The sequence below is a fragment of the Mustela lutreola genome, chromosome 6 (assembly GCF_030435805.1).
Source record: "Mustela lutreola isolate mMusLut2 chromosome 6, mMusLut2.pri, whole genome shotgun sequence".
In the NCBI taxonomy this organism is placed as follows: domain Eukaryota; kingdom Metazoa; phylum Chordata; class Mammalia; order Carnivora; family Mustelidae; genus Mustela; species Mustela lutreola.
This window is the reverse complement of record NC_081295.1, coordinates 49,249,869-49,394,047: the sequence shown is the minus strand read 5'-3', so window position 1 is coordinate 49,394,047 and position 144,179 is coordinate 49,249,869. Positions and strand designations below refer to the sequence as shown.

Sequence of the window (144,179 nt, the reverse complement as noted above, 5' to 3'; positions counted from 1 at the left end):
AGCCTGTGTACGGCACAACGAAAGCACCCATTCCTTTCTAGCACTTTCATCCAAAAAATTTATAGCACTACCACACCAACCTTTACTTCTTATGCCCTCCCTGAAAAAAGCAAAGTTCTTGTCTTGGACAAAAAAAAAAAAAAAAAAAAAAAATTATGGTGAGAACTGAGGCAGCTAGATAAGTATTGGCACTTTAAATTACAGTCACCCTCATTCTGGCAATAAGACCTGCCCCGTGGGGTGACATCCCTGTCCTTGCCAACTCACAGTGAAGTAGAGCTTACCAGACAACACACCCTGCCATGAGCACACAACTCCACATGAGCCTTGGTCTGGGGTCATGCTCAGATATGAACGACAGCACAGATTATACAGCTCTGACATAGTAAGACCAAGAGAGATACACTGAAAATTTGACCTGAGAGGAAATGAGTAACTCAGGGAACAAGAATAATTTTGAAAAATGCTTTAAGAATGTTAGAAAGATTCCAGAATGTGTTGCACCTATAAAACAAAAATACATGCCGCGGGGAAAATAAATAATCAGAGAATATAAATGTTCTTAGAAATTTTAAATGTTCTTAGATTGATGAAACAATAGAAAGAAGGGAATATGCAATTAAGGAATGAAGAAGAAATAAAAGGCAAAAAATATACATTAGTTAAAACATAAGGGTTTCAGAGGATCAATTCAGGTGCTATAAAGTCCAAATAATAGTTTTTCAGAAAGACCAGAAAAAAGATGAAAGGGGAAGAAATTGGAGAAATGGTAGAGAATATTCATTTACTGAAAAGAAACGTATTTGTCAAATTAAAAGAGACTTCTAGGTGTGTAACAGAATACATAAAAAAAAATAAATAACCACACCAAGACAAATTACTGTGGAATATCAGAAACCAAAGTGTAAAGAAATGCTTTCAGACAAGGGAAAACATGTCACTAACAAAGGAACAAAATTCAAACTGGCATTTGATTTTTCCTAAACAACATTAGTCACATGAAGACAATGAGTGTTTTCTTCCCAAATTCCCGAGGAAAAAATACTGATATTCAACTTAGAATTCTGCACTTGGCTGAATTATTAAGCACATGAATAGACAATTTGAGAGATATAAGCACTCAGAAAATATACCACCCACATAACTTGTCTTAGGAAAGGATATGGTCCAGAAAATGAGAGATTGAACCAGGGAAGGGAAGCCATTGACGTAAGAAGCAGCAGTTTTAACCCCTGGGAACCATGAAGGGAATTACTAGAATGACAGCTGTATAAAAGGCCAAGGGAGGACATATTCTGCAAATAAAAAGGTGTGAGATAGCTAGGGACAAAAGAGCTTCTGTAGATTTTGTAGTACCCTTGAGACACTGGAAAACAAAGAGGAAATTCAAGAAAACAGAAAGGCAATCTGAAAGTCTAAGAATAACACAAAGCTATATAGAAAAGGAAGTGTGATCAGGACATAGTACTTGGTTTTAAAGACCACTGGATTTACATACTCTAAATAATGCAAATGGATTTTATTGATTTCTCAACTTTTTAGAATAATCTTGAAGACAAAACATAAGAGACCTAATTATTAGCACCACACTCTAACCAACTGAGCTAACCGGCCAGCTGGTAGGAGACCTAATTACAATAACAGAACAGAATGTAAACAGTATCACCATTGACAATAGAGGCCAAAAAATACAGACACAGAATACAAACTGGGGAGGAACCGAGAGAAAGGAAATGGAGGGGCATTTATACTCACATCTTACAAAATGTGAGATCACAGACACTTTCTACAGCTCACGTAAAGAGAAGTAGAGGCACAAGTATATCATTTGGACTTAAACAAGGTGGGTGTGATATAACGGAGCTCAATCCTCATCTATGTGAGTGGAACTCGGTATATAATCCCCTCTAGTTGGCAAATTTTGGAAAACCATATTTATTATTTAGAAATATAAATATTAGATCACCAGAAGATAGGAGATCTTCAGAAACACAAATAAGGGGTGTCTGGGTGGCTTGGTCTCAGCTCAGGTCATGATCTTAGAGTTGTGAGTGGGATCCAGCCTAGGTTGGACTCTGTGATTTGTGGGAGTCTGCTCAAGATTCTCTCTCCCCCTGAGCCTCTCCCCAGCTCGTGCATGGTTTTTTTTCTCTCTCTCTCAAATAAATCTTTTTTTTTTTTTAAGATTTTATATATCTATTTCTCAGAGAGCGAGAGAGCACAAGCAGGGGGAGCAGCAGGTAGAGGGAGAAGCAGGCTCCCCACTGAGCAGGAAGCCCGATGTGGACTCAATCCCAGGAGCCTAGAATTATGACCTGACCGAAGGCAGAGGCTTATCTGACTGAGCTACCCAGGCGTCCCTCAAATAAATAAGTCTAAAAAACGAAAGAAAGAAAGAAAGAAAGAAAGAAAGAAAGAAAGAAAGAAAGAAAGAAAGAAAGAAAGAAAGAAAGAAAGAAAAGAAAAAAGAAACACAAATAAAAGACACAGAAGAAATCAAACAGAAAGTCAAAAAGTGTTGCTTCTGTAACAGAAATGATGCGGGAGAGGAAGTGAGGGACTATTAATTTAAAATTACAAGATTCTGTATACTTACTGTTATATACATAAAATTTATATCTTAGAAATTTTTAAGTAGTCAGTCCTATCAGATGACTACTTGTGACAAGCAATGAGTGAGAGTTATACAAATTCTCGAAGCAGTTTGTATCACAGCACCTGTAATGACCCTTAAAAAGCACTACAAACTACACAAAGACTTTAGAAGCAACTGCAGAGACTAAAAACTACACTATAAGCGAGTGAGAGTAACCTCTTTTTTTTTTTTTTAAAGGCAGCCTTCTTAAGAGTCAAGTCAGATATAGAAGAAGCATTTGTTGCTAGAACCACATTCCCTCAATCTCTCTCTCATTTCAGTTCCAGAAAGGACAGTTCCTTAAAAACAAGCAGTGTCCCACTTCAAGCTCATTTTGGTTGCTTTTCTTTGTTTCTGCCTCAGGGCGGTTACACTGAGAACAGACATGTTGCAGAAGTCAGGGGGAGGGGACAGTCACACAGAACACTCTCCAGTGTAATCAGTGAGAGACAGAAATGGACAGATAGATGCCTGGGCCTCCCATTCTCCAGATAAAAAAATTCTAAGATTTCTTTATGGTTTGTCAGAGAATTCCCAGCAGAACTGTATTCCAGTCACCTGCCATGCTAACTAACCTATTTGGAGCCTTTATTGGTTTTTCCTCTGTGCCTATCTTACTTTCTTTACACGCTCACTCCAGCTTCTTGGAATCAATTCTCAAATTATCTGTATCTAAGACCTTGTCTTAGGCTTTTCAGTAACCTCCACCCAACTGCAAAAAAAAAAAAAAAAAAAGCAAGAGGTCTAGGAATCAAGACTGCTGAAACACAGAGATGCCCAAGTTAGGCCAGTTATTTGGCACCCCTTCAAATATAGAGAAACATTTCAGTACTTATTTTCCAGCACGCCTGGACGCAGCAAAAGAAAAGGTCATGTCGAAGATAAGAATGACCATTTTAGATGCTAGAGCCGTATGAAATTGTATTGCTGCTGCCTCCTTTGAGTGGTTCGTATCATACTGTACTTAAAATTTAAGTACTTGTGAAATTTCTCAGTACTCATTTGTACTATTTAGGGTTCTGTGCAGGAAACAGAAACTTGTGTTTTCAAGCAGAAAGTGTTTTAATAGAGGAAAGCAGGTGCTCACAAAATGGTGGAAGTCTGGAAGGAGAGAAGTTAAGAAGCCATCACTCTATTTCGTAATCCAAGGACCCACTCCTGTGACTGGGATTCAGGGTCAGGAAACTGCTTCTGCCATTGCTCCCACCAATGATGACATCACAGCGGCTCCACAGTAACAAAGCTGATGATGAATGAATGGACACGGGATCCAGCTGCTGTCAATGTTAAGGTTTGGACTGCCTTGTCCCTCCAAAAATCACAGTCATTAAAAGGCATTTCATTGGCATAATATAAACCAGTTCCAGGACTCTAACTTCAGAGAAGTCTGGAAACGTGGCTTTTAGCACTCCAGCCCTTGCCATACGTGATGAGGGGAAGGGGAGGATGAAGGGGTAGAAATGGATGCCATGTATCACCCGGCAATATTGGGCACAGTCCACCCAGCATCCATAATCTTCTGCCCATGTTTAACTCCCAAACACCAGAGCAAAACCAACATGTTCTCAATCTTGCATAATACAAGTAGCCTGCATATAAACAAAAATGTTCTCACTGTCTCCCAAAAGAGAAGATCTAAAGTCTGTTCATTGTACTCAACAATGTAATATTCATTTCTCTTCTTGGTCCGTTATAATCCCACCTTGATATCCTTTATAATAAAGAAAAAATTATACATTTTACCACCATTAATATGCCTTATTTCAAGGAGAAGTGAAAGAGAGCAGGAAATTTTTGGTTAGGATATACAAATATATACATCAAGCAAGAAAAAAATATGCAACACGATCTCAGATCTTATTCCTGCAAGAACTGGTCATAAAACCATAAACAGTATGGTTAACTTAATTTTTCCACTGCTCCTTCCAGTTGTTTTTTGTCTGGGCCATAACTTAAGTTGTACAGGCTCTTCTCATGGTAAGATAACCTGAACCTTTATTGCTGAAAGTTTGGAGCACTTGATAGCCATGTCCCTTGGGATTGCTAAAGGAATCCATTAAATTTTGCCACGTGAATACTTGGATCCAACAAAGAGAGTTGGTTACAGATATAATCCTCTTTTCTCCCTTTTGCAACAGCAATTAACCCAGCCGGTGCTATGTTCCCTTTTTTGCCTGCTTGCTCAATGCTATAAGAATCCCTAAATTTCAGGTAGCAGTTTCAACTTCAAGTTCACTGAAATAATAACTATATCCCTCAGTACAGATGCTCCTTATATGGAAACTCAGCTATCTAAACCAATACAGCACAAAGTTGCAAAGGTAAAAAAAATTCTCAGTGTTGCATGTAGGTGTAATCATGAAAAGATCCACTTACAAACCTATGCCTTGGTTCCCAAACCCAAATATTCTGGCTAAGGGAGGAATAGTGCCATACATTTGAGACTGGCTCAGAGCATTTACTGCATTGAGTAGGAAAGCACCGAAGCTTCTCGAACTATTGTCTTCATCTATAGCTGTTATAGTCTTCAAGAGAAACTTTAACTGTTTTAAAGGTCACATGCTTCAGGGAACAGAGTATGAGTATATGGGATGTTGCAGATAATGGCTAGAAGCTCACAAACACAGCTCCTCCTAGAAACATATTTAGATTACACTTCTTGGTGTCCCTTGCTCTTAAGTGCTGTAATTGAATGAGTTCTTACCAATGGAGTATGAGTTGTATTTGATGACGGTCACCTCCAAACTAGTTCCAATTACAGGCCACTCCTCCCATAAAATCTTCTGAACAATCTCTGTCTAATCGCATTTCTGTGACTGAATGCAGAAGGCTAGTTGAAGGAAGGAGACTTGGGGTCCCTGAACAATTGCATGGAGTCAGAGCCTTCCACCTCTACTGCCCTGCCCTGATGATTTCTTCTGGCTTGTGGAGTGCATGCGAAATAGAATTTTTAAAATTATCAATGTATTGTATTTATTATCCTTTCATTTGGGTGTGTGTGTTTGAGTAGTTGCCTATCCTGAAGAATAAATGGAAGTATAATTGAAACCCCAGAGGTGCAAGCCCATTTCACCAGTTCTTCTATTATATAATAATTTTCCAGATGAGAAGCAATGTATTGTGGCATACCATTGTGTTGAATAAAACACTCAGTAAGTCTGCAGCTGGATGGTATTTCCTGGAAAATACACTTTAGAATAAGTGTTATTCTAGTCAGAATTAATGGATGCCCTCGCCATAGTGGAGCCACCAAGTAGATGGCTAGTCCAGCCATGGTTTATACCACAAGGACTGTGCTGGTCTCTGCTGTTGGCAGGTTGGACACTCAGTAGTCCTAGATACATCAGCCTTGCTGGGAAGTCCACACTGTTTGAGTCCCAATATAACTTCCCTCCCTATATCTATTAGTTTCCTGTGGCCACTTAACAAGTTCCCACACTACTGTTAGCTTAAACAACAGAAATTTATTTTCTCACAGTTTTAGAGGACAGAAGTCTGAAATCAAGGTGTCAGCAGGGCCACATTTCTTCTAGAGGCTCTAGAGGAGCATCTGTTCCTTATCTCTTCCACTTCTTGACCTGTATCACTCTAAACTCTGCCTCCATCTTCACATTACCCCTCCAACTTGTGTCATCTCTCTATTAGAGGAACAATTACAATGCATTTAGGGCCCACCTAGATAATCTAGGGTTATTGTCTCACCTCAAGTTCCTGACTTAATCACATCTATAAAGACCCCCCCCCTTTTTTTTTTATCTAAACAGGGTAAACTTTTTAGGTTTTAGGAATAGGCCTTGAAATCTTTGGGGCCACCATTCAGCCCATTACATTCCACCTGGCTTATTTTGTTCATGAACCCACTGAGCAAACATGGGGTGGCTCGGAAAATAGGCTAACTGATATCCATAGAGTCAGTCTCTCTGTCCCTCTGTTTGTTGAGAACCTCTTCTGTAGTGGGTGCCTTTGGTAAGCATTTACATGAGAAACAAATAATGTTACATTCAGAGCTTCTCAGAACTTCTTACTACCAATCCTCAATTTTATCTCTTCTAAGCCCTTGAACCTCTGGCCAGACCATTGTCAACTATCCAAAAGCCAATGTATATTTATAACTCTGGTAATTCTTCCTTCTGAAAAAGTGGGCAACAAGATATACTGCTCAAAGTCCTTTCATTGGGAGCATTTTCCTTCCACTTATCTTTCAGAGCCGAAATGCTACCACAGTCCATTTCCAGCTTGTACTTGTATACTATGTGGAATAGTTAGTAAACCGGGATCAATTATTTTCTTTTCCAGTTTCTCAATCAGGGTTACAGCATAAATTAAAATTTATCTTCTGTGGTTTAAATGAGCTTTCAATGAAGAATTGCTTCTGCAGGTATAGGCAAGGTCAAAGGATCAAAGGATGGTGAGGTACCCAAATGCCATCAAGAGTGATGTTATTATCATTTCTAGAACTGTAGAAACAAGAGAAGAAATGTGATCCTGGAGCTCAATGAGAATTAAAACTACAGCAGGAACTATGTTTGTGGAGGGAAATACCTAGAGTCAGAGATAAAACACGGAAGTAGGGAGACAGCATAGAAGAAATGTCCTACCTACTCTATCCATCTACCTATTGGTCTTCTATAGATTTCACCCAACTGGAAACCAGATGGCAAAAAAGACAAGGTGATGCAGTGTCCATATGGGTCACTATCTTAGGACACAAAACAAGGGCAAAATGAATCAGAGGAGGTGTGCACACACAACCAGCCAACATTTCATAGCAACTTTCAAGAGGTCAAACATGTGGGTTGAGAAGTGACAAAGTATCAGGAGTGATGCAATGGTACTTGGGCACTGATCCTGCCACTTACCTGTGCCTTCATAACCTTCCACTTGATGAAAGAGTGCTGTTGTGTATGCCCTAGTTTATTACATGGTGGATCAGATAACACCCAGTCCACGACATGCAGCTCAGCTTACATGATCATATGATATTCTGTGGTCAGAAACACAAATTTCTACCATGGTCCAGAATCAACCTAGGATCTGTTTCTTAAAAGAATCGTTATCTGCAGAATAGGTCACAGCTTTGCTCTACAGTGTAATTCTAAATCAAGACTTTCTTTTCCCTAAAGGATTGCTTTCTGCCAGACACTTCAAGCACCATTTGATCTACTGGATCATAAGGCTCAAATGAAGGACAACTTGCACTGCAGTCCACAGCAGTAATGAAGCCTTCTCATACTGTGGCCCGATGCAGAAGTGGCAGCCCTATGGGGTTACTTGACAAGTGAGTCACAGCAGTACCCTGAAATGTATATATGTTGTTTCAAAAGTCCAATGAGATTTACTAGTCTAAGAAATTCACCTCTTTTTAACAGTGATGGGTATAGCAATCATCTTTCACTGAGGAAGAAAAGTCTCAATCTCCTATAGATCACAAGACTACCAAAAACTTTGATGTCATGGCCCCTGAATTCATATTTTCCCTTCCCACCCTCTGGCATACATGTTCCTTACCAGGGAAGCTATGATACTTGCTACCTCCTACTCACCAGATGCAGTCAGCATGATGGACCAGAGCAGTGTCTTACCCCATGATGAGACAAAAGAGGTTCCTAGATTATTAAAGAATACTGAATTGATACTGTCCTGAAGGAATACTGTCCATGAAGGAATACAGGTGAAAGAAACTTCTGTAATCTCTTAATTGGAAAGGAGAAGAAAGCATTTAACAGATTGGTCACTGAGTATCAGGTGTCAAAATCATGTTGATTTGTTTCAGTTAATGGAATACATCAGGAACAGCTACTGAACTTGGAATTACGTGGTTAACTTAATGATAATCCACTGTTATTCTCCAAGACTCTCCAATTTCTGTTCAAGTCAAGCAGAAGAGTTATTGGGTGTATGATTAATGACCATCTATTTCAGTCCTAGGAACATCCTAATAAATTAGCCCCCATCAGAGCTACTCATATACTAAGCCATTCTAACAACCACTCTGACTCAGCTGCCCATTACTGTAACCATATCCCTTTCGTCTCTGGCATCTAAGTACTGCCAGTTGGCCTCTAGTCTTCTGTAATACTATCATCACTACTGAAGCCAAAGAGCCCATTTTAGAGACCGCACCCTCCCTCCCTCATCATCCTGAAGGTGATCAGAATATGTCACCCTAAAATATGCTGCTTTGACAAAAAGATTATTTTGAGCTGAAGGCAATTGAGAAAAAGCAGACACAAGAAGAGCTCTTTGCCCTCCCTCTATCTGCTTAACAGTAGGCCATAAATTTGTGAAGCTGTCCCCCTCTCCTATATCAAGAAAAAGACAATAAGCCTTACCTCTGGAAACAATGATGGCACTGAGGCGAGTCTGCCCAAACAGAAGCTTATGAAATAACCCTTATCTACCATTAGTTCCCACCACGTTCCCTCGCCACTTTCCCACAATTTATCGGACTCCCTTTCCACAATGGATTGCCTTTTGTTACAATGGTCTATAAGTCCATAAGGCTAACAACTTCTTTGAGTTTTTCACTTTTTTTCCATGAAGCCTCCATACACATAAAATTAAAAATATTAGTATCAACAAAAGTGATAAATTTTTCCTCCTATTGTCTTTTGTCAGTTGAATTCACAAGTCTCAGTCACTAACCTAAGATTGTGGGGGAAGCGTTTTCCTCCTTATAGTCTCCAGCCTACAGGAAATAGCCACTGGAGAATTTTTCAAGCACCTATTACCAACGTACATTTGCCTATGTAATTCTCATAGGGAGGGAGTGGTCAAGTGTGTTGCACAGAATAAACCGTCTCCAACAATCCTTACTCCCTAAGCTTCACATTAGTCCAATGAATCTCTAGCATATATTTCATTTTAATATAGGCCACCAAGGATTTCAAATTTCTGTTAAAAACTGCCAAGCCATTACAGCTACTTCAGCTATATCCTCAAATTAAGAATTTCTGGTAAATGTACCTATATTAATAATTTCAGTCCAATCGAAAGGTATGTTTCTTTCTTCTTTGTTTAGCACTCTTTGAATCTATTCCTATGCATTTCTGCAGATGAAAACTAGCCAAATCCTATCAGTCTAAACCATCTTCTCCCAAGGTAGATTTTGTACTTGTCTCCCTGAGGCATGTTATGTTCTAATTATCTTTACAGATCTGGTGGCACTGAAAGAGTAGAAGGCAGGCATAAGGAAGATCAGTATCCCTTTGGTATACCTTGGTATACTTTGGTTGAAGCCATTACAGGATCTCAAGCAATAAAGAACTGAGGTTATCTGACAAGGGAGGATGGGCTGCTTTTCTTGGCCAGGGGTATTTAATGGGATTTAGAGATTCAGGTTCTCAGATTCATCTCAGTCTCTCTAAGTGTCCCCATTCCAATTCTTCAGGTACCCACTCCCCCAACCCTTCCCAATTAGTGCCTCAACTTTCGCATAGGAAACTATTGAGGCTGTGAACTTAAGTTATAATTCTGCAAGCTCACTTTGGATCATCACCCTTTGGATCTTGTCTTAAGATGTTTCAGAACTGTACCTACAAGATACAACAGGGCCTTGTAGGGCAGCCAAGAATTTAAGACACAAGCTAATTTTTTTTTTTTTTTTTTTTTTTCTGTAAGCGCTGCAGGGCAATCAGAATCAACTGTCTCACTCAAATCTCTATATTCCTCATTTCCATCACAATACTACAATGCAGCAGTCACTTGTTTGGCCAAAGGCCTTGCTTGCAATAATGATTTTTTTTTTTTTAAGATTTTATATATTTACTTCCAGAGAGAGAGAGACAGACTACAAGCAGGGGGAACTGCAGGCAGGGGGAGAAGCAGGCTCCCCACTGAGCAAGGAGCCTGGTGCAGGACCCAATCCCAGGACGCTGGGATTATGACCTGAGCCACCCAGGCATCCCTGCAATAATGATTTCATTCTATAAGGTGAAAATCAGGTATTTGCTATGTGGAAAACAGTATCTCATTTCCCAGTGGTCATTAAGTTATCACTGTCTGTAAACTCAAATAGGTCAATAACCAATTTTATAGTATCTTCAACAATCTCTTTCCTGATCAAATTCTGGCACTGACTACTTAATTAGATAAGGGTCACTGTGTGAAACAGATACCCCTCAGGTATTTCAAGCAGAGAATACTTTAATTCAAAGGATTACATTATTGGTGACGTGGAGGAGTGAGTCAGAAGGCCACCCCTAGTCTTTGACTTCAAATTAGTATGACCACATCTGCCATGATCACTGTCACATTACCACCGCCTGATTTATAAAAGTGGTGTCAAGACAGTGGATCACGTAATTCAGCTGCTGCCAACACCTATGTCTGTAAGGAGCCCATTTATATAATTGCATTACTACAGAAGGATGGCATCCACCTCCTTTATGCCTTCCAAAAATTTCATGAGTGCCTCTTGTTGACATAACCTATATCTGTGAGGGAATCTGAGAAATGTAATTTTTATTTCTTTAGACTCTGTAACACTGGGGGAGGGAAGAAGGGAGACATATTGAGGGGATAGGGATGGATTCATAAAACCAATTAACATCTAGCAAACTAACGTGGTGCTGGCTTTCTGAAGTAGTTAGTATGTAGGGTAGACGCTAGTATGTAAACTCCAAATCTCTACTCTCATTATAAATTAGAAATGTGTTCCCCAAATTCTTCTGTCTTTTCTTTTTGCCTCACAGCCTCCCATAATCTTTTACTTTCTGGAAAAAAGACCAGACGCCACATTTACATGGGCCGACAGTAATAATTCAAGCGTAATGAAAACACTTATATGTTCGCGAATAAATACAGCTTTTAAGAGTAGCTATTTGTTCTTTTGTGATCATGTAACATCTTTATTAAATTTTCACTATGAAGGCTGAACTAAAAACATATTTAAAATCCAACTGAAAAAAAATTTTTTTATTTAAAAATCCAACTGTATTTGTACAGCCAATAAACCCCAACTATATAACATACTTATAAAAATGTAAACATTGTATTTGATTCCCAGAATAACTAAATTAGAACACAAGCCACTTTCAAAGGTGAGGTGTGAGTGTCACTAACATAATGCTACCTCCTGTGTGAGACACATAATCTACCACCCTCTCATTACCAAATAGCTAGGTAATCAGTATTCCTGAAAGACTGGTTCTTAGGATAGCTTCCTCACAGGGAGGAGAAACTCAGTTTAAATATGATGCATCAGGGATGACAAGGAAGGAATTTCAACTGCGCGCTTTCCTCTCTCCCAAAGGCAAATTCAAAGAAAAACTTTAAAACTGAGAAAAAGAGCAACCTAACTAGCTTCTTTCAAATTGCAGAGAAGGTATCTAGGGATTCCTGGAGAGAGACAGAATATATGGACTATGCATGTGGACTGACAAATTCTCTTTACAACTCAGTCTTATATTTAAATTTGGAAATACCCAATAATTTCCACACCCTTTTTAGAAATGGCTATATTATTTAAACCTTCCAAGATAATTTAGTTTTTGAATGGCTTTAATTTGGACATATTCTCTGTGTAGATGTTCAATTACAATGTGACCTTCTGGTAGCTGCATTAGATTATTATAATTAGGTAGATAGATATCAAGTGGTGTGTTTCAGCATGTATTTATTCTCAAAGGAGATACTACTTTAAGGACACAAGCCCTGGGAGAACCTCATCTATGAGAGTGAGAAAAAGAGAAAACATTCTGTTGAATTTCTATTTAAGACAGGATGGATTTCCAAGGAGTGAAAGTATGAAGGAAATCTGTTCACATGTGGACATGTAAACATGCCTTCATCTGGTAAAATGAAGAAGACAAAGAGAAAAGGAGACCTAAGTTCTAGGTCTTTTTTTTCTTAACAGATAGAAAAAAGTTTAGGGACCTCAAGGTGGTTCAGTCCGTTAAGTGAACACTAAGATGTATTTATCTCAGATCATCCCTTCCAAACCTAAAATTCCCATTAATTAATCATTATATAAAGACAGCTATTGACCACCTTCTTCGTAACTCACACACTCTTTTAACAAAATATTCTAGAATCTCAGTCTTTATCTGAGTGGTTCTATATGTCAATTATAATTCTTAACTTATATCCCTGAATCCCCTTCAGATATGTAGAATCATGTTACATCCTCCTATTTTTAAAACTTAAAAAAAATGTATGCCTTCCAATTTACAGCTGTGTCTTCCCTCTGTAGTTTAAGAAGGAAATTAGGAAATTCGGGAGAGAACTAGGAAAACCAACTTCTAATACTTCTATGATTTTGTTGTGTTTTGAAACAATGAAATCTGTTTATAATTCTCGGCCTCTTCATAACTGCTTTTCTGGTTCAGATGGCATCTGCCTAAAATACCTAAGGTTAAGCATGGATTCTAAAATATACTATTAAGGACTTGATTTCCAAGGTGACTTGTCAAAATCGCTTGCATGCTGAGGGGGCAGGTGACCAGATCAGGAAGCAGGTGTTATGTTCCTGTGTGTGTAGCTTAGCACCTAAGCCCTGCAGCCTTATCTACCATCTAGCAGAATACCAAGTTCACCTCACCCAGGTCTGTACCTAGCACTCCACTTGAGCTCCTACACAATCTGTGGCCATCTTTTTCTCGAGAAGGATGGTGTTAAGCATTCAGCTGGCTGAGCTTTAGGCTACAACAAGACATGAGCTGAGAGAGGACAGCTCAGCATGATGTCACATTCTCACAAAGGTCCCAATCATCAGTATGAATGTAATGCCTGGATTGCCATATTATCAGATGGACAGGGCAGCAAAAATCACTTCCACCTCTATGTTCTCATTATTTATAGGATAACTGAGCTGCATATCTGAAACACATCTGTAAATTAAAATATTCCTAATAAACTACAAAACACTAGATTCTATGTTCTAAAATGTAAATATAAAAGTCCATATGAAAATATTTTTGAATACCCAGAAGTATACAGAAAGAGAGAAAAAAAAGAATGACTGAATTAATAATGCTAAAACTGAAACAAGTCATCATTCAGTATCCATCAGCAAAACAAAGTCAAGAAGATACAGTCGTTGATGATTCTACTGGAAAATGCACTGTACATGCCTAAGGTATTTCTAGCCATTGAAAATATTTAGTAAATTCCATTTTCTGTGTAAGAAAACATTTCTTTAGTTAGTGACAAAGTTTTACCAAAAGGAAGGATGCAGTCCTCTTCCACTGATTTTTAGGTATGAGGCATGCAACTCAGAGTGATGCCTGAGAAATTATGAAAGCTACCAGAACACGTTGCATATCACAACTTAGAGTCATCTTAGATAAAGAACCTAAAAAACTGTAGTAAGAGCTGAATGAGCTAATGTAAGAACATAAGACCTCCTCCACCTTATTTTTGAACAAGAAAACCCCATAGCATTAAAAAGTGTTAAAGCTTACATTTGAAATGACAAATGTAAGAGTAGTTTAGAAGAAAATTGTATGTTTTATGTCTGGATCCAAAAGATCTTCCAAAGGCAACTAATTTTTAAAGTAAAAATACGCCACCATAAAAAAAAAAAAAAGGTTTTCTCCAGGAAACTTCTAGTTATACTTCTTTTCTACAGTAGAAATTAGCAGCAGAAAAGATATTTGAATATTAACAACTGAATCAAATAAACATCTAGCAAATGATTTATGTAATAAACTGATTAACAAAAAAAAATCATTTTTCCCACAGCAGTTGTATATTTATTGTGCTGAAATCAGGTAGCAGGGAATGAATAGGTCTGGGGAACCAGTACAGAATGTTCACAAAGATTTACAGATCTCTAGTCATTACACACCGAGCAGCAAAGACAAAGGGGTTGAATCCTTTCAGGTCAAACCATTATAAGTGTTGCAAATATTCTGTATTTCTCATGACTGCATGCCTTCAGGGGAAAAAGTGTGTAATTTTAATGCACAATAAATATTTTATAGTTAAATATCCTAAAATAGTTTGTCTGCACAAACAGTATACATCCTGCACATGCAGTTTTGACATGTTGAGATACTTAGAAATAGTCATGCTTTTTTTTTTTTTTTTTTTTTTTTTTGTCGTCACATGTTCTCTTTCTGGTTGATCCCTGGTCAACATCTCTTAACAATTTAACCTATGCAATAAGACAATGTACAAGTTCTCTTTGCTAGTATATTTCCAGTTGTTCATTTATATTACATGAAACACTTCATTTGTAAATAGTAAACTTCATTTTCTGGTTCTGACTACTCTCACTTTTATTCACTTTGCATCTTAACAATTAACACCTTGTAACAATCACACACTAAATTTAATGATATTTAGCACCAAGGAGTCAAGAATATTGCACCAAAATGGGTTTACACTTCATGTCTAGTTAATAAATAAGATCTTGAACTTTGTCATAAGGAAAATAACACTTCAAAATTAAACACACTGGAAGAGGAGGATAGTTTCACAGAAAAGTTGGGTGTATGCTATTTGTAAAAAAAAAAAAAGCAAAAAAATACTAGTGGATTTGAAAGTTAATATTAAAATTTACATTAAAGGACTCCTTGATTTTTTAATTAAAATTTATTTAATTTTCAATGTTCTTTCCAACAGAAGAGGTAGGTATATTTCCACATATGAAAAATCGGTAACAGCCACAAATCAAAACAAGGAAAGCCTGATAAAAATCAACATACTCTCTTCTAACAGCACATAAATGTAACTCTTTTATGATGTTACTAATAAAGACATGAGTTGTTTCATGTTCCAATCAGACAATCTTAATTTTCATAATATATTTATGATAGTAATAGGAGTATTGAAAGGCTGCCTTTTCATCATAAAAATTGTTTCCTACAGTGATTTGTGCCACAAGTCATGGTGACCTTTGGGTCGCTAAACAGGATTTTACTGTAATTCTTTCTTATTTTCACCAACACCATCATCATCAAGCCTCTAGGAATCTACAGAGATCATCAGATTTTTTAAAATTTAATTACAACCAAAAGGGTATATTCAGTCTAGAGGTGGAGAGATTCGACCATTCCAGTCAGCAAATGAATTCAAATGTGCAAATTTTAAGTATCTACAGTTTCAGCTTTGGATCAGAAAATGTAAGGTAACTGATTGTAATCAGTAGGTAATAGTAATTTAGCCAAAAAATTCATACTGTGTTTCTGTGATCATCAGACTAAAGAATGACTGTATATAAGACCCATGAAAAAAATCTCGTGCATTAGACAAAGGGATGTGAACAGAGGGAGAGCCTCCAAAGTCACATAATGATTGCTTTGGTCTGGACAACATCAAGGCTAATAAAAAAAAATGTTTAAAATAAAACCTCATAAATAAAACATCCGGGCATTGCATTTAACACTTCACTCTATCTAAAGATTCCTAAGACAGAGAGCACATTTGCCTTTTCTCCCCACCCCAAACCCTCATTTGCTTGTTTTCCCTGAAATTTCGTATGAAATGGGAGCTTCCTCACTGTCAACAACAGTTAAGGCCCAGTTCAATTTACTCTCCTTTTGCTTTTCCGTTTTTCAGCTTTTTTCCGTTTTCTATCACTAGTTGTTTCTCTGATTTGCTCACACCATTTGCTGAAATACCATTCACAGCTGTTTTTCCAGTTTTTGCTTTCTTAGGCTCTTTGTATGTCCGAACATAGAAGTTAAGAAAGAGAAATATGAAGCTGATCGCGTAAGCGATGAGGGCCCAGTGCATCCATTTGGGGAAGGGACAATCCGTGTAAAGAGATAGCGCTGTGTGGCCGATGGTCACATGGAACTGAACCTGAAAAACAAAACAACAATGTAGGAATAGTGAGTAACTTTTAACAAATCAGAATCTTCTATCCAACTAAGATAGGCCTGAATCTTGCCACACTGTGCAAAGTTCAACATTGTGAGAACTTCTGGCTTGGAAATATTCTACTCTTCATGAAACTAACATCCTATCTGGAATGGGCAACTGTGTTTTCTCTTTGAAATATAGCATTGCCCATATTAACTAATATATTAAATATGATTAAAATAATTTATTCTATGTAAGCCCGAAATTTAGATCAGACTAAAAAATTTTAAATTCTCCACGGCAAAATCCAGATTTTAAGAACTTCTGCTTTCACAATGGTTCTTAGAACCTAAATCACCAAAAGGATTGTGTATATAGATGTGAAAAAGAATGGCCTCACTCAAGGAGACTCAAGTGAGGACTCCAACAAAGTAGATACAAAGAGTTCAGATGATTTCTGTCATCTCTTCATTTTCTTGTGCCCATTTTCTAATTACTGAGAGAAGTGAATTACACAAACTATATAAACAGCTTACACAAAAACTGGAGGAAGCTTCCTGTAGCATTTTAGTTACAAATGAATCTTTCCCACCCAGCATTCCCCAAAAGTTGTGTTTCCTGTTTGGCCAGCCAGCTGTTTAGCAACTTAAAGCAGAGATGAATAATATTTCCAAATGTGATTCCACTGATAAATTGTGCACATGCTATGATTATAGCAAATTATAATAAATTCCAAGGCCTGAAGAATAGCTACCAGGTTGGTTTGGGATTTCCAGTTTGATGACTGGGCCAGTACCTTGCTTGAATATTTCACCAAGGTACCCAGATGCTACAAGAAGTCCCACTAGGGGTATATGCTGAAAATTATCTGCTCTAAAGGTTAGCATTTAAAAATATCTAACTCTGTTCTCTAAGGACTATGTGTTAGAGAATTAAGAGGAATTCTCTTGTCTCTGTTCCTTTCCTTTGCCCCACCCCTTCCTGGGTTGTCTGGCTTCTCTTCAACTTTTATATCCTGAATGTACGGGATCTGTTAACAGGGACTAAAACAGAATAGAAAACAACATTCAAGCAAAAGCAGGATGAAGAGAGGTAATAATAACATTTTAAGTCTTAAAAAATCGGCTGAGAGAGAACTTATATTATTTTTTTTCATCATATATGAGTCTATGTACTTTATGGTATACTTAGATCTTGACTCATCCATTTCACAGATATTTTTAAACAACATTTCTCTTAGACAAGAGTTGTGTTTAGTCTTTTAAAAACATTAAAAAAAAAATTAATGGCAATGACAACTAGGTCTATGAACAAGAAGCTCAGAGCCAAGAAGCCTCAACTTCCACAGCGGGAACACAGAGAAAGTCAACTTTGTAACAGAAAATTGTCAAGGATAACTTAGCCCTTTAAAATAAGCAAATTCAAATATATGCAGTGTTTCACCAGAAGAAACTTTAGAAGCATTTAACTCACCAGCTGCAACATGGTCAAATATCTTTTCCACCAAAGATACTTCTGAATCCATGGGCCAAATGCAGTTAGCCCATAGTATGAGTACATAATCACGTGGATAAAGGAATTCAGCTGTGCTCCAAAAAATGCTTCAGAAAAACAGAGTTAGAAGATACAGAAACATTTAATAGTCAATAAACCATCTGGACATAAAATAAATGAATCCACATTATTTTCTAACTTTTAATCTTGAGTACAGATTAGGGATAAAAATTGTAAAGTAGAGGGCGCCTGGGTGGCTCAGTGAGTTAAAACCTCTGCCTTCAGCTCAGGTCGTGATCTCAGGGTCCTGCTTCCCTCCTCTCTCTGCCTGCCTCTCTGCCTACTTGTGATTTCTCTCTGTCAAATAAATAAATAAATTCTTTAAAAAAAAAATTGTAAAGTAGGAATAATGGAAAAGACTTCTCCTCAGATCAAGTTAGGTATTTTTACAGTTTAGACTCAGGCTTTTAGCATATAACTAAAAACGAGTGTTCTTCAAATGCAAAGGACTTTCACAGTGGCAAGTTTCCAAATCGAGTACCCCAGTGATTTAAGCATGCCATAACATAGAACTATTGTCTGTATTGTTTTTCATGCTATTATTCTTGGGGAAAAAAATCATAGTACATATAATTGTTTACATAGATATTTAATGGGGCAATGGGCTGGCTCAGTTGGAAGAGCATGGGACTCTTGATGTTGGTGTGGGTCATAAATTCAAGCCCCACATGGGATAAAGAGATTACTTACAAAAATAATAATAAAGTGAGAAGGACCATTTAAAAAAATGGATTTTTAAAGCCTCATTATTGCCTTCAGAGGGCATACCAACTTATCAACATACATATATCAACATAAACATATCAACAACAAAATATTATTTATTTCTTAGATTTCTAAACAGTTTTAAACTTCTAAGAGTAGAAGGTAAACTGTACTACTATAATGACCTGTACCCTGGGTCCACAATAGAGAAATAATCTGTTTTCAGCTTAATGACATAAATCATCTTCAATTCAGGCACTTGAAAAGCTGCAGATTTATCTTGACCAAACTGTGAATTCAGATCCTCTTTCACAAAGCTATTTACAGTTTCCTTTGAGTAAGAACCAAGAGGTTCATTTAAGGCCCATTTTAGAGCAAGAGTGGGCTCTGGGCTTGGACGGGTGATGGAGGCTTCAAACTGAGAAGTTAAAGTTTAGTATCGTTTGTCACCCTTTTTTTTTTTTTTAAGTAGACTCCACACCCAGTTTGGAATGCAATGCAGGACCTCAACTCATGACCCTAAGATCAACACCTGAGCTAAGACCAAGAGTCAGATGCTTAACAGACTGAGTCACCCAGGTGCCCCTAGCTCAGTATCCTTTGACTCAAAACTACTATAACTGCTCCCCATCAAAATATTAATTGCTACATTTAAGCTTAGTTTATGCTTATCTCTGAGGAAAATCTTTTGGTATTTAAGTACCCAAAGATAAAAAGCCAAAACTTTACTTTCTTCAAATTCCTTTTTATTCTTCATATTTCTTTAAAATGAAATTAACCCCAATGTTCATAGCAGCAATAGCCACAGTCGCCAAACTGTGGAAAGAACCAAGATACCCTTCAACGGACGAATGGATAAGGAAGATGTGGTCCATATACACTATGGAGTATTATGCCTCCATCAGAAAGGATAAATACCCAGCTTTTGTATCAACATGGACGGGACTGGAAGAGATTATGCTGAGTGAAATAAGTCAAGCAAAGAGAGTCAGTTATTATATGGTTTCGTTTATTTGTGGAGCATTAGGAATAACATGGAATAACATGGAGATGGAGAGGAGAAGTGAGCTGGGGAAAATTGGAGGGGGAGACGAACCATGAGAGACTGTGGACTCTGAGAAACAATCTGAGGGTTTTGGAGGGAAGGAGGATGGGAGGCTGGGTGAGCCTGGTGGTGGGTATTATGGAGGGCACGTATTGCATGGAGCACTGGGTGTGTTGCATAAACAATGAATTCTGGTACACTAAAAGGAAATTTTAAAAATACATTTCTTTAAAAAAGCTAGAAAAAAAATAAAATTTTAAAAAATTTAGTCAGATTTCTTATAAAATTTTAGGCAGAACGACAGAAAATTCTGTGTTAAATGCACATTCTTGTTGCATCTATGCAATAATCAGACAGAATTAATTGTGACCATACTTATTTAGTGATCCTAATGATCTTTTTTGAGATTATTTTCCTTCAGAAGAAAATTCTACATTGTCTGGTATCTAGAGGACACATTTCCAGATTTGCCACTGGATTACTATATAGCTTTAAATAAATTACTTCTCATCAAACAAATAAACAAACAAAAAAGAAAAAAATGAAATTAACGCAGAAACAATTAATCATGAAAGCAAGTTAAAGACCAAGTCAAATTTCCAGCTTCTCATTACTTTTCCACCCAACATATATACATAATTTAATGTATGCAAATATGTCCCAAAATGCTCACCTTGTCCCCCTGCGACCCACTTAATTCCAATCCACCACAATGTGAACATTGTACAGTGATGGTATACATGAAGGAAAGAGACTTGATTGTTTTTCTTCCTCAGGATAAAAAACACCGTGTCCAAATACTCAACCCCTTTAGATACAAAGTACCACCACAGAGCAGCAGCTATCTGTAAAAAGAAAGGAAAAACATTTTATAAACAGCAGAGTGACACTATCGTATGGTTTTCTATTTACTGTTAAGTTAGTCTAAGCAGTCTTTATTGCACAAAATGTAGAAGGCACAGAATCATTTTTGCCTAAGTAAATGTGAAACCTAGGCATCTATCCATGGGGGGGAAAAACAAAATAACAAATATTTCCTAGGTCATAAATATAATCCTACTTACATGAATAAGTCTTTTCTTTTCCTGGGCTCTAATTAAGACACCAGATGGTACAGAAAGATTATGTTACAATGCTGAGAGATTAAGGATCCAAGGATCCAGTGAGAGGTGACCTCTATAAATGTTTTAAAATATTTTATAAGAACCCTTATAAAAGTAACCTAAACTCAACATTTTTTATGTTAAGTACTTTTATGATGTATGTTCTATGTACAAACAACAAAGAAGACAGTATATAACTGAAATCTATTTATAAATCTTTGTATGTCAAGGGTGACTAGAAAGTAAAATACAACATTACCTGGTTTATTTTTCTGAAAACATAATAAGAACTGAGTTTATACCTGTACATATAGTGCTGTGCTTAACTTACTACACATTACATAGTTTATAGAACATTTGTTTATCCTCAGACTCTTAACAAGTGAATTAGACTCTCTTTATGAGTTTCTATTCTTGACCCAAAACACAAAAATCAAAAATATCATCTTTACACTAAACATGGAACTTTTTAAAGTACTGCATTCTAGTAATCCGACACATACTCACTCTCACACAATCATATAGGACACTACAGCTATGAAAACATTTTTAATTACGTACTTTTAAAGAAAAGCATAGTTTTCCTGACTCAACACAATCCTACACACTTTTACACCATTTTACAGAAGCATGTTTTTCAGACTAGGGATTATAAAATTAAACCCATTTCTATTAATTAATGGTATCTTGAATGTACTTACCCTAACTTCATTAACATTATCAGAATAATCCACACTCTGGCAAATATAGCTGTATCCTGCATTATATGATCCCATGAATAACTGGAAAAAAGGGGAATAATATTTAAAATAAAGTTTTAGTAGATATGGAATTTAAAACACTAAATATAATATGCAACCTTTCAAATTATTTTAATGAGCAATCTTGTCTAAAAAAATTGAAATGCATTAAACATTTAATGTGTTGGAGTGTCTAAAATTTGTTCTGTGTCAATTTATTCCAAAGTTGAAATCTAAATTAAAAATCACATGTAACTCTTGGACTGAGACTTCAACTCTTATCTACTTTATAATATTAAGAGAAATTTTGATTAACCATGACTCAGATCTAACACTTGCATTGATTTCTATTCTTGATCCAGAGTGGTTTGCATCTAACAAACAAGGTCAAAGTATCCAAATAAATTAAAGTTTTTTCTATAGACTAAGTTGTCAATTACAGATTTCTTTAAAGGAGAGCAGTGTTTATCTTCACAGCATCACCAGTCCAGTTCTCTGGGTTCATACAGAATTTTAATGAGGAATCTCTTGGGAAACAAATTCCTTCCACTCTTCCAACTTAAAAAATGTCTATGTCAATCTAATCTTTAGGTTTTCTTTTCAGAATGTCATAGAGAATTTTCTGGAGTCCAGAAAAGAAAAAGATGATTAGCAGCAACAGTGTATAACAGTGAAATCATTTTTGTTAAAATACAATGACATTATGTAGTAGGATTTAACTCAAAATCAGTATTTTACCTCTGCAAATTTTGATCAGTTACCAAAGCTGAAACTGTTGAATAAGAATTATGAAAAAGAGCTACAACTATTTACCAGCTACTTAATAAGTGCCAAACACTATGAAAAAAATCACTTATCTCTGATCTAGAAGGCAGGTATTTATCCCCAGTTTACAGATGGGGAAAATAAGTCTCAGAAAAGTTAAGTAACTTCTACTGTCAGTTAATAATGGTTATTTTGGAATCTAGTGTGTCTGCTTCAACATTCCATTTTAAACAACTGTCCTATACTTTCCATATGCTTCATATTTTTGTTATCAAACATGAAAAATTTCAATAAAGTGAAATTTACTTTCAGAGTAGCCAACAGTTATCTTGGGATACAATATGCAATGATGGCTTTACATATTCTAATTTCTTTTCAATAACCCTGAGGAATAATAAGGTGATTTTAGTAAACCTACCTCTCTGAAGATAAAAAAGTTAAGCAAAACCATTCCAAAATTATAGATAATGAGCACTAAACGCATCTGGAAAGGTTCTCGGTCCTTCATCCATTTTGGACCCAGCCAAACGAACAGGAGATAAAGAGTACTTATACAAAGTGTAGGCAATGGAGACTGCATCAGAGGCCAATTCTCCACACGTTTATCTAGAGAGAACAAAATAACATTAAATTCATTAAACAATAAATTTGTTTGGAATGAACTTGTTAGGAATTAGAATATTTCAACTTAGCTTTTTTCCTAATTTGACCAAATGCAGGTCAGTTTTCCTTTAGTCACAACAAAAATACATGGCATTAAAACTAAAGAAGTGAGACCAAATTCTTGTGAGTAGCTTTTGAAAATAATGTTTTATTACATATAGCACATATTAAGTTTTATAGAGACCTAGAAAACAAAACCCTGAAATAAAACCTGCTAGAAATATAGGACAAGCTGGGCATGAAAAGTTGATCAAAGACTTCACAGACATAAAATAAATATTTTAAGGAGAAACTTGTCTTTCATATTAAACACGTGAAATTTATCAGTACAATTTGGAAGCTGTGACCCCCTCCCAAAAGCAGGAAAAGAATAGTAAACTGAAGAGATAGAGCAATGGAAGCTATTCCCTGGAATATTTTTTGGATACTGAGGACAAGAGTAGAGTTGTATTTGGGGGAAAAAATTAGGGGGGTTACAATTCTATGATTTCTTTACAAGGAAATCACCATATTCAAGACATTTGCCTTTTTCTTTGACAGCATGAGCCTATTTTGCTATGAATATAACCAACTTATGTGCTTTTCTTTAAAGTTATAAGTATTTACATCACATATGTGTACATATTTCATTTAAAACGAATCAACTGTCCCTAGTATTCAAATATGCAACCCTGAATAAATTTTATAATTAGAGTTCTGCCACAAATAACATTTCTAAGAAAAGAGTGGTAATGAAATATACGGCTAACAAAAATTTATTTTCTAATACATTATAAAAAGATACTAAAATTTATATTTCTAAAACCTAAACAGCATTTTATAGGTTGTAAATCTAGTATCTAGTTTATTCTTAGTAATACAAAAACATTTCTATGTTCTATGCTGAGGAAAAGAATGTATTTTTAAAACAGCAACAACAAAAGATCCTGCCTTTCAGTTAGTTCCTAAGACCTAGCTAGCCTAAATGAATTAAATGAAATTGCTCATTACAATGTCTCACCATCTAAACTGTCAGTTTTACTAAAACTATATATGCAAAATAGCTCTGGATTAGATAACCAGGTTTCAAAATATCTTACTTAAAATTAGTCTGTTTCTATATACTACTGATAGAAAATAAAATAAAGGGAAGGAAACAAATGGAACAATGTGGAAGGAAACAAGAAGTGACATAACTATGGTTTCTATGAAATAAGAGTTGTTAGAAAGATGCGCTAGTGACTTGAAAGAAGAACACATATGAAAACAAGAAAAACAAAAACTAATTTTATTTCAGAGTTTACAGGGGAGGCTTACTATCTATATTTATGGAAATTATGGTTCTGTTACTCAAATCAAAACATATTCCAGAATTAAAAATAAATGAAGGGGTGCCTGGGTGGCTCAGTGGTTAAAGCCTCTGCCTTCAGCTCGAGTCATGGTCCCCAGGGCCCTGGGATCAAGCCCCACATCGGGCTCTCTGCTCAGCAGGGAGCCTGCTTTCCTCCTCTCTCTCTGCCTGCCTCTAGGCCTACTTGTGATCTCTGTCTGTCAAATAAATAAATAAAATCTTAAAAAAATAAAATAAAATAAATGAAAACGCAAGACAAGAGAGAATAATCCTCTTATGAGAGGGTATGGCTTAAAAGATGAGTGGCTGACTTCTATTGAAAGCATTGTATCACTATGGTCTTACTACTGATTGTTTGCTTTTCTTCATTATCATATTATCCTGTTATGTACCTCTCTATGACAAAGCATCCCTTAAAACATGGAGTATTTATCTACTTACATATTTATTTTCTATAGGAGAAGTACTTAAGACAAACTCCTAAATCTTAAAGGCCTGCTCTACTTACTTTAGGAACTAGAGAAGGAGTAGCTGTGGCTTCCTATTCCTATCCAGAAACTAGAGGGTAGACACTGTTTTTTCCATGCTCTTTGAATACAAAGAGCAAAGGAATCTGTTATAAGATAATCCCATGTAACAAAGAAAAGAATATAAATTTAACAGTAAGGAGATTCTAATTTCTAATATCAAGGATTAGATCACACTTTTTTTAAAAGGAAAGATTTATTTAGGGGCACCTGGGTGGCTTAGTCATTAAGCCTCTGCCTTTGGCTCGGGTCATGATCCCAGAGTCCTGGGATTGAGCCTGGCATCAGGCTTCCTGCTTAGCAGGAAGCCTGCTTCTTCCTCTCCCACTCCCCCTGCTTGTGTTCCCTCTCTTACTTTGTCTCTCTTTGTCAAATAAAAAAATAAAATCTTTTTTAAAAATCTATTTATTTTAGAGAGAAAGGAGAGAGCACGTGCATGAGTGGGGGAAGAGGCAGAGAGAGAATCCTCAAGCAGAAGCCCCACTGAGCATAGAGCCCAACGAGGGGCTCAATCCCAGGACCTTGTGATCATGACCTGAGCCAAAATTAAGAGTTGACTGCTCAACCCACTGGGCTGCCCACCCAGGCGCCCCAATTCTATCACTCTTAATCACACACAGGATTCCTGCTGACTTCAAAGTAAGTTCTGAACAAAAAGTAGAAAAAAATTGAGAGAAACAGGTCCAAAAATTTTCCCAAAATCAAGAATAAATAAAAATGCTCATTCTTTTTGATGTATAGTGTGGTTAATCCATGCCATTCTCTCCTTCAACGGAGAAGTTTAGAGAGAGAACTAAGAAAGACAGTGAGATGAAGAGACATGAGTAAGAAGCTGAAGATCTGACAATGTGAAACACTAACAGAGGCCAACAGAAGAATAAATAGAGGGAAGTAGATAAGAAATAACAGAGATATTAGAAAAGGCATTCTAGACTCCATCAGTAAACAGATGGCCTGAGTTTTACTATCAGCTCTGCTATTGCACATAGGGCTTGAAGGGCACAATCTGTCTTAGATCCCTTTACCTGTAAAACCTGCTCAAGAGAAGGGGAACAAGTTAGTGTTTCTCCAACTTGCATGAGAAAAAGAATCACAGGGGAGAGGGGTATAGTCAAAATGCAGGTTCTGACTCCGTAGATCTGGGGTGAAGCCCATTTTTAGGAAGATTCTGCATTTTCTAGGAAGCTCCAACTGATGCTATGTCAATATTCCATGGACCACCCTCTAAGTAGCAAGAAACTAGATAATCCTTTAGGATTTTTTTTAACTTCTGAAAATCATTACTTTTAAACATGATAATTAGGAGGAAGAATGGAATTGAAGATGAGGAAAACTGGATCCAAAAAATGGGTAATTTTCACTGGGCAAGGGGCCCATTGTGCTCACAAGTTCCTGCACATTTCTGTTCCACTACAGCACTCATCACACATTATATACTTGAACACGTAACCTCCCTGAAAGCAGGGGCAGGGTCTCTTGGTCATGTACTGCAAGGCTTAGCAGGGTGCCTAAACAACGTATTTGATGAATAAATGATGATTTGGGTAATTTTTTTCATATTAGTCCTTTCTTCTCTATCCCTTCAAATAAAATCCAACAGTACATTTATTGATATTCCAGGTTTCTTCGTGCAGCAACCTTTTCCTACAGCTCTTCCCAGATCCTCCTTTATGCTGGCATACAACTTGAACCTGCTGTCACCAACACCTCAGTCCAGTATTAAGGGGTACAGGCACAGTGTGTTTACTTCATTGCTTTCTCCAGGGAAAAAAGCAAAGCTCCCTTTTTTTTTTTTTTCAGCGTAACAGCATTCATTATTTTTGCACCACCCCCAACAGTCCAAGTCATGCATTCAGTCAGCAACTACTTAACAAAACCTTATCTCCAGCCTATAAAAGGCCTGGTTCACACCATCCCTTTCTCAGATTAGCCCTTCCAGTTCACCAGGGTCAGAAGGATCTTAAAAATTCCACCTCCAGGGGCGACTGGGTGGCTCAGTGGTTTGGGCTGCTGCCTTCGGCTCGGGTCATGATCTCAGGGTCCTGGGATCGAGCCCCGCATCAGGCTCCCTGCTCCGCAGGAAGCCTGCTTCTCTCTCTCTCTCTCTCTCTCTCTCTCTCTCTGCCTACTTATGATCTCTGTCAAATAGATAAATAAAATCTTTAAAAACAACAACAACAAAATTCCACCTCCAGTGAACACTATGGACACTGCAGTGACTGCCAGCTACCTAGACACAGCATCACAGTCCCATCCCATGAGAATATTCACAGAAAATGGTATTTCTCCATGTCTTTGCTGTTATGTGTGTCCTTCTAAATTTGCACAATTTTTTCTTTAGTACTTCTGACAAAATTCAAATATCCATGCTTCTTTTTACTTGTTCCCTTTTCCACTTAAAAGGACTTGAGTGAGTCACTGTAGTGCCATACAATGATATGAAAATTTACCATTAATAACAGATACACCACAAGTCTTGAACCAAAAAAAAAAAGAAAAAGAAAAGAGAAAAAGACTGAGGAATTAGAACAGTAAAGGAATATCATGAGTACTGAAGCTTTATGTATTTTATATAACCTTAAAATAATGAATTATCCAGCCTTTGATGAACTCAAATGATTCAGTAACATATTTTTATATGTTGCCTTTCTGCAAGATGAATTTGCTTAGATTCCCTCTCCCCAGTTTTATTGAGACATAATTGACAAACTTTACTGTGTGAGTGTAAGGCATGCAGCACGATAGTCTGATTTACACATATTGTGAATGATGACCACAATAGGCTCAGCTAACATCTATCTTCTCATATAGTTACAAGAGAAAGAAAAGAAAGAAGAAAAAAAATACAGAAAAAAATGTTTTCCTTGTAATGAGAACTCTTGGGACTTACTCTCAACAACCTTCCTGTGTGCCATCCAGCAGTGCTGTAGTCATCATGTTGTACAGTACATTCCTAGTGCTTCTTTAGTTCATAATGGGACGTTAGTACCTTTTGACCTCCTTCCTCCAACACTATCCTCTCCCTTCCACATCTAGTAAAGACAAATCTGATCTCTTTTTCTATGAGTTTTGTCTGTTTATTTCAAATAACATATTTCAATGGTAAATTTTCTATTCATTTCAGTTAAACTGAATCCAAATATAGATTACGCACATTAGAGTAAAAAGAAGACATATTTACAGGGGCACCTGGGTGGCTCAGTGGGTTAAAGCCTCCACCTTCAGCTCAGGTCATGATCCCAGGGTTCTGGGATGGAGCCCTGCATGGGGCTCGGCAGGGGGCCTGCTTCCTTCCCTCTCTCTCTGCCTGCCTCTCTGGCTACTTGTGATCTCTGTCTGTCAAATAAATAAATAAATCTTAAAAAAAAAAAAAAAAGACATATTTCCAGTACTGTCACTATCCGAACTCTACACAGTTATTTTTTAAAGATTTTTTAATTTATTTATTTTTGAGAGAGCAAGAGAGAGTACACACAAGTGGTGGGGAGGGGCAGAGGGAGAAAGAGATTCCCCGCTGAGCAGGGGGCCTGACGATGTGGGATTAGATCCCAAGACCCTGGGATCATGACCTGAGCCAAAGGCAGATGTTTAATCGACTGAGTCACCCAAGCGCCCTCTATGCATTTATGAATAAGATTCCATTTATTACGGGGAAAAAAGAGAGAGAAAACAATTCAATTGAAACGCTATTCTTCCTACCACCACTGAAGTCAAACTCTGGCATCAAGAAATACCAAGATTCAAATAGGTTTTATATAACATTCTTAGGAATTCTCTATTTGTAAAGCTTTGGGTGGATGGAGAAGGGAACAATATGTGGCACAAATATAAATTGACTCTAGTTGATTTGTCAAATTGTCCTATATTTTATAACTATTAATATGTTTATTAACATGCTTATGCCTTCATGTGTTAGTGATTTTGCCATTATTTTGAGCTTATTAACAATTTTAAGCCATTACATGTAAACCTTTACCTCACCTGGGGCTGCAGAATTTTAGAATTAGATATGATCTCTTTATCTTAACAATGAGATTCAGAGAAGTCAAGAGCCTCATGCATCCCACCAGCTATTCCAGTACCACTCAGTCTTTAATTTTAAGGGAGATAATTTCCATCAGTTTCTTTCTCAATCATTGGTATAAATGATATTTTAAGATAGAACTATGACTACCAATCATGTTTCTTCAAGGGAAAGACAAAAAGAGAGACCTACAAAACTTCCCTTAGGAGAAAGAAGGATAAGAGATACTCACACTTCCTTAGGTGCTGCATCTGACAGAGCTGGTCTAGGATCATGAATGCTTTGGAGGCCATGCCACAAAGAAACTTGGGAAAAAACTAACGATCTCTAGCCTGGAGAAAAGAAAGAGGCCTCATCAATTGCTAAAAGATCTAAAGAGAGCTCAGATTTATTCTCTATTTAGAGTGTAGAATTAGAAACAATGAGAAGTTGTTCTAGGAAGCTGAATTATACCTAAATTCAGAAAAATTTATAAGCAGTGGGCCTTTCTGTATGTAGAAAGAGCTGTCTTCTTTGGCAATGAATTCCTTATCTTAGTTATAAATTAAATTTAAACAAACCTCAAGCTAAGTTTTATAGAAAACAAGTTCAGGAGCAAAAAACTATATTTTAATAATAAGAATTACTAAGACACATTACCTTAAGCCTTCTGGATTCTTAAGGGGTATTCCATTTAGAACATTTTGATTATTTCATAAAGTTCATGCCAAATAGGATTGATTTACTTGTGAACATTAGTTAGGTCACAAATCAAACTATTTTATCCCATATGATAAAGGTCATATAATGCTTACACAACTGTATGTAATGGTCATGTAATGGTTACATGGTTACAACATACAGTGGTGTTTGTCAAAACTCACAAACTTGTTAACTAAAAAAGATTTAGTTTTATTATGTGTAAATTATACCTTTATACAAGTGGGAGGAAAAATGGTATATCTGACGTGGGGCTTCCTTCAAATACCCTCCACCAACAGGTTTTTATTTTTAACCTGATCTGCATCTTAAAATCACACAGCGTGATGGATGGATAGAACAGACTTTCAGGTCAAACTCTCCACCCCTTCTAAGCTAGGTGATTTGGGGCAGGTTGTTTGGTTCTTGACCTCTCAAAACTCATAGGTTTTGACAGACATAAAAGGAGAGAGACACAGAAAATCTACTGCTTTGCAGGATGGTAAGTGTATGTCTTAAGAACAAGGGATCAGGGGCGTCTGGGTGGCTCAGTGAGTTAAAGCCTCTGCCTTCAGCTCAGGTCATGATCTCAGGGTCCTGGGATCAAGCCCTGCATTGGGCTCTCTGCTCAGCAGGGAGTCTGCTTCCCCCTCTCTCTCTGCCTGCCTCTCTGCCTACTTGTGATCTCTGCCTGTTAAATAAATAAGTAAAATCTTAAAAAAAAAAAAATAACAACAACAACAACAAGGGATCAGTCTTAAGAATAATGGAAGGGCAGGTGAGAAGGGACAAGATGTACTTCAAAAACAGACATTTGAATTGTTTCTTGAAGAGAGAGCCATATATATAAATAGCCCCAAAGCAGGAAATAACACACTTATTCTGGAAACTAAGCAGGCCTGAGGTAGAGGATATTTACAAAGGAAGATGACTGGAGCCTTATGGGTAGAGCAGACCTGGGAGAGACTTACAAGCTATGCTGAAGAGGTTAGAATCTGTCTGGTAGCTAACAGAGAGATGCTTAATTGCTTAAAAATAGGGGATCACATTTAGCTTTTGAAAGATAATAGCAGAAGCCATGGGAGATGGACTAAAGGGGAATATGAGATATCACAGGGTGGGGAAACCAGTTGGATCAGTGGTTCTCAAACACCTCTATGTTGCTGGGCCACCCACATAAGAACCGTCTGCTTGTTAAAAGTGAAGATTGTTGGGCCCCACCCCAGATCTACTAAATCAAAATCTCTGTGGATAGGACCCAGGACTGTGATCTCAAAGTTCCTCTGGTGATTCTGGTGGGCAGCCAGGTTGGGCACCACTATAATGCAGAAGTTCTGGAAACCTGAATTTAGAGGGCTGCACTGGTGATGATCAAGACAGGCAGATATGAAAGTAAAATCTAGACGTGGTGACTGATATGGATGTAAGAGTTCCAGGATTACTCCTAGATTCTGGCATGGTTGGTGGTGGAGATAGAGAAGACAGGATCCAGGACAAAGCATAAAGAGGAACAGATCTGGAAGGAGATGATTGGGTGAATTTTTAAACATCCTGTGTCTGAAGTACTTATGGACACCTGCTGGGTGGAAATATCCAGTAGGCTCTACCAGCACTGCAGACACATGGAGGACTCATTGGCAATGAAAATCACATCAGGTATGAGGTCACAAGGGAAAGAGCAAATGGAATGACAGAAAAATGAACAAGGATTGTACCCTGGGGAACACTTAAGGGAAGAGTGGGAGAAATGGCAGTGAAGCAAGCAGAGAAAAAGGAAAAGAGAAAATAACATGGAGAGCAAGAGAGTACGATGTTTTCAAAATGATGGGGTAGGCAATTGATGATTATAAATGGAGACTCACCTGCTCTTTTCTTTTCGGTGAAGAAATAACAGCTACTTCACAAGGTTGATGTGTGATGATTAAATGTAAAAGTTCTAGCACACATGAATGCCGCAGAGTTGTTCCTTCTGCTGTAACCCATCCCCTATCCATACCCCATTTTCACACAGGTGTGACCTTTCACACAGGTCAGGAATAATCTGAGCCCCTTCCATTAAAAGTCAAGTCCTTATGTCTTCTAGGCCTTTTCTTCCTGATCTAGAGAAGTTATCTAGGTTCCAAATATTGACTCTCAAGTCAGTCTACCAACATTAGAATCCTAGCTTTCTTTTACTAGGTAAATACACTGAGTGAATTACATTAACTCTCTTTGGCTTTATGGATGATAACAGGGTTGTTGGAAGGAATAAGATATTGCTAAATGTATGGTGCCTGACACAGAATAAGAGCTCAGTAAATGTTGGCACTGGTATTATCATTGATAATAATCAAACCACTAAATCCTCTTTTCCAAGAGAAGAGTTTAACCAAATTAAAGAGAAAGTACCATCCATAATTATAAGAGTTTAAACTGAGAAAACAGAACATTTTATAACTTATATACTGAGAAGACAGCAAATCCTATAATTTATGCAGGAGAACAATACATAACAAGTCTAAATCTGAATTTTGAATTAGAGAAGCTGTTTTTAAAAAGCTCTTTTTTAAGAAAATGTAAACCAAATTTTAATAATATTTGTACTCCAGTAGTTTTGAAGTAATTCAAGTCTTTTAGAAACACATACTTATATACAAACAACTGTAATTAATTCTTACAACAAATTATCCCTATGTATATTAAAAGAACTTCCTTAAAAATCTCTAATAGATTGGGGTGCCTTGGTGGCTCCATCAGTTGAGGGTCCAACTACTGATTTTGGTTCAGATCATGATCTTGGGGTCCTGGGATGGAGCCCTGCATAGGGCTCTGTGGTCAGCAGGGAGTCTGCTTGAGGTTTCTCTCTCCCTCTTCCTCTGCCCCTCCCCCAACTTATGCTCTCTTTGTCTATCTCAAATAAAAAAAAATCTGTAATAGGGCTCCTTTTTGTTTTGGAAAGGCTGATTTTCTTAAAGCTTTTTAAAATTCAGGGTATCTGCCAGTCAGAATGAACTTTATCCTCTAAGTAGTCTAAGCTAGTTATCATTTCCCAAAAGAAAAATCAGTAAAATTTTTAATTTTTAGGACATCCAAATTCTTAGAATTAACAAGAGTAAGCACAAGAGTAGGAAGTAAATCTAGTCAGTGATGACTTAAGACACACAGAACAAAGGGAGTGTCGTAGAGGGGCAAGGGATAGGACTTAAATTAAGAACAACTGGATTCCATCGCTTCTCGGCCTTTTGGCTAAGATCAAGTGAAGAACAACAGGATTCCAGGTCTATCCATCATGTGCTAGTCCCACAACTTGGACCTGAAACTCTTGGAACCACAAATTCTGCTATGTAAAATGGGGGTAATAATATTATTCCAACCACAGTGTTGCTTTGAGGTTCAAATTGATAGCCCTCCGTAAGAAGCCCCTCCAACATAAACTCTTTTTTGCATTTGAAAGTACTGAATATGTATTTCCTTTGTAACCGTGAAAGCACACTGTGATTACCTCTATCATATCATGCAGCTGCCCTTTTAGTCTGTTTGAGTGTGTCCCACACAGGCTGCACTGGGGTCTTATTGTTATTTCTATAGCCACAAAGGCTTGCAATACTGGATGTACCCAGCAAATGGCTGAGGACTAGCAGACCAAATGAAGGCAACAAAGGATCTAGAAAATAAATATTTTGGCAACTACCACTGTGAGAATACATACTGGATACATTTCTCAACTGTCCTTTTGATTTAGGTAAAATTAGCAAGAGTTATTGATCAATATGGTTCTAAAAGATACACAAAGTTCCTCTGGGGGTAAAAAAACAAAAAACAAAAACTAAATGCTCTATAGAAAGGTATCCCATTTTTCAGTTTTCTTAAATATATTTTTAAATGTATAGCTTAAGAACATTTTTAATTCTTCTTTTTCCATATTTGTACATAGTAGTAGATTATCAAAGAAATTAAGAATTCTCTATTCCATTCCTATTCAAAGTGTGGTAGCCCAGCAAAGTATGTCTACTAGAAATGCAGAATCTCAGGCCTCACTCCAGACCTAAGCCAGAATCTCTGTTTTAGTAAGATTCCCAGGAGATTTACACATTAAAATCTAAGAAGAACCACTCGAGTCTACTCATAAATGTGGGCCTATTTTATATATTTGTTTTATTTATTTGTTCCTAGAGTCTACCTGAATCAGTCACTTATTTTTTTTTAAACAATATCTACATCTATTTAACCTGCCATAAACAAAAGAAAAACACATGCCTAACAATGAACTAGAGATAGTAAGTAGCTTCTTCTAGGTTCTAGTCTAAAATGTGATGCATAATTCTCCACCCCAGTAAGATCCTAGGTATCAGTGAGGGAAAGAAGGCAGAAGTAGAGGAGTAAGGGTCTTCATACAACTGGGTACAATGGACATGTAACGACCTGAGATATACGCTAGAACTAAAGCACAGATCCAGAAGAACCACTGATCCACCTGGTTTCCCCACCCTGTGATGTCTCCTCTTCCCTTTTAGTCGATCTCCCATTGCTTCTGCTATTATCTTTCAAAAGCTAAATGTGATCCCCTATTTTTAAGCAATTAAGCATCTCCCTGTTAGCTACCAGACAGATTCTAACCTCTTCAGCATAGCTTGTAAGACTCTCCCAGGTCTGCTCTACCCATAAGGCTCCAGTCATCTTCCTTTGTGAATATCCTCTACCTTAGCCTGCTTAGTTTCCAGAATAAGTGTGTTATTTCCTGCTTTAAGGATGCTATGAACATGCTATGAACATTAAATAAAGTGTATAAAATGCACACTACAGCTTGTCATAGTCCATAAGGGTCCCATACTAGAAGCTCAATAAATAGCAGTGAGTTTCCCCATGTGCAGAAGATATCTAAATCTACTGTTAAATATATATATATATATAAGGGTTCTATATATACATATTTTGGACCCTTGAACAACATGGGTTTAAACCGCAGGGAGCCACTTAAATACCTGAATTTTTTTCAATAAATACAATACTATAAATGTATTTTATGTTTTTCTTAATAACATTTCTTTTCTCTAGCTCATTTTATCATTAAGAATACAGCATATAATACTATAAGAATGTATGTTAATCAACTGTTATGGTAAAGTTTCTGGTCAACAGTAGGCTATTAGTAGTTAAATTCTGAGGAAGTCAAAGGTTTCACATGGATTTTTTTTTTAATTTTTAATTTTTTTATCCCCAGGGGTACAGGTCTGTGAATTGCCAGGTTTACACACTTCACAGCATTCACCAAAGCACATACCCTCCCCAATGTCCATAACCCCACCCCCCTTCTCCCATCCCCCCTCCCCCCAGCAACCCTCAGTTTGTTTTCACGTGGATTTTTGACGATGCAGGGGATCAGCATCCCTTAACTCCTGCATTATTCAAGAATCAATTGTATATTTTTTCCTCAGACCTATTATTGCCCCAGATTCCCCTGCCTTTTGGAACTGTTTTCCTTTTCCCTATGAATGGGATTTTATGAATATATCATATATACATATGTGTGTTTAATATAAAAAAATGATGCCTCACATCCTGGAAGCCAAGATAAAAATGCAGATAAGTGGTTTCCTTCTCACCCCACTTTCATATTTTGTTTGACTTCTCAGAAAAAGCAGTCATAAAACTTCCTCCCTTTGCTAATCTGGGAGTTCAAAATCCAAACATTCCCCTTAGTGCCACTAATGACCTTACAGATTTAAGAAAACTGAAATGGGAGGTGCCTGGGTGGCTCAGTGGGTTAAGGCCTCTGCCTTCGGCTCAGGTCATGGTCCCAGAGTCCTGGGATCCAGCCCACATCGGGCTCTCTGCTCAGCTGGGAGACTGCTTCCTCCTCTCTCTCTGCCTGCCTCTCTCTGTCTACTTGTCTGTCTGTCAAATAAATAAATAAAATCTTTAAAAAAAAAAAAAACAAAAAAGAAAGAAAGAAAGAAAAGAAAAGAAAACTGAAATGGTGTTTCCTTTTAGCAATAAATAAATAAATAATGAAAAAGACTGAAGCTACCATTGGAGTGTGTGTATATGTATATATATATGGGAACTGTAGCCATAGTCTTCTCTTGCTTACAGTTCTATAGGGTGAATATTCAACAGGTAAAATATTATTTTACCTGAATTTATTCCTTTTCACTAATTACCAATAGTTTCAGGTTCTTACCCTGTGAAATTTAGCAAATATCTCCATAACTCTCTTTGGATATGCTTTCCTTGTCCTAGCCAATCCATAATACAGAAGTCAACTTCATCTCAGGCTAAATACCATTTTTTATACTTTATATATGTATATCCATATATATGATTCAAATAAATAAATAAGTTTCACTTTTTAGTTTAATTGAATACAACAGCCCTTACAGTACCTTTGAGTATTTCAGATGTTTTTCTTTAGTTTACGTCTGGTGGTAATTGTTCAGATTTAGTATTCTAAGTAGTGATACTATATATATAAGATAGCACCACAAGACAAGGTAAAGCAAGAGAAAATATATAGGTCAGAGGATTGACTATTGCTTTCCTGCTTGGCTAGTGTGATGGGGAGACAAGAGCACCGGGCTAAGAGACAAAACAACTTGTTAAGCCCATTTCCACTACAGTGTTCATCCACAAGTGACTTAATCTCTGTGATTCTCAGACTTCTAAAAATATAAAAATAACAATGCCTTCCAGGCCTATCTTCCAGGGTTGTGAAGTTCTTGGTAAAATTGTCCAGCAAAAAAATAACAAATGTTATTTGCTACTTTTTAGCCATTGGGTACTTTTTTTTTAGGCAACAGTTATACATTCTCTTTATAAAGCCATTTTACTGTAAGCTGAAAAAACAATAAAAGATTGTCAACAAAAATAAACTAGCCAGTTTATCAGCAAAATGAGTTTATGTGAGGACAGCAGAGAAATTACAATTTTGGACATGCCAACCATGGTGAAACATCGGCAAGCCCTGAGAACAAAGGAGGAGAGCATCCTTTTAATAGAGGGAAAAACAAGTTGGGAGGGGTTGGTTAGAATGATCCATTGGAAGAAGGTGAGAGTTCAGGATTGTGGCAACCTCTCATGGGCTGGGTTGTTACTGGGCAAGAGGAAAATCTTCCTCTTGCTGAGGAGTTAAAGTAAGCCTCTTTCTGTGGGTTAGAGTATGTAAAGTAGGCCGTGACAAGTGGTACATGCCTGAGAGTTCCCCCTTCAGAACTTCCCAACTCCATTTTTAAAAGTGTTATTTGTTGCTTTATTTTTAGTAATCTCTGCACCCAACATGGAGCTCAAACCCACAATCCCAAGATCAAGAGTTGCATGCTTTTCTGACTGAGCCAGCCAGGTGTCTCCCAATTCCACTCTGAATGGCTTTTCCTTTACTCATTTTCATAGAATCAACGGTTTTACAACTGAACACTGAAGAAAGATCATGTCTAGAGGTACTATATTAATTTTATATGAAGTGTTTTTAAAAATTATGGTAACAAAGACATAATGTAAAATGTACTTAACCATTTTTAAGTGTACAGTTCAATGACATTAAGTTTATCACATTGTTGTACAACCAATTTCCAGAACTTTCTCATCTGGTAAAACTGAAACTCTATACCCACTGAACAACTCCCCATCTCCTCCTTCCTACAAACCCTGGCAATCAATACTCTGCTTTCTGTTTCTGTGAATTACACTACTTTAGAGACCTTATATAAGTGGTATCATCAAGGTTCACCCATATTGTGACATGTGTCAGAATTTCCTTCCATTTTAAGGCTAAATAACATTCCATCATCTGTATATGCTACATTTTGCTTATCCAGTCATTCACCAACGGATATTTTCTACCTCTTGGCTACTGTGAATGCTTCTATGAACACTGGTGTGCAAAACTACATGAAACTCTTTAACAATATCTATCTGTGCTTACGTTTTCACTTGATAAATAAAAATGAAAACAAAGTTTACTCCTTTGAATACTCTAGTTCAAAAATCACATATGCCTTTCTGAGTACATCTAACAGGGAGTAGATGATTCCTTCAGTGGACTAATGCATTTGCCTTTCAAATTCCAAGACTTATAAGTAGAATGCAGTCACAAAATATATTGAGAGCTATTTAAGAATAACAATATTCCATAAAGAAAAACATATGACAAAAACAGGATTTTTAAAATTAACATTTGGTTAAGGAACATACTTATACCAAAATTATTTAATTTCTTTTGTCTCCCCATATGCTACAACCTATATATTTGCAGCAATTTTACAAGAATTTTAAGCCACACTTCCAAATATAAGAAATGCTCAAGTGCCTATAACTGAAAATCTTTTGTAATAACATATGACAAAATTTTGCATTTCTTGTAGAAAAAAACATAAAGTAAGATTAAGGAGACACTATAGGAGACGTTATGAGGACTCAATAAAGTGGCCATAAGAGATGATATAGTTTCAACTACCTCAGGGGACAGGTAGCGATATGAAACCCAAAGGATCAAGAACAACTTGCCCCAAACCACATAACAAGCCATCCTTAGAAGTGGTATGTTACATAATCAATATAATGTATAATTATATATGTTACATAAATAATATATATTAACCTAATTATTTAAAGTTATTGCTATTATTTTTTACAAAATAGATAATGCTTGGTTTTTCAAGAAATATCTCGATAATTAAATAGATACAGTATTATGGCAACAAACAGTGCTATGTCAAAGTAGATACTTAAATATCTGTATCCCTTGTTTTTCTATTCCTTTACCTATTTCTTATAGAGCAGATAAGAAAGTAAAAAGGATTAAGTATGAATCTGTTATTTGTTCTATCTTAGCAAATTAATAACAGGTTTGTTGGAAAAGATTGCAATTATTGCACAGAGTGAGGTTTTAAAATCACTAATCAATACATTTATTTGAAAATGCTTGACCTACGTAAATTTTTTTAAATTTCACATATACCCAGAATTTAAGAGCCAGCTGAGACCTTAGAGATTACCTAATTCAACTCTCTCAATTTATAGATGAAAAAAATTGAGTTTGGAAAAACAAAAGGACCTGTCCAAACTCTCAGAGCTAATTAGTGAGACTAAAGCCTAAGACTAAAGCCTAGGACATCTAAATTCCAGTCCAGTTTTCTTCCCATTCTTTATTTCATGCCGCCCTCCTCACTTCCACACCCATCACAATGTTTCTGCATAGACAAGGAAGACAGAATTACATCTAATTTTATATCTCTTGAAAGTAACTATTTTGTGCTAATAAATGATTTAATAGTTTGATTCCTTCATTAAATATGTCAACATCAGCTGAATTTATTGCTAACTTATGGCAAAGATCTTTAAAAGAAAAAAAAAACCTCCTCACAACTTAGTGTGACACCAAACCTTGTTAGTGTTTAGCAACCAGAATATATCACTATTTGAAATTTTGCTAGATTATGGGTGTTATCTCTTGATACATATTAAATCAACAAATACAAGAGAACTCCCTAGTATTGGGGAAAAAAATACAAAGCTAAAGGGCAAATAATAAAAAAAAAAGTTAAAATAGTTCAAGACGATAGAGTTACAGAAAAAATGGCACAAGGAAGTGCACTTGTAGTTGCTGAAGGGAAAAAGATCCAATGAAGAAATGAACTGCTCTAGGGCACCATGGCCAAGAAAGGATTTGTGAAGGAGGGTTCCTGGAAAGATGGAGAGGAGAAAGGGCAGTGAAGGCAAAGGGAACAGTGTGACAAGAAAAACAAAGATAGACATGTGCATGTTTTACTCAGTGGGGAGGGATCCAAGTTACCTAGAGCTGCAGGTCAATGGGCAAGGATACGCTGGCTGACCCCGTTAAGAAGGAATTTGTAAACTTGGTTTGAAAGGCCATGTGTTTCCTCCCTTGTCTTTTTTAAAATTCAAAACCCTAATGAGTTTTAAAATGTATTTGCATTCATTCTCATTCCAAGGGAAAATAAAACAATAGCATCTTGATTTTTAAAAGGAGAAATGTCCTGATCACAAAAAAGAAAAAAAAAAAAAAAAGAAAGAACCATCTACAGTGAGAAAAGACAGGTTCTGACACACAACACTTCTCTATGTTCTTATATGTCTAATTTGAAATAAAAAATGACTCAGTTAATCCTAAAATAATACTTAGGTTAATAATATTAAATCACTTACTAATGACATTATCGTGTGACTTGAGAAAAAAATCTAACAAGTTCAATTTTAAATTTTTTTTTTTTTAAATTTTTTTTTTTTTTTTTAAAGATTTTATTTATTTATTTGACAGAGAAATCACAAGTAGATGGAGAGGCAGACAGAGAGAGAGAGAGGGAAGCAGGCTCCCTGCGGAGCAGAGAGCCCGATGCGGGACTCGATCCCAGGACCCTGAGATCATGACCTGAGCCGAAGGCAGCGGCTTAACCCACTGAGCCACCCAGGCGCCCACAAGTTCAATTTTAAAAGGATGACCATGTCTTTGTGGCTCAGAAAGGCATGGTCCGATATAATCACATATGTAATTCTTAAAACCCTGTCTTCCTAAGCCAAAAAATCTAACTGTATAAAACTGTGTCCTGGGGCGCCTGGGTGGCTCAGTGGGTTAAGCCGCTGCCTTCGGCTCAGGTCATGATCTCAGGGTCCTGGGATCGAGTCCCGCATCGGGCTCTCTGCTCAGCAGGGAGCCTGCTTCCTCCTCTCTCTGCCTGCCTCTCTGCTTACTTGTAATTTCTCTCTGTCAAATAAATAAATAAAATCTTTAAAAAAAAAAAAAAAAAAAAAAAAAAACTGTGTCCTGGCACCAGTTTTAGATTTTGCATTGTTTTACCCTTCTGTAATTTCATCTGTGATTGGATGTTCTATGATGAGGCTGCTGAGGAACAGACAAGAGTATCAGATATTAAAGTCTAAGAGTCTGCCATCAAAAATAAGAACCAAACAAACAAACAAAAAGTCCTAAAATGGTATGGACCTCCTAGAGGTTTCAGGGAGGTAATGAGAGAGAAGGATAACTCTAGGACCTCATTGAAATCATGGGTAAAGGGAGATCCCAGGTTAGGAGCTGATGTTCCACATATTTCTCTTGAATTAGCTGCCTAGAATTTAGAATTTCTTTTCTCAAAGAAACATTAAAAATCGTAACTAGGTTTCCAGGATAGGCTAAACAAACAAACAAAACATAATTTACACAATAACAGATTAAAGACTATACATTGACTGTGACAAATAATAATACAAATATAAATATACTGTAAGACACATGTTCCTCTGGAACCTAGAACTCCCTGGGACAGACCTTTTACCCCAGCTTATTTGAGCTGAGTTAAATGTCCCTTCCCACAAGCCCCCAGTTTCACCAAGCCAGGGTGACTCACTGACTGTTAAAAACATTCCCAGTTTCCATGAATTTTTTGTCTTTGATGCCCTTCTCCTTAGTCCATCTATCCAAATACTCTCTGAAAATATACACATCAACTCCACATGGTGACAGTTAAAATATTCTAATAGAATCTTACAACTCAAGACTGTGGTGCAGGTAAAAGTGAGGATAAGAATAGTAAAGAAGGACTCTTATGTCTTCTCTATGTGCCAGCAAGGCCTGATTCTGACAGATCATAGATCATGCCTTCAGACCATGATACCAAGCAAGGTGGAACAGCCATGACTTCATAAGTGCATGGGTGGCAGTGACCAAGTGTGCTCATTCTCTCCCCAGAGCCCACAGCTATTCCACACATAGTAAGTGATGAGGAAAGAATAAATTATTACATAAGCCTTGCTTCCAAATTTCATCATCATCCTACAGCAGTCCTCCTCCTTCCTATACTACTCAACCCCTTCTGCCCCTCCAAAGTGAATTTAAGGCCAGCTTAGTTGGCCTTCTATGCTCTAAGTTCAAATCCCAAGTAGACACAAATTTTGCATCAAAATATGAGCTACTATATCTGTGAACAGAGAGTAATGCCAAGCACCACCCCATACACACACACACACATACATACACACACACATATGTGTGTAAATACTTCATTAGGTTAATAATATTAAATCACTCACTAATGACATTATCGTGTGACTTGAGAAAAAAATCTAACAAGTTCAATTTTAAAAGGATGACCATGTCTTTGTGGTCAATACATTGTCAATTAAACAATGGCTATTTAAAAACATGTGGTCAAAAAGAAATATGGCAGCTCAGGAGATATCTGGCCTTATTGTAGGCAGGCTGGCTATTAACTTTGCAGGATGCTTCTTTCCTAATTTCAGTTACACAAAAGGCTACTAATAAGCATTTATTAAAATAAATACAATGGATAATGTAGATAACGGGTATTTATAAATTGGAGAATATTAAGATTCACCAGTTTTAAAAATTTACATATAATTTTGAATATATACATATATATATATACATATATATAGAAAGAGAGCTTACGATCCCAGTCCTAATAATTTTAATGTACTCATAAAGTAAAGGAATAGAAGAATATAATACAATTGAGATCAGAGTTCCTACTCCCATGCCACTAGCAGGTATAAAGTTCTACATCAGTCTATACTTTCCTGTTAATATAAACTGAGATTAACTTACTTGTTCAAAATATCTAAAAATATAATATACGGAAGTAGAAAATTATTTTTCTTGTTCTTCTAAAAGTACAGCTTTTTCAGAGTTTTAGTATCACTGTATAAAGTATTAACAATTACAGTAAAAGTAACATTTTCTGTGTTAATACTCTATGGGTCATATTGTATATTTGCTAGATATGCACCTTTGAAAAGCCCACTTTTTTATACTTTGCTTTGAACATTGTTTTGTGTTTTATTAGCACCATTTGATTATGGTAGCACAAAATGGTATTTTCCCAGAAACTGTTTGCCCTAGGGCATAAATCTCTGGAATATACTCTATATATACTCTACAAAATCTATGTATATATTCTACAAAATACATATATATATATATATAAAATATATATTCTACAAAATGTAAAACTATTCTTATCATGACAGTCCAAAGTAGATATATACTCCTTTACACTTAGGTAGAAACTTCAGTGAAGAGACATAGTTAAGGAACAAATAAAACAAAGGCAGAAGCATGGAACTACAGTCTAGGCATGAAAGCACTCAAGGGCACAGAGCCTAGTTCATATCTTGTTTTCTGAATAATTTGTATCCTTTCGCCACACTAAGATTTCTCAAGACCATCTTTCTCTCCACCCATCTTTATTTTCCCCTCTTTCCAAACATCTGACTCATCAACTTTTTATTCAGCCTCATGTAATAAGGCTTCGAAATTCATTCACTCAGATTTTTGTGAAATTACAGCAAGAGGAGATGCTTGTGGAATCTGAGCATTGTGAATAAGTCAAAGAAAGGGAACATGGAGAGCATGGAATAGGGATGAAAGGAAATGGGAAACCACAGGGTACAGGTCCCTTCTGCCTGAATCTAAAAAATATTCCTCTTTTCACTTTTTCACAGTAGCAAGGCAGAACAAACTATATCCCATTAAGCCTCTAAGTTGGTTAAAGAAATACCATCTGCCTACACTAGGCAGCTCATTACAGAAAGCATGGAAGCAGTCTCAGGTTTCGTAAGTGGATAGCCAGAGTATGGGTGAATACCTCCTTCCCTGTGTCTAACTAGTGAGAGGTCACTTGTGTTCCAGCGGCTACTCTCATTTCTCAGGCTTAGCCTATAGTTATTATTTTATATGCCCTTCCCAGGGTAATAGCAAGTTTTCACATGAAGCAACTACATAAAATTTCCTATTTCATTTGTGATATTTCTTACACCAGCACCATTAGGATGGAATTAACCAACACAGGTGTGTTCTACCTTTGTGCTAAGTTTGTCTTTCTGAGACACAAGAGGTAGAAAAGCTCTGAGATAGGAAGGGAATGATAGACAGGAACTTTTGGGTGTGGCTCTGACTGTATGGAGATTGGAGAACTTTGACAATGTCTGAACTCTGAAGTATGCAAAGTGCAATTATCTGCCAAAGCTGATGTTCAGCTCCGCACAGTTGTGTAATGGGAAACCCTGATGCAATGCCTAAATAACCAAAATCACAGAGATGAAGGGAAGGGTATATCCTACCCAGGTTTTGTAGGTGCAGCATAACTTCAGTGTAACAGCACACAGAAGAAAGATTGAGGAAAGATTCCATTAAAAATTGCCTTTTAACCACTTTCAATTGCCATGTCTAATTAAGTAGCTTATTTCTCAGTGCCAAACTTGAGATTCCTACTAAAGAAGTTAAAGCCACATCAATGTCAAAGAACAAATTTTGTCACATACAGAAATAATTCCAGCACACATTTTCTCCACAATACAAATCTCACGTATTGTAATCATGCTGTAACCACTGCTCCATTTACACTAACAACAAATACAAAACTACAAGAATATATTTTCATTTCTAGGGAAGGGAGGCAGAGTCACAACATGTAACATTAGTCTCTTCGGCTACTGGGAGGTAGTGCAATACTGCAAAAGGACTAGGTAATTTTAAATCATAAGGATCATTTCTAAAATCCTGTTGGGCTAATTTTTTATTTCAAAAGCCTTTAGATGCTTTAAAACTAAAAGCAATTGAAGCAAATTAAGAAAATAAATGGTAAAGTGTAAAAATAACATAATAGCACAACTACTTCCACTAGAAGAATCAACCAACTGAGGATCCCTATCAAACTCCAGCCGCTAAAGGGAAAAGTTTGCTAATATAAGAAAACTATATATATGTAAGCTGCTGGACAACCTCTAGGTGCTGCTATAGAGACCCCCTTCCTAAAGACTTATTTCTTCCCCTCTATTTTAGCCTCCCCCTCCCCCTAACTGCACTGCACTGCGCAAAGCCATTACAATCACTTCAAACATATTAGCTGTTGAAAAAGCCTCAGAAACTGACATTCTTCAAGGTTCAAGAAGCCATGGCTTTTTACTTTTTACTCCAAATTACACTATAGATGGATGAGCTAGACAAAATACCAGCCGGTTAGCAGGTTGTGTCAAAGCAACCAGGAGGCCGAAGAAGCAAAAACACAGCTACCACTAAAGCCCTCCTCCTTCCCCCAACGCCCCCCTCCCCCGCCACCCCGGCCATCTCGCTAAATGGACTATTACTAAATGTTAAAAATCAATCCTGGGCCTAAGTTAAAACTGTCAGAAGAGACTGGGAGATGTGGGAGTAGGGCGGAGTGGTTCCTGCGACGAGCTCTCAGCAGCACAGACTCCATCTGATATGTCAGCTCCAGCATCCGAGAAGCTGAAGAGATGCAAGCTCAGAGGAAAACCGTGCAAACGTCGCGGGGGGAGGGGGAGGCCTTAACGTTCGGATCAGATTAACCAGTGCCCGATCCCGGGCCCCGCGCCCCGGCATCTCCTCTGATCCGCAGCATCCCAACAGCCGCAGGGAGCGGGGGACTGCAGGGCCCGGGACGGGGGTCTCCCCGCAGGGCCGGACGAAGACAGGGAAGGCAGCCGCTTTACCTGCGATGGACCAGGTCCAGCGGTAGAACTCCACGGTGTCGTTTAGCGCCGTGGACACCACGTTGAGGACACTGCCCGGCTCCGAGTCCAGGAGCCCCATCTCGGCGGTAAGCGGGCGCCGGCGGCAGCGGGAGGAGAAAGCGGAGACACCGTGGGAGGGCTGACCTCGGAGGCGACGGCCGGCCGAGTGCGCGGCAGCCGGGGACCCCTCTAACGGCGGCGGCCCGGTTGCGTCTCCTCCTTCTCCTCGGGGCGCCGCGGCGACAGGGATGCGGCGGCCGCGTCGACTAGCCGGGCGGAGTAGAAGGTACCGTCCAGGCTCCTAGGAGAAAGCGGAGGAGGAGGAGATCCCGCCGTGAGCGCCAGGCGCTGCACCAGTCTGTCGCCTCGCGCGGCCGCCGCTCCAATCTCCTCGGCCCGAGTCACGTGGCCGCGCGCGAGGCGGAGGGGCTAGTGCCCCTCCTCCCGCCCGCGCGCTAGGTCTCTTGCGCAGGGATGCGGCTGTCGTGGGACCGCGAGAGTCAGGTCCGCGCAGGCGCGCGCCGTCCCACACCTCGCGTCTCTCACCCTTTCCCCGGTCGCGCCGGAGCAAGGCACTTGGGCCCCTCTTGCTTACCTACGACCGCGTCTCCCCAGCCCTCTCCTTCTCCGCCCGCAAGAGGAGGGTACGCCGCCCCTGCGGAGGGGTATGCCGCCTTCCCACGGGTGACCTCGCATCTGCCCCTGATACATCTTAGGAAACAGGACGGGGAAGAATGGGCGTTTTGTGGGCAAGGATGAGGTAGGCGAGGTGCTTTGGTCCTTACCTGTCATTCACTTCTATCTTCTTTGAGTTCCTTTTTTTTTTTTCACCCCCACCAGCACATGCCTGTCATGACAAGAGAAATGCACAAGTTATCCCTCTAAGTTAGCCAAGTGATATTTGTCTTCCAAGCAGCCGTGGTGTAGAATGATGGACTGTGGGGTCTACTCATTAACCAGTTTACAAATAGTTGGACTGAATGATTGCTTGTGTTTTGTCAACTCTTTTAATATACATGGAATAATCAAAGTTGTTGATATATAGTTGTATTAAATAATGTCGCTACAGTTTCAGAGAGGTAGTAGCACCGAGAGGGGATTTAGGATTACAGAAGTCCTCTTGGACCTGAAGGATCTGAGATGAATGTAAAAGGATCATTGCTTAGGAGACAAAGGACAATCTAGGTGAAAGTGGAAAAAATATTTTTTTATTTAAAAAAATGTTTAGATGGTAAGGTGGGAGTCAACACGATAACCTACCCCTGAAAAGTGAACCTCCTGAAAAAGAGCAAATATACACTACATACAGTTCTTAATTTGATAGTTTTTGACATCAAACAAGACCTAGGAAAATAGTTTGGTAAACTTCTCACCTACTTCTTGCTTAAATACTTGACCTACTCTCTGTTTAACCTTTTGTCCAATTGTTGGTTTAGGATGCTCCATTTAGAGGCCACGGAATCAGGTGTGTGATTGCGTCTGCTCTTTGACACTGTTAAAATAATGTGAATACTGTTTTTTATCACATTTAGTTGTTTTCCAGTTGATTTGGTTGTATATCCTTTGACTTTATTTTATATTGGGAACATCCTAGAGAATAAGAATTATTTTCGGTTCTTTGTTGAGGACTTGACCCAGGGCTATAAATAATGATATTTATGATGATGTCAAATTTATAACATGCTTATTTCAGAACTTGAAAACTGTTATAAGTGAGAAGAGCTTTAGGAAGAGAAAAGGTAATTAAATGTAATTGATTTATTGTCTCAAGCAACCACAATCTTCTTTAATGCTCTGTTGCTGAAATTAACCAAATAAAATGTAATTTATCAAATATATTTACCAGATTAAAGTTTTTGGATTGAATTATGGTTTCTCAAGTCTCAACCCCAAGTTTTGTGTATCATACTGATTCTAATAGATATATATAGGTATAGATATATAGATATGTAAATATCTCTCTATATATACATACATTTTTTAAAAATCCAGTTAAGTCATAATACCTGGAGAGTAGATAAAGATCAGGGCTCTACTCATGTACTTTGATGACCTAGCATAGTTCAGTTTAGTTTGGCCTGCTTCTAGAAAATTGATTACTACTTTTATATTGTGAAATCCTGGATGCTTTTTATGAAGAACAGATCCCCACCCTCACCTGCATTCACACGCACAAAACATTAGCATCTTTTTTTCCCAAGTTTTTTTATTTAAATTCTGATTAGTTAGCATGTATGGTAGAATTGGTTTCAGGTGTAGAATTTAGTGATTCATCGCTTACATATAACATCCAGTGCTCATCACAAGTACCCCCTCTATTCTCTGTAGTTAAGAGTCTATTATGGGTTGCTTCACTGTCTCTTTTACTTGTTTAATACAGTGTGAACTTGTTAAAACATCTTCAGACATTTTTCTAGCCTCTTTGTAGTAGAGGCCAACTTAAGTCCCTTTATTCACTAGGGGGCGCCTGTCACATATAAGAAACTCCTAGGCAAGTAATGACAAATCTAAGTTAGGGGTGGCACTTAACATTTCCTCCGCACTACCTGGAAGAGTAATAGGTTTATTTGCATTTATGAGCTATTAAATATACACCAAGAACAAGAACCCTAGAACTTACTCACTCAGGAGCTCTATTACCCAGCATAGAGACTAACAGTCCAGTACATACTCAATTCACAAGTGGTTTACAAATACTAAAGGCTGACCAAACCAAAGTCTACCCAATCTGTGCAGAGGGAAAGAGACCTGCACATTTACTCACCTAGAGTGGCAGCCATTTAACCAAGATCTTGGTGGCATCATGACAGAACAAAACCAAATATAAGCATTCATAGTATCTGCAAAATTTTTAGGACTAGAGTTTTTGTTATGGGTTAAATACAAGTAAGATAAAGTTATCTACAAAAACTGAGAGAGGATATGATTATAGTAAAAATTGATTTTATCTAAAATAGCAAAGTATTTTAACATTTCTTACAGCCCATACAGAATTAACATAAATCAAGCTAACCATTGTTTCTCTAGTATTTCTGCCTTTCCACGTTGTCAATAATATCAGCAACCTGTGCTTTCAAAGGAAAGTGAACTTAAGAATCTGTTGAGCCAGAGTGAAAGCAGGTAGCTTGATGAAGAATTGTAGAAAGACCTTAAATCTTACAGAAGTAAATTATAGCTAATACTTAGGAGAAAATCATTGGTAATACATTTGACCCTTGAACAACACAGGTTTGAATTGAATGGGTCCACTTATGTGGATTTTTCCCAATAAATATATTGAATAAATTTTTGGAGTTTTTTAACAATTTGAAAGGATTCAAAGATGAACCACATAGTCTAGAAATACCAGAAAAATTAAAAGGTATGTCATGATTGCAAAAAATATAGATAGATACTAATCTATTTTGTCATTTGTTACCATAAAATATATGAAGATCTCTTAACAAAAGTTAAAACTTATCAAAACTTACCCACACAAACATTTAAAGACCATACATGGCACCATTCACAGTTGAGAGAAATGTAAACAAAGGTACTATTACATCATAACTGCATCAAATTAACTAGTACATACTGTAACACTATAATAATTTCATAGCCCCTTCCTGTTGCTACTGTGGTGAGCTCAAGTGTTGCCAGTGTCTGCTTAAAACACTGTATGATACTATTCATCTCTGTGTGAATAGTTTGCCTTTCCAGTAAATTGCAAACCACAGTAAAAAGTGATCCCTTAAGGTTCTCACATATTTTTCATCATGTTTAGCAAGATGTTTATTCATGTAAACCTTGAATAACAAGGTGATAAACATGGGACCTATACAAAGTGTCACTAGTGATGCTAGAAGTTCTCCCAAGAAGCAAAGAAAAGTCATGATATTTTAAGAAAAAGGTGAATTGCTTGCTATATGTAGCATAGATTGAGGTCTGCAGCTGCAGTTGCTTGTCATTTCAAGACAAACGAATCCAGTGTAAGGACTGTTGTTTACACAAAAAAAAAAAAAAAAAAAGCAAGAGAGAAGGGAAGTCATGAAGCTGTTTGTGCAGCTCTGCCAGCAGGTGCAGAAACCTTGAGTTTTTTGCAAAACCCCTTTTATCTTGTACTAAAAATGCAGCTTTTATGTGGGTTCGGGATTGATGTAAGAAGGGAATAGCTATAGATTCTAATGTGATTTGAAAAAAAGCAGCTATTGTATGACAACTTAAAACAAAAGGAAGCTGCAGTATGTGATGTTGTATTGTAGAATTTAATGCCAGCAAAGGATGGTTTGATAATTTTAAAAAGAAATTTGGCTTTAAAAATGTCAAAATACAGGAGAAGCAGCTTCTGCCAACCAAGAAGAGGTAGATGGGTTTGCAGACACCATTAAGGAATTAAGAGAAAGAAGGAAAGAAAGAAAGAAAGGGAGGGAGGGAGGGAGGAATCATTAAGGAGAAAGGATATCTGTTTAAACAGGTTTTTAATGCAGACACAAGTGCCCTATTCTGGAATAAAATGCCACAAAAGACATTTATTAGTAAGAAAGAGACGTGAGTACCAGGATTTAAAGGAGGAAGGGATAGGCTAACTGTACTGTTTTATGCAAACGCAGAGGTTTATGATCAAGACTGTTCTTATCTACAAAACTACTAACCCCTGAGCCTTGAACGGAAAAGATAAATACCAGCTGCCAGTCTTTTGGTTGTACAAAAAGAAGACCTGAACAACAATAACCCTTTTTTCTGGATCAGTCCCATTAATGCTTTGTCCCTGAAATCAAGAAAGACCTTGTCCATAAGGGATTGCCTCTTTAAAAAATTAACATATAATGTATTGTTTGTTCAGGGATACAGGTTTGTGATTCATCGGTCTTACACAATTCACAGCACTCACCAAGGCACATACCTTCCCCAGTGTTCATCAACCAGCCATCCTATCCCTTTATTTTAGAGAGAGAGAGTGAGCAAGCAAGGGTAGAGGGAGATAGAGAACCCCAAAGCAGACTCCCCACTGATCACGGATCCTGACAGGAGGCTCAATCCCAGGACCCTGAGATCATGACCTGAGCCAGCCACTTAACCACCCAGGCACCCTGGAGATTGCCTTTTAGCATTGTTTTGATACTGGACAATGCCTCCGGCCACCCAGAACCCCATGAGTTCAATAGCAAAGTTGTTGAAGTGGTCTCCTTGCCCCCAAACACAGTATCTCTAATTCAGCCTCTAGATCAGGGGGTCATAAAGACTTTTAAGGCTCGTTACACATGATACTCTGTGGAAAAGATGGTTAATCCTATGGAAAAGAACCCTGATAGGGAGAACATCATGAAAGTGAGGAAGGACTACACCATTGAAGATGGGTTACTGTTACAGAAAAAGATGTGAAAAATGTCAAGCCCAAAGCAATAAGTTCCTGCTGAAAACCTTGTCCAGATCTTCTGCATGACTTCATAGGATTTATGACAGAGCCGATCAAGGAAATCACAAGAGAGATTGTAGATATGGCCAAAAAAAAAAGTGGGGGGTAAAATTCGAGAGCTAATAGACACCACACAACAAGAATTAACAGAAGACAACTTGATGGAGATGGAAGATGAGTGCTTTTGAACCAGTGCCGGATGATGAGGAAGAAGACATAAAAGAAGCAGTGCCAGAAAATGAATTAACATTAGACAATCTGACAGAAGTATTCGGATTATTCAAGACTGCTTTTGAGTTCTTTTATGACAGAAACTTCTATGACACATTTGCTTTATAATTAACAGTGGAAGAAAGATTGGTACCATATAAAAACATTTTAGAGAAAAGAAAAGGCAAAAAATTCAGATAGAAATTTTAGTGTATTTCTGTAAAGCTACACTGGGACACCTAGTGTGTTTGCCTCTCCTGCCTCCCCTTCCACCTCCTTCACCTCTTCTTCCTCTTGAGACAGCAAAGACCAAAGCAAAGACCTTTCTCTCCTCCTCAGCCTACTCAGTGTGAAGATGTTGAGGACGAAGACCTTTGTGATAATCCACTTGCACTTAACGAATAACAAACTTATCTGTTGTGTATGTATGTATATCTTTGTGTAAAAATCTCATAACTGCAGCAAGAACTGTGAGTTGTTTTATGTCATCATCATCATCACTCCTTAAATATTCATTGTCTAAAGCAAGGTATGTGGGGCTTGGACAGAGTTGGAGAGTCTACATAGACATAAGGTGAGTAATATTTAATGATACCCCTATATACACAATTTTGTTAACTTGTCTAATTAATTTCTTAGCATAACTTTTTACAAGGAAAATTTCCGAGTCAGAGAGCTTTATTTATTTGTTGATTTTTAGCGAGCTTTAGTTTAAAATGTTTGATACATGATTACTCTCTAGAAATGTATCAATTCACAATGCCACCAAGATCTATGAAAGTGTGCTCATATGCCCACACTCCATTCTCCTTACTGAATTTAATTATGCTTTGTAATCATTACCAATCTGATAGGCAAATATTATTTCATTGTTACTTTGTGGTTTATCATATTTATTGGCATTTTAGCTTCTTTAGAGAACTGCCTTTTTACATTCTTTGCACACCATTAGTTGTGTCTAATTTTCTTATTGATTTGTAAGAGATTTTATGTAATAAAGTTAATAAGTTTGTCTGCTATATATGTTGCAAGTATATTTTCCCAGTTTATTTGTCTCTTACTGGATTTGTTATAATACTTTTCAACTGGGCATATTGGAGGCTGGAAATAAGTTAGACTCACCTACCACCACCTCCAAAATAATTATGTATCAAAATGTCTTGTGATCATTCTCAAACTGTAGAACCCCTGGAATTTCCAATTGACATTTCTAGAAGCATATGCTACTCCCTTTCCAAGGAGATTTCCAAGAATCTTTTTTGTTTTCCCCCTGAGCTTTCCACGTATGTTAACTTCAAATAGCCTGCATTGGGTAATCATCATTTTGGGGTCATCCACTATGTACACCTAGTGTATAGTCTCTCTGTTATGGTCAATGCCAGTGTCCAGTCCTCCTTCACATAGCCATCCTTTAAGGCCATTTAGCCAGACTTCTACTCATGTGTTACAGAACAGAGAGATAAATCTGCCAAACCATGGTATTTCTGCCAGTTTTTCCTGGCTTGGTTACACCAAGAAAAGTTCTCTCACTCTCAATTGAATGTTGTCTGGGTTTCCAGTTCCTTCATTTACTACATCCTGTAACATATCCATCTTTACCAGTGATATAAACCTTGACCAAGAAATCAATAATAAATGGAAAATGTTGAGGAGAATGCTTCTTCACCCTGCTCTTGTCTTCCCATTACTAAAATTGAGTCTGGTTTTATTATAGGAAAAAATAGACGGGCTCCTGAGGGGAAATTAAGTCCTCATTATAGAGGAAAGAAATTGGCTATATTTCAAGAACTTAGTATAAAAATCTGACCCTTGGTTCCAGGCCAGTGTTTAGCTAGTTCCAGAAGCCATCTTTCATGAGACATCCTGAAATTCTGGGAATGCCTTAAGGAAAATGACTATATGTAAATGAATTTAAAGAAATTTTCTAGTAATTAGCTAATGTGCAGTGGGACATGCACACAGGATGAATAACTATACAAAAATGAATAATGTCCTTCAGACTTTGTAGAAACAACTTCTGCTCTGATGAATCCATACACAAAACCAAAAAAATATCAGTAGAGGGAAAGTATTGACTTTTTTTTTTCTTTTTTAATCTTGACTTTTGTGCCATCACTTATATATCTGGTCCCTTTTTTTGTTTGTTTGTTTGTTTGTTTGTTTTTTCTTTCTCACCAGCTCCTTCTCTTCTTTCTGACCTTTGAATGTTAGAGTTCTTTCTAGCTGCTTTAATTGTCTTCTCTTTTTCTTAAAATCACACTTCCTACCTAAATTATTTGATCCATTCTCATGGCATTAGTTGCCACCAGTTTATAACTCCAAGAATACATATCCCCACCCTAGATCCTTCTTTCAAGCTCATATCTTACATGACACCTTCTCTTCGATGTGCCTTAGACGTCTAAAATTCAGTGTACTAGAACCTGTCCCCCGCCACATTTCATATTTCTCTATATTTCCATATATGCCAAAAGTCATTACTGACACTTTATTCTCTCTTACCAATCCATGACCAGCTCTCAGTTCTACATGCAAAATTTGTCTTTGACTTCTTCCATCCACCTCAGCTCTACTACATACACTTTATCGTAAGCCTCCATCATCTCCTGCATCTAATCACCTCAATCACCTCTTAACTGAACTCTCTGCATCCATTTCTTGCCTTTGACAATTTATTCTCACAACAGTTTAAGTCCTTTTTTTAAAAAATTGCACATCAGGCTATGGTGCTTCTTTGACTTAAAACTTCTTAATGCTCCCACTGCTCTCAGGAAGCTTCCTTCCAAGCCTCCACATATTCCCCTGCCCCTTCTGCCCTCATCCTATGATGAAACTATTCTTGACTTCTTTCAGTTTCTTCAAAAAGCCAAGCTCCTCCTTGCCTCAAGGCTTGTGCACACAGATTTTTCCTTTCTGGGAATGCTCCTTTCATAACCTCCTCTATTAAAACTAACTTCCACTTTACTGTTAACATATCACTTCCATCAAGAAACTCTTCCTGGGGGGTGCCTGGGTGGCTTAGTAGGTTAAAGCCTCTGCCTTTGGCTCAGGTCATGATCTCAGGGTCCTGGGATTGAGCCCCACATCAGGAATCTCTGCTCAGCAGGGAGCCTGCTTCCTCCTCTCTCTCTGCCTACCTCTCTGCCTACTTGTGATCTCTGTCTGTCAAATAAATAAATAAAAACTTTTTAAAAAAGGAAAAAGGAAGCTCTTTCTGGGGCACCTGGGTGGTTCAGTCATTTAAGCATCTGCCTTCTGCTCAGTTGTGACCTCGAAGTTCTGGGATCAAGCCCTGCATTGGGCTCTCTGCTCAGTGGGGAGCCTGCTTCTTCCTCTCCCTCTGCTCCTCCCTGCAGCTTGTGGTTTCTATCTCAAATAAATAAATAAAATCTTAAAAAAAAAAAAAAGAAGAAGAAGAAGAAGAAGAAGAAACTTTTCCTGATTTCCATGACTAGGGTTTATATGCCTTCATGGTATCTTTTCCTTTTTTTTTTTTTATCATACTATTTATATCATTTAGTATTATGTATGTATATATGACAGAGTAACTGCAAATAAGAGTGCTTAAAACATGATGGAAGCTTTTCTTTTTACAACTTACTGGAAGTTTCTTTTTATGACTTAGGCTGACCAAAGCTAGTAAAGAGAAAAGGGTCAGTAAAAAGTAAGCATCTTATAACAACTTCAAAATACGTTAAGTAAAAACAAAAACAAAAACAAAACATTAAGTAATTTTTAGACTAAGGTTAAGAACTAGACAAGTTCAAAATCATTGTCAGGGACTTTAATACCCATCTCCTACATTTGAATAAATGGACCAAAAAAATAGATTTGTATCACAAAATAAATCACTTGAGCTTGCTGAAGCTTATGGGATACTAAATCCAGTTAAATAAGAATACACATTCATTTTAGTACACACAGAACATTCACAAAGGTCTAGGATTTTCTGGGTCCTCAATTATCAATAAGTTTCAAAGTATTGAAATAATATACTCTATTTCTCTGACCACAAGGGGATTAAATTAGAAATCAATAACAATAAAACACTAATAACATTGCTAATTATTTATATACTAAGCAACATAATCTTAACACATGGGGCAAAAAAGAATTCCAGTTAGAAATTAGAAAGAACCCCAAACTGAATAATAGTTATAACACAACATACTGAAACATGTGGTATGTACCTAAAGCAGCTGTGAGAAGAAAAGAAATAACTTAAAACACTTTTATTAGACAAGAGGAAAGATTTACAATCAATGCTCTAAGCTTCTAACTTAAATAGCTGGGGAGAAAAGTAAAATCAAAATAAGTAAAAGAAATAAAAGAATAAAGAGAAGAAAATAGAAAATAGCCATCTGAAAAAATCAGCATGGCCAACGACAGTATGTGAGTCAACCTTTGAAAATGTTAAGAAAATTGATAAACTCTGAGCTAAGATAAAAAAGAGAATGAAAGAAAGATATTATCACAGAAACTGCAGGCATAAAAAGGATAATAAGGGGGCGCCTGGGTGGCTCAGTGGGTTGGGCCTCTGCCTTTGGCCCAGGTCATGGTCCCGGGGTCCTGGGATCGAGCCCCACATCGGGCTCTCTCCTTGGCGGGGAGGCTGCTTCTCCCTCTCTCTCTGCTTGCCTCTGCCTACTTGTGATCTCTCTGTCTCTCTCTGTCAGGTAAACAAATAAAATCTTTTTTTAAAAAAAAAGGATAATAAGATAATATTATGAACAACTTTATGCTTCAAGATTTGATAAATTGGATAAAATGGACTAGCTCCTCAGAAAGTGTAACTTACAAAACCAAAGCAAGAAGAAATGTGAAATCTGAATAGCTGTAAACTATGAGAGAAATTAAGTTTGTAATTTAAAAATTCCAGGCCTAGGTAGCATCATTGCCAAATTCTATGAAACATTTAAGGAAGAAATAATGCCAATCTTACATTTTTTTTTTTTTAAGAATATGGACGAGAAGGTAACTCTTCCTAACTTATTTTATGATGTCAACATAGCTCTTTTTTCAAAATCTAACAAGGACTTGTCAAGAAATGTAAAGTACAGTCTAACATCCTCATGAACATAGATGTAAAAATCCTTTTGAAATTTATCAAAACAGGGGCGCCTGGGTGGCTCAGTGGGTTAAAGCCTCTGTCCAGCTCAGGTCAGGATCTTAGGGTCCTGGGATTGAGCTCCGCACTGGGATTGAGCCCCACATTGGGCTCTCTGCTCAACAGGGAACCTGCTTCCCGTCTACACTCTCTCTCTCTCTCTCTACCTGCCTCTCTGCCTACTTGTGATCTCTGTCTGTCAAATAAATAAATAAAATCTTTCAAAAAAAATAGAACTCAAACATTAAAAAAAAAAATTATCAAAGCGTATTCAACAAAATATAAAGAGGACCATACATCCTAATGGGTATGCACTAAATAACAGCATGGTAAAATACATGAGGCAAACACTAATAGAACTCCAAGAGAAGTTGAAAGCTCCATTATTATAACTGGAGACCTCAACACCCCTTTTTGAGTAGTTGTTGGGTGAAGCAAACAAAATATTAGTAAGTATACAATTGACCTAAACAATACTATCAATCAACCTGATCTGATGCAAAGTACTCTTAACAACAGTAGCATATGCCTTCTTCTTCTTTTTTTTTTTTTAAGATTTTATTTATTTATTTGACAGAGATCACAAGTAGGCAGAGGCAGGCAGAGAGGGAGGGGGAAGCAGGCTCCCTGCTGAGCAGAGAGCCTGATGCGGGGCTCCATCCCAGAACCCTGAGATCATGATCTGAGCTGAAGGCAGGGGCTTTAACCCACTGAGTCACCCAGGCATCCCCATATGCTTTCTTCTCAAGCTAATATGGAACATTCACCAAGGTAGATTATATTCTAGGCCATAAACACATGTAACAAATTGAAAAAAGTGGAAGTCATACAAAGTACGTCTTCAGACCATCATACATTCAAACTAGAAATCAGTAACAGAAAAATAACTTGAAAAACCTCAAATATTTGTAAATTAAACAACATATTTCTAAATAAAACATGAGTCAAAGAAGTTTCAAGAAAAATTTTAAGACATTCTGAATTAAAATGAAAAGATAGGGCTTCCTGGGTGGCTCAGTGGGGTAAGCCTGTGCCTTCAGCTCTGGTCATGATCTCAGGGTCCTGGGATCGAGTCCCGCATCAGGCTCTCTGCTAGGCAGGGAGCCTGCTCCTTCCTCTCTCTCTACTTATGATCTCTCTCTGTCAAATAAATAAAATCTTTGAAAAAAAATGAAAATATAACATTAAAACTTGTATGATGCTGCAAAAGCAGTACTTAGAAATTTTTTACAGCATTAAATGAATATATTAGAAAAAGAGATCTTAAATCATTAAACTTTTACCTTAGGAAGCTAGAAAGAGAAGAGCAATGTAAATTTAAAGCAAGCAGAAGAAAAGAAAAATTAGAAGAGAAATTAATGAAATTGAAAACAAAAAACAACATAGAAAAATCAACAAAACTAAATACTACATCTTTGAAAACAAAATAAATTGATAAAGGCCTAGGGAAGCCAGATAAAGGTTTAAAATTGATAAGCCTCTAACCAAACCAACTTTAAGGAAAAAGGAAAGAAGACACAATTATTAACAGAAATGAAAAAGTGGTCATGGCTACTGGTTTCATGAAGACTAAAAGGATAATAAACGAAGACTGAGCAAATCTATGTCTACAAATTTGTTAACTTAGATGAAACAGACCAATTTCTTAAAGGATACTGCCAAAATTTATAAAAGGAGAAATAGAAAATGTAAATAGAATTATATCTATTTTTAAAATGTAATTAATAATTCATAACCTTCCAAAAAAGTATGCAGGCCCAAATGGTTTCCCTGGTAAATTCCACCAAACATTTAAGGAGAAAATGACACCAAATTCTCTACAATCTCTTCCAGAAAATAGAGCCAGAGAGAATACTTTCTAACTCATTCTATGAGGCCAAAATTACCCCCATACCAAAACCAGATAAAGACATTACAATAAAGGAAAAAATTAGAGACCAAGATCTCTCATAAACACAGATGAAAAATCCTCAAGAAAATATTACCAAATTAAATCTAACAGTGTATAAAAATAATTAGACACCAAGATCGCGTGGAACTTATTCTAGTTATGCAAGGCTGGTTCAATGTTCAAAAATCAATGTAATCTTTCATATCAACAAGCCAAAGGAGAAATTCTTATTGGTCTTATCAACTAATACAGAAAAAGTATTTGACAAAATCCAACATCTATTCACAATTAAAACTCTCAGCAAACTGGAAATACAAGGAATTTCCTCAACTTGGTAAAGAATCTCTACAATCTATAGCTAACATCCTATTTAAAATGAGAAAATGAATACTTTCTCTTTAAAATAATGAACAGGATGGATTGCCCATGTGGCTCAATTGGCTAAGTGTCTGCCTTTGGCTCAGGTCATTATCCCAGAGTCCTGGGATCAACTCCCACATCAAGTCCCACAGTGAGCTCCTTGCTCAGTGAGGAGCCTGCTTCTCCCTCTGCCTACCGCTCCCCTACTTGTACTCTCTCTCTCTCTGACAAATAAGAAAATAATAAAATATTTAAAATAGTGAATAAGACAAGGATATCTTCTCTCACTACTCCTGTTCAACATTGTACTGGAAGTCATAGCCAGTGCAATAAAAAAGAAAAGGAAGTAAGTGTATACAGATTGGAAAACAAGATATAACATTGATTATTTATGTGGAAAATCCTAAATAATCAACAACAAAAAATTTGGGGCACTAATAAGTAAATATAGGAAGTTCATAGGATACAGGGATAATATACAGCAGTCAATCGCTTTACCAATAATGAACAAGAATTTGAAATTTAAAAATAGTATCATTTATAGTGGTATCTATGAAAATTAAATATTTTGGTATAAATCTAATTTAGGTATATAATGTAAATTATATACAAGCTCTATATACAGAAAATGCAAAACCTTAATGAAATAAATTTTAAAAATAGGTAAGTAAATGGAGAGAAATTATACAATTGGAGAGAAATGATTAGAAGGCTGAATGTTGTTCAGATGTCAATTTTTCCCAATCTGATCTACACATTCAATGCAATACCAATCAAAACTCCAGAAAACTATTTTGTAACTATTAACAGACTGATTGTAAAGTTTTTAAGAAATGCAAAAGATTAGCAAACACAATAACTGAAGGACATAATCAGAGAGTTTACACTACTTAATGTGAAGACTTGCTATCAAGCCACAGTAATCAAGGTAGTGTGGTATTGAAAAAATGGATGCAGAGAATAATGAAAAAAATATGAAGTCCAGAAATAGACCCACACACATATAGTTGACTCATCTTTGACAAAGGAACAAAGCCAATTCAATGGAAAAAGGATAATCTTTTCAACAAATGGTGCTGGAAAAATTTTATATCCATATGCAAAGCAAAAGAAAACACAACAAAAAATTAGAGGCCATCTTTTATCAAGATTATCTAAAATTGGCATAGACCTAAATGTAAAATGTAAAATAATGGAACTTCTGGATTTTGGGAAAGGTGGGATAAAAATCTAGGTGACTGGTTTTGGAATTGAGTTTTTAGATACAGCATAAAAGCATAATCCATGAAAGAAAAAAATAATGTCATTAAAATAGAAACTTCTGCTCTGTGAAAGATGGTTTAGAGAATGAAAAAAGCCACAGATTTGGAGAAAATATTTACAGAACACTTCTCTGACAAAGGACTTGTATCCAAAATATACAAAGTATTCTTAAAACTCAACAGTAATAAAACAAACAACTCAATTTACAAAAAAAAAAAAAAAAAAAAAAAAAAGCAAGTGATCTGGATACCTCACCAAAGAAAATATACAGATGGCAGATAAACACACGAGATGTTCAATTTGCTATTAGAGAACTGCAAATTGAAACAACAGTGGTGTACTATATGCCTATTAGAATGGCTAAGTTTCAAAGAAGCCTAACAAATACCAGTTGCTGGTAAGGTTACAGAGCAACAGGAACTCTCTCATTCACTGATAGCATGAATGCAAAAGAAAAAAAAAATAGTACAGCCATTTTGAAAGACAGTTTGGCAGGTTCTAAATATAGTTTTACCATATAATCCAGAAATTGTGCTCCTGGGTATTTGCCCAAATAATTTGAAAACTTATATCCAAAAAAAGTCGCACATTGATGTGTATAATAGCTTTATTCACAATCACTGAAAGCAACCAAGCTGCACTTTAACAGATGAATGGATACACATGTTGTGGTACATTCATACGGTGAAATAGTATTCATCAATGAAAGTAAATAAGCTATCAAGCCATGGGAGACATAGAAGAAACTTCAATGTATATTGCTAGTTGAAAGAAACTAATCTGAAAAGGCTATATATTATATGATTCCAATTGTTTGACATTTCTGAAAAAAAAACTATAAAAACAATAAAAAGACCTGTGGTTTCCATGGGCTCAGGGAGATAGAAGGAGGTTGAATATGTCTAGTACAGGACATTTTGTAGAACAATGAAACTATTCTATATGATACTGTAAGGGTAGATAAATAACACTATGCATTTCTCATAATCCATAGAATTTTACAGAATTTTTCTTAATCATTTAGGAGGTTGGGGAATCCCAAGATGGAATACAGACTGTGACAAAAGAATCTAATTATATTACAAAATGTATAGTATGACCTCACTGAAAAGGGATCAGGGTAAAATTTACAGTTGTAAGTAAATTTGGAAATGAGTAGAGTCTGTAAGACTAAGGGCAAAAGGAACTGCTGATAGTCAATGTACTCTAGTTGATAAAGTGGATTCCCACAGGATAACAGGTCAACAATTCTGATAATGTTATATGTGTATACTAGAGTTGAACAATTAAGCAAATGCATGGTAAATTATTTGAGTTGGGTTTCTCATTGTTGGAGTGGAAGTTGGTAGGTAAGCTAGGAGAGGAAGCTAAAATGATCCATGTAGTAATAGATTAGAGTTGGGAGACACCACTGTAAACTCATGTTTAGCTTGATATAGATGCAGATGGTTACATATAGATGTATTTATTGATATGGTTGTATACATACACAGGTTAGTATATGCTTTATCAGCTGAGAGGGGCTTCAACGTTTTGATACCCGATTAGTAATAAGCACACTTAGTACCCAGATTTTGGTCTGTAATACTATTCTCCAGTTGAAATAACCAGGGATCCTTAGAAAAATACTGATTCTAACACTAGGGCAGGAAAAGTATATGAAAATCTCAGAACATCTTTTAGTACTAGAAATTAAAAGAAATTAAAAGGGGAAAAGCAATTGGTGTAGCTATGGCAATAGAACACAAGAGACAACTGGAAGAGCTCCCAATGCCCAAAGTTGGAACAGTTTGAGCAACAAAATAAAGTAGTATTGTATTGTAACCCAAAGTGTAAAATTAATACTTATGCATACATGCTGGTATAAACAAATGATTGGATGGATGGGGAAGAAAAGAGAAATATATCTTGCACAAGAACTCCAAATAATAATGTAGATACTCCACATTCAAGGAGATGGAGCATAAGGATGCCTGGGTGGTTCAGTTGGTTAAGTGTCCGCCTTCTGCTCAGGTTATGATCTCAGAGTCCTGGGAGGGAGTCCTGCATCAGGCTCCTTGCTCAGTGGGCAGCCTGCTTCTCCCTCTGCCTGCAGCTCCCCCTGCTTGTGCTTCCTCTCACTCTCTCTCTCTCTCTGTCAAATAAATAAATAAAATCTCAAAAAAAGGAGGTGGAGTATAACACCCCATTTCTTAAGTAAGGGCTACACATAGTGACTTTTTTCCAAAGAGTACAATATGGAAAGGGAAGGAAAAGAGGAACTTTACAATGGATAAATCTAATAAACACTACCTCAGCCAGGTGATCAGGTTCAACATCAACAATGATATCTATGTATAACCCTTGCTCTGATGTAATGAAAATGGTGCTTTACCTGTGTGGTCTTTATACCCCAAACACATAACCCAAGTAGAATCATGTGGAAAACGTCAAATGAGTTCCAATTGAGGGACATTATATAAAATAACTAATACTCTTTAAAAATTGTCAAGGTCATCAAAGACAAAGAAAGTTTGAGAAACAGTCTAGCCAAGAGGAGCCTAAGGGGACATGAAAAGTAAAAGTAATGTATTATCCTGGATGGGATCCTGGCATAGAAAAACAACATGAAGCAAAAACTAAGGAAATCTGAGTAAAATACTAACTCAGCATTGGTTCAGTAACTGAGACACATGTACACACTAATGTAAGATCTTATTAATAAGGGAAACTGACTGTAGGGTATATGGGACTCTTTTTCAGTTTTTATTTAAACCTAAGTTGTCTAAAAATACTTTTTAAAATCATAAATAAAATATAAATAAAGCAAAAATAAACATAAATAAAGCATAGAAAAAATAGTTATAATCTTTTGCAGTAATTTCAGTTGTAGGAATATTATCTTTTTTTTTTTAGATTTTATATATTTATTTAACAGATGGAGAACACAAGTAGGCAGAGAGAGAGAGGAGGAAGCAGGCTCCCCGTTGAGCAGAGAGCCCGATGCGGGCCACCATCCCAGGATCCCGGGATCAGGACCAGAGCCGAAGGCAGAGGCCTTAACCCACAGAGCCACCCAGGTGCCCCCAGTTCTAGGAATATATCTTTAAAGAAATAACTACTATGTATCCTGTAGTAAAGTAGGTTTTACAGTAGTACCCAGAGCATAAGCATGTTGTGAAACTTAAATGAGGTCAGCCATATACAGTAGTATGGGCACTCAATAAATATTCTTTGCTACTATTTTTGTTATTATTCAAAGCTGATTTGACTCAGGCAAAAGAACTGATAGTGCAATAGAAAGATAAATAAATGAGCTTATCTACTGCCTCGGTTTCTGGAACCCAGTAAATATAGTAGTAATAATGGCATTAACCTCAACAACATTAATGGCAAATCTAAGACAGAAGTATGATGGAGTGCAGTGGAAACAGGAAGATCTCTAACTTAGACTAGATATGTCAGTGGCTTTCTAGAAACTATAAATAGCTAAGTAGAGTCATGTAAATAAGTGTTAGCTAATTCATGTGTTCATTCAACAAGCATTCACTGAGGTATTACTATGTATTATCAGGCACTATTCCATTGTTTTGAGAAATCAAAAGTGACTTCCCCACAACATTACTGCCTTCTGTAACTTGTACTTTTTTCTTTAAAATAGTTGAAATCAACCATTATCATATCTGGGGCCAATAGGCATTCTTTGGGAAAAAATTCTCTTGAGAATTAGAAAGTGTTATCCTGGTCAGGATATATATAGAATTAAATTGCATGGGTTTGTCAGTGAGTAGGACCTAAATAATCATAAACTTCTCCCCATTTCTAAAGTCAAAGTGGAAAATAAAAGAATACTATGAGTTATTAAACCAGGAAACTAAATCAAGTCTGTAAGTACTAAGGCTTATCTGGTAGAGCTAACTAACTGATCAGCAACATCTTAAATTATAATTGCCATAGACAAATTAGGTTAGCAACATTTCTTATATTACTAGTCATATTTTGGTCTAGAATAATACAAAAAATATCCAAGTAAAGGATGACCTGTGAATTAGTGCAAACTTAACACAATTGCAAAATAATAAGTCTCTTGGTAAATTTCTGGTAGCATGCATTCATTCTTTTCTGATGTAGGGTAAAGAAGGATAAGACTGAAGAAAGGCAACACATTTTGAGCACATTTTATTAGAGGCTCCTTATTTTCCTACTTTGTCTGCAACAGATAATAGATATTAAGAGCAACTAGGAAGATAGTATGTTATAATGGAAAGCATCCTGGACCAAGAATCAGGGAGATCTCAGTTCTGGTTATTTTTTTTTAACAATTTATTTATTATTTGACAGAAATAGAGAGAGAGAGAGAGAAAACAAGCAGGGGGAGTGGGAGGGGGATAAGCAGGCTTCCCATTGAGCAGGGAGTCCGACATGGGGCTCAATCCCAGGACTCTGGGATCATGACCTGATCCGAATGCAGATGCTTAACCAACTGAAACACCCAAGTGCCCTAACTTGGAATTGTTAATTGTTTTGATTGTTCTGAAAAAGAATAACATGAGCTATATTCTCTAGTCTTCGATTAGATATTATTTTCTCTCTCATAAAGTTATTGATGGATATATTGAAAAAGGAGAACTTAAGAATTCCTTAGAATTTTTCTCTGTCCCCTCATGACCAATACTTCTATCCCTTCTCCCTATATCATGTTTTCTTTTCAGTCATTTCATCGGAGGTGAGAGAAATACACAGTTCCTCTAACAAGTGGTCTTAAAAGGACAGCCCAAGAGGTGCTGCACAGTGATTTTTAGCTTCCTAGAAGAAGTAGATGTGGGTAACAGTCCTCAGAAGTATCCTTGACCTGCAGGAGCATTGAGGAGGGAAACAGCAGGTACTCACATTTTGGAAAAAATAACCGAGAAAAGAGAGAAGGTCTTAGAGATGGATTGATTCCTGTACAGTAACAGAAGTTATTTAAGAGTAGGGACTGTATCCTATTCATCTCTATGTCTATGATGCTTGAACAGTGCCTGACAGTGAGAAGGTGTTCAATATAGATGCCATTTAATGTTGAGTGGATGGATGAATAGATAATGGATAGATAAGTAGATATAATAGACTTATCTAGAAAATATAGACTAAAGGATTGTATCACAATCTCTTTCAGTCTTGTTCATGAGGCGGGATTGAAGGTAGGGGTGGGAATAACAACCATGTACACACATGCACACACCAGGCATTCTATCTCTTTGTTTAATTACTGGAGCCAGTCTCTACTCTAATTACCATTTGGCAAAAATAAATAAGACCAAAGTACAATGAAAATTGTTATTTACAATGCACTAAGCTTTACTGATTTGCTAGCTAGGAAATAGTCAATTATAGTATGTGATGAATAGTTGTAAAAACCTCTAGTCACTATAATTGATATTTAAGCATTTTATTCAGAATTTTGGAGCATTGTAGACGTAAACAAGCAGAGATTTCTTCTGAGTAGGAATGTGGGGCAAAAGAGTAAAGTTTAATAAAAAGAAAGTCAAAAAGAGTAAGAAGGCAAAAACCCCCAAACATTGTGACAATAAAACAGCTGGAACTAAGCAATGATTTCTTGTAAGGTACACATTCTAAAATATCCTTTTTATGCCCAGACTGAATATGATTTTACAGCATCTGTTCCCTTTGATATCATGCAGCAAAAATGAGTGTATTTTATAACACTGCTGGTAAGTAGTAAAAAAGAAGCTAAAGCTACCTTAGTTACTATTTTGGTATTTCCAGCATAGCCCTTCCTGTTCCATAGGCTTTTGATTAAAATATTAATAAATAAGATATGAAAGGAAGTAGCTTATATTAGAGGTAGCAAAGTGAAATTCCCACAACTTCCCTAAAAGTGACAAAAATGAGTGATGTCTTTGTGTCTTTTGACACATATACTCTCCAATAAATACAGAAGGACAGATAAAAAGTAGAAAAGCCATGATTTTCCAACAGCTATAGTAATAGTTTATTCTGGCTAGAACCATTAATAGATGTTAAAATTATTGGTGGAAGGATTGTTAAGGAACAGGATAGTCACATAATCTGAAACATCACTTCACACAGATCCCATTAATTACAAAGGGGAGAAAAGAGTTTTACAATGGAAAATTGGCTTCTGAGGTGAAGCCCTAAAAAGGCTACCAAGTATGTAATACTACATTATATCATTTCTCTAAAAGGGCAGGCAGAAAGCTCCTGTGCAGCTCCTCTTCACAAGACTTTCAGGGAAACGGTCAGGTTCAGTTATAAAATGAAATACAGATGAAAGTTTTGGAAGTCAGTTTCAGCAAAATGTATCAGCAGCAAGTATTTCTGGGAGATTCTGTGTCCTCTCATGTATTTTATCACACACATCTTTAAAAACAAAGTCATAAGAGTAATACACTACAATACTTTATTTCTGGAGTTGTGCATATTTGTGTGTGTAAATGGTAAGGGATGTATCTGTGTGTTTGAGAGATGGGAGATTGGTGTGGGAGGTTGGATCAGTCATTATTATGTATCTCACAAAAGGTATCTCTCTCTTCTGTCCTTGCCTTGATGTTGGGGCCAATGCATCAAAAAACACAGCAGAGAGAAAAATATATACAGTGAACATCCTTATGCTGAACATTTCAGTAACTCAACACTGAGAAACTCATGTGACTGTGGATTCACAGTCCCTGTGTAGCCCAGTCCTCAGAAGCCTGGCCTGTCTCCCTCCCTCCTAGTCTGCTGTACCCCCATAAAGCCCAGCTAGCTCTAGGCATGCCTGATCCAGTACCTCCCTCATACCAGGGCAAGAGCCCCTCACCTGAGCCCCAAGTTTCACATATATACCAACAAATACTTTTATTAACAAACATGTTCATTCTTTGTTATTCATCCCTTGTCCTAACCCCATTCAACTCCAAGGAAATGCTTCACCAAACCTTTTGTCCTAGGACTTTTGAAACAAGAGGCACCTGCCCCCATGAAGGTTTTTTGGTTGTACCACTCCCAACAATGGAGATGGACACTGCTTCAGAGCAATTAGTGGTAGAAGTGCTTAGGTAAGAAAAAGACTAATTAACTTGTCAAATTGTTCCTCTTAACATCATTCCCAGTAGTGTGGAACATCCATTTCCTTGCTTCTCTTTGTGTTTCAATGTATGGGTCTGAAGGCCTTTACCAATTAATGGTGTTTGTAACAGTTTACATGGCTGTCTAGTATGGTAGCCTTAACCACAACCTCAGGTGTTGTTGAGGCACCTGAAATGTAGGTAGTCTGGCAGAGAAGTGCTACAAGTGTAACTGAGACATCGAATTTTTCACATGCAGTGTGAAAAAAGAATGTGAAAGACCTCATTAATTATTGTTATATAGATTACATGTTGGAACAATATTTTAATACTTTGCATTAAATAAAATATATTATTAAAATTAATTTCAATTATTTTAAATGTTTACTTTTTAGTTCTAACAGGAAAACTTTTAATGTAAAAAATTAAAAGTCATGCATGTGGCTTGCATTACATTTCTATTGGACAGTGCTGATCTAGACATAATTTTTATGAAGTATGATACTGATTAACAATTACATGGACATGCAATGCTAGAATTGTGAAGAGTTTTTTTTTTTAATTGAGATAAAACTGACATATATTACTTTCAGGTGGACAACATAATGATTTAATATTTGTATATATTATGAAATGATCACCAGAATAAGTCTAGTTAACATCTGTCACCACACATAATTACACACTTTTCTCCTTATGATGAGAACTTTTAAGAGATCTACTCTCTTAGCAAGTTTAAGTATATAATACAGTATAATTAACTGGAGTCACTATGTGGTACATTGCATCCCTAGAACTTAATTATAGTTTAATTGAAAATTTTTACCTTTGACCACCTTTTCCTATTTTTTTTTTCAGCCTTCACCCCCCTGTCTCTGGCAACCAGGAGTCTGTTCTCTGCATCTGTGAGTTTGGGGTTTTTGTTTTGCTTTATTTTAAATCTCACATATAAGTGAGATCATACAGCATTTATTTTTGTCTGATCTTTTTCATTTATCATGATGCCCTCAAGGTCCATGGGTGGATATTTTTATTTTTATAAAAAGGTCTACTAAGATTTAATTAAATATTTAAAAATGATTTAGAAAATCAACTTTATTTAATAACTTTGATTAAAATTTTTCATATGCGGGCACCTGGGTGGCTCAGTTGGTAAAGTAGCTGCCTTCAGCTCACATCATGATCCCAGGGTCCTGGGATTGAGTCCCACACTGGCCTCCCTGCTTAGCGGAGAGCCTGCTTCCCCCTCTGCCTGCTGCTCCCGCTGCTTGTACTCTCTCTCTCTCTGTCAAACAAATAATTAAATAAAATCTTTTAAAATTTTGTTTTATATGCATTGATTAGAATTTGTATTTTGACTTAATCTTAATGTACATATAATTTGAATATTTTAGAAGAAAATGACTTCAGAAAAATATATGTAAAATATGTTTAATTTTGCAAAAATACATTCAAATTTTGTACTCTTAACATAGTTGCAATTAATTTTTAATCTTTTGGCTCTTTACTATCAATAGAATACAAATAATGTAAAAATCTTTACTGGAATAATACAATGAGTGATCTTTTTCTAATGAAAGTAAGAAAAATAAATTTGTGGAATGAGTCAAATTAGAAATTATTTATAAGTTATAGAGTTTTATGTTATTATTAATATAAACATCTCTGGCCCATCAACAAAAAGATCCCTAAAATGTAGAGTAATAATTAAATTCAAACGTCTTTTATGTTTTGCCAACTAACAGTAAAAACCAGCCATAGCTTTAAACACATATTTTACTTTCGTTATTATGAATGTACTATTGTTTCAGTAAGAGGAGAGAACATACTTCATTTTACAGCTTGTTAGCCTGAACTGTAACATTTAAATGTTTAGATATATGGTATATGGACCCCTATTTGTACTCTTGCTGTGGAGCTCACAAATGTTAGGAACGGACCTTTTCTGATCATAAAGTTTGGGTGACCCAAACTTTCTAAGTGAAATGGGCTATCCTCCATGGAACCACATCATATGGAGCTTCCATGGTTTCTGGGGAGCTCTCAGAGCTGACAACATTTGTATGGCCCTCTCAAGTTCTTTGTGACCCAACTCAAGGGTCCACCCTAACTCATCTGCACATTTACACCACACTATGGATGAAAAGGAGTGGATCTAAGAAATTGGTGAGCAAGAGAATGAACCTAACAATCTCACTGCATATGTGTTTTCCGACTTTTGCCCTTTCCAGACTAAGTTAAATAGCCCCGCTGGCAATTGCAGAGACAGGTTTAAAGCCAATTCAAAATTTCTGAACTATATGCAATATCACAGCTGTGGTGCCAGCTTTTAGTAGAAACTGGGTCAAAGGGTGGAGTAGGTAGGAAGTGATGCTCTTCAAATGGTATACTCAGCCATCTGTCAACTAAGCTGATAGAGGAGGAAGGCTCTTGAAGAACCCAAGGGAAAGTTGTGAGCAGAGTGGTTTATTAAGTTGATTCACATATTGCTTAAACCGTCAAAGAGACTGTTTACTCCACTCTGAAAATTAATGGCTATTTTCACAGACTAGAACTATAGAATTATGAATGATCATTATGTCAGAAATAAAAATGGATTGGAAGCAGAAGCCCAGAGTTCTCATCCTAGTTTTGCTATTTTCCAGACATATAACCCGGGGCAAGTCAGTAAACTGGTGTAGCCTTCAATATCCTACCTGCAAAATGATTTAAAAAAAAATGTCAAGCCTATTTCATAAATTGATATGAGGATCAAAGTAAAGCACTTCTGAAAATTAGAAGGTTACTGAAGCTCCTGGGCGGCTCAGTGGGTTAAAGCCTCTGCCTTCGGCTCAGGTCATGATCTTAGGGTCCTGGGATCAAACCCCACATCAGGCTCTCTGCTCAGCAGGGAGCCTGCTTCCTCCTCTCTCTGCCTGCCTCTCTGCCTACTTGTGATCGCTATCTGTCAAATAAATAAAATCTTTAAAAAAAAATCTAAAAAAAAATTAGGTTACTTACAAATAGAAAACATTACAATTTTTTGTTGCACTCTTGATATTTCCTTCAGAAACTTATAACCAATTTCCTATAATTGCTATTACCACAACAAATTAATATGGGTTTGTTTGATGTGATTATATTGTGAGATGTATTTCTTTCCCAAATGACTGCAATTCAGAACTCTAAATCACCAGTTATTAAATATCCAAACTTTATTAAAGTACTATTCCAGAGAAACTTACTTTTTTTAGACCTCAGTTTCACTCACTAAGAGTATTATATTTCCCCCCTGAATTCCTATGTCTCTTTCCCTCTCCTTTTATTTAAAAAAATCAGATGACTTATTTTCTATAAGATACTTATACTGTCAAAAAATTATCATCTGCCAATGTCTGCTTTTCTTCTGTCTCTCCTTCCTGCACTCATCTACAGTTTATAGAGAAGGTGTCTCTTAATTTTCTCATCTTGATAGTTTTTACAGAAAGGGACCCTTGTTGCTCCTTTCTTCATCCCCAAAGCCATCTATCTGTGGGTTCCACTCGACAGGACTAGTTGGGCTAATGGACACTCCCTGTGCAACCTTGCCTTATCAGATAAATCAGGGAGTGAGCCTCTGACAGGTGCTGCTGTCACTACCCGGGATGTCCATGGCGCAAGTGGCACATAATCAGACTGTGTACACACGTGGTTGAGCAAGAGACTATGGGTGGGTGACTTTTTCCTCGCCCCAGGTAAATGCCTTGCCACATCTGTGTGCTGAGTCAGTGAAATCCTTTCTTAGGATTTGAAATAAAAGAGAACAATGTGAAAACATTAAGACATTGCTCCCATCACTAAAAGTTGCACATTTAATTATGCAAGAAGAAAACTTCAGGTGCCTAAGTATTAGGATAAAATAATGTATTAAATTCTTTTCCTAACTGAGGAAAGGCACTGAGTTACTTTATATATTAAGATAATAAGTTAATTCAAACCCCTCCCAGGCAACACAATTAGAAGATAATTCTAAATAAATAAATAAATAAGAAAAGACTTTACCCACTCTGTGTCTTATATTTAATTTGCAAAAATTATTTTAGAATTTCAAACACTGTTTATTATGTTTATCCTCACAGCTGAGTGTTACAAAGTTGTGTAACACAGATTGATGACTGGACACCCCCAAAGTTTTAATCAAACACAGGAACAGGTAGAGCCCTGGGTGGGTGGAGCCCCAGTTTTCACTGAATTTCCCACCAGCCAATAAGAATGGGGCATGGAGTTAGCTTTCATTTCAAGTGTTTTATAGGTTATAAACAAATATGGTAGTTCTTGCACTTTTGAATTTGTGAATTTAAATTACATTATGGCTTTTAACATACACATTCACAAACTGGACAATGGATTAGAGAGAACTAATTATTAATGAATTAGTAATTGATTTTAATTAATTAATAATTCTTTGTTTGAACGAGATGTTATTGTTGAGCTGATGATTGTAGAATAGTATTTAGGCTCACAGGTATATAACAGACATCTTCACTTACTCCTTGGCCCTTCAATTTGAAAACAGCATAACAAAGTATAAAAACTAAAATTATGTTGAAAAAGCACCACGATTCCATCATCCAAATAAAGCAACTATTTTATCTGCATATATCCTTCCAGTCAATATATATTGACAAGTAACCCATGTCTCCAATCTGAGGAGTACCATGGAGGATTTCCAGCAGAATTATTGAAAGCCCAAATTCCTTCCAGACCTTAATAGAATATCCTTGGTGTGATTGACTTGTGTGTTCCTTTTGGTGGCCTTTAAATTGCTCTTGCTGCCACCTCATGGCTTCCGTTGTTGCTGGCTGCTTTCTTACCCAGGGTGTGGGATGGCTTTATGTGATTTGAAAGCTTGTCACAGCTGAGTTTAGTTGAAGATTTTCTTGTCCATCAGGATAACAACCCCGAGGTGCAGCTCCTGTAGGCTCATACCTGTCCGAACATGTCTGGGAAATTTGTGAACAGCCTATTTTCCTGGGAAGGGCCAGCCTATGGAAAACGCTTGAGTTTTGTCTCCTGCTTGACTACAAGGCATTTGGGGAAAATTATGAGGTATTCTGACAGAAATCAAATTGAGAGGGGGCTTTACAGAGTCTCCTGGAAAAGAATTCATCCTAAGGGTAGAAGAAGGGAGACCTAATGAACTACCCAGTATCAAACCCTTAGTCATCAGAGAAGAAAAGAGATTCTGAATATAACTTTGAGACCCATCACATCTGTTCTTAGCCCCATCCCATACATTCTTGTCTGGGTCCTAGGTCAAATGAGGACGGTAAGTAAAAATTAGAAGAACATTCACTGAACACTTCATAAAACATGAAGGCATACACACAGATACATTGCATTGTTTTGGACCCCTCAGATTGGCCAGAGACAGATAACCCCAATTTGCCACAGATCACCAAGTTTTGGTTCTGCGAACGTTTAAGAATGGCAGGGTGTGGCGACATCCTTTGCACTCAGTAGAGTAACAGCAGGGTGAAGAATGAGATGCTTAGGCGACTAGGATCTGGGGAAGGCGTGGTGACCACTGGAGGAGAAATGTGGTATCTAGTAAGATATCTGTCTTTCTGATCACAAGTAAAGCATCCCCTATGACTCTCAGAAATGCTAAAGGGAGCATCTTAGGGGTTGAAAATCAAACTTAAGCAACTAGGGATAATAAGAGCTGAAACCTGAGTCATCTTCCAGTGACCCTAAATGCACCTACAGGCTGGCGAGGTCCCTTCAAAGCTAGATGCAAGCTTGCAATAACCACAGATGGAAGATGCAGCTACTATATAGTATATATAACTAGTATATGTATATATATACACTATATATGTTATATATAGTATATATAACTAGTATATATAACTACTATATAGTCAAAGTGTCTTGGCCTTTTAGATATTTCACAGTTCCCTTTGACTTATTATTTTTCTTTCATTTTTATTCAACACATATTAAGTATATCCTTTGTGCAGGGGGACAGAGTACATAGTGTGCAAAACATATTTACAGACCTCGTAGCCTGGTGGGCAACACAGATTCATTTATTTATTCATTGAACAATTTTTATTGACTACCTACAATATGCTAGGTATCATTCAATGTTTGGGCATAATAATGAACAAGTAAGCTAGGAAGGATTTTAGTTTCAAAATACTTAGTAGGAGAAGATAATAAACGCGAGGATAATAAGTTATAACAATACAAATATCAATAAAAGAGAAGTAACTACAGATAGGGCTAAGTAGAGGGGAGGAAATAAGCATAGTGATATAAAGACAAACAACTGAAAGGCCTTGCTGAAGAGGTAGCATTTGAACAGGAATCTAAAAGAAGGAAAAGAGGGGCGCCTAGGTGGCTCAGTGGGTTAAATTCTCTGCCTTTGGCTCAGGTCATGATCTCAGGGTCCTGGGATCGAGTTCTGCATCGGGCTCTCTGCTCAGTGGGGAGCCTGCTTCCCCCTCTGCCTGCCTCTCTGCCTACTTGTGATCGCTCTCTCTGTCAAATAAATAAATAAAAATCTTTAAAATATGGAAAAAGAGCCAGACACCAGAGATCTGCAGATGAGTGTTCTAAGTAAAAACAACAGTAAGAGGCAGCCCCTTAGGTGAGAGAAAATTCAGTGTGTTCAAGGAACTGAGAGGAAGCCAATGAGCTAGAACTTAGTGAGAGAGGAGAAAGTGTGATGAGATGAGCTTAGAGAATCAGAAAGGGCCAAATAATATGGGGCCTTAGACTTTGGTCAGGAGACTGGCTTCTTGCTTTGGTTACTAAGAAGGCTATGGATATTATAAGCAAGGGACAGTCATAATCTTAGAAATTAGAGTAACAGGTGCTGAGATTTTTCATTTCCATTTTCTAACAGTACCCTCCCTCAAATCTCAAGAAAATTACATTCTTATGTGCGTCCTGAGAAAATGTCAGCTGGCACTATTCAGGGACTTACCACCAAGCTCATTTTTCACACTAATGTATGGTGTCTCTACACTGATTCAAATATCTGAACTTCTGCTTAATCCCTTGGGGGATGTAAAATGGAGCATCAGGGTGGCTTAGGTTTTCTCCTCTTCACTGGAGGATTTCCACACCAAGACTATCTAGCAACTGCTCCTCCCAGGAGGTTCATGGCAGTAAAACTTTTATAGGCCAACCTTTCACTTTAGAACAGCCCTGTGTTGGGGGTTGCCTGGGTGGCTCTTTCAGTTAAGTATTCAACTCTTGATATCAGCTCAAGTCTTGATCTCATGGTTGTGAGTTTGAGCCTCAGCATGGAGTCCACTAAAAATTAAGACAAAACAAAACAAAACAAAAAACAGAACAAAACCCACAAAATAACAGATCTATGTTGAGGAATTTGGCAACATACACATAAAACTTGTGACCTAAAAGTCTTAATAATAGTAACATCACAGGGAAAATGGCAGAGATGTCCTGCAGACCTGCTAGGACCCTGAGAAGAGTAACTGAAGCAGCCAAACGAAGACAATTCAAATACTATGTAGTGGCTCCCTGTTTTTTGTTTTTGCTTTTAAGATTTTATTTATTTATTTATTTGAGAGAGAGAGAGAGAGAGAGAGAGAGAGACTGACCATGAGCAGGGGGAGGTGGGGCAGATAGAAATGAAGAGGGAGAAGCAGACTCCCCACTGAGGAGGGAGCCTGACATGGGGTTCAATCCCAGGACCCCAGACCATGACCTGAGTCAAAGGCAGACACTTAACTGACTGAGCCACCAAGGCACCCTGGCTCTTGTATATAAACAAATGTACAAAACCCAAGAGAGTCTCAGAAGTAGTGGAGGAATGTGGATTGTTCAAAGAAACAGAAAGCTGATAGCAGGTAGGAAAAATGGAATCACCAATGGGCTAAAATATGGAACACAGCTCCATCTTCAAAATATTTTCTAAACATTTTGAAAATATTTGGGCTTCCTGATGGGATTTTTTTCATTTATTTTCTTTCATCCATTCACCCATCATTAAAGAAATGTATGTGTTTGTGTGTGTATGTTGTATGTATATATACATATATACACACATACCTATGATTGTATAATTACATTTATGTATATAGTTTTAACTATATTAGTCACTATATATGCTGATATATATATTATATATGGACTAAATGTGTGTCCCCCTAAAATTCATATATTAAAATCCAAAATGAATATGGTCATAACATTAGGACACCCCCAATGGAATGTGTTCTTAGAAGAGGCTCTCCTCTCTCTCTCTCAGTCTGTACACAGAGGAAGGCCATTTGAGAGACATGCTGAGAAGGTGGCTATCTCCAAGCTGAGAAAGAGGGATTCAATGGACACCGACCCTGCTAGAACCTTGATCTTGGACTTCCAGCCTCCAGAACTGTGGGGAAATAAATTTCTATTGTTTAATCCACTCATTTTCCTGCTTCTTTGAATAATGGGTAATGTTTTCAGTTATATGCCAGACATTGTAAATTTGATCTGAATGGATTTTCTTGTATTTCTACACACATCCTTAAGCTTTGTTTTGGGATACAGTTAAATCATGTGGAAACAACTTCATCCTTTTAAGGCTTGCTCCTAAGTTTTGTCAGCCTGGACCAGTGCAGTCTTTAGTTTAGGGCTAGTTTGCTCTAGTACTGAGGCAATATTTAAGTCTTTTGTTTGATGTTCTGTGAACATGAACTATCCCTTGTTTTTTATGACTCTAGAGATTATTCCCTCTGATCCTTTCAGCTATTATTTTCCCCTGGCCTTGGGGGAAAATAAGATACATGCACTCATTGGTACTCAGCCAGAGCCTCAAGAGGCCTTTCTGTAGATTTCCAGAATTCTCTCTGTCCTGGCTCACTTTTTTTTCTGGTACTCTGCCCTGTGAACTTCAGCTGCCTTGACCATCCCAAACTCCTTCTCCTTAAACTTATGGGAAATGCCAGGCAATGCCTGGCTTTCCCCCCTCCCTATACTGCGTCTTGGAAACTCTCTCCAGGTACTAATGTACAGACAATCTCAGGGCCCATTTGTTTGTTTCCTTGCACAACCTCAGGGATCACTGTCCTATGCTGTCTGGTATCTAATGCTTGAAAATGCTTGTTTCATTTACTTTGTGCAGCTTTTGTTGTTTCCAGAGAATAAATCTGGACTGTGTTTCTCCATCTTGGCTGGGCTCTATGTATTTAAGAACTTCATTTTTATAAACCTTAATTACATCTATCCCTATAAATTTCATATTTTAATTTTATCCTTTTTAATTATCTTCTGATATTTTGCATTTTTTGTTTTAATTAGTATGTGAAAAATGAATAAACATTATTTCTATATGTTTGCCACATGGGTAAAATATGTAGTTTAGAGTAAGACCAGTGATAGAGGTCTGAGGCCTTCTACTAGGGACCAGACTGAAGTTCTCCTCAAACCATTAGGCAGGGTTCTTTGAGAATAATGGCCCATAGAGTTGCAGGATCATCTCACATTAATTTGCATGAGCTTACATACACATCTCCTATCCACAAAAACAGTAAGGGAGTCTTCATCACTTTCCTTTTTTTTTTTTTTTAAGATTTTTTTTTTAAAGATTTTATTTATTTATTTGAGAAAGAGGAGATGAGAGAGAGCATGAGCGAGGTCAGAGGGAGAAGCAGACTCCCCGTGAAGCTGGGAGCCCCATGCGGGACTCGATCCCAGGACTCCAGGATCATGACCTGAGCCGAAAGCAGTCGTCCAAACAACTGAGCCACCCAGGCGTCCCTTTTTTTAAAGATTTTATTTATTTATTTGACAGAGATCACAAGTAGGCAGAAAAGCAGGTAAAGAGGAGGAAGCAGGCTCCCCATTGAGCAGAGGGCTTCATGCGGGGCTCCATGCGGGGCTCCATGCGGGGCTCCATGCGCAAATCGATCCCAGGACCCCGCGATCACGACCTGAGCAGAAGGCAGAGGCTTTAACCCACTGAGCCACCCAGGTGCCCCTCTTCATCACTTTCTTTGCAAAAATGAAGTTATTCTATGTTTATTGCCTTCCCTAAATTTAGAAACTGTCACAATGGGAGTTTGGTTTATTCTATATGGCTTTTTCTATTTTTTTTTTTTTTTAAGATGGATGGATTTATTTATTTATTTATTTGACAGAGTGAGACACAGCGAGAGAAGGAACACAAGCAGGGGGAGTTGGGGAGGGAGAAGCAGGCTCCCTGCCATTTTTCCATTTCTGATTTTCCATCATTGCTCTTGTTTATCATGATCTTTTAGAAACTGCCAACAGTTTCTAAATGTGGTGAAGCTAAATTTCTGATTGAACAACAGTTATGGATAAAAATCAATTTGGATAGGTAAGCCAGAAGCGTTGATTCTGGGTAAAGCAGAAGAGCCGTGGACCCCCTCCTATGTAGATGTCTACACACTGCAATGGAACTATTCATCCCAATAAGGCACATTGTTACATTTCTCCCATGAAAACAATCAATAAAGCATTTAGCCAGAAATTGTACCTACTTTTGTTTCTGAATAGCTTGTAATGATAATCTGTCAATAAATAGTGCTGAGAATTGTGCAGGACACAATGGTTCTTCAAGCACTTACAGGAAGCTTACATGGTTAGTTGACAGAGGATATTAATTTTAATAATATATCCTATTTAATACAATATATAAAAATATTTCAAACTGTGATCAATATTTACACTATCCATAATATATTTTACATTATCTTTTCATATTAGGTCTTCAAAATCCAGTGTGTATTTATACACAACATATAAGCACTTGCACAGAAAGTGCTTAATCTGCATTTAGATTTCACAAGATTTACACTTGGAAAAGTAGCTTCACATATTCAGGTTCTAAACATACTTAAAACTTTTCTAATAATTGCCTAAAATATCAGGTTTTAGTGAACCTCATTAATTTAAAAATCCAGTTCCTCTATTGCACTAGCCACATTTTAAATGCTCAATAGCCTATGTAGTTAGTAGTTACCGTATTGAACAGAAGCTCTAGACCATTGTAAGGACTTTCGGCTTTTATTCTGGGTGAGACAGGGAGCTCTGAAGGGTTTTGGGCAAAGGAGTGAGGTGATGTGATTGAAGAATACTCTGCTGTGCTGGAAAATAAATTGAAGTGAGGCAAAGGTGGCAGCAAGGAGACCAACCAGGAGGCTACGGTACTAATAATCTAAGTGACGAAGAACTAGGTTGGTAGCAGTGAAGGTGCGGAGAAGTAGGATTCCACGAATACCTTGATGGACCTAACACAATCTGCTTATAGATTGGATGTGGTGTCATCAATGACACCAAAGCTTTTCGCCTAAAATGAAACTGTCACCTACAGAGAAGATTTTGTAAGAAACACGTTTGGGGGTTAAGGGAGAAAACTCAGTTTTGGACACTTTCAGTTTTTAGGTGCTGATGAGACAGGAAGTGGAGATGTTAAGTAGGCAATGAATATATGATTCTGGAGTTCGGGGGAGAGAGCTCAGCTGGACCAATAAATTTGGGAGTCATTAGCATATAGTTGATATTTAAAAATTAAGACTGGAGATCACCAAAGTAATGAGTATATAGAAAGAAATGTTAGGGTGAGGTTATTCAGTGAATGTCTTTTTAGGAAAATGCAAGTTTTGAAATCAGGCTCCAAGACACCAACAGAATTGGGGGAATAGTCAATTCCTTCCAAGTAAAAGCAGTGTTAGACAAAACCGTGTAAAGGTGGCGATCACCCAACTATGCTACAAGACGATTCTGTTCGGCTGAGATAAAAATTCATAGCCAGTGGATATAGAAAGATGCAGTAAGCGGGGAAAGGCTTTCTTGCTGGCTAAGTGGCCAGCCAGAGCTGGAAGTGCGAGGACTCTAGGGACAGCTTTGGAGTAAACGAGTGACAGCTGTAGCTCCTTTCCTACACAAACACAAAACCAACCAGCCTGTTGGACCATACAGCACATATGTCCTAATGCTGGTACAACAAAGACTTCGATTGGCAGAGAAGAAAAAGTGTTGCCTTGAACCACAAAGCCACTCTAACAGCAGAGGCCCAGCAAGGGTGGATTACTAGGGAGGTACCCTTTCCGTGAGCTCCAGAATAGGACGAATTCCGAGGGAGGGGGCTGATCAGGCCCGCTGCAATCCAGACTGGCTTGTGAAGTCTGCACAAAATTCTGACAAAGGGGAGGGCCGTGGCTTGGAGACGAAGCGCGGAGTTATTTATTTCAGGATAGCGAAAAGGCGCAAGTGGCAGCTCAAGGACAAAATGGTCTCAGATTCTTGCGCAGGTCGCAGAGTTGAAGGTAGCTCTGCGAACGAACCTTTCTTGCCATATCTTCTCTAAAGCGGGCAGTGGGGAGGGCGAAGGACGGAATCCGGTGGTGGTGCGGCGGGAGGGGCCGACTCACACGGCATCTTTTAGGTCCTGATGCCGGGAGCAACGGTGCCCGTCACTACTTTCCTCTCACGAGGTAGCTCCGTCTAGGGCTGGCTCCCTCCCCGGCAAAAGTTTCGTCTGGTTAAACGGAAATGTGCCGGAAAACCGGCCTGGGAACGCCCCGGGACACGCCCAGGAACGCCCACCAAATACAGGCACCCAGGTACCGCCCGCCCCGCCCGGGTGGAATCCTAGCGCAGGAACCTCTATGGCGTAGCTGGCGGACCGCAGGGGGCGGGGCGGGGCCGACGCGCACGAGCCTATTACGGCAGACGCTTCCACGTGACTACAACTGACCAATAGGCAGGCGTGACGATAGCGGCGGGGAGATTCAAACGTGTTTGGGGCGAGGAGTCTGGATTCCATCTTTTCTTCCCAACTCCGCTTTCTGGCGGTGAGTTCTCCCTCGCGGGGACACCGAGGAACGGCGGCAGTCCGTGTGTGGGCTCTTTAGCCGCGAGGGTCGGTGAGTGGTTAGGGCGAGGCGGAGAGGAGTCCGAGCCTGGTAGAAGACGTAGGGCGCGGCTAAACGAACTGAAGGGGGAGGGGAGGTCTCGCTGCTTCCGCCAGTCCAGAGGGCGGTGAGGGGGATTTTGTTGAGGACCCAGGAAACAAGAGGTGGGTGTGTACCTCGCTGAAGAGAGGGCCTAGCGGGCACCTGGGGAGAAACTGGGGGACATGAAGTCTCGCAAAAGACACGCTCTCTTGCCTGGTGTTTTAGAACAGGGAGAGGAGACAGTGACGCCGTTCTGACGGTTACATTTTGAACCTGACTTCAAGTAGCGGTATCTAGGTGCCCACTTCATCGCCCCTTTTCATTGTCAAACTCGAGGTCAGGGGCGGCTTTGATATCGGTTACCCTGGGCTAATGGGTTAATGTCTGCGAGTCACAAACCTGAGATTGACAGGAAGAATGACTGCAGACCCTTAGCAACATCACCACCGTGCAGATGAGCAAGTGCTCGGTGCTGTAAGAATACAGTAGGTTTTTGGTTTTAAAATGATTAAGATAGCAAATCGAAATTCTGCCAGATAGGCATAAGAACAAGCCTTCTGGTATTCCATGTATCAATAAAAGGCAATAATGTCTATATTTTCCGCTTTGAAAGCACTTGCAATGCGGAGGCTTACATACAGTAGGTGAATAAAGGAATGGTTTTCATTATCAAAAATATTCTTTATGGCGCTGTGTCACTACCAGAATCCAAGCAAGCATTTCCTCACATTAAAAAAAAAAAGACTGAATTTGAATTTGCAGATGGCCCAGAGGAAATAAATCTGGAAAAAAAGTGAAAGGAAAGCGTGGGGGAAAAATGGAAAGTTTGAAAGCAAGGAGAGACAGCAATTTCTGTGCTGTGCAATGGCTTCATTGAAATTCCGTTGGGAAGAAAAGGTGTATCGGATCTATTGGAAACCTTGCTGGACAAATTACAAGGATGTGCTGTTGTTGTCACGAACAGTTTCACAAATGCTACTCATAATATCTGCTTTTAGATGGGTTTGCATAACTGAAGATTTCGTGTTCTGGGTTCTAAAAGGCTAGTTGAAACACTTTTTTTTTTTTTTTTTCTTTAATGCTAGTAGAAAGGAGTGATGACCAGTTCAGTTTTTTTGTTTGTTTGTTTGTGGTTTTTTTGGCCTTAGAAATGGAGGCTGAGGATTTAAGTGGCAGAGAATTGACAATTGATTCAATAATGAACAAAGTGAGAGATATTAAAAATAAATTTAAAAATGAAGACCTTACTGATGAGCTAAGCTTGAATAAAGTCTCTGCTGATACTACAGGTGAGTTCCTTTTCTTTGAGTGCCTGCTAAGGTAAAGGAATGAAGTGGTAACCACTTGTATTTCATAAATGTAATTTTTCTCAGTAATTGTTGCTTGCTGATTAGACTACAAATACTTTATATTTTACCCCTTCGTGTGGAAATGTTGCCACAATTTTCTGCTTTCTTAAAAACGGAAACTTATAGTGTGCTCTTAACTCTTCCGATTGTCAGCTGTTATTTCTGTTGATACCCCACCATCAGTAGATATGCCGTTTTTTTCCATTCTTTTTTTGCTGCAAACTGAGCAAATGTTATGAGTCTTAATGAAATTATGGTATAAACTTAAAGTCAAACACTCGATTTTTGATAGTGGAGAATCTTCTTATTACTTCCTTTTTAATTGTGTTCTCCTTTGCTTATTACTCTGTTCCAGCGACAGTAGCTTCCCTGCTATCTCTCGTACTATACGCTAGACCAGCTTCTATCCCAATTCCTTGGTTTTTGCTCTCTGCCTTGAACACCACTCCTGAGATCTCTACCTACTCTTAGTTTTTCCAGGTCTGTTCACAGGTCCTCTTAGTGAGGCTTTTCCTAACTCACTTATTTAAAATAGCAACCTGCTGATGTGAGCATGTGTATCCTTTCCCTGTATTATTTTTCTCCATTGCATTAATCACCTTGCATCTTATTTACTCATGAATTTGTTGTCTGTCTCCTCCACTAGAATGTGAGCTTCATGAAGCCATGATTTTTAATGTTTTGTTATATCTACAGGGCTTGAAATGGTGCCTGGGATGTCATGGATACTTAAATTTTTATTGGATGATGAATGAGCAAAACTGCCCAAAGTTTGATACCCTAGCTTTATGAGCAGTTAGCTCCGAGCGTAATTCTCTCTATATTTCAAATTACTGAGGTTGTTTGAGAAGTGACCTTTGGATAAATTTGTTGTATCTGTACTATTAAGTGATGATAAATGAATGAGGGATTGACAATAAGTGGAAGAACCTGAAATCTAGTCATGATGGTAGATCATATTCAACTGAAACAACCTAGAAAATGATCATTTTGGTGTTAAGCAAAATCTTAGTAGAATATTACCGTATTTTATTATGTATACTTAAATACTGTTAAATCTTGCGCACCAAGATGGGTCCTTATTTAAAATTCTTAGCTCAGGACACCTGAGTGCCTCAGTTGGTTAAAGGTCTGCCTTGGGCTCAGGTCATGATCCCAGGGTTCTGGGATCAAACCCCAAGCAGGGAGCCTGCTTCTCCCTCCTCTGTTGCTCCCCTGCTTGTGTTTTCTCTTATGCTTTCTCTTTCAAGTAAGTAAATAAAAATCTTTAAAAAAAAATAAATAAAATTCTTTGCTCACTCAAGACTGTAAATACTTATCATATATTGATAACTGGGATATAAAACATTATTGTAAGTATTGAGGGAAATCCAAAGATTAAAACCATGGTTTCTAGGTGACAAGAATTCATATAATCACTACACTTCACTGTAAAATATGTTTGGCATCAAATAAATACTAACACAGGGGCACCTGGGTGGCTCAGTGGTTTAAAGCCTCTGCCTTCAGCTCAGGTCATGATCCCAGGGTCCTGGGATGGAGCCCTGCATCGGGCTCCCTGCTCGGCAGGGAGCCTGCTTCCCTTCCTATGATTAAGCGTCTCTTATAGTTTGTCTCTTCTGATTCTTTTTGTTTTATTTTTTCCTCTCTTCCCCTATGATCCTGTATTCTTTCTTAAATTCCACATATGGGTGAGATTGTCTTTGTTTGATTGACTTATTTTGCTTAGCATTAATACCCTCTAGTTTCATCCACATTGTTGCAAATGGCAAGATTTCATTTTTTGATGGTTCAGTAATATTCTATTGTATATCTATACCATATCTTCTTTATCCATTCGTGTGTTGATGGAAATCTAGGTTCTTTCCATAGTTTGGCTATTGTGGACATTGCTGCTATAAACATTGGGGTGCAGGTGCCCCTTTGGATCACATTTTTATCTTTGGGGTAAATACCCAGTAGTGCAATTGCTGCGTCATAGGTTAGCTCCATTTTCAACTGTTTGGGAAACCTCCACACTGTTTTCCAGAGTGGCTGCGCCAGCTTGCGTTCCCACCAACTGTGTAAGAGAGTTTCCCTTTCTCTGCATCCGCGCCAACATATGTTGTTTCCTGACTTGTGCATTTTAGCCATTCTGACAGGTGTGGGGTGGTGTCTTATCATGGTTTTGATTTGTATTTCCCTGATGCCGAGGGATGTGGGGCATTTTTTCTTGGGTCTGTTGGCCATTTGTATGTCTTCTTTGAAGACATGTCTGTTTGTGTCATCTGTGCATTTCTTGGTTGGATTATTTGTTCTTTGGGTTTTGAGTTTGATAAATTCTTTATAGATTTTGGAGACTAGCCCTTTATCTGGTAAGACATTTGCAAATACCTTCTTCCAGTCTGCCCATTGTCTTTTGGTTTTGTTGACCTCATCCTTTGCTATGCAAAAGCTTTTTAGCTTCATGAAGTTCCTGTAGTTCCTTTTTGCCTTTGTCCCTTGGCTTTGGAGACAAGTCTAGCAAGAAGTTGCCATGGCCGAGGGCACAGAGGTTGGTGCCTGTGTTCTCTAGGATTTTGATGGGATTTCTTTCTCACATTTAGGTCTCTCATCCACTTTTGGGTCTTTTTTTTTTTTTTTTTTTTTTTGAGTCTATTTTTATGTATGGTGTAAGAAACCATTCATTTTTTTGCATGTTCAATTTTCCCAACACTATTTGTTGAAGAGAATTTTTTCTTGTATATTCGTTCCTACTTTGTTGAGTAGGATTAGTTAACCATAGAATTGAGGGTCCATTTCTGGGTTCTCTATTTTCCATTGATCTCTGTGTCTGTTTTTGTGCCAGTACCATACTGTCTTGATGATTACAACTTTGTGAAAGAGCTTGACGTCCAGAATTGTGATGCCACCAGCTTTGGTTTTCTTTTTTAACATTCCTTTGGCTATTCAGTCTTTTTTCTGGTTCCAACACAGAGTGGTTTTTTTAGACCTCTTGCAGGCAAATTTGTTAGGAGCTCAATGGAAGTGAGGTTAAAAAAAAAAAAAAAAAGGAAAATGAAATTAATATCAGGCCAGATTAAATTGAAAATAAAGCAAAGTAATGAGTATGTTATGTTTTAGTAAAAAGCAGAAACACTAATTTTGTTTGTAAAAGCAAAGATTTTGCCCTTATGGAAGGCAACTGAAACTTATAGAAAGAAGGATCGTTTCTTTGGGAAATCTGAATTTAATAATGTTTAGTAATGACTAAAATATCCTGAACAAGAGAATGACATTAATTCAGTTTGTCTTTTTAAAACAATTGACATGGGGCACCTGGGTGGCTCAGTGGGTTAAGCCTCTGCCTTCAGCTCAGGTCATGATCCTGGGGTTCTGGGATTGAGCCCCACATCGGGCTCTCTGCTTAGCAGGGAGCCTGCTTCTCTCTCTCTCTGCCTGCCTCTCAGCCTACTTGTGCTCTCTGTCAAATAAATAAAAGTCTTTAAAAAAAAATTGACAGTAAAGAAAGTAAAAAAAATAATAATTACAATGAAAATAATGGAGAAAGATGGGTAGCTTGGAGAAGAAAATAACCATACCAGTTACTTAACTTTTATAAATTGGTTTTAATTTTAAAATTTTAATTGGGTTTAATTGGGTTAAAGGTAAGTTTGAGGTATATGGAGATAATGTTGGATGGATGAGGTTGTAAGGAAGATTATGTTAGGAATGGGGCAATAAGTTTTTAAAATTTTTAATGAAGAAGTCACTGATGAAGAATTTTCTAACAAAGTTGTTACAGGTGGTGGTAGGAGAGGCTTAGGTTTTCTTTGGATAGTTAGGGGGCTGAAATAGAATTATGCTGCTAGACCATAAAAATTTCTTGGACTACATACGGTCTTTTAAAATATACTTATAAAAAAGCTTATTTCCAAAGTTTCTCTTTCCTTCAAAACATGTAACTTTAGTAGTAAAATAAACTCTTATAACGACATACATTCAGTAAATAAGTTGCTTATATTTATATGAATTGTTAAAGTTTTAAAGTGTTTTAAGGAGCTTATGTACATTAATACTGAGAATGTAAATTATTAACTCATTTGAAAGGAAAGTGCAGGGAGCCTGCTTCCCCCTACTCTCTCTGCCTGCCTCTCGGCCTACTTGTGATCTCTGTCTGTCAAATAAATAAATAAAATCTTTTAAAAAAAAAAAAAAAGAAAGAAAGGAAAGTGCAATTTGTTGTGGTATATTTTGTTCCTTTTACTCAGATAACTCGGGAACTGTTAACCAAATTATGATGATGGCCAACAACCCAGAGGATTGGTTGAATTTGTTGCTGAAACTAGAGAAAAACAGTGTCCCCCTAAATGATGCTCTTTTAAATAAATTGATTGGTCGTTACAGTCAGGCAATTGAAGCACTTCCTCCAGATAAATATGGCCAAAATGAGAGTTTTGCTCAAATTCAAGTGAGATTTGCTGAATTAAAAGCGTAAGTATTCACTTTTTAAACTACATTTAACTAACTAAATTACATAGCACGTAACTACATTATAAAAGAAATATGTCAGTATCAATTGTAAGAAAATTAGTATTTTTTAACCAAATGCTTTTGTTTGTAATTAACAAGTGAGTATTGTAAACTATTTACTATGTACATATTCCCACAAAAGTTAAATATTCTGGTCTCTGCCTAAAAAGATTATAAAAACTAACTTATTAGTATTTAATTTTACACACAGAAAAAAACAATATCCCATGTCCTTGGAAAATTGAATGAGGAATATCAAACTTAAGTAGCTCTATCCTTTTTCTTAATATTTGACTCTAAAATCTTTATTATAGTGTTCAGGAGCCAGATGATGCCCGTGACTACTTTCAGATGGCCAAAGCAAACTGCAAGAAATTTGCTTTTGTGCATGTATCTTTTGCACAATTTGAACTATCACAAGGTAATTTGAAAACGCCAAGTCCAAATTTTAAGTAATAGATAACTTCCTGCTGTAACTCACATTGTAATGTTAAATCATACATATGAAGTGGGAAATTTGAGACAAAAGGCATTGAAGTTGGTCAGATGAGAATATGGGGGAAGAATGCCACCAAAGTGTAAATGCAGAGAATATTTGTTATACTATCTTTTCTACTTGTAAGGCATAATCCAGGGAAATAAGTATGAACATCGTATTTGTGCAATTAATTAGATTCAGGAAATGTCCAAAAGAAAGTGACTTTTTCACTGAATACTTGTGTGATAAAAGGATATCAGATATTTAAGTTAGCACTTAGATAAACTTTGCTTATGCTATGGTTTCATACTACCAAAATATATAGCAAAATAAAACTGTAGCATTAATTGGTACTTTCCCTTTTTAATTAAAAAGAAAAGCAAACTGCTGTAGAAGCTTTTGTTTCTTGTTTATTTGATTCTTGCATAGTCTTGGACTTATGGATAGAACCATGGCAATTTCTTCTTCAGACATTTTTAGCCTACCTATTCTTTTTTCTTTTTCTTATTTTCTGGGGCTTTTGGATCCAGGCTCAGCCAGCCCTCTAGCCACATACTCCTAATTTTCCCTCTGCTCTAATCCTGATCCCATTTACTACCTGTAATACACACATCACTATTAGTTAATGTGTTTCTGACTCAGCCAGAATCCCCATCATGGTGCTCAAAGCAGGGCTCAGTCACTGGAGTGTATTTCCTAGGATTGAGGTTAGAGAAAAGCCTTATAAAAACTCAGGAAATAAAACAAAACAAAACAAAAAAACCTCAGGAAATCGTTTGAAACCCTGAACTTTTACTTATTTACAGTATTTCTGAGTCCTAGTTATCTGAATTATCTCTAATCCATCCTGTGTATTGTCAGGTGACTTTTAAAAAACAATCATTCCCTTTTTGCCTAGGAAAATTGATTAATTCTTGCTTATTAGAGTAGTTTGGCCAGACCTTTAATACTGTCTTTCTTTTCTTCATTTTACTTAAAACATTTGTTGAAGTATTATGGCCTATCAACAGCAACTATAAATTTTATATCTTTAGATACATAAATATTGAAAATCTCAATTTATCTGTAAAAAGGAAACTTTATCATTGCAATGTAGTAGTGGCCTCATGGTCAAAATTGTGATTATTTTGAACAAGGTTATGAATAGGCTTTCAGGAAATAAGCACATCTCTGAAAACCTATGTGTAGTTTGGTGTGTATGTATATTTTTGTAGTGTTGGAGGACATTCCACCAAACTCTCAAAGGGGTCTATGACCTTATTAAGCTCCCTAATTACTAGTTCTTATCTAGCCTGCCTTTCTTCTTTTGCTGCCCTAAAATGTTCAAATCCTGAAATACCACAACTCTGAATAAATGTATACTTAGCCACTATCAGATATATTTATAGTCTTAAAATTTGTAAACTCTCAGAAACTATAGGCCATCTCTTAATCATTTTTATATCCAAAGTGCCAGGTGTGTAGCATAGCTGAGTGGCTCTCATAAGTTCTGATAACACATTCCATATGATCCATGATGTATACATTTGATATTTATAAATCAAATTCTAGACAAAATATATTGAGTAAGTTTGCAGTTGAAAGGAAATTTGTTGATTTGTTTGTAGTCAGATGATTATAGTTGTCTTAATTATTTTGCATTTTGGGGTTGGTATAGCTAAGTCTGGTAGCTTAAAGACTAATCTTTGCTATTTTTAAAATGTGAATCCTTTTGATAGAGGATTCCCTTTAGCAAAAGATGTCGACCTTAATAACTAAAGGTTGTGATGAATCATAATTATTATACTCTACTGGAATAGATTGGTGTTCTTGGGACTATAGTAATATCTATGACTTAGACTTTAAAAACTTTTAAAAGTTTTCCCTTTTAGTAAGTTCCTTAAATTTCTGTTTTATTTGGTTTTTGCTGCCCCCACTTTATACTGCTTTGTTAGATTTCTTTACTTTTGAAAGTGGAAAATGATGGTAAAGCTAATGCATAATTATGTTAATTACATATTCTATAAGTAAACTATTTGACAGGAATTATTATCAAAAGAGAAATTGCTATTATTTGCTTATGAAATAAGGTACATGAATCTTGGAATAAATATTTTTGCTTAGGCCTTTTAAATTTTTCGATAGGTCCTGATGAATAAGTACTTGGGGAATAAAGATTGCTGCATTAAAATGACAATTATTTTTTACTTTGTTAGGTAATTTCAAAAAAAGTAAACAACTTCTTCATAAAGCTGTAGAATGTGGAGCAGTACCACTGGAAATGCTGGAAATTGCCATTCGAAATTTAAACCTTCAAAAGAAGCAGCTGCTTTCAGAGGAGGAAAAGAAGAGTTTATTAGGTAAATGTGTTAATGTGTGCTATTACTTTTCTGTGGTAGATTGTCTGCAAAAAGAATACAGGATAGTGTTTTATTTATTTATTTTTAAAGATTTTTTATTTACTTGAGAAAAAGTGCACATACAAGTGGGGTGGGGAAGAGGGGGAGCAGAGGGAGAGGGTGAAACAGACTCCCGAGGGAGCAGGGAGCCTAATGCAGGGCTCCACCCCAGAACCCCAGGATCATGACCTGAGCTGAGGGCAGATGCTTCACCGACTGAGCCACCCAGGTGTCCCCAGGATAATATGTTTTTAAAAATGCCATCTTTGTATTTGGTATTTTTTAAACCACTGAGCCACCCAGGCACCCCTGTATTTGGTATTTTTGAATGATCAAAATCTAAGATTAAATTTTAGATGTAAAGGAGGTAGGACTTTTAGAAGTAACAAAATATTAACCCTTTTGGAATTTTTTTCTCCCTAATCAAACTCATTAGTAATACATTAAAAACAATTCAATCTAAGCGAGAGAATGACTATTTTTAGAAATAGGGAATGTGCCTTTATTCTGGGAAACAGGTATGTCATTAAGAATCAGTTGCAAAGTGGAGTGCCTGGGTGGCTCAGATGCTTGAACGTCTGCCTTTTACTTTGGGTCATGATCCCGGGGTCCTGGGATTGGGCCCTGCCTCGGGCTTCCTCCTGGGGTTGGAGAGGGCGGTTCTGCTACTCTCTCTCCCTCTCCCGATGCTTGTGTTCCCTCTCTCACTGTGTCTCTCTCTGTCATATAAATAAATAAAATCTTAAAAAAAAAAAGAATCAGTTGCAAAATATAGAGAATTATCTTCATAACATCTTCATGTGTGCATATCTTACTTGAGGACAGATGTTTACCATGAATTGTCCTTTTAAATATTCTTATTTGTGAGATAACTTTTTTGTGTATTCCTTATATCTTTATGAATTTAATTACAATTTAACATTTTTTACAGCATCTACAGTATTGACTGCTCAAGAATCATTCCCCAGTTCACTTGGACATTTACAGAATAGGAACGTCAGTTGTGATTCCAGAGCACAGCCTACAAAAGCCAGGTTTTTGTATGGGTAAGGAAACTGAATCTGTTTTTTAAATACTCACCATATATTTGCGTTATTTATATACCTGCATATATATTTTAATATTACAGTGGTAACATTAGCAATTAATAGAAATACCTATGTTAATATTATTCTTTTAAAAATTGGGGTATTTTCTTTATAGAGAGAACCTGCCCCCTCAAGATGCAGAGATAGGTCATCGAAATCCCTTGAAACAAACAAACAAAGTTAAAAGGGTAAGTTAATTTTTAATTCGCCTTAAGTAGTAAGGTATATGTTTATTTCCTACTTGGTTACTTAATCTTTCAAAACATTTTTAGTCATGCCCATTTGGAAGAGTCCCAGTTAACCTTCTAAATAGCCCAGATTATGGGAAGACCGATGGCTCAGTTGTACCAAGTTTTACAAAAAGGTATGTTTGAATTTTAATATTGTAGTTTGTTTTCAATACTTAAAAGATTGATGACCGAATGGATGCAAAGTCTTTTATTGCCTAATAGTAATTATGATTTCATTTTTATTTAGTATTAAAGGTTACCAAGTCTCTAAATGCTACTAGGGACAAAGGAATGACTTTATTTTGCTTTTTCACTCATTAAAAATTAAAAGAATGGAAGTGCCTGGCTGACTCAGTCGGTGGAGCATGTGACTCTTGATCTTAGGGTCGTATGAGCCCCATGTTGAGTATAGAGATTACTTTAAAATAAAATCTAAGAAAAAAAAATTAAGGAAATGATTAACAAATTAGGAAACACAGAAGAAAAAATATTAAGTCAATATTAAGCTTAAAAGTTTATGCAGATGTCCCTTGGGTAAAAATTCCTGATGATTGGACATTTGCTTATGGATAGCCTCTCTGGTAAGAATCTCTTCTTCATGTGTATGAAAGTCTTAGCAAGGGCGAGAACAATTTCTTTGCTAGCTAGTTCAAGCAGAAAGGCTGCTATCAGTGGGAAAGATGACAGATTCACTCATTTGTTTCAGAGCCCAGGGTATCAAGAGGTGAAGAAGGGCGGGTAATGATGAAATATTGTTCATTCCATTCCATGTGTTCTCCTTCCTTCAAATTGAGTGTTTATCTCCTAAAAAGAAGTGGGAATCTAGTAACCCACCTTAGCTAAGGAAACTTTTCTGGTCTGTTCTTGACTAATCATTCTTGATTTCTTATTTCTGCTAGAAAAGTCTCCTTGGATTCCAAAGAACCATTTTGCAAATAAACTTCAGAAGAACAACTCTTATTTTTAGTTGGCATCCTCTTTAATTAAAATCCTGTCATGCTTAGGGCTTGACTAAGGATAGATATTAAGAGAGCATTTTGGTTGTCTAAAATCTTAGGTGATGATTTTTGTCGTCTCCGTTTCAAACAGCTAGCTAAAGAATAAAGGAGAATTTCTCTCACTAAAGAAAAATAAGAACAAAAACAAACCAGTCATTTTCTTTGTGTTTGTTATGTTAGACTAAAGGCTAGGCACTGTGGAAGCCTGTGGGAAGGCTTATACTCGAGTCCTTCGGCTATTTGCAATGTGAGTGTAGTTTGACCTACATACTGCTATCCCATTCTCCTTTACCACAGGCATACTTAGCTATAACTGTTACTTAACACATAATGATGTACTACTTACTTTTATCCCTTGTGTCGTTACCCAGCACCTAATTTCATTATATTTGTATTATAATCATACTATTTAAAAAAAAAAATTTTTTTTTCAAGAGATCTTTCCATTTAGGAAGTGTACATATTGTTAAAAAGACAACTTCAAAATTGAAAAATAAAACAACACTGGAAAGATTAATTTCGTGTTAAGTATTAAAACTGTTTTGTTGTGTGTAGTAGACAGACCTCTGGATCAGAACGCCGAGATATGATTGTGCCTGGATCTAAATCAAGTGGAAATGATTCCAGTGAATTGAGAAACTTAAAGGTATTTTAATTTTAAGATCTTCACATAGAGCAAGGGTTACTGATCCAGGATCCATGGAGTTTTTCTGGGGAAAGGGTCCAACAGTGTTCCTGCAGGCCCAAGAGATATAGGACTACTAATGGGAAATGAAGTCCTAAACTGTTCTTCCAAAACTGAGGTGGTAGCAAAATGTTCAGTGATCTCCTGGGGTAACTTTGAAGTAACAGTTATTATGTGTATGTTTAAGCAGGTTAGTTGGCCTGGTTTGGGAAGAGCTGGGGGAGTCATTCCCCCCAACTTTTGTTTCTTGGTGTCTTTAATCATCTGACAAGGCATCTCATACAGCAATGAGAATAAATGTGGTGTATCTTTGTATATTTAAAGATACAACTTGAGTCTCTGGTGCACTGATTTTTAGGGGTTATACTATTCTTACTTTACTTGACCTCAGTGTAGGTCTTTTCAATTTGTATTTTTTGTGATTCCTCTATTTCATGATCTATGCTTATTTTACCTAAGTTTACTTTTTGGATTTAGAGTCTTGGACTTATACAAATTTTAATTTTCATTAACATTTTTGGGATAAATTACAATCATAGTAACAAAATAACGAGGCGTGTTTTATGTTAGATTCAAAATTTCAATCTCTCTTTTTAAGTGAGAGTATTTTAACAATTGATTATGTCCATTGAAAACACATTACCCAGATTTATGGTTATGGCCATTCCTGATGCTCTAGTCAATAATGAAAGAAATTAATCTTTTCTCGGTGTGTGAGTCTACATCTGATGATAGTAGATAATTTAGTTAGCAACCTTTTCACATAGATGAGACTTCAGTATTTTGAAACTAAGGCAAATTAGTGGTATTGTTGTTTATGAGACTTTATTTTTTTGATATCTTATTCTTTTCATGTAGTCTATTCAAAATATCCATTCCAAGGAAACTGTGATGTCAGATGAGAAGAGTTCTGAACTTATTACTGATTCAGTAACCCTGAAGAATAAAACTGAATCAAGTCTTCTAACAAAATTAGGAGGTAAGAGAAACAAACTAAGCTTCCTTGAGAAAACCACTTTAGGGGCACCTGGCTGGCTCAGTCAGTTAAGTGTCTGTCTTCAGCTCAGGTCATGATCCCAGGGTCCTGGGATCGAGTCCTGCATCGAGCTTCCTGGTCTTCAAGGAGCCTGCTTCCCCTTCTTCCGTCTTGTATACTCTCCCTCTCTCTCTCTCTCTGACAAATAAATAACATCTTTAAAAAAGGGGAAAAAAAAAATAAAAGAAGAGCACCACTTTGTTGCTTGGGAAAGTTGACCAGCCATCTAAGAATTGCATTGTAAGACTATATCTAAATCCCTTTATCTTGATGCCAGTTGAGTTATATAAATGTATGAAAAAGTATTAAATTCTGTAGCAACATAAGTTTATTTGCCTAAAAGGTGCATAGAAAGAAGAATGGAGGGAAAGTACAATTGGGCTGAGTTAGTTTTCTCAGCTGGCTTGACAAATACTTTCTGGAAAAAACAGAGAAGCTGTATTATCTATAGAACAGTTCTCTCTTTTTTATCAAACATTTGATTTTCCCCTATGTGAGTACTAAGAACATGATAAATGTTCTAAGGGTATATAAATGAATTAGACAGGGTCCCAAGGAGATTGCCATCCAGCATGGAAGAGAGACTGATAAATATGCTGTGTAGAGTTTAAAGAGTGTCATGAGAACCACATAAATAAATATTATGAGAATTCAGAAGAGGGAAAAACCTGGAGGACCAATTGGTTTAGGATAAATAAGAAAATGTTTTGTGGGGGAAAAGAAACATGAAGAAGTCTTTGGGCTTAAATAGGAAGAAATAGCAGTGATAGAATATTTCAGATGGAAGGAATAGCAAAAGCAAAAGAATAAAATATTTTAAGAATCAAAAACAGTCTAGTTGTGTGAAAAACTGTAACAGGTCATATAGAAGTGGGAGATAAGACTAGATAGACAACACCAGGCTTTAAGTGTTGTTTTTGTTTTTGTTTTTAATTTTGTTTTTTTTAGATATCAGAGTACTGATAAAGATTTTTTAACAAGATCACAAATTGGATGATTCTTGTCCAAACAAAAGCTGACAGATTGACTTGAATGTTTTTAATTGGACTGAGGAGGAAAACTGGGACAAATTAGGCTTGCTGAGACTCTTTGGTTTCCAGACTGAGACTTTCCTGGTGTTAGCCCTGGAAATTTCATAAATCAGATTAACCCTCAGTCCCTAACAAACCGGGACTATTAATCACCCTAGAATAGTCTCTTTTGCCATTATTTTGACTCAGAAGGGATTCCTATTTCTAATATTTGGAAGAAATTTTCATGACATCTATTATAAACTAGTATTACTGAAAAATCATTTTTCCCAAATATGCTTAATAGTACCAATCAGACACCTAATTTAATGTTTTTCAATAAAAGCTTGTTGAGTAGGGGCACCTGAGTGGCTCAGTGGGTTAAGCTGCTGCCTTCGGCTCAGGTCATGATCTCAGGGTCCTGGGATCGATCTCCGCATCGGGCTCTCTGCTCAGCCGGGAGCCTGCTTCGCCCCTCTCTCTGCCTGCCTCTCTGCCTGCTTGTCATCTCTCTCTGTCAAATAAATAAATAAAATCTTTAAAAAAAAAAAGCTTGTTGAGTACCTACCTACACAGTGCCAGTAGTACTTTATTATATAGTAAAACTTATAGTCACAAAATTGTGCCCCGGTGAAATAGCATTTCATTCCTATATATGAGTGTATTCAAAGAGTGGGGTTGTAGGATCACAGGATGTGCATACGTTCCACCTGTGGCAGATAGTGCCAAACCATATTCTAGAATGATTGTGCCTTTGACCAGCAGCTATTTTACTCTAACTCCATATTAGTCCCAATTGTTTTATTATTCGTTTTTAATTTTAGACATTTGTATGCCACTAGGTGGTAGCTTATTGTGGTTTTAATTTGTACTTCTCTGATGGCTTACGATGTTGAACATGTTTTTCTATGTTTATTGGCCATTTGGATATCCCCTTGTGAAGTTCTTGTTTGAATCTCTTGCCAATCTTTCTTTTGGGGTTTTCTTTCTTTTTCTCATTGATTTCTAAGAGATATTTATATCATCTAGACACATATCCTTTGTTGGATGGATGTGTTACAAGTAACTTCTCCCATTATGTAGTGAAGACTTTTTAAGAAAAGGAATTCTTTTTTTTTTTTTTTTTTTTTTTTTTAATTTTCTTTCTTTTTTTTTTTTTTTTAATATTTTATTATTTATTTGACAGAGAGAGATCACAAGTAGGCAGAGAGAGAGAGAGAGAGAGGAGGAAGCAGGCTCCCTGCCGAGCAGAGAGCCCGATGCGGGACTCGATCCCAGGACCCTGAGATCATGACCTGAGCCGAGGGCAGTGGCTTAACCCACTGAGCCACCCAGGCGCCCAGAAAAGGAATTCTTAAATATCATGCATTTTAATTTATCAATCTTTTCCTATGTGGTGTTTCCTGTCTTTAAACAAATCTGTTTCTACTCTAAAATCGTAGTAATATTTCCATATATTTTACGAATTATCATTTTTCATCATTTAAATTCATATATTTATCATTTAAATATCATATTTATCATTTTTCTTTTCACATATTTCTATTTATATAGAAATTTTATGTTCTACCTGAACTTAATATTTGTGTATGTGTAAGAGGAAGTATCAGGATTCTGTTGTATTTTTTCCCATGTGAATATCCTGTCAGTCCAGCATCATTTATTGAAAAGACCCTCTTTTCCCTCAGAGAATTATAAATTAGGTGATCCTGTGTGTGATATTTGGCTTTGGAGTCTTCTTTGTTTCATAGTTCTTTTTATCTATTTTTGTGCCAGTGTTCTCTTAATTACTGCAATAAGTATATCTGTCAGTTGTAAATTCTTCCAACTTCGTTCATCTTTGAGGCTGTATCAACTATTTAAGCCTTTTAGATTTCCGTATAATAATGTTAGAATCTAACAGATGCCATTTTGTAAAAAAGGGGATTTTGACGAAGACCCTAATAGGTTGACATCTTAACAGATAAGTTTTCTCATCTATTAACATGACATATTCCTTCATTCATTCAAGTAGTGTTTAAAATATCATCGAGAATCATTTTCTGCGTGGAGATTTTTCTTATCTTATGCTAGAGTTATTGCTAGATAGCTGACATTTTTTTGATGCTGTGTTGATGGATAAGATCTTTTTAAAAATTTTTTATCCTCTACTTCATTGTTGCTGTTATATAAAAATGTAACTGGTTTTAGTTATTGATTTTAGATACAATGTTTGCTAAATTTACAGAATAATTCCAGTATTTTTCTATGGATCCTTTCATGCTTTTTGAAAATAATATAACATTTTTTCCTTCTAATTCTTTTAACATATTTTGTGTGTGTGTGTGTGCTGTATTGCACTTAACACCATAACAATGAATAGGAAGGATGTTAGTGGCTATCTTAACTCATTTCTTATTTTAGAGGGCAGCTTTCAATATTTTACTTTCATGATAATTGCTGTAGGTTTTTGTACTTACTCTATCAAATATCAAAACAGTGAATTTTGCTTTTTATTTAGATTATCATTAGTTTTTTGTGACTGAGTGTTGAATTTTATCAAATACTTTTTCTGCATTTGATTTGATCATGTATTTTTCTTCTTAGTCCTGTTATTATGGCAAATTAAATTGATTTAAAGTGTTGTGCAAACTTTACATTTAGGAATAAACATAACTTGGTCATAATTCATTATCCCTATTGTATATCTGTTGCAAATATTTATTTAGAATTTTTGCATTTATTATCATGGTAGGAATGAATATTGATAATCATAGAATACTAAATATATTGTTGAGGCTCTATTGTTTGGAGACCATTAAGAAAATAAGATAACAGGCTAGTTTAAGGTAAAATTTTTTTTTTTAAATTAATTTTTTTTTTTTTTTTTTTTGACAGAGATAGAGACCGCAAGAGAGGGAACACAAGCACAGGGAATGGGAGAGGGAGAAGCAGGCTTCCCGCTGAGCAGGGAGCCCTATGTGGGGCTCGATCCCAGGACCCTGGGATCATGACCTGAGCCAAAGGCAAATACTTAACGACTGAGCCACCCAGGCGCCCCTAAAATTAAAAAAAACAAAAACAAAAAAAACAACTGGAGGTCTTTAAAGTAGTGGGTTGGCTTCTCTTTATTAGTGAGACCTTATGATGTATATGTGTTTTTAAGTTTTTACTTATTTATTTGGTGTTTTCTCGTGAAGACTAGAAGTATTTAAATTCAGAATCGTTTCTGTTAAAGCTCTAGATAACAGCTTAGGAAGATGGTTGTGTGGCACTTAATAAAATTGATTTATTAAAGGCAAATTGTCAGCAGCTAGTTTTAAGTTTTTAGTTTCTCTCCTTGTTATTAAGAGCAAAGTGCTAATACAGTTTGTAACGTGTTCTTATGTAGCTCAGATTTAATCTTGTTATTATCAGAAACCCTTTCCTTTTATTGATAATAACCGCAAATGCAATTTCAGAAACTAAGGAACATCATGAACCAAAGGTTCCAGAGAGTAACCAAAAACAGTGGCAGTCTATGAGAAAGCCAGAATGTGTAAACCACAATGCTGCTGCATCTTCAAATCAGTGGCAGATTCAGGAGATAGCCCGAAAAGTTGATACAGAGGTAATTCTTTTCCTCTCAAGTATAGCATTGCTGTTATTTATAATGTGGATGATCATGTGAAATGTTTTCTTATTTTATTAAATCCTTATGTACCATAGTTAGTGAAATAATTTAGAGGATTTTCTTATTATTATTCACAAAACAATGATGATTCACAGTCACAGATGCAGTAAAAGTGGATAGTAAGCTAAAGTCTTATTTTCAGTGGTGTTTCTAGATTTCTGGTAAACTGGTGCAAAGGGTCAGCAAACTACAGCCTATGGGTCAAATCTGGTTCCTGCCTGTCTATAAAAAACTTTTATTGGAACACAGCCATGCCATTTATTACTATCTATGGCTGCTTTTAAACCATAAAAACTGAGTTGAGTCATTGTATCAGAAGCCATCTGTCTCAGAAAGCCTCAAATGTTTACTTTCTTGTGCTTTAAAGAACACAGTATGCTGATCCCTGAACTCTTGCAATGCTGTGCCAAAGTATTTGACAATTTCCTATTGTGATCCCCAGGGATAAAATAGGAAAATATAGACTAGACAATGTATGTGAATTTATAACAGGTTGAATGATCATTCCCAAAGGCTAGAGGTCATTTCAGAAAGAATGATCTGGTAGGTTACTAGAGAGCCATACCTATAGTCCATGGCTATACTTCTCTTTATTTTCAGTTATATTCCAACTCGGTGTTTCTCAAACATGTTTTGGTCTTGGGGTCCTCTTTATACAAGGCCCTTAAAGAGCTTTTGTTTGTGTAGGTTATATTTATCTGTTTTTACTGTATTAGAAAATAAAACAGACATTTTTTAAATATTTATTAACTTATTAAAAATAACAATAATAAATCCATCACATGTGACTATAGATATACTTTTATGAAAAATAAGTATTTTTATATTTTCTTTCATTGAGATATAATTGACATATATAACATTTGTTTCAGGTATACAACCTAATGATATGTATTATGAAGTGATCCCCATAAGTTTAGTTAATATCTGTAGCCATACAGCTATACAGTTTTTTTCTTGTGAAAACTTACAAGATTTACTTCCTTAGCAATTTTCAAGGATGCATATAGTACTAATAACCATAGTCAACATGCTATACCTAATATTTTAATAACATTTATTTTGTAACTGGAGATACCTTTGTATCTTTTGACCCCATTCACCTATTTCGTCTGCCACCCACTCCCACTTCTGGCAACCATTAATTTGCTCTCTATCTATGAGGTTGGGGTTTTTTTTGTTTGTTTATTTGTTTTAGATTTCATGTATAAGTGTTACTATACAGTATTTGTCTATCTCTGTCTGGCTTATTTCACTTAACATAATTCCATCAGTATCCATCCGTGTTGTCACAAATGGCAAAATTTCACTCTTGAATGGCTAATAATACTCCTCTGTGTGTGTGTGTGAGACAGAGAGACATTTTCTTTATCCATTCACCCATTGAGGAATACTTAGGTTGTTCCCATATCATGGCTAGTAATAATGCTACAGTGAACATAGGGAGGCATGTATCTTTTCAAGTTAGTGTCTCATTTTCTTTGGATAAATACCCAGAAGTGGAATTACTGGGTGTAAGATAGTTCTATTTTTAATTTTTTGAGGAACCTCTCTACTGTTTTCCATAGTGACTACACTGATTTACATTCCTACAAATAGTGCACAAGAATTCTCTTTTCTCCACATCTTTGCAAATACTCGTTATTTCTTGTCTTTTTTGATAATTGTCATTCTAACAAGTGTGAGGTAGTTTGATTTGTATTTCCCTGATGGTTAGTGGTGTTAATCATCTTTTTACTTACTTAGTGGCTATCTATATGGCTTTGGAAAAATATGTCTATATATCTATTTACATCTTTTGCCCATTTTTTAATTGGACTGTTTTCTTTTTTTGCTTTTGAATTATAGGGGTTCGTTATATATCTTAGATATTAACCCCTTATCAGATATATGATTTACATATATTTTATCCCATTCTGATGATTTGCCTTTCATTTTGTTAATGATTTCCTTCACTATGCAGAAGCTTTTTAGTTTGATATAGTCCCACTTACTTATTTTTGGTTTTTTTGCCTTTGCTTTTGGTGTCAGATCCAAAAAAATCCTTGCCATGACTGGCATCAAGGAGCTTACTGCCTGTGTTTTCTTATGGAAGTATTATGGTTTCAGGTCTTACATTTAAGTGTTCAATCCATTTTGAGTTAATTTTTTTTATATGGTGCAAAAAAGTGGTTGTTTAATTCTTTTGCTTGTTGCTGTCCAGTTTTCCCAACACCATCTTTATCTTACTTTATTAAAGATCTAAGTACTGAAATAGATGATATTAAATGGGAAAAATTGTGACAGTTTAAATCACGGATCATCTGAAATAACACCTTTCTTTTTGAAATTTGAAAGTCAATAGCATGGTAAAAAGACTCAAAACCATTTATTTGTCATTAGGGAAATGCAAATCAAAACCACAGTGAGGTACCACTTCATACCCACAAAGATGGCTATAATTAAAAAGAGACAATAACAAATGTTGCTGAGGAAGCAGATAAATTAGAACCTTCATACATTGCTGGTGAGAATGTAAAATAGTGCAATAACTTGGAAAATGGTATGGAAGTTTCTCAAAAGTTTAAACATAGAGTTGCCATATGATCTCGCAATTCTACTTCTAAGTATATACTCAAGAAAACTGAAAAATCTAGATCCACACAAAAACTTGTGCATGAGTATTCATAGCAGCATTATTCATAATTACCCAAGTTGAAAATAACTTTGAATATCCATCAACTGGTGAGTGAATAAATAAAATGTGGTACTCTAAGTTAATTACTTCAATTTATTATTCAACAATGAAAGATAATGAAGTACTAATAAATGCTACAGCATGGATGAACTTTAAATAAGTGAAAGAAACCCTATCACAAAAGACCACCTATTCAGTGATCCCATTTATAAGAAATGTCCAGAATAGGCAAATCCTTAGAGGCAGAAAGTAGATTAGTATTTGCCAGAGACTGGGAAGAGTGGGGAATGGAGGGTGACCACTAATGGATACAGAATTTCTTAGAAGGATGAAAATGTTCTGTAATTAAATAGTGCTAATGATTGTATACTCTTGTAAACATATTGAAAACCAATGAAAAGCAAGCTTAGGAAAAGAAGCAAAAGAAACTAGGTGATTTCCTGAGGTCCCTGCTTCTCCAGAAGCCCTCTCAAGTAGAGTGTTTTTGTCTCACACCTGACCTTATAGCTAGAAACTCCCTGTAGCTATGTCCAGACTGTTTCTGCTTTTTGGATATACCAATCTGTTCCTTGCTCATTGCTATCATCTCTGAACATCCTAGTGACTCCCCATCATTCCTTGAAGATATTAGCCTCTGGATCACTTCCTCTACTTCAAATTCATAACTCTGTCCTCTCTCATGACCATTTCTTTAATTTCACCTCAGCTACCCATTCCCATACACTGTGGTTTTATTAGTTACAGAAAGACCAGTTTTCAGAAGTACAGAGTACTTATTTAGATGATAAAAGTTCAGTAACGGTTACAGTAGCCCTGATGGCAAAGGGTATTAGATCCTGTTTTGTTAAACAATACTGTGTGCCTTCCCTCTACTTGTAATCCCTTTGCGGAAAATATAATAGGCTTTGGAATTTAGAGTAAGAGAGCTATACTGAAAAGTTACTAGAATTCTGGAATACATTTGTTTTACTTATTTTAGCAACCTTGTATATTTCGTATTTTTATTTTTCCTTTAGAAGTTATATTGTTTGTAAAACAATTCAACAGGTGACTAAAAACTCTAAGTTGTGATGTTCTTTTATTTTGGTTTAGCAGAAACAAACAACTTTTGAGCAACCTGCATTTTCAGTTTCAAAGCAGTCACCACCAATATCAGCACCTAAATGGATTGATCCAAAATCTGTTTGTAAAACACCCAGTAGCAGTGCGTTGGATGATTACATGAGCTGGTAATGCCTTTGATGCTTGGTTTGGCACAATAGAAGTAACATGGGCCTCAGGGCCAAATCTATAGTTGAATCCTGCTCTGTTAAAAAGTTTTCAAACTTCTGTTATTTTTCTGAGCATCAGTTTTTCCATCTGTAAAAGGGGAGGGGAAGATGACTACAATACATCTTTAAGGATTGTTCTGAAAGTCTGTTATAATCTGTTCCTACAGTCTATAAATACTCTAAATATTTAAAACTTCTTGATAATTTGCATTGCTACATGGATAGCTGTCTATTACTGAGAGAGATATTTTGAAGATTAGCATTCTTAGACTGGATAAAGGATAGGTACATTTTATAGCAAAGGAGATGTTCATTGGTATGTGATAGTTTCTGAAAGAGGTTGGTTATGTAGTTCACTCAGTACTGAGGGTGTTCTAAAGTAAAAGACTTGGGCAGATGGGAATGAGGGATGTGTGAAGAAATTGGATGGTCAGTGGTGATTGACAGGAAATAAGGATATCACAAAAGCAAGTTAATGATATTTCAAAGAAAGGAAATAATGGAATGTGGCACATCATATCACTCAGCTTGTGGGCATATTTTTAATATATTTTTAATGTCTTAGAGAATAACTTAAGTCCATGATGCCTTTTGCTTTTCATTTTCACAATGTACTCTTTGATCTTAATTAGAACTGGCCTTATAAATGAGGTTTTATAGCCTGGTGTCTTACGGATTTAATACAGTTTTGCTATTTATTACCTTGTTTTATTATAGTTTGGAATATTTTATAAATAGCTGCTAACTAGAATCTTGATGTAAGTTATTTTTTGTGAAGTTAGGTTATTTATTGTCTACAAATTTTTGTAGAATTCCGTCATGCCAAGCACCATTCTAGGTGTTGAGGATGTGGCAGTGAATAGTGAGCACAAATGTGAACTCAACAGCTTTAAGCTCAAAAACCAAACTCCTCTGTTGTTATTGGCTTTTAGATATTTCTAGGAAGCTGTTAATAGAACATGATTATTAAAATGTACTCATAAACTCTATGACCATCCATAGGCTAATGTATGCCTTGGCCAAATTCTTATTAAGTAACCCCAACTCCATATTTTAAATATCATCTGACTGATTTTACTAGTAAGAATTTCTTGTCTAGGGGTAAAAAATTACTTTCAGAAAGAATTGCCCCCAAATAAAATTTCTAGTGATGGTGTACCTAGAATAATTAATTTAACTATATTATGAAAACTGACCTGGATTCTGTTTGATTAATACACTTGTTTATGTGTATCTTTGAAATCATACAAAAACTGAATCAGAATCTTGTTTTTACAATTTGAATGTTTTAAACTAAAACTGTATCTTTCCTAGTTTTAGAACTCCAGTTGTAAAGAATGATTTTCCACCTGCTTGTCAGTTGTCAACACCTTATAGCCAACTTGCCTATTTCCAGCAGCAACAGCAACAAATACCTGTTACTCCACTTCAAACTTTACAGGTTTGATAAGCTTTATTTATGATGGTATATGATTAATGTATGATCAAGTCCAAAGATTGTATTTTCCCAGCAACTAGTTGTTAGGAATAGCTTTAAGAACTTTTCCATTCTTAGTTCTATGAGGTAGAACTCTTTTCTAATATCCTCCTAAGGATGCCTTGTGACTTAATGGTTAGTTATTAAAGAAACAAATGAAGTTTTTTTCATTAACTAGGCCAAAAATCCAGGTGAAGAGCTAGATAAAATTTCTCTTGTATTTGAGGTTGCTTTTTATTCCATTTCACTATTTCAGTCTGCTATTACTGAACAGCCTTATCATTGGCTGATTGATGTATAGGTAAGTTTTCAAGAATATCAAAATAGCAATATAAGATGCTACTAAAATATAAAGTAATTATTTAAAAAAAAGGAAATTTTTTGTTACTGAAGCAATTGTACTGCCATCTAAAGAAAAAACACTCCTGATATCAATACTAAAATTAATTTCTAATAACTGAGAGGTGGCTTAATACTGGTAGAAAGCTTGAACTCTGAAGGGAGACTTTCTGACCTTGAATCTTGGTCTCACTACTTACCAGCTGTGTAAACTTTTGTAAGTTACTTAAATTTTCTGTGGCCATTTCATCATATATAAAGTGGGAATCACAAAACCGCCTACCCTATAGGATAATTTTTTTTTTTTTAAGATTTTATTTATTTATTTGACAGAGAGAGATCACAAGTAGGCAGAGAGGCAGGCAGAGAGAGAGGAGGAAGCAGGCTCCCTGCTGAGCAGAGCCCAATGTGGGGCTCGATCCCAGGACCCTGAGATCATGACCTGAGCCGAAGGCAGAGGCTTTAACCCACTGAGCCACCCAGGCGCCCCCCTATAGGATAATTTTGAAGATTGAATTAATTAATATATATGTAACTTACAAAAGCATCTGCTACTTAGTGAATAATAAAAGTTAGTAGCAATTTTTATTTAAATAAACAGCCAAAAAGAACAACAACCAAAAAACCACACAGGTAATTAGCTATTTCAAATTAAGAGATAAAAAATTTAGCTGACAGAAAGAAGAACAGTGGTTACCAGTGTCTAGAAAGAGGCAGGAATGGGGAGTTACTGTTTAATGGGTATAAAGTTCCAGTATGAGATGATGGATGATGGTAATGTTTGCACAACACTGTGCATATACTTAATCTTAATGATACTGAGTTGTATGTTAGAAATGGTTAAAATACAAATTCTTTGTTACGTATATTTTACAATTTAAACAGAACAAAAAAGGGGGACACTTCCATGGCTCAGTTATAAATGCATCTGGCCTTCAGCTCAGGTCATGAACCCAAGATCCTGGCTCTGTGCTCAGCAGGAAGCCTGCTATTCCCTCTCCCACTCTCCCTGCTCCTGTTCCTTCTCTTACTGTCTCTCTCTCTATCTCTCTATCAAATAAATAATTAAATAAATCTTTTTTTTTTTTTTTTTTAAGGGAGGGGCACTTGGGTGGCTCAGTCGGTTAAATTGACTTAACTGACTGAGCCACCCAGGTGCCCCAAGAGGAATAGTTTTCTGGGGATTGAAAAAAAATAATAAATTACAAAGAAAGAAAGATGATCAGGTTTGCCTATATACATTGATTCAAAATACATATATTGAGCTATTACTCATGTCAGATCCTGTTTGAGTTGATACCTACAAGTCAAATTATGGTCAAGTGAAGTTGCCAAGAGCCTTTTAGAAAAGGCCAGTGTCAGGAAGAAACTGAAAAGGGGCTAGAGTGTGGCTAGAGCTCAGGCTGAGCACCTGAGGTGATCCTTAGGGTTCTGCTGGGACCTTTATTTTTATTTATTTATGTGTGTAGTATGTAAGTACGCAAGCTCTTCGCCCAGTGTGGAGCCCAACCTGGGGCTCAAACTTTCAACCCTGAGATCAAGAGTCTGATGCTTAATCGACTGAGCCACCCAGATACTCCTCTGCTGGGCTCTTTAAATTTTACTCTGAGAGGGATATGAAGCTGTGCAATAGTAAGTAGCAGGTAAGTGAAGTGATTTTATCTGCATTTTGAAAAAATTACTCTGGCCACAGTGAGGAGGATGGACTAAGGGAGATGTGGAATGACCTATGTAGGAAACTGAGCTCCACATGTATTGAATCAAATAAGACAGAATTACTTTACTTTAAAAACTGTCAGCAGTTTCAGCAGTTAGGGGGAAGAAACACTGAACTGCCTTTTTCCCTCTCAGAAATTCCTAGTTTAGATATGAGAGGATTTTCCAAAAAGGATGAGGGGCAGGAGAAAGTAGTGAAAAACCTTGGTAAAATTGTAACTTAATGGAAAATAACAGGTACATATTTCAAAGCCTAACGCCTTCTTATAGAAAACATATTTCAGGGATGCCTGGGTGGCTCAGTCAGCTAAACATGTACCTTCACCCAGGTCATGATCCCAAGGTCCTGGAATCGAGTTCCACATCAGGCTCCTTGCTCCTGCTTCTCCTTCTGCCAGCTACTGCCCTTGCTTGTGCTCTTTCTCTTTCTCTCTGACAAGTAAATAAATCTTTTTTTTAAGAAAAAGGGAAAAGAAAACATACTTCATGACTCAACAATGTTTTTTAATCCTAGAGGTTAAAGAAATTAATATCCTTATCTTTTATATTATGTAGAAGATTACAGGGGAATTCTAACATTTGGGGATCTAAAGCAGGACTTGGTTAAATTGAGGTTTTTTTCAGAACTTGTTTCAACTTAATCAGCTAATAATGTGCTCTTGTGTCTTTAGCTTCCTTGTCAGCTTGGAAGGACTCCTTCCATTGCATTCCATTGGTGCAAAGCATTTATAGGTCTGCAGAGAGCTCTAGTGTACAGGAAGGAAAGAAGGGGAATGTTGCACTAGGGCAGGAGCAAGAAGTTTGCTGAAGTGGATGCTGAAGTTCGGATTAACTTACATGTTGAAGGTCACCCAGCAGAAAAAGGGCATTGCTGAAATTTGCATTTGTCTGATTGACTCTGGAGCTTTAAGCACCTTAGTATAATGCTTTCTTTACACTGTAATGCTAAATGAAGAGAAAGAATATAGATATAATTGTTTTTTTATGTAAGTAAAGAGTTTTTATAAGAAAAAGGAAAATGGGGTGCCTGGGTGGCAGAGTGAGTTAAAGCCTCTGCCTTCAGCTCAGGTCATGATCCCAGGGTCCTGGGATCAAGCCCCACATCAGGCTCTTTGCTCGCCGGGGAGCCTGCTTCCTCCTTTCTCTCTGCCTGCCTCTCTGCCTACTTGTGATCTGGCTGTCAAATAAATTTAAAAAAAAGAAAAAAGAATAAGGTGAAAAGTAATAGCTTGTATATTGGAAGAGATCTTAAATCTTTTTACATTTCTAAAACGTACAGGTGAACTAATATAACATTGTATGCCAACTGCACTTAAATTTAAAACAATTTTTTAAAAAAAGAAGTGGGGGCATCTGGGTGGCAGTTGAACATCCCATCCTGGGATCAAGTCCTGAGTCAGTCTCCCTACTCAGTGGGAAGCCTGTTTCTTCCTCTCCCTCTGCAGCTCCCCCTGCCTCTGCAGGCACTCTCTCTGTCAAGTAAATAAATAAAATCTTTTAAAATAAATAAATTAATTAAAAAGCAAAAGCAAGTTAGAGGGGGACACCTAGGAAGTTTACACATTAATAAATTTATTTCTTTGACTAAAATAAAGTAAATTTCCTCCTTAAAATATTGTGACTGGGGGCGCCTGGGTGGCTCAGTGGGTTAATAAGCCTCTGCCTTCGGCTCAGGTCATGATCCCAGGACCCTGGGATCAGGCCCCGCATCGGGCTCTCTGCTCAGGAAGCCTGCTTCCCTTCCTCTCTCTCTGCCTGCCTCTCTGCCTACTTGTGATCTCTGTCTGTCAAATAAATAAATAAAATCTTTAAAAAAAAAATGTGACTGATACCTAATTACTTAATATTTAAGATAATTTCAAAATTGGAAGCATTTCAATGTACTAAATGCAAGCTAATTTCTCAGGCATAGTCTTTGCACGTTTGAATCTTTACATTTTTTAATTATTTAGATCTCAGCATCCTCTTCAACAAATGAATGCATTTCAGTTAAAGGAAGAATGTATTCTATATTGAAGCAAATAGGAAGTGGAGGCTCAAGTAAGGTAAGTATCTTAAATGTTTAAGAGAGAAAAATGTTTTAAACTTCCTTTCTTTGTCTTTTTACCTTTTAGGGCTCTTTTTTCATAGCACCTAGGGGCCTGTATTGCTTTTGAGCCAAAAAACCCTTCTCATCCCCTGCTCCCATTTCCTCTCTCCAAGTGACATATCTCTTTAGGCCTATCTCTTAATTTCAGTTCTCTGTTCTTCCCTCTGATGTCTTGTGCTTCCAAATTTCTTCTCTAAATGACATTAGTATTGACTTCAGGATGGCAAATGAAGCTATATCACAAACTGTCTTGTGTGAATAATATTTTGAATAACATTTTGGGCTAATTCGGCAAGATATTTGATTAATTTTTTGAGTTTTTTGCGTTTTTCTTTTCAAAAACAGTTTAATAATGTGAAATTTCTGGAATTGGAATAGATCATTTGCTAAATTTATCTGAGTTCTAAATTAATACAGTTCTAATTCTCTGGGTGGAAAGCACCTCAAAAGAGTTATCTATACTTGTACCATCTTTAGTTCTTATTCTGTTCTCAAATCTACTTAAGTCTGATTTTTATCTTCATCCCTCACCAAAACAGTTATCAGGATCACCAATGATCTCCATATTTTTTGCCAAATCTAATTCTTAGCTTTAATTGTGGGTTACTTAGCATTTGGGGCAGTTGATTGTTCTTGCCTTGTTGAAACTTTTTTTGCCCCATTTGGCCTCTCTCAGTTTTCCTCTTCTTCAACGGGCCTTTCCTTTCCAGTCTTCTTCCTGTCTCCTATCTTAATGATACAATGCCCCCAGGCCTCAGCCCTTGATCTCTTCTCTTCCTAAACTCACTTCACTCCTTTGGTGTTGTCCAGTCTCCTGAATTTAAGTATCCTGCATATGCTGATAATTCCCAAACATATTTCTAACTCAGACCTCTCCCTTGAATTCCAGACTTGTATATCCAGTATGACTGCTCTCTATCTCTTCTCGGGTATCTACCAGGTATTTAAAACTTAATATGTCCTGAACATTACTCTGGCTCCAGTCTTTCCCAGTTCAGTAAATGGTGGCTTTGTTCTTCCACTAGTTAGGCCAAAAACTCTGGAATCATTGACTTCACTTTCTCTCTCACATACATCCAGCCAATCAGCAAATCTTGTTGGTTTTACCTCAGAGGATATCCAGCATGTGACCATTTCTCACCACCTCTACTGTTAACATTTTGGTCAAATCAGCTGTCATATTTTCACCTAGTTTGTTAAAATAGCTTTCTTAGTCTCATTAATTCAATCCTTGCTCTCCTGGTGTATTTTCTTTTTTTTTTTTTTTTCTTTTAAGATTGATTTTTATATCTTAGACCTTTTATAGACGATTTTCTGCAACTTGTTAATTTAGAAAACGGAGCCCAGAACGGTTTTCTCTTCATGAGTCTGAGCCTGATTCTCCTGGTGTATTTTCTCATAAGAGTCAGTTTTCCTCTAGACATCCTCATCCCTTTGCTCAAATGTCTTCTCAATTAGGCCTTCCTTGACCACACCTCCCACCTTCCAATTGCTGGTGAGCTCCATTTCCTTCTTTATTTTGCTCTGTAGCTCATCTTCTAGTGTGCTCTGTAATTTCCTTATTTGGTTTGTTGTTTGTGTCTTCCTGCATTTCAATGTGAGTTGCATCAAGGTAGGGTTGTTTGTCTGATTTCCTCAACAATGGTTGCTCTGTAACCTGAAATAGTGCCTAGAATGTAACAGATTAAAGTAATTTGTGGATGAATGTCCTTACTCAACTCTTGCTGTTTTAAATTGTTAAGGATGATCTATGAAGCATAACCCATTGGGTTTAAGTTTTATGTATTTTCTAAGCCAGCCAACAATAACTAGATCTGTTTTAAGACTGCCGTGTTACCTTATTATAAATAAGGTAGGTATATTACGATGTGTAACAATTGTTCAATAATATTAGTTTCTTTTTTGTACACATTTTCTTCTTTCCATTGCCTCAAATTTCAGGCATGAGAACAAAGGGACAATACAGTTGACTTTTATCAATGTTAGAATTATCTGATTTAGTTGTTTTAATGGGAATTCTTTGGTTAATATTTATTATTCTTTAGTTATATTTGAAGAGTGTCAAGGTGTGATATTAGTGGCATGTTTTCAGAGGATATAAAATGATCTTGCTGATGTTTTAAACATTTTTTTCCTTGGAGCATAATGACAATGCTAGCTTAAATTAAGAGCCAGGTGATGAAGGCTTGACTGGCCCATATTTTTTTTTAATATGATTACCTTTAATTGTTATAGTGGAGCTGAAAAAATCACCATGCCTCAGAGAAAGACAGCAACACGCTTTATGAAACAGTGTATGTTCTATTCTAGAGTTTAGACAGTGACCAACATATACTGTATGAAGAGCATTTAGAAAGGTCATGGGGGCAATTAGGGATGGTCATGACACTGGCCATTTCTTTAACTATTTCTATTTCTTTAACTTTCCATGAAACTGAAAATGATAACTGGTACTATCTCTATGAAATGGAAATAAGGTCTACCTAATCATTAGTTATTGTGAGAGTTTTGCCAGAGCAGGGTCAATAGGGGGCTGAAAGCACATACATGAAAAAGTTGATTTAAAAGTTTTCATTTCCTCTAAAACTTGGAGATCTTATTATGTTGTTTTAATATCCTGCAAATCCTCTTTCTGTTAAACCCAACAACTTTAATAGGTTCTAAAATGTACACTTTATTCTGTCCTAATAGGCCCTAAAGATAGTAGGTAACATTGCTGCACTCCAAATATATCATCTCGGTCATCCTTCCAAATCTGTGTGGTAGATACTAGTAATAACATTTTAATTGTATTAGAGTAGTAAATACTTTCAATTCTCTGAGGTTAGTAAGGCTGTTTACCTTTTACAAAGTGCCTTTATATATTTTAAAATTCTTTTTATCTCTTCCCTTGTTATTTTCTGCTGTCTCTTTCCCTATCACTGTTTTAATGCCTGTCCCTGTCTAATTTGCTATGTGTGCAAGTAAAACTGGTAATACTTTGTTAGAGTTTTGTATTTAAAACTTTAAAGTAACTAAGCTTGTTAGTGCAGTTACAATGCATGATTCTCATAACACTTCCTTTCATATTCCTTTCCCCAACCTGCTGAGTAGTCAAGGTTAAATGGCTTTTGAGTAAATGATATTTTATTTCATTGTGTCCAAAGGGATAAATGAATGTAATTTTTCTTGCTGGCTCTGGCATTTGTATTTATATTCATGCATTTCAGAAGCCTCAACCCTATTGCATATTTGTTGAAAGTTAGACACATTAACAGGGTTTTCTATTTTTCAAAATGTATTACCTGCCCCAACAACATTGGTTAAAAGTTAATATCATTATAGCCAGAGCAGTTCGATCTGGACCTCAGAGATCCTGACAGTGGGCTTATAGGAACATCTTGTTCCTATCAACTTGACTTTGAAAATTGGACCTAATCCACTTTTCACAACTGAATATACAGATAGATTACAATTACTACAGATTTTAAAATACTCTCTACCACATGAATGAAATGTTAGTTCCAGGCACAATGGAAAAAACACCATCTGTGAAATGAATTGACTCTTTATGACAGCCCTTAGATGTTCTTAACATTTTTGAATGTCTTCTTCTTTAGGTTATTTTCCTGGTTAAGGCATCTGATAGAGTTACAAATGTATATGAAATTGCAATTATCTTTTTTATATGTTAATATAAAAACTTTTTAGGTTTACACCTTTGCATTATAGAATGCCCATTGTTGGGGTGCCTGGGTGGATCAGTGGGTTAAAGTCTCTGCCTTCGGCTCAGGTCATGATCCCAGAGTCCTGGGATCGATCCCTGCATCCAGCTCTCTGCTTAGCGGGGAGCCTGCTTCCTCCTGTCTCTCTGCCTGCCTCTCTGCCTACTTGTGATCTCTGTCTATCAAATAAATAAATAAAATCTTAGAATGCCCTTTGTCATAGGTAGCTGAGAATGGTCTTTTAACTCTTCTAAGATTTTTTTCCCTTCAATACTCAAAATAAGCCCAGATATGTTTGATTATTCATATCAGTATTCCTTAACCTAAAATTCTAATAAATAGAGAAGTATTACAATAATGTAAATGTAGTGCATTCTAAACTTTTTCTTTTGTTCTACTATATAGGTATTCCAGGTATTGAATGAAAAGAAACAGATACATGCCATAAAATATGTGAACTTAGAAGAAGCAGATAATCAAACAATTGAGAGTTACCGGAATGAAATTGCTTACTTAAATAAACTACAACAACACAGTGATAAGATCATCCGACTTTATGATTAGTAAGAATTTTTTTAATTTGAAAAGAAAATTATTTTTGGTATAATTCTTTAGAATTAGTGAATCTTAATAGTATAACCTAACCATGTATTGTTTTGGATTTTTAATTTGTTTTTAATGGCAGTGAAATCACGGACCAGTACATTTACATGGTAATGGAGTGTGGAAATATAGACCTAAATAGTTGGCTTAAAAAGAAAAAATCCATCAATCCATGGGAACGCAAAAGTTACTGGAAAAATATGTTGGAGGCAGTTTACACAATTCATCAACATGGTATTTTAAAATCTCTTCTTATGCAGAGTTATAATAATCATTAATATTGTCATCTTAGAGAAATACGCTATTAATTTTTAGGTATTTGTTATTGGCACCTTTAGACAAGATAAATATTTGGAAGCTCATTTAAAGATGAAGGGACAAAATGCCATTTCTTTTTTTCTTTTTTTTTTTTTTAAGATTTTATTTATTTGACAGAGATCACAAGTAGGCAGACAGGCAGGCAGAGAGAGTGGAGGAAGCAGGCTCCCCGCCAAGCAGAGAGCCTGATGCGGGGCTCGATCCCAGGACCTTGAGATCATGACCTGAGCTGAAGGCAGAGGCTTTAACCCGTTGAGCCACCCAGGTGCCCCAAAAAACCATTTCTTTAAAGCATTTTTTACCAAAGGATATAGTGCATGAACTCAAGTCCCCATAGCCATAATGTATCCATAATGCAAAATATACCCATATCTTTTTTTTTTTTTTTTTAAGATTTTGTTTATTTTTTTTGACGCAGAGAGAGATCACAAATAGGCAGAGAGGCAGGCAGAAAGAAGGGGAAGCAGGCTCCCCGCTGAGCAGAGAGTCTGATGCCGGGCTCGATGCCAGGACCCTGAAATCATGACCTGAGCCAAAGGCAGAAGCCTCTGCCCAATATATCCCCTCCCCTTAACCCACTGAGCCACCCAGGCCCCACCCCCCATATCTTTATTAGTATTAACATAGTCCATTAACTGCGTCTCCAAGTAGTTCATGATAGCAGATTTGAGACTTTGGGGTTTGGGCATCTCAAAAATCTGAGATGTTTATTTCTCTCGTTCTCTTGGTCATTTTGTATTGTGTACCCTGTGTGGGAGTTAGTTTCATTCTTTTTCAATTGTTAGCCCTAGGTTTTTTTTGTTGTTGTTGTTGTTGTTGTTTTTTACTTTACTTGGATTAGGTTCTTTTTAGGACTTCTCTGCCTTTACTGTATCCTTTTTTAAAAAATAACATTTAACTTAGATAATTGTAATTTTTTTTCCCTCATGTCTCCTGTAAATTAAAAGATAATTCATCAGTGATTAAGGTCAGGGTTGTAGGGATTAGGGTCTTAACACCTGGCAGTATAATTTACAATGTTATATAGTAGTTGGTGAATCACAATGGTTTTAAGATTATTAACTCTGAAGCCAGACTGCCTGGGTCAAGTCTGGCCTTGTCACTTAAGGCTATATGATCTTGAACAAATTACTCAAGCTCTTTGTCTTAGCTTCCTCTCTTAAAAAGTGGTGATAATAATAGTACAGTAATTACCCAGCGCTGGTATGAAAATTAAGTGATTCAATCTAAGCAGCAAACTTAGAGGAGTATCTGGCACATAGCAGGTGCTGTTTCTTTTTAGAAAATATTAAAAATGAACATTTAATTTGATTGACTAAAGGAATCAACTTGGCCAGTAGATTGTGAAAATTTTTGGTACTTACAGTGTTTTACATTGTTTAATATTACAATGGATTTTTATTCTAAAGGCATCGTTCACAGTGATCTAAAACCTGCTAACTTTCTGATAGTTGATGGAATGCTAAAGTTAATTGACTTTGGGATTGCAAACCAAATGCAACCAGATACAACAAGTATTGTTAAAGACTCTCAGGTAAGTGAATGGTTGGTTACCACACACTACAGTTCAAATCCTTTTTACCCGTAAAGCATTTTGCTAACAGGGATTTTATTTTTTCCCTCCTCATTCTTTAAAGGACTTAAAACCTTTGTATAAGAATAAATACTTTAAGAATCAAAACCAGGGATGCCTGGATGACTCAGTTGGTTAAGCAGCTGCCTTCGGCTCAGGTCATGATCCCAGCATCCTGGGATCGAGTCCCACATCGGGCTTCTTGCTCGGTGGGGAGCCTGTTTCTCCCTCTGCCTCTGCCTGCCATTCTGTCTGCCTGTGCTCACTCTCTCTCCCAATCTCTCTCTGACAAATAAGTAAAATCTTTAAAAAAAGAAGAATCAAAACCATATTTAATACACTTCAGTATAGGAAGCCAATATTAGGTAGAAGTAAATTGAGCAATTTTGAATGATTTTCCTATAGTTGAGGTAGAGAAGCAGTAATACCTATCTTGGAAATCATCTTGGTCATGATCTTGAGTTCACCTAAAACCGTCTCAGAAATACCTGGTAACAACCAAAGAGGAAATTTCAGTTACATATTTTTCATTGTCTCTGAGGTAAGATTATTTCATTCTTCTGGAGAAGTAAAGCTTTTCCTATCACTTGCATTTGAAAAAAATCCTTTTTTTTTTTTTTTTTTTAGTAACTTTTTTAAGATTTATTTTTTTTATTTCAGAGAGAGAGCGAGCAAGCAGCAAGTGCAAGTGAGGGGAGAGGCAGCAGGAGAAAGAGAGAAAAAATCCTTAAGCAAATTCCCCGATGAGTGGGAAGCTCCATCCCAGGGCCCTGAGATCATGACACGAGCAGAAATCTAGAGATGGCCACTTAACTGACTGAGCCACTCACGCTCCCCTGAAAAAAATTTCTCAAGTGGGCCTTCATAGTGGAAACACCATAATGAGTACTGTACCCAACTGCATTTTTCTAATAGGATATGCAGTCATAAACTTAATACATTTGTCCCCATAAAAACTAAGGTGATGACACTAAAAAATAACTAAATATAATCCTCCTTAGAGCCAATATGATGTGTTCCGCATATGCAGGTTTTTGATGTGGATCTGCCATAATCCTAGAAGTAAAACTAGACCTTTTTTTAGGAGGAATAGATGGACAGTATGCCCTTGAAAAAATTCTATTTGACAGTGACTTCTCTTTATATTGTCAATGTGGCTGAACATTAGAGCTCCTGGGTGGCTTAGTTAGCTAAGTGTCCGACTCTTGATTTCAGCTCACATTGTAATCTCAGGGTCATGGGATGGAGCCCTAGGTCAGGCTCCCTGCTCAATGGGGAATCTGCTGCTCTTGGTCTCCTGCCCCTCCCCCTGCTCATGTCCTCACATGCATGCAAGCATGCTCTCGCTCTCTAACATAAGTAAATCTTTAAAAAATGTACGGCTGAACATTTAGTTGTAAATCAGCTTGAAGATATCCTCTATGGCAAGGTTCTAAATACAGGTATTCTTTGTTTGAAAACAGAATCATTTGTTTTAGAATAAAATAAATGCCTCATAAGGTTGGCATAATCTGACTGTGGAAGCTCTTGCATGATTTATATACCTGCCCCATCTCACTCTAAACATGGGTCTGGGGAATACTTGGAGACATATCTAGAATTTTGATAAGTTGGTTGGTTGATTTTTTTTTTTTTTTTTAAGAAAAGCATTTTGGGTCTATTCCAGCACAGAAATGAGTGATATTAATTCCTTCAAAGTTTATGACTTTTAATATAATTTTAGCATCAATAGTTTTTATGGTAGTTACTCTTCATCATCACAGAAAAAGCTCAGCATTCTGAAAGGAATAACTTTTCTGATTATGAATCTAATTTGCTGGAGTTGTGAAGAAATTTATGTCCTAATATTCTTGTCAGTTACTTGAGTTTTTAGAAACTTACTGCAATATTTGTAATCATTCACGTTTCCAAGAGTCTAACATCTGTGTTTTAAAAAATCAAAGGCAAAATAAAGTATTTTCATTGATTTGTGTTTTCTATGATTTGGCATACAGGTTGGTACAGTTAATTATATGCCACCAGAAGCAATCAAAGATATGTCTTCCTCAAGAGAGAATGGGAAATCCAAGTCAAAGGTACCATGAAGGTTGTTTACATCCCATTTATTGGATATTGGACATCAATAGGGAATGGGCTATACTCTGATTAAACTTAACAGCTAACTCAAAGTTGCTTAAGTTCTAAAACTTTTTAGGCCATATGGAGACCTTGCTTTCTTAAGCAAATTCTCATGGGATTTAATTTCACTGTTATTTATTGATTTGAGACTGTTCTTTTACTATTGTGCTTCTATGATGTCTCAACAGTGTGCTCCAATAAGAAATGTTACCAGGATATTTAGAGGTTTTAAAATTAAAAGTAGAAATTAAGATTAAATTAGCTCTGATTTGGACACCTTAAAAGGTATTGAATTGATGTTTGAAGTCTTTGGTTTCTTCTTTGGTTCTTACATTTTTATCTCTTACTATTTATTTATTTGTGAATTCTGCATTACCAAGTATAAATCTCATCTGTAATTTTTTTCCCAGCTTGCCACAGGCTACTTTCCTACTTACCTTATTTCATCACCTCAGTGAGCTTTGTGTTAGTCTCATTAGTGTCCCTTGTTGGACGTCTTTCGTCTGCCAGGATGCCTCTGGCTTCCAAACTAATCCTTCTTCCTCTGGAGCAATGTCACACTGTATGTGCAAGCACACGTTTAATGCAGGGACCTGCATTCAAGCAATAGATCAACCTCTTCATTAACAAATATCTTTGTGACTTAACTTGCCTACTTTCTTCATCTATAAATTAAGTTTACAAACAATACCATTAAAAACTAATTGAGGGGCACCTAGGTGGCTCAGTCGGTTAAGCGTCGGACTCTTGATTTTGGCTCAGGTCAGGGTATCAGCAGGGTCCTGAGATTGAGCGCACACCACCTCCACACCCCGGTCAGGCTCTGCATTTGCATCTCTCTTTCCTTCTCCCTCTGCCCCTTCTGCTCGCACACGTGTATGCGTGCTTTCTCTTTCTCTCAGAATAAATAAATCTTTTAAAAAATAAAAATAAACAGTAATTGAAGATTAAATAAGAAAGAATATAAATCAATACATTATCTAGTTCAAAATAATTGCTTAATGAATGTACTTACTAATTGTATTTTCTGTCCTAGAAAGTTGTGGCTTCTAAATATCTTCTCAGGGGCGCCTGGGTGGCTCAGTCATTAGCATCTACCTTAGGCTTAGGTCATGACCCCAGGGTTCTGGGATCAAGCCCCGAATGGGGTTCCCTGCTCAGTGGGAGGCCTGCTTCTCCCTCTCCCACTCCTGCTTGTGTTCCCTCTCTCGCTGTGTCTCTGTGGAAAAAAAAAATAAAATCTTTAAATAAATAAATATTTTCTCAAATAACTGATATAATATTATGTCAGAATCTCTCATAAAATTTTTTTTATATCTTTTTAGCTTCCCCTTTTAATACTTAGATTTGTTGTCTTTTTTCTTCTTGGTTATACTTACTAAGGTTTTGTTAATCTTAAAAAACAAAGTCTTTATTCTGTTTTCACTTGTTCTCTAATTAGTTTCTGCTTTTATTTTTATTATTTTTATTTCCTTCAGGTTTCTTTCTTTTTTTTCTAGTTTCTGGGATTTTTTTTAAAGAATTTATTTATTTGACAGAGAGAGAGCACGAGAGAGCACAAGAGAGCAAGCGCGAGTGTGCACAATAAGCAGGGGAGTGGCAGAGGGAGAAGAGAAGCAGGCTCACTACTGAGCAAAGAGCCATTGTGGGGCTAGATCCCAGAACACTGGGATCATGACCTGAGCCAAAGGCAGACTCTTAACCTACTGGGCCACCAGGTGCCCCTCTAGTTTCTGGACTTAAATAATTGCTAATTTAATTTTTGTAATCTTTTTAATTAAAACTAATTTTTACTTGGAGTTTTACTTTAAATTCTACCTAGACATCTTTTGTAGTATTTGTTATTTTCATTAACTTCTAAAATGTGCGATTTTAGTTTTAAAATACTATGGAATAAGATTTTTTTTAAGTAAAATTTATTTTGAATTGCATGTAGAGTTCAGATTTTTCAGTTGTCAACTCAGTGCTTTAATATTATGAGTAAATCTCCGGTGATTTGAAACACCTGCTATCCAATGGCCTTAGTGATTCTGAATAGAAGACAAATTTTTTTATCTCAACATATGAGGTAATCCCTCCTGGTAAAGAGCTCAGCTGTTCTCAAATTACTTTCTACTGAATATCTGTTGGCTGCTTGGAGTTTCTGTTCTGAGATCTATCAGGCACATTCACTATTTCCCTCTGCTTTCTGTTTCAGCTACCTCTACTATTCAGTTTTTGTGGCTGTTGGTAGTTTGTTTCCATTCATATTCTGGGGTTCATGAGTAGTTTTTCACTTCGTTTTGTTGTAAATATTTTCTGTATGTATATGGTTTTGCTAACAGACTTCTCTATTTTGGGATTTGGACAGATTGAAAAGTGATGCTGTGATCTAAAAAGTAAAACAAATAAACTAAAAGAACAGACTCATATATAGAGAACAGTGATGGTTGCCAGAGGGGAGGAGGCTAAGAGATTGTGCAAAATGGGTGAAGAGGAGTGGGAGGTACTGGACTCCATTTACAGAATGAGTAAGTCAGGGGATGAAAGGCACAACACAGAGAATAGAGTCAGTGGTATTTTAACAGTTGTGTGTTGACAGGTGGCAGCCACACTTAAGGTGAGCATAGTATGTTGAGTTGTCAAACCACTATGTTGTACACCTGAAACTAATGTAACGTCTGTCAACCATACATCAATTAAAGAAATAAATAAGAACAACTATTGCCACAGCCACTGCCATTTTTCCATAATTTGAAATCCTTTTTTAAGTCCATGATTTATTTAGAAATAGATTTAATTTCCAGATGGTTAAGTTGGAAGAGGGTTTTTAATTATTATTAATTCATTTTTAGTTTTCTTTGTGTTCAGATAGTGGAATCTGTTTTATCTGCCATTTTCTGAAAGGCATGTGAAAATTTCTCTACCACTCCCCCCAAGAGAATTTAATACAGTTTTTACTTAATATAGTTCTATTAAATGTAGTTTCAATGCATAGATAGACGTTTGTGACTATTCTCTCCTCTTCGTTGGTCATTTTAAATTTTAAATTTGGCATTTTAAAATGGCTTTTCTGCTTTTAGAAGTATACTGCTATGTTCCTATTCTCTTTTTCTAATATTAATATTCCTATTCTGCCCCCTCCCTTTTTTTTGCATTTGGTTATGTGTCCATTTTTTTTTCTTTTTTCCTCATTTGGTTTAGATGAATTTTTTTTGACAGCATATTTGTTTTGTTTTAATGTATGTTTGAGTATCTACCTTTTAAAAGGAATTTAAACCCTTCTCACTTATCATGCCCACTTCTATGTTTTATCTTATTCTTGTTCTTTTTAAAGTCAAAATGATGATTTTTTTAATATTGCATTATTTCTAATGAGAGTATTTAATGCAAAGAACACTTAATAGGAAATAACATTCCTTGATTACTTACTATACTCAGAAATTACTCTCTATGGTTATATGTATCTCATGTTTATATCATTCATTTAATGCCTATGACAATATACTTTTATTATTTCTATTTTAGAGCTGAGGAAATGGATCTACATAGAATTACTAGCCAGTAATAAGGCCAGGAATCAAATCTAGCCCAGCCTGGCTCTACATGTATTCTTGGGTTTAGGATAGCTCAACTTAACCTTTAAAAAAAAAAAAAAAATCTCAAAACAAAACAAAAAAATCTATGCATACTTATATGTTATGCATTTATATAAAAATTTATCCTAATCCTGGGTCATGTGGGTGGCTTAATCAGGTAAGCGTCTGACTTTTGATTTTGACTCAAGTCATGATCTCCCTCAGTGGTGAGATCAAGCCCTGCCTTGTGCTTAGCACAGAGTCTCTTTGGGATTGTCTCTCTCTCTCTCTCTCTCTCTCTGCCTCTGCTCCTTCTCCTGCTCTCACCTTTTTGATCTCTCTCTAATAAATAAAATATTAAAAATTATTTATTATAATCCAGTAATTTTGGAGAAAACAAGTAAATTTAAGACTTGCAGTTCTTTAGTTTTTAATATTTTCACAAGCTGACAAGAACATGAGTTTGTTAAGAGATGTAAAGGAAAGCTCATCTCTTAATAAAATAACCAAATATAACAACTAGATATATATACTAACCAAATATAACAACTATATAAAACTAGAAAAAGATATTTTTTCATGTAAATCTAATCTAGTACTTGTCCATTCATTGAGGTTTAGTTATGATTTTAAATGTTAGGGATTTTATGTGTACATGTGTGTATAAAATATTCTTACATATAATTTTATGTTAAGATTATAGCAACTTAGTATTCTTTTTTTTTTTTTTTTTTCCTCCTAACTAGATAAGCCCCAAAAGTGATGTTTGGTCCTTAGGTTGCATTTTGTACTATATGACTTATGGGAAGACACCATTTCAGCATATAATTAATCAGATTTCTAAATTACATGCCATAATCGACCCTTATCATGAAATCGAATTTCCTGATATTCCAGAGAAAGATCTTCAAGATGTGTTAAAGGTAACATTAATAGTATATGAATATAGAGGAACAGTATTTCATAGACTCAAATTATTTGCCTAGAAGAAATAGTTGAACTCACTGGAATTATGTAACTGGCTTTGATAAATACATCTGGTCTATTGAAAGGAATTCCTGAATGAATTACTTTTTAAGTAATGATAAGCTCACTTTGAAGGTGTTTTAAAACTTGCGAATATAATATGTTTCATTTTGCAAAAATGACTTGTGAAATAATCTTGTTACTTCTGAGAAGGCTATCTAGAAAGCAACTTCTGTAGTATGATACAATCTTGAATAACACTTTATATCAGTATTACATAAGAAAACTTGATTGTGTTTTAATTCTTATTTTTATAGTGTTGTCTAATAAGGGACCCTAAGCAGAGGATATCCATTCCTGAGCTTCTGACACATCCATATGTTCAAATTCAAACTCACCCAGGTACTTCTTTGAAAATCAGTTTATTAGTAACTACTAATACAAAGAGATGTCTAGCTATAACAAAAAAACAGAATATGAAATGGCTTCTTATCCGAGCCTGCCTCCTTCCATAAGGAAGTTCCTTTTATGCTAAAATACTAAAATAAATGAAATTCCTTTTTTTTTACTTGCTGGCATTCATATTTACTTATCCTAAGTAAGTGCTATGATTAGAAGTCAGTTAATTGTGCTGTTAATCATAATGTATTTGTATCTGACATTTATGATTTTATATTTTATATTGGTATGGGCATGTTACTGATTTTATGTTTTGGCAGGTAACCAGATGGCTAAGGGCACCACTGAAGAAATGAAATATGTTCTGGGCCAACTCGTTGGTCTGAATTCTCCTAACTCCATTTTGAAAGCTGCTAAAGTAAGAATGTCTATTCTCTTTCTACATTACTTTTAAATGTTCTGTATAGTTTAGTGAGTAAGACACTTAGGTAATCCAAAGAAAAGTTGGTCTAATCATTACATCAACTATGAAGCATATTTCTACATTTAAATACTTAATGTGTGCTTTTTGACAAATGTAGACCTGGTTGATTCACATTCTTATTCTGCAGACAGCATAATTGAAAGTATTTTGTCGTATTAGGTACATTCCTAAAATTGCTGTCAGATCTCAACTGGAATAAATTTCATAAGGAATTTGTCATTTAAATCAACAACATTCTTAACACAGCTTTTGAATTAATTTCTTCTAGTCTTTTTTTTTTTCCAGAAGGCATCTTGAGAATCTCTGTGTTTGTTATATGTAATGGCTTAAAGCTGTATACAGCAGTACGAACATTTCTCAAAGCAAATGTCTCAAACCTTCCATTCAGCCTCCCAGTGTTTATTTCTATCTATACCACCATTTTTTTTTCTTTTTTTTTAAATTTTTATACAACCCCACAGGCGCCCAGGGGGTTCCCACCTACTCCCCCCACACCCACCGAGGGACGCGGGGCACAAGCACACACACGGCCCGACGGGGGCCACTGGGCAGCCCCCTCCCGACGGCCATGCAAAGACCGTGGCGTATACCACCATTTTTTAATCTCATTGCCATCACACCCCTAGAACCCTATATATGCTTATTGACCAACTGGTTTAGTTACCAAGCAATTACTAATTATTTATTTCCATTATAGTGTTACTATAAAATTATGGTACATTAAAAACCCTCTTAGTATCAAAAACTTTGATACATTCTGGAGGAATTTATTATGCATTCACTATTATATTTGCATTCATGGCATTAAGATAAATTTTTTCTTAAAATTTTCTTATGTGCTTGTGGTTAAATCAGTGTCTTTACCAATTCAAGTTGGACAAAATTTGTTTTATAATTTTACTCTATTTCATATCTCCATGTTTTAAATTTCTTACCAGTGTATTATTTAGGGCCTTTTATAAATAAAATTGAAATGAATTATCTTTACTACTAAGGTTATGTTATGTGTTCCTTCAGGGTAGAGATGCGTGTTATCTTTATAAAGGTTGGCTTAGTCTTAAATCTTTTAAAATATGTAGATTTTAAATTAGCTAATTCTGTTTATTTATATCTATATTTTTAAGGTCAACTGTTTATTAGTTGAAATATCATCTGATACACATCTGATGAGTGTATTTTAAAGTGTAGCAATTTATCTAAGACTGGATTTATTTAAGAAAAAATATGGGAGAGTAAGGCCTTTAAGATGTGTATATATATGCTTATTAATGACTATGTTACATTTCTTTCATAGAACGATGGAGCTGTATCTCATGATAGTGGATTCTTAGGTCAAGCTAGGTGTTTACTGTTCTTAATTATCTTCAATCATTTATAAAATAATTTTCTAATTTTAAGAATAAGAGAATTTCACTACATATTAGAATATATGTAGTTATCTTTACTCATCTGATAATACATTGAATTTTAGAAGTTACAAAACAGGTGTGTGTTTTTCATTTCAGACTTTATATGACCGCTATAGTAGTGCTGAAAGTCATGATTCCTCTTCATCCAAGACTTTTGAAAAAAAATGGGAGAAAAAATGATTGGCAGCTACTCATAAGTTGTCAGATATCACCTATAAAATATACGGACTATTGTACTCTTGATTCTCTGTGGAAATCTGCTTTTAAAGACGACTTCACCCTAAGATGTCAATGGCAGAAAAATTCAGTGCATTAACTTCAAAAGAAAACTGTAAAAATAATAACCACTAATGATACTGTATATATTAAGTTGTTTTCTCTTACTCTTTCCTGTAAATCTACTCTATTTGATACCATTTCACATTTAGAATAGTGGGTGAACAACTGAAATATATTCTGAAGAACTATGTAAATAAAGCTTTGTAGCATAAAATGACACTAAAATGTAAAAATTGTATAATTATTTTCTTTAAGCAAATGTACTGCTGGTGTGGCAGCATAATTCTTAATAAAAAATGAATTAAGGGAAGACACAAGAGTAGAATTTAGTAAATGAACTTCAAGAAGAAAATTCCAAAGGGTTTGAATTCTAAAATAGATTTCCTAATTGCTTTATGGTACTGATATAGTCCAGAGTTTTAGGGCTGTACTTTGATGATTCTTTTAATTCTCTCTGATTCTTCATGATATCTATTGCTTAGTGTTTAGAGTATCATACTGGCTTTTTATTTCTTTAATTTTATTTATTTATTTTTAAAGATTTTATTTACTTATTTCACAGAGACACAGTGAGGGAGGGAACGCAAGCAGGGGGAGTGGGAGAGGGAAAGAGAGGCTTCCCAAAGAGAAAGGAGCCTGATGTGGGGCTTGACCCCAGGACCCTGGGATCATGACCTGAGCCAAAGGCAGACGCTTTACAAGTGAGCCACCCAGGCAGCCCTATCGTGCTGGCTTCTGTGGTATAAGTTATATAGGACATGCCCTCACTATGTGACTTGCTTGGTAATTACAAATGTAGTCTTAGAGTCTTCAGGACTGAGTCTAGTAGACTTTGCTCCCAACCCCTTTTCTTTTCTTTTTTTAGATTTCAATTGGCCTATTTAAAAATTAAGCCTTTTAGATCTGGTTTAGGTTCACAGCAAAATTGAGGGGAATGTGTAGAAATTTCCTATATAGCTCTCGCCCCCATACATGTACAGTCTCCCTCATTATCAGCATCCCCCACTAGACTACATTTGTTAAAAATAATGAACCTACAATGACAGACCATAATAATCACCCAAAGTCTGTAGTTTACATACAGTTCAGTCTTGGTAGTATACATTCTATACGTTTGGACAAATGTATGATGACAAGTATCCATCATAATACTATCAGTATTTTCATTGCCCTAAAAATCTTGTGTACTCCTCCTATTCACCTGTCCCCTACCCTATAATCACTGGGTCTTGCTGATCTTCTAATAGTCTCAATAGTTTTGCTTGTTCCAGAACATTATATAGTTGGAGTTATAAAATAGTTAGCCTTTTCAGATTAGTTTCTTTCACTTAGAAAAATTCCTCCAGTTCTTTTCAGTGCCTAGTAATATTCTATTGTATGGAAGTACCACAGTTTATCCATTACCTACTGTAGGTCATCTTGATTGCTTCCAGATTTTGGCAATTATGAATAAAGCTGCTCTAATCTGTGTAGAGGTTTTCAACTCCCCAAGGAGCAAGTTTGATGTATTGATGGTTTAAGAGTATATGGAGCTTTGTAAGAAACTGCCAAACTATCTTCCAAAGTGGTTATACCATTTTGCATTCCTTTCAGCAGTAAACGAAAGTTCTGTTGCTCCGCTTCCTTACCAGAGTTTGGAGTTGTCAGTGTTCGAGATTTTGGCCATTCTAATAGGTATGGAGTAGTATGTAATTGTTCTTTTTGTTTACATTTCCGTGATGAAACATGATGTGTAATATCTTTTCATATGCTTATTTGTGAGCTGATACCATCTTTGATGAGATGTCTTTGGCTTAGTTTTTAAATTGGGTTGTTTGTTTTCTTAAAGTTAAGTTAGTTTTAAGAATTCTTCATATATTTTGGATAGCAGTCCTTTATCAGATGTCTTTTGCAAATATTTTTTTCTCAGTCTGTGTCTTGTCTTCTCATTTTCTTGATACTGTCTTTCATAGTGCAGAAGTTTTTCATCTCAACCTACTCTGCCACCCACGTGACTTGCTGTATGTTTTTTATAGATACTCTAAGTTGAGGAAGTTCCCCTTTATTCTTAGTTTCCTGAAGTTTTTATCATGAATAGATGTTAGATTTTGTCAGTTGCTTTCTCTGGATCTATTAATAATGGTCATGTGAATTTTCTTTTGTAGCCTGTTGATGTGATTGGTTACATTGTTGATGTGATTAATGTTACACCAGCCTTGACTACTTATGATAAAGCTCACTTAGTGGTGGTGTACAATTCCTTTAATACATTGTTGAATTTGATTTGCTATTATTTTACTGAAGATTTTCACATCTATATTCATGAGAGATATTTGTTTTCCTGAAATATCTTTGGTTATGATATTAGGTAATGCTGGCCTCATAGCATGAGTTAGGAAGTATTCCCTCTGCTTCTCTCCTCTGAAAGAGCTTGTAGAGAATTCATATAATTTCTTCCGTAAATATTTGATAGAATTCACCAGTGAACCCCTGTGGGCCTGGGAACCCATTTGGAAGGTAATGAATTATTGATTCAATTTCTTTAATAGACAAAAACCTATTCAGGTTGTTTATTTATTTATTTTTAAGGTTTTACTTTGAGAGAGGAGAGAGAGAGAGAGAGAGAGAGAGAAAGCTTGACAGCTGGGGAGGGCAGAGGGAGAAGCAAACTCCCCACTGAGCAGGGAGCCCAAGCTGGGGCTCCAGCCCAGGACCCTAGGATCGTGATCTGAGCTGAAGGCAGATGCTTAACCGGCTGACCCACCCAGGCACCCTGTTTATTCTTGTGTGAGTTTTGGCAAATTGTGTTTTTTAAGAAATTGGCCCATTTCACCTAGTTTATCAAATTCATGAGCATAGACATGTTCACAGTAGTTCTTTAGTATCCTTTTAATGTCTATAGAATCTATAGTTAGTCCTTTCTTTTTTTTCTACTATAGTAATTTGTGTCCTCTCTTTTTTCCCTTAGTCTGACTAGAGGCTTATTGATTTTATCTTTTCAAAGAGTCAGTTTTGGGTTCCATGATTTTTCTCTATTGATTAACTGTTTTCAATTTCTTCTATTTCTGCTCTAATTCTTTTTTTTCCCCATGTTTACTACTTACTTAAAAAAATTTTTTTTCAGTGATCCAGAATTCATTGTTTATGCACCACACCCAGTGCTCCATGGGATACATACCCCCTTTAATACCCACCACTAGACTCACCCAACCCCTCTACACACCTCCCCTCCAAAACCCTATTTGTTTCTCAGAGTCCACAGTCTATCATGGCTTGTCTCCTCCATTCGATTTCCCCCAACTCACTTCTCCTCTCCTTCTCCCAATGTCCTCCGTGTTATTCCTTATGCTCCACAAGTAAGTGAAACCGTGTGATAATTGTCCCTCTCTGCTTGACTTCTCTAATTTTGTTATTTCTTTCTTCTTACTTTGGATTTAGTTTGCTCTTCTTTTTTTAGTTCCTAAAGTACAAAACTTAGATAATTGATAATAATTGGTTATAGAACTTCTTTGCTAATATATGCATTTAGTACATTTTTCTCCATGTACTGCTTTCGCTGCATCCCACAAATTTAATTAAGTTGTGTTTTCCTTTTTATTTATTCCAAGTACTTTTTAATTTCTCTTAAGGGTATGACTACCAGAAGGCAGAAATCATAATGGGTTCTCTTTGAGGCTCCCTACCACTAAATGTTAGCTCTTTTTATGATGATTTTTTTCCTATTTTTTTAAAGTTTATCCTTGGGAGGGTTGATCTAAGTTATCTTTCCTTTGTTCATATGATAAAAATAATTTTATCATGTGTGTATATGTGGTTTTTTTGTTTGTTTTTTTTTTAAAGATTTTATTTATTTATTTGACAGAGAGAAATCACAAGTAGATGGAGAGGCAGGCAGAGAGAGAGAGAGGGAAGCAGGCTCTCCGCTGAGCAGAGAGCCCAATGCAGGACTCGATCCCAGGACTCTGAGATCACAACCCGAGCCGAAGGCAGAGGCTCAACCCACTGAGCCACCCAGGCGCCCTGTATATGTGTTTTTGAACAAAATGTTGGTGTCTTGTATTTAGTCTGTTTTTAAAAATCCGATATTTTGTGCAAAAATAACTCCTAACCAGAAACCTTTTTCTGTTATGTTAAATGGAAAAATTACAATGTATTTCATGTTTCCTAAAACAATAAAAACACTCTTAAGTAAGGGGCAAGCTATCAAGTTAATATGACAATATATAAATATGTTTAAAATATCACTTTTTGCTTGCTAAATTATGTTTATTTTTGCCTTATGTATTTTAAGGCTGTTTCACTAGGTGGGTGCAAACTTAGAATTTTTTTTTATCTTCATGGTTAAGTATCAAGTTTACCATTTACCATTTCATAGGGATTTTCTTTAATTTAGAAATAGGTATTTATTTATTCTAAATGTGGCATTTTCTGGTTTCTGGTTTTGGTTAATAGTCCCTGGTATGTGAGTATAATTACAATTCAACATTTTTATGGCCTTTTAGGAATATCCCTTGTAAATAACATACCTGAATTTTACTTTATATCTAATCACTTGTAATTTGTCTCTTTTGCCTGACAAGTTTAATCTATTAATATTTGTTATGATTATAGTAAATTTGTTTCTACCATCATATATTTGGATTTCTATTTAATCCACTTATATTCTTCTTTTATTCTTTGCTTGCTCCTTCCCTCTTTCTCTTTTTTTTTTTCTTCTTTTAGTTTTGTGTTTTTCTTTTCTTTGACTTAGAAGGTTTAGAGTCTTGGAGGTTTTTGGGTTTGTTTTTAGTAATTAGTCTTAAATTTTACCAAGTTATTTAGCTTGACAAAGAATCAAGTTAAATAAGTAACTCAACCAAACTGGAAAGATTTTAATGTATTTTAACTATATTACCACAACTTGTCTGACACCTATGGCATATTTTAGTTTTATCCTATTATAATCCCACAGATTATTATTATCATTATATACAGAAATACTTATTTAGATTCACAGAAACATTTACCATTTTATATTTTCCTTGTATCTAAAACTAGCTTTTGAGAGGATTTCCTCTCTTTAAAGTATGCTTTTTAAAAATTCCTTTAACAAAGATCCATTGATAGTGAAAATCTTTTTGGTTATTTGAAAACGTTTTAAATTCACTCATTTTCATGAGTTTTTTTCACGGTCTATCCATCTGTTATTTCTTTATAAAAGATCTGCCTTTTTCCTCTGGCTACTTTGAAGATCTAAGCTCTGTGATATGCTGTTTCACTAAATTATATCTTGTCAATTGATTTTGTTTTGTTTTTAATACTTTGGTGTATAATGTGCTTTCCAAGTCTGTGGAATCATCGATCTTCTTGATTCTGAAAAATTCTCAGCCATTATCTCTTTAAATTTTTTTCAGTTTTAGTAATTTCATTTGGTTGTTTTTCAAACCTGCCTATTCTTCCTTGGGGGGGGGGGGTATTTTCTTCCTCTTCAAATGTGAGATTCTATCATTTATTTCTTTGGTAATTTTACATGGAACAATTTTATATTTCATATTTGCAATTCTAGTACTTCGTTTTTGTTTTCTGACTCTGCCATTGATTTCTTACCGTGTTGGAGGTCTCTAAGACCACCCGCCAAGTTTGATGATTTCTTGGGAAATTCAGAGGATTCAGTTATACTCATGGTGATGATTTATTACTAGTGAAAGGATGTAAAGCAAAATCAGCAAAGATATAAAGATGCATGAAGCAAAGTCTATAGGAAACAAGCCACGAGATTCCAAGCATCCTTTTCCAGTGACTCACAAAGGATGCACTAAATTTCCTAGCCAGAAGTTGTAACAATACTTACAAAATGTTGTCTACCACAGAAGCTTATTAAAGACTTGCCACTCTGGGTGTTTTGGAGGGCTGGTCATGTACTCACTCTAACATGTACTCAAATTTTAGGCTCCCAAAAGGGAAGCGGTTTTTATCTAAAACTACGTTGTTTGTACCTCACAGTTCAGGCACTGGAAAACACTCATTATTTAGGAAATGCTGGGAACCCTCCACAAATTTGAGTTCCTAGACTCTGGCCAAAGGCAAACTTCCAAGCAAATCTTTTTAAGGGTATCAGTCTCAGGCTTGCAATGTTTACACTTTACACTTCTTATGAATTTGTTAGTCTTTGTTTATGATCTCTGATTTGTTTGTTCTCAATTATTGGAAATTCCAGAGGAAACCAGAGTTAACCTTAAAAAATAAAACTACCGGTTGTTTTACTAGCAAAAGCTGGGTTTATTTGGGAATACCAGAGAATTGCAATCTGGAACAAGCAAGTTACAGCAGACTGTAGGCAAGTCCACAAAACAAAAGCAGAGGAACACTTAAAGAGGAAAGGGGGACACTAGGAAGTCTGATATAAACAAAAATTCCATTGTGTTTAAGTGGCAGTTTGAAGTATAGTGACTTTTCATTGGCTGAGCTGTTGTCTGGGAAAGGAGGAAAGCTTTTCTTCCAACTGGGACAGCAAAATAGTGCCTAAGTGCAAGGTCCATCTCTTCCTGTTGGATCTGTAATTGACAACAGTGTTAGGGTATGAGAGCTCCCACTGGGAATCTCCTGACTCCATTCTAAATGGGATTTCCTTTTCATTTTCACATTAGCATATGCTATTATGTTAAACCAGTATCAGTATCAATCAGGTTAGATTTTGCCATGGTAACAGGTAACCCTGAAAGATATCAGTAGCTTTAAACAATGAAATTTTTATTTATTTTGGTTTTTTGCTGCTTTTTTTTTTTTTAAGATTTTTTTCATTAATTTGTCAGAGAGAGAGAGTGTATGCACAAGCAAGGGGAAAGGCAAGCAGAGGGAGAAGCAGGCTCCCCCCTGAGCAAGGAGCCCTGTGCAGGACTTGATCCCAAGACTCTGGGATTATGGCCTGAGCCAAAGGCAGATGTTAAACCAACCAAGCCACCCAGGCGTCCCTAAACAATGAAATTTTAATTCTTACTAATGCCTGTGGAGGAGGGAGGAGACTATAGCTCTGCCTTGCCATCACTCTTGGACCCCACTATCTGGTGCCTCACAATCTGTTTGCTGTGGCAGACAGAAAGGGAAAGCATGATAGAGTCTCTTAAAAGTTACCACTTGGAAATGACATCCTTCTCACAATTCATTGGCTAAAGAAGTTGTGTGGTTTAATGTAATGATTGTGCTAGAAAGAGAGCTAAAAATACATGATGAATGGCACTAATTAAAATTAAGACACAGGGACGCCTGGGTGGCTCAGTTGGTTAAGCAGCTGCCTTGGGCTCGGGTCATGATCCCAGCGTCCTGGGATCGAGTCCCACATCGGGCTCCTTGCTCGGCAGGGAGCCTGCTTCTCCCTCTGCCTCTGCCTGCCATTCTGTCTGCCTGTGCTCGCTCTCTCTCCCTCTCTCTGATAAATAAATTTTAAAAATCTTAAAAAAAAAAAAATTAAGACACAGCAATACTCTTTCTTCACCCTTCCTCTTTCTTCTTTTCTTCCATTTTGCTCTACTTGTCCCTTTTTACTGCCAGAAAGAGAATATATTGTATTGAAGAGCGAAAGGTTATTAGCAATTACATTACTTAGTTTTTTAGTAAAGTAATGTTTATTGGCTGTTCATAGAGATGTGTATCTATATATAGAATTAATATTTTGCTGTTATTAGAAATCTACTAAATTAGATAGATAATGTTTGAGAGAATAAGGTCAGAAAGCCCCTGTAGTCAGGTGAAATGAGAAGGGGGTTATGGATGGTTGTTCACGTTCTTGCTACTGCAAGAGGCAAGAACACAGTTGGATTTCCATCAAGTGGAGCAGAGGATCCAACAGAAGCTCTGTTCCAGAGTCTCTATTTAGTTTAAAAAAAAAAAAAAAAAAAGCATGTGCAAATGAGGGAAACAATAATCAGTCATGGAGGCTGGCATGGACTAGCTAGCCCTACTCTGGAGAAGAATAGGAGTTTGGTGGTGGAGAATGGGGTGGTGTGAAGAGACACCTTTGGAGAAGAGTTAGGGATGCTGGGGCAGCGTATTTGTGGAGACTCTAGCATGTTGCCTTTGGTGGGACTCTGATCTGCCTCAGTAAACCTAGCACATTGCCTCCTCCATATCCTCTTGCTGGATAAATGGAAAGCAATCTTAGATGGAGGCTTTTGCTTGTGAATCTTGCCACAGTGTTTTTTTTTTTTTTTTTTTAATATTACTATCAAAGAAAAGTAATAGTCTCACTTTAATCTATTTGAAAAGTATAACAAGTTAATTACTATTATCACTTGGCATATTTGTGTAACTGAGATAACATATTTGTAATTTTGTACTTTTTTTTCCCCCACCTACCTTTCTCAGGCATTTTCCTAAGTCATTTAAACCCTTCATAAATAAAAAATCAAAATTTTCTTTTAGTAATATCCTGTGATATGAATGTACAAGAATATTCCCCAATTTTTAAAATTTTGTATATAATCCGGAATTAATGGAAATGGAAGTTAATATTTGTCCTAAAATGTAGCTAATAACAGATAAATAGATATCATGATACCATATAGGATTTTTTTAAATTATCAACAATTAGATATTAGATTTGGCAACTGAAATTTAAGTCTACATTTAAGATATCCCTCGTGTGTGGCGGCATTAAACAATATTTTAGGGAGGAGATGAAGACTATCTAACCAGAAAGTTCTGTTGATTCCCCTTTCAAGATATAGCTAGACTTCCGGTCCTCACCACCAGCTCCTACCTCACCTTGGATCACTGCAATAATTTCCTCACTGTTCTCTCTGCTTCCACTCTTGTCCTTACATATTCTGCTCTTTATAGGGTAGCAAGAGTGATTTGCTCCAGTATGAGTTAGGGCACTTTGCTCCTCTGTTTGATACCTTCCAACTGACTCCCATCTAATTCAGAGGAAATGCCCAAGTCCTTGGAGAACAGGTTTCCTGCTCTATGCAGCCATATCATGAAGGCAGTAGGCACACTCCTACCTCATGGCCCTTGGGCTGCTGTTCCCTCTTCCAGAATGCTTTTTCCTCAGTAGTCACTAGGCTTGTTTCCTCATCTTATGTTTGTTCAAATAGTCATTTTCCTAGTATGGCCTTCTTTAAATAACATTTAAAATCATAATCCCCCTGCCCCTCTAGATCATAATCTTCTTCCTTGTTGCTTTATTGTTTTTTGTAGGATTTATCCTTCTAACAGTCTCTATAATTGAGTTAGGTATGTTTTGTTTTGTTTTGCTTTTTTTCACTACTTATCTCCCTCTCCATTATAATACCAGTTGCCAGAATGCAAAGCCATTTATTAGTTTTGTTCACTACTGTATTCCCAGTGCATAATATAATGCCTGGTCTGTAGCTGACACTTGGTAAATATTGTCTGAATGCATGAATAAAAGTTATCTTCCTGGAAAGAAGGACTTATATTTCTTATAGAGAAACAATATTAGCTATATCAGCAAACTGGCTAGCCCAGTGGACTGATTTAAGCCTTAGAGTGGTAGACAAAATAAAACATCCTTTAAGGAGACCCGACCCCAGATTCAGTCCTGCAAGCCATATTGGGGAACTTCCTGTAACTCTACGTCCACTCCCAGCAGGAAATCATTATGTGACTAACACATTTTCATCAGATTTCTGCTGATTTATCCTAAAGCATATGTGAGAATGATGCGCACTACCCAGAAATGGAATTCCAGCCTCCAGCTACTATCCATGAGAATGAAATGAAGGGGAAAAGTCGCCGACACATCATGCCAATCTGAAAGTTTTCAGATTACAACAGAGTTACTGAACAATTAAAGAATAACTTACGACACAAGAATTACCTGGAACGAGTGTCCCTGAGGTAGCTAGAGAAATTACTCAGTTTTTTACAAGGTTACTTGTGGAGACAAAGTTCAGCAGAAACGATAGAACAAATTCAACAGGGAACAACAACTGATCCTGAGGAAGCCCTGAACAAACTAGATGAAAAGGAACTTGCTAAAGAAAGAGCATCGTGGATGAACATGTTGCGAAAAATCAGAAGAGGGATGATCCAAATTGCATTAATGATATTGAAGTTGAGCTCCTACAGGATGAACAACTGTAGTCTTGTGGCTGGGACACAGTCAGCTGATGAGTTCTGATATCAAAATTTCAAATACTTGATTGGGCTAGCAGAAAAAGGTAAAAAATAGAGCTACCCTATGACCCTACATTTGCATTACTGGACATTTACCCCAAAGATATGGATGTAGTGAAAAGAAGGGCCACATGCACCCCAGTTCATCACAGTAATGTCCCCAGTAGCCAAATGATAGAAAGAGCCAAGATGCCCTTCAATAGACAAACAGATAAAGAAGATATGGTACATATACACAATGGAATATTACTCAGCCATCAGAAAGGATGAATACCCAACTTTTGCATCAACATGATTGGGACTGGAAGAGATTATGCTGAGTGAAATAAGTCAAGCAGAGAAAGACAATTACATGGTTTCACTTATTTGTAGAACATAAGGAATAGCATGGAGGATATCAGGAGAAGAAAGGTAAAAATGAGGGGGGATGGAAATCAGAGTGGGAGATGAAACATGAGAGACTATGGACTCTGGGAAACAAACAGGGTTTCAGATGGGTGAGCCTGGTGATGGGTATTAAAGAGGGCACGTCTTGCATGGAGCACTGGGTGTTATACACAAATAATGAATCATGGAACACTACATCAAAAACTAATGATGTACTGTGTGGTGACTAATCATTTAAAAAAATCCATGTTTATACAAAGGATGTATAAACATTGTTCTAGAAAAATCTGTAAAGAACATTAAATATACATGTTGGGTCAAGTGTGGATTAACTATTACTTTTCAAAATGAGGACAGGTGGAGTGTCTACTAGGTGGATGCATGAGGAATACACGAAACCAGAATATAAGAGTGTGCCTTTAAGGAACTTATAATCTAATTGGAAGATAGCTCAAAAACTTGTGAAAAGCTAATTACCAGAATTAGGCAGCAAAAAGTTTAGAGCCAAATGCTTGATAAAGGTTAAAAAGGGTCAGTGCCTAGATGACCATAGGGTAGAATAGTCAGGAAGGAATTTGTCCTTTAGTAGAGAGATGGGACTTTGCCTGGCCCTTGAAATGTTTGGATAGAAGTGCGTATAGAATTCCAGATGAGGGGCACCTGGGTGGCTCAGTGGGTTAAAGCCTCTGCCGTCAGCTCAGGTCATGATCCCCGGGGCCTGGGATCAAGCCCTGCATCGGGTTCTCTGCTCAGTGGGGTGCCTGCTTTCCCCCCTCTCTCTCTGCCTGCCTCTCTGCCTGATCTCTGTCAAATAAATAAATAAAATCTTAAGAATTCCAGATGAGAGAAACTAAGAGAAAAAAAAAGGGGGGGAGGGTAGTGGGAACAGAGATAGGGATTAGAATACTTGAGGAACAATAAGAAATTATAGTTTGGTAAGATTGGAGGGCATATATGGTTCTTAGGGGATTATCCTGTGTGAATTATGTCTTTATATGTATTTAACTATGGAGTGGGAGAGCAGCCCTACAGAATGCCCTGCAGCAGCAAGTAGATGTCATCTGATGGACAGCAAGGGAACTCTGCTGCTCCAGGATCAGGAAATCGCTCTAAAGATATTCTGAAACCCTGAAGTTCTTCCCATAAATAAAGATGTTTGTTTGTAAAATGGGAAATGTAGCTGAAATGAATGAATAATAGGCACTGTCAGTTTAGGCCTATTCGTGAATTTGGATCTACAAAGAGCTCTTCGTTGAACCGGTTAGGTTATGTGTGTACAGATAACATCTTTCTTCTTATTAGAATATTGTTTAATTGGCAGATATTCTATGTTTTCAGCCAGGAGATTAATACTCATTAAATAAAACTAAATATTATTCATTCTTTCAAAAAAAGAAGATGTCCTTTATAGCTACTACCCATTCCAAGTTACCTACCTGGCAACACTTGGATTTTAGGAATAAAGGTTGTTCACACCTGCAGATTTTTTCTAGACATGCCCTTGACAGGATTGATTGATTGATTGATTGATTGATTGACTGATTTTAAGATTGTATTTATTTATTTGAGAAAGAATGAGTGCAGGTGAGGGGCAGCAGGAGAGGGAGAAGTAGACTCCCCACTGAGCAGGGAGCCTGAAGCACAGCTTCCTCCTGGGATCCTGGGATCATGACCTGAGCCAAAAGCAGATGCTTGGGTGCCTGGGTGGCTCAGTGGGTTAAGCCGCTGCCTTCGGCTCAGGTCATGATCTCAGGGTCCTGGGATCGAGTTCTGCATCAGGCTCTCTGCTCGGCAGGGAGTCTGCTTCCTCCTCTCTCTCTCTCTCTGCCTGCCTCTCTGCCTACTTGTGATCTCTCTCTGTCAAATAAATAAATAAAAATCTTTAAAAAAAAAAAAAAAAAAGCAGATGCTTAACGACAGCCACCCAGGAGCCCCTGACACAATTTCATGCAGAATTAGGGATTTGCCTTTCCACAGAGGCGTCACATGCTACATGGTCCTAGATGAAGTATGTCTTTGTTCAAATAAATGAAGGAAACTGAAGTTCCTGTTCTCCAGGTGTTTATTTCTACTCTTCCTGTGAAAAAAAAAATTTTTTTTTTTGCTGTAGCCCAGATGACCTTGCATTGACTTTCTAGTTCTAACTGATAACATTTTAGAGCAAGTATATGGAAGTATTGACAGAACACAAGGGGCAAGCAGTGTGCCCATGTGTGACCAGGCTCTGGGAAGCTGGTGAGGGCAGGATGCAGAGTATTGTCCTCTCTCTACTCTGTTGCTATCTCTGAAGGGATCCCTGGCTTCCTTGTCTAGTGGACTCCCCACAGGCTGACTCTGTCATAACCAGATATTCTCCCCACGCCACGCTGAAGCCTCCTTCCTCCTAATCTGAGGCTGGCCCATATTCTCTGCAGGGCCAGAAAGGGCCTGCTTGTGGAAGAACAAAAGATAAGGATTTGAATTTCCCTGATGGCTAATGATGTTGAACATTTTTGCATGTGTCTCTTAAGACATTTGTATGTCTTCTTTTGAAAAGTGTCTGTTCATGTCTTCTCCACATTTAACTAATGATTATTTGTTTTATGGGTGTTGAGTTTGAGAAGTTCTTTAGGGATCTTGGAAAGCAGCCCTTTATCTGTAGTGTCATTTGCAAATATCTCCTCCCATTCCGTGGGTTGCCTCTTTGTTTTGTTGATTGTTTCCATTGCTTTGCAAAATGTTTTTATCTTGATGAAGTCCCAAAAGTTCATTTTTGCTTTTGTTTTCCTTGCTTTTGGAGAATCTTGAAAGAAGTTGCGGTGGCCAATGTTGAAGAGGTTACTGCCTATGTTTTCCTCTAGGATTTTGATGGATTCCTGTCTTACACTGAGGTCTTTTATCCATTTAGAGTTTATCTTTGTGTATGGTGTAAGAGAATGGCCAAGTTTCATTCTTCTGTATATAGCTGTCCAATTTTTCCAGTAACATTCATTGTCTTTTTCCCATTGGATACTTTTTTCCTGCTTTGTTGAAGATTAGTTGACCACAGAGTTGAGGGTCCACATCTGGGCTCTCTATTCTGTTCCACTTGTCTATGTGTCTGTTTTTGTGCCAGTACCATACTGTTTTGGTGATCACAGCTTTGTAATATAGCTTGAAATCAGGCAATGTGATGCCCCCAGCCTTGTTTTTCTTTTTTAACAAATCTTTGGCAATTTGGGATCTTTCCTGGCTCCATACAAATTTTAGGCTTATTTGTTACACCACTTTGAAAAATGCCATTGGTATTTTAATCAGGATGGCTTTGAAAGTATAGATTGATCTGGGCTGCATAGACATTTTAACAATGTTTATTCTTCTGATCCATGAGCATGGAATGTTTTTCCATCTTTTTGTGTCTTCAATTTTTTTCAGGAGTGTTCTGTAGTTCCTCAATTATAAATCCTTTACTTCTAGGGTGCCTGGGTGGCTCAGTGGTTAAAGTCTCTGCCTTTGGCTCAGGTCATGATCTCAGGGTCCTGGGATAGAGGATCTCTGCTCAGCAGGGAGCCTGCTTCCTCCTCTCTCCCTCTCTGCCTCTCTGCCTTCTTGTGATCTCACTTTATGTCAAATAAATAAATAAAATCTTTAAAAATAAATAAGTAAATCCTTTACTTTGGTTAGGTTTATTCCAAGGTATCTTGTGGTTTTTGGTGCTATTGTAAATGGAATCAATTCCCTAATTTCTCTTTCTACAGTTACATTGTTAGTGTATAGGAAAGCAACTGATTTCTGTGCATTGATTTTGTATCCTGCCACATTACTGAATTGCTCTCTGAGTTCTAGTAATTTGGGGGTGGAGTCTTTTGGATTTTCCGCATAAAGTATGTCATCTGTGAAGAGAGAGGCTAAGTGTAATAAGCAGAGAAAGACAATTATCATATGGTTTCACTTACATGTGGAATGTAAAGATTAGTACGGAGGACATTCAAAGGAAGGGAAAAGTGAAGGAGGTGGAATCAGAGGGGGAAATGAACCATGAGAGACTGTGGACTCTGGGAAACAAACTGAAAGCTTCAGAGGGGAGGGGTTGGGGGGAATGGGTGAGCCTGGTGTTGGGTATAAAGGAGGGCACCTATTGTATGGAGCACTGGGTGTTATACACAAACAATGAATCATGGAACACTACATCAAGAACTAATGATGTACTGTATAGTGATTAACATAACATAATTAAAAAAAAAAATTTAAGTAACCAAGGTAACTTCATTTGAAAGTAAACCTGTAGGTATTTTAAAACAAACAAACAAATAAACAAAAAAGATAGGGGAAGTGCTGCCCATCCCTGAAGTTGGGAGTGGCCTAGTGAGTCAAGGTTCACAGCCTCCAGGTAGGTGTGGAGTGACAGGACAACAGTTGACCTGGTCTTAAGCAGGCTTTTCCGGTTTGGGTGGATGTTTGCATAAACAACTGATTTGAAACAGTGCTATAGGTCTCAGCCTGGGACCGACTTGCTAACTGGGTCAGGTCAAATTGGAAGACATTGTCAGTCACTGATTACCTAGTTTATCCTGTGAGTGCCCAGAGCACTTTCCTCATAGTCTCACAAATCTTGTCATTCACTTTTTCCTCCCCAGCTGGTATGATCAGGGGCAACCTGGAACAAAGCAAGAAGGATTCAACTCGAGCAGCAACCCTATTATATAACAGACTGAACTTCTTCCCAAAATCCAACGTTCTTTTCTTGTACTTGCTAGTTTGGGTCCATAATTTTGTCTCCCTTTTTTTCTGTTTTGCCTATGTGTACCTATTCTCACCACACACCAATTTCTTTGATAATATCTTCTTATTCTTTCCTATTTTGAAACCATCACCCTTGTCTTGGCACTCAGCCATCCCTTTACTGGGCTCTCTAATCTGTGTTTGGAACAGTGGTTCTCATTTTGTGATTCCTGGACTAGCAGCATCAGTATTTATTGGAAACCTGTTAGAAATACAAACTCTCAAGCTTCATTCCCAGACCTCCTGGATCAGAAACTTTGGGGTTAGGTGGGGCTGGGCCCTCTAGGTAAGAACCTCTGAGCTGCTGATGAACATTATAACGAGATTCACCTGCTAAAATACTGTCATCAGTTGCCCCCTAGCTCAGACATCTTGAATGGTTCCCCATTATCTACAGGATTCAGTTTGAATTTGTCAACTCCTATGCTATGCGTCTCCTTTGCTCCAGTTGGACTCCCATCTCCATGTTTTGACATTTCTGCCATTCCATGCACTCCTCTCTCCATGCTCTCTCTACTGAATCATATCCTTTTTGTCTTCAGCAGCATAACCCCAGTCTGTCTTCTGAGTCCAGCCCAGAGTCCTCTCCTCCATCTGAACCTCTTCTGGTCTTACACACTTTTATGGTCTAATGCATATCCTACCTTGTATTGACAACCATTATCTTATTTATGGATCTAGTTTCCCCAAATAGATTATAAGTTCATAAGGTTTTATATTACTAAATTTTTAGCGTCATACTCACATGCCTGATTCCTTTCTTCTACTTCATATGAGTCTTTCTAAAACTGGCCCCATAATAACGCACAGTGTTTTTTGTGAAAACCAAAGATTCTAAAAGCCCCACCATAGATCTTCTCAACTGGATTCTTCAGGGGGGAGGTCCTAAAGATTAATAATTTGAATAAGTACCCAAATATTTCCCATCATGAAGCATGTTTGGGAAAGATGGCTATAAACAGCAGATGCTCACATTTTGGTGTTTTGTTTTTTTTTTTTAAAGGAAGGTGACTTTGATTAAAAGAATAGGGAGGAAAAGAGCCCTTGTTAGATACACCCTGTGAGACTTGGTAAGTATTTGCTGAATGCCTAAATCTTTAAAGGAGGTTGAGGAATAGTCAAGGAAGATGAATCAGGGTCAGACACCAGGAGATAGCAGTGTGGTTGGGAGCAGATCAGGAAGGGCAATGACAGGAAAATAGTGCAAGTGACAGTCTGATTTAAGTGAAACTTGTTTGTCCCGGGAGAGGCATGCTGCCCTCATAGCAGCTGTTGAGTAGGAATCTCAGTAGTAAAGTGGGCATGTAAGTAGGGCTCAGGAGAGATGATGATGAAGTAAACCTCCCTTTTATTGTGTATCACTCTGTGAGCTGAGTGATTTTGACACGCATGAGCCACCAGGAGCCAGGGAACTGTTTTCTCCCAAAATCATACACTGCAGAAATCCCTAAAAGGACTATCTTGTTTTCCGAACAATGTCATTCAGGCCAACCTGTGCCACTTTTTACATGAAGAACAGTCAAGAAATCAACTTGCCCAAAAAGGCACTGCTGTTTATTTTCAGAGAGGAGACTGGGGATCTAGGTCTTCTGACTCAACCATCATAGGTCTCCCTCTCTTTTTTTTAATCTCTATAGCTTTTTTTTTTTAATTATATTTTTTAAGAGTCTGTATTTTATGAATCCTTAGACAAGAATAATTAATACCTAACTTGATCCCAAATTTTCAAAAATGAGACGTAATCCTAAAACAATGTTCATAACGGAGATGAAGTGAAGTAATGATGAAAAAGTACCTGTCACAGTGACTGGCATATATTTGGCCTTTAATGCCTGTGTATTCTTTTGGTCTTTGAATGCTAATTCACCTCACCTGCAAGTTCATTTCCATTGCTTACATAAGTAAGGACATTGGCTTTGGAGGTATTCAGATCTGAATCTAAATCCTGGCTCTGTCATGCACTGTGTAATTCTGTATGTAATTGCTTAATCTCTCTAAACCTTGGTTTCTCTGCCTACAAAATGGGAATAATAATACCTTGCATAATTGCTCTGAAAAGCAAATGTTAGATGCTTAGAAGTGCTTGGCACAATGCCAGACATTTAAGAAGTACTTAACAAATATGAGTTGTTTTTATTATTGATTCATAGCAAAACTTTACTTGGATCTGTGCCTTCTCATATAGAGGCAATAAGGGAAAGAGAGTGTTGTCTGAGCCATGTACCAGAGTTTGAATCTTGGACTGGACCCACCACTTATTACTTGTGTGGTCTTGGAAATGTCATTTAACTGTTCCATGCCTTAGTTATCCCTATTTTACAGATGAAGACCCTGCCTTCTCTGTGGGGTCATTGTAGGGAGTGAATGTGTTAATATATGAAAAGTGCTTAAAAACGTTGGGTACAACATAAATACTCAATAAATATTTGCCATCATTAATATATGTCTTCCTATATTTACTGACCTTGAGATTTTGTTGAGTTTGAAGAGTTCTCTTCCTCTTGGCAAGACTAAACTTGGAAAACTCTTTCCTTTTTGTCTATTTCTATATTAGTTTATATCTGGTGGCCTATACCTCCAAGTCTGTCATTTCATCCCCTCATTTCTGCCTCTTAAGGTTGGAGAAGCCCTTTGCTGATGGTCAGAAAATAATCAATTACGCATGAAAGACATGGTCAGCAGTGAAAGAACAGGAGAAGTGCTGGCAATATATTAGATATTTAGAACAATTTTAAAAATGAAAAAACTAGGCACAATTTTAAGGAATATTAAAAAATGAGTTGATGATCCAAACAGATTAGAAACTGTGCTAAAATCCCTTGAAATTAACCCTATTTTCCTGACATGTAGAGATAATTTAGCATCTTTCTGTTTGCCCAGAGTTCTTTTATGTGTTCCTTTCTTCTTTCTGTATTTTCAACAAGTAGTCCTGAAAAATACTCATTCTGATCTATGTACCTATTAATCCAATGCTGTCCTCATTAGGACTCTGTGAAGCCCTTTCTATAGTCAGCTTTCCAGAGCACTGGTACCTCCTTATCTTTGTGTAAGGTAGTCACACTAATTACCTGCTCCTTAAGGCTGGCTTCCGGTTTGCCTTCTGCCTAGGGGTAAGACTGTGAGTTGCTAGAGGTAACCACCCCTCCTCCAAGAGTTCAGAGGAGTGGCTCTGTTCTTAGTTCCAAGGGTTGGTTAATCTTGATAGACTTAAGTCCAACTTGGTGGTCTCATTGTTTTGTCAGTGATTGGTTTAGGCCCTGGTGTGTGGTGTGTATCTTCTGGCAAATGAAACATGAAGGGAAGTCTGTCCTATGAAATATGTCTTTGTATTAAAAATAAATTCATGGGAAGAAATAGTACCTATTTTTCTTCTGGATGTTGTTATGTCTGCACTTAATTTTAAGCAGTAGCTTTATTGCAACCATGAAGAAAACTAAGAGTAAAAGAGCAGAGTATGAGAGTGGAAAAATCATGGGTCCTTGATGATTAAGCATGGAGGTTAATTCAGAAGCCATTTTACCTTGGGAATTCTTGCTATATTAGATAAATTTTCCTTAATATTTAAGCCATGTTGAGTTGTATATTATCTGTTTTATGTAGTTGGAAGCATCCAAAATAATATACAAGCCCTTGTTCTACTTATTAGCCAAAGACATCTTCTCTAGGCTCTATAACTTTAAGTTCTATTATCTCTGTGAAGCTGCCCAGAAAGTCCCAGCCCAAAATAGCAGTCTTCTCCTCTGAATTTTATTCACTCAGTTTGACATCTCTCTCTTTCCATTTCTTCCTGTAAATGCAAGATCCTATGATAACTTCTTGGAATTCTTAATTTCTGGTACACCACCTGAAAAGCACAAACGTTTTAATGTATCTTTTTTTTTAAAGTAATCTCTGCATCCAATATAGGGCTCCAACACGTGACTCCAAGATCAAGAGCCATGTGTTCCTCCTATTGAGCCACCCAGGGTCCCCTAACATATCTTTGGTGAGAATGAGAATATTTAGAAGAGAATGAGAATAATTTTGGCCTTTATAGTCTACACATTGGTTTGCACTCATTTGCATGATTGGTAGTATGTTTTAATGTAGAGTGTAGGTGAGGGCTGACCCACTTGACTCCAAACTCCATCACTTACTAACTTCTCACGCAACAAGCTTAATCTCTCTAAATTTGTTTCCTCTTATGTAAAATTTGATGAATAATACCTCACAACATTATTTTGAGATTTAAATGGAACAATTAATGTAAAATGCCCAGGACACACTGGACAGTCAATGATGCCACGTATAGCTCCTATCCATGTGTATCCAGATACAAGTGTAATTTGTTTGTGATGGCTGAAAAAAAAAGCTCACCCAAAGAGGGCTGTCAGCATTGGGCAGTGAGAGAAGTGGAGAATAAGATATTGAGATATCATTTCACTAAAATTCTCATTGTTCAAATGAAGAAAAGGAGGTCTGGAAATGTCCTAAGATTCACCCCAAGTCTTACTGCTCTTTGGGGCATTTTAATGACACAAATGAGCTTCTTGCCCCAACACATGTGGTTTTGATGACTAAGATACATCTGCTTTTTCTACTTTTTCCCTTTTGCTTGCATTTAGACTTGGATCAGGGAGCAAAGAGGGAGATGTCAATGTGAAATACTTTGAAGGCCAGGCTTAATGGAATTAGATAAGAGAGCACCTGCCCCAAAAAATTGCCTACATATTATATTACCCTACTGCAGAGACACAAAAGAAAAATTGGGAATGTGAACAATTAAAGCAAAGAATAAGGGAAATGAGGATCATCTCTATTCTAATTTTGATATTAGGATAGATGTTACAATCTCAGCAATCGATTAATCTTATTTTTCTCATCTATAAATGTCTTTGCTCCCTAAAACACATTTTCTTCTTGTTATTTGAAAAATCACAATAAATGGGGGAGGAAGAGTGGAAGCAAGGAAAATAAGAATGTGGAATTTCTTGGCCACAACTAAGTTCACCTTGAATCAAACACCAACGTCTCACAGGACTCTTGACTTGCTCAAACTCATCACATTATTGAAATTTTCTCAGGGGACATTCAGTCCTTTTTTGCAGATATAGAAGGATTTGTGGATGAGACAATAATTAGATTTTGGTTGTATATTTGGTTGTATATTTAGTGGAGCTAGTGTCCCTGGATGAAGACATTGAACATGTTTCCAAACTCAGAAGCCAAAACATGAACTTTAGGTCCTAAGGCCAATCACTGGTAGAGTGGGAAAGGGAAAGGAATCCCTGGTAGATCTCGGGTTCCCAGAGCAGAGGCAGAGAAGGCTTGACAGTGAATTTACTAGTTGCAAGAGAAAAGGAATGGCTGTTGCTATAGCATAAGTGAGTGTGATGTGGTGGGCAACATACATGATGTAATGAGACTGTATTTACATTTTTTTTTTTAAAGATTTTTTATTTATTTGTTAGAGAGAGAGAGAGATACAGAGTGCAAGCACAGGCAGACAGAGTGGCAGGCTAGAGGCAGAGGGAGAAGCAGGCTCCCTGCCGAGCAAGGAGCCCGATGTGGGACTCGATCCCAGGACGCTGGGATCATGACCTGAGCCGAAGGCAGCTGCTTAACCAACTGAGCCACCCAGGCGTCCCAAGAGACTGTATTTACATTTAAGTTAAGAAATCAATTCCAGAAGTAAACCATGGATCTTGCCAATCTTTCACCTTCCTTACTTTCCACTACGCATACCCTGGAAAGATCAAGAGGGAAACGGGTAATTCCTCTACTCCAGCCAGTTTTCCACATACCCTTTCCTGTCTTGTATTCTCCAGACTCTGTTGGTTTGCAAGCTAGGTTTCATACATACAGGGGAAAACGAGACTGAGGAAAGAAGCAGACACTCCCAGATTTGAGAAGATGTTTAGTAAACCAGGGAACTTACTCTGAGGTTTGTCTTAGGCAGCCACAAGATAAGGAGATCTCTGCAGCCATCCATCAAATCTTTAAAAAATTTATAAAGAGGCCTTAACTGGTTTTAGTCATGTAAACTATCTGGATGGTTTCAACATCACATTGCTCTTTCAGGGCTATATCCTTGAAAACAGCTGCCACTATGAGAAGGGTGGGGAGAGCACACATTTCAGGCACAGGAGAAGGAGTGAGGAGCCTCTGATTGCTGGGGTCCAGTTCCAGGGTCAGCTGGTGGTCATGACTTGTCAATTTTTTCCCCCAACAGACTCACATCTATATTGATGATTCTTCTGTTATTTTCCTTCTATAAAATGAAATTTTTTCATTTTAAACACAGTCATTTAAATTATTTCCTTTTTCTTTACTCCCTTCTGTCTTGGATGGGAGAGCCCGTACTTCAACTATTTTTTTTAAGAGAGAGGGAGCACATGCAAGCAGAGGGGGAGAGAGAGAATCATTTTTTTTTAAGGTTTTATTTATTTATTTGACAGAGATCACAAGTAGGCAGAGAAGCAGGCAGAGAGAGAGAGAGAGAGAGGAGGAAGCAGGCTCCCTGCAGAGCAGAGAGCCCGACTCGGGGCTCGATCACAGGACCCCGGGATCATGACCTGAGCCGAAGGCAGAGGCTTTAACCCACTAAGCCACCCAGGCACCCCTATTTCAACTATTTTAATGCAATGAATATTTCCCATATAAGTTGTTCCTCAAAATTTTTCATTAGTGGGGCACCTGGGTGGCTCAGTCACTTAAGTTTCTGCCTTTGGCTCAGGTATGATCCCAGGGTCCTGGGATTGAGCCCCACCTCTGGCTCCCTGTTCAGGGGGATCTTGCTTCTCCCTCTCCTTTTACCCCTCCCCACCATTCATGTTCTCGCTTGCTCTGCTCCCTTTCTCTCAAATAAATAGTATTTTTAAGAGACAATGTGAAAAATTTTAATTAGAATTGTTAAGGCTTACTAAACTAAATATTCACACAGAAACATTCAACAATGTTATGACAACACATGAAGCAAGGAAATGGAAGTAATCTGGGAGTCTGTTATGGGGGATATGGGGAAATTAAGGTGGGCAGTACTGTCAGCAGTAGAGTAGAGGTCCGTGGGCCATGATGCATATATCTTAACAATGGTGCTGAGAAAGTAGGAAAGAATGAATGCTAGAGCACAATAGCATTTAAGTTAATTAAAATAAGGAAAATACATATTTTGAAAGGAAATATGCAAATAAAATCATACATATCAAATATTAAATTGTGTGCCTATGTTACAGAAGGCAATGGTAGTGGATATGGGAGGGAATGAATAAATTGACATAAAAGTCAAGAGAAATTTGCATGTGTTAGCAGTGGTAACATGTCATCAATGATACAATAATGTGATGAATATGGATTAACTCAACGCTCTGCTCTCTCAGGGTTCCAAATAAATATATAAATAAAGAGCTAAGGAGGGGATTATGCATAGTGG

The 144,179-nt window shown here is 36.8% G+C and overlaps 2 protein-coding genes, 1 long non-coding RNA gene and 1 pseudogene across 9 annotated transcripts; 3 read left to right on the top strand and 1 right to left on the bottom strand.

Moving 5' to 3' along the window:
• Positions 1-14,302: 14,302 nt before the first annotated feature.
• ELOVL4 (ELOVL fatty acid elongase 4) lies at positions 14,303-45,398 on the bottom strand. 2 transcript variants are annotated; one of them, XM_059177227.1, is made up of 7 exons: positions 44,978-45,090; positions 29,073-29,172; positions 22,715-22,902; positions 21,493-21,573; positions 20,362-20,533; positions 17,858-17,985; positions 14,303-16,384 (listed from the first exon to the last, which is right to left on the bottom strand). In XM_059177227.1, the coding sequence occupies exons 2-7, from the start codon at positions 29,131-29,133 to the stop codon at positions 16,109-16,111; spliced, it is 906 nt and encodes a 301-aa protein (XP_059033210.1). In that variant the 5' UTR covers positions 29,134-29,172; positions 44,978-45,090; the 3' UTR covers positions 14,303-16,108. The 2 variants fall into 2 exon arrangements, with proteins under 2 accessions (XP_059033210.1, XP_059033209.1); XM_059177226.1 differs by lacking the exon at positions 29,073-29,172 and having other exon boundaries at positions 44,978-45,398.
• A 163-nt stretch (positions 45,399-45,561) lies between these two features.
• On the top strand, positions 45,562-66,269 carry LOC131833661 (uncharacterized). The gene is made up of 3 exons (XR_009354565.1): positions 45,562-45,758; positions 63,916-64,085; positions 66,157-66,269. It is a non-coding gene; the product is annotated as an uncharacterized LOC131833661 (long non-coding RNA).
• Positions 66,270-78,990: 12,721 nt separating this feature from the next.
• TTK (TTK protein kinase) lies at positions 78,991-121,851 on the top strand. Of its 6 annotated transcripts, none has more exons than XM_059177221.1 (22): positions 78,991-79,070; positions 80,321-80,461; positions 84,751-84,973; positions 85,327-85,433; positions 87,686-87,829; positions 88,800-88,914; positions 89,072-89,144; positions 89,229-89,320; positions 90,740-90,830; positions 91,728-91,848; positions 96,356-96,504; positions 100,337-100,473; positions 101,830-101,956; positions 106,000-106,092; positions 110,246-110,403; positions 110,526-110,677; positions 112,171-112,295; positions 114,329-114,409; positions 118,756-118,932; positions 119,293-119,377; positions 119,695-119,792; positions 121,364-121,851. In XM_059177221.1, exons 2-22 carry the CDS (start codon positions 80,323-80,325, stop codon positions 121,445-121,447), a joined length of 2,571 nt encoding a protein of 856 aa, XP_059033204.1. In that variant the 5' UTR covers positions 78,991-79,070; positions 80,321-80,322; the 3' UTR covers positions 121,448-121,851. The 6 variants fall into 6 exon arrangements, with proteins under 6 accessions (XP_059033204.1, XP_059033208.1, XP_059033205.1 ...); XM_059177225.1 differs by having other exon boundaries at positions 78,999-79,142; positions 90,743-90,830; positions 100,340-100,473; XM_059177222.1 differs by having other exon boundaries at positions 78,999-79,142; positions 90,743-90,830.
• Positions 121,852-131,201: 9,350 nt separating this feature from the next.
• Positions 131,202-131,645, top strand: LOC131834583 (centrosomal protein of 19 kDa-like; annotated as a pseudogene).
• The last annotated feature ends 12,534 nt before the right edge of the window (positions 131,646-144,179 follow it).

What these genes read in the sequence shown, in the direction of transcription:
- TTK (XM_059177221.1), top strand. Translation starts at nt 80,323, where the DNA reads ATGGAGGCTGAGGATTTAAGTGGCAGAGAATTGACAATTGATTCAATA. An exon ending in CTCCACTTCAAACTTTACAG is followed by an intron (nt 101,957 to 105,999) that starts GTTTGATAAGCT and finishes TTAATTATTTAG; the next exon opens with ATCTCAGCATCCTCTTCAAC. An exon ending in ATCTTCAAGATGTGTTAAAG is followed by an intron (nt 118,933 to 119,292) that starts GTAACATTAATA and finishes TTATTTTTATAG; the next exon opens with TGTTGTCTAATAAGGGACCC.
- ELOVL4 (XM_059177226.1), bottom strand. Translation starts at nt 45,077, where the DNA reads ATGGGGCTCCTGGACTCGGAGCCGGGCAGTGTCCTCAACGTGGTGTCC. An exon ending in ACTTTTTTATCTTCAGAGAG is followed by an intron (nt 21,574 to 22,714) that starts GTAGGTTTACTA and finishes CCTTTTTTCCAG; the next exon opens with TTATTCATGGGATCATATAA. An exon ending in ATTTGACCATGTTGCAGCTG is followed by an intron (nt 16,385 to 17,857) that starts GTGAGTTAAATG and finishes TTTGTTTTTCAG; the next exon opens with GTTCAGTTCCATGTGACCAT.